Source organism: Acartia tonsa, chromosome 6, assembly GCF_053477335.1.
Source record: "Acartia tonsa isolate MP-2025a chromosome 6, ASM5347733v1, whole genome shotgun sequence".
NCBI lineage: Eukaryota > Metazoa > Arthropoda > Copepoda > Calanoida > Acartiidae > Acartia > Acartia tonsa.
The window spans coordinates 8,491,780-8,602,649 of NC_137265.1; the positions used below are offsets into that span (position 1 = coordinate 8,491,780).

A 110,870-nucleotide genomic window follows, 5' to 3' on the forward strand; every position below is an offset into this window, starting at 1 on the left:
GGACGGACGGATGGACAGACAGACATCAAGCTACTTTGTATTATAGATAGCGGCTTCGCCCCTAGCCTCTAGAGGCTTTGCCCTAAGAGGTAATTTAAAAAAATTGGAGCTGTCGCAGTACGTATCAATTATAAAATTTTCGGGAAAAAAAATTGGAACTGCCCTGGACTTGAACAGTATCAAATTCCAAAAAAAAAAAAAAAAATTGGGGCGGGATTTTTTTGTTTTTGGGGGGGTTTGGGTTGTCCCACCCCCCAATAAAATAGCTTAAAACCACCACATGACCAATATGTATATACCCTGAAGAGTAGAATCCAATCGGTTCAGTGGTTACCGAGATCTTATGCTTCAGATAGACGGACAGACGGACAGACAGACAGACAGACATCATTCTACTTTGTATTATAGAATAGGATAATATTTTTTTATTATCTAAATTTGATTCTCTATATCAGCAATGAAATTAAGCTGAGAGGTGGTGAGGATTATAACAAATTATAAGAAAGGAAGGTGATAATATAATGTTGTGTATATTCTATAGTATGCATTCTATGTCTAGCATGGGTTGTCTATATTCTATAGTATGTATTCTATGTCTAGCATGGGTTGTGTATATTCTATAGTATGTATTCTATGTCTAGCATGCGTTGTGTAAATTCTATAGTGTGTATTCTATGTCTAGCATGAGTTGTGTATATTCTATAGTATGTATTCTATGTCTCGTATGGGTTGTGTATATTCTATAGTATGTATTCTATGTCTAGAATGGGTTGTATATATTCTATAGTATCCCCTATATGTCTAGCATTGGTTGTGTATATTCTATAGTATGTATTCTATGTCTAGAATGGGTTGTGTATATTCTAGAGTATGTATTCTATGTCTAGCATGGGTTGTGTATATTCTATAGTATGTATTCTATGTCTAGCATGAATTATGTATATTCTATAGTATGTATTCTATGTCTAGTATGAGTTGTGTATATTCTATAGAATGTATTCTATGTCTAGCATGAGTTGTGTATATTCTATAGTATGTATTCTATGTCTAGCATGGGTTGTGTATATTCTTAATGTATGTATTCTGTCTAGCATGAGTTGTGTATATTCTATAGTATGCACTCTATGTCTAGCATTGGTTGTGTATATTTAAATTTAATATTATGTATTCTATGTCTAGCATTGGTTGTGTATATTCTATAGAATGTATTCTATGTCTAGCATGGGTTGTGTATATTCAATATTATGTATTCTATGTCACGCATGGATTGTGTATATTAAATAGTAGGTATTCTATGTCTCGCATGGGTTGTGTATATTCTATAGTATGTATTCTATGTCACACATGGGTTGTGTATATTCAATATTATGTATTCTATGTCACGAATGGGTTGTGTATATTCAATAGTAGGTATTCTATGTCTAGCATGGGTTGTGTATATTCTATAGCATGTTTTCTATGTCTAGCATAAGTTGTGTATATTCCAAATTATGTATTCTATGTCTAGCATGGGTTGTGTATATTCTATAGTATGTATTCTATGTCTAGCATGGGTTTTGTATATACTATAGCATGTATTCTATTTCTAGCATAAGTTGTGATATTCTATAGTATGTATCATTTGTCTCGCATGGGTTGTGTATATTCTAAATGTATGTATTCTTTGTCTCGCATGGGTTGTGTATAAGTGTGCTGAAATCTGGTGCCAATGTGTGCTTTACTCAGGCATTACTCACACGTGTGCTATGAAAAATTATTTAATAAAGTATAAAAACCTGGTGTGTTTTCAACATTACACCAGAATCAATACTTTTATTTCTGCTTTTATGTTTAATCAAATACAAATCAATGTGTTATACAATGTGTACATTTTACTCTTTTGTATAAAACTAGTTGCTTCGCCCTTATCCTCTAAAGAAGATTGGTGATGGTCAGGGAAATATCCTAAAACCACCCTAAGACATTTTTAAATCTTCTGTGAAAAGAAAACCATTCAAACAAGCGATTTCAGAGATCTTTAGCATCAGACAAATATAGACATACTTCTTCACATCATAAGAAATTTTTGTGCAATTTTAAATTAATTTTTTGAAAAATTAGGTCTTAAGCTCTCTTTTTAAAAGCTCCGTCCGTCATGTGTCGTGCTCTTATTTATACCCTGTAGCACGAAATAAATCAATTACAGATAATAAAACAAAACCCTTTAATAAGACTTCCCTTGTCTGAAAGTCCTAACCGTGAATAATAATCCGTTTATGAGCCCCATGCATTTCCTCTGACCAATGTTTTGTAATTACTAAAAATAAACTTGCAATTGATAAAATTCTATGTTAGATGAACAAATTTCCTATTATTTTCCTTTCTTTCCCTAATACTTTTGTAAATTAAAGAGAGGATTCTGCAGCCGTTTAAAGCTGCATGCAATACGTATGTGAAAAAGCACCTCAACAGCAGTTGAACAACACCCAGAAAAGAAAAATTAGCTATTAATTTTATTGCGGCTTAAATTCATTTTTTTGAATATAACAGCTGATTGTTAAAAAATAGTGTTATTGACGTTATAGATAAAGGGGTTATGACGTTATATTGTACTGTAATATCAAAAATATTGATCTACTGGAGGAGTAATTTTGTTTATTATAATTGGGGGTGTACATCAATTTATCGTCCATTGCCTTATCCTTTAAGATCTCTGTGCTTGCTTGCATTTGTGCATTGCTTCGCCATTAGCCTCTAGTGAAGGGCTTGGGAGGTCAAGAAAATAGTCTAAAAGCACCTAAGATACTAATAAAACTGAAGACTAAAACAAATTCGGAACAGCAGTTTCCAAGAACCTTATCTTTACACAAAGAAAATCTTACTACTTTATATTATCGATTTGTCTTAATAACATGATGTTACGGATTGCTGGCGACTAGCTACGTCGGAAACTGAATACAGTTGCCTTTGTCAAAACCTACAAATATGTGAACATTAATATAATATGTAGTTTAGACACTGTGTAACCATTTCTCTTGGGAGGATGGTGGTACCACCCTCCTCCCCCTCCCCAAAATAGTTATATACTTTCCAATGACAAATGAGAAGCTACATTGTATACATATCGGATCAGCGGTTAGCGAGATCCTTCGGTACAGACAGACACAGACACTTGCTTAAAAATTGGCCACTGAATAAATTTTCGGCGCGGTTGCCGAAACCTGCAAATATATGTGAACATTAATAGAATATGTAGTTTAGACACTGTGTAACCATTGAAGCCTAACAAAACTTTTGCCTCAACGGTTTTCAATACACCACAAGGTGAGGTGAGAAGCATGGAGTTATTGAGACCAAGGATAACTAATTGCATATGAGTATAAGCCAATGGAATATAAAATGATGTACGAACCCAATGATGAAAAAAAAAATTACTCCCTATGAAAATAAAAAAGTAAAATTTTGGACACTCTTAGTTTGAGCAATTTAACCGACCAAGATTTTATAAAAGTACCCATAGTTTTATAACCAGCGAATAAAACTTTGGGTACTTGTATAATTAACAGTCCAGCGTCCCCTTTAAGAAGCAAAACGTAGAAACCAATTTCATCAAAGCTCCAAGAAGAACAAACTGACTGACGGAAAGAGTAAATGATTGTTTGTCAGAAAAATCTGAAAAACTATTGTAGAAGTACAAATAAAAAGCCTAAATCTGATAGTGCTTTATCCAAGGAGAAAAGAAAGTCATTTATGGGGCTCATTGGTCAGGGAAATCTGTTCACAAAAATATATGTAGAAGTTTACATCTTATAGCAGCTGAGTAAATCTTATTTACCCCATAAGGTCATTGAGTAGTTTAGCTAACCTACAGTAAAAATAACATTGACAAAATATTGCCATACATCCTATTATATTGTAAAGAAGTAAGGTTTATAGTTTAAGATTTTGATAACATTTGAACCGAGTTCTCCATTTATTGGAAGCCACACATTGGTCCCGGGATGGTTTAAGGCTATTTCATTTTCAGATTTAATTCTTAGAATTTGGGTCTTAGGGTGGTTTGAGGCTATTATTTTGCCCGTTCCTACCCATTCTAACACAGAGCCATAAATTAGTTATAAAATAATTTTTAAAATGTCCGTAATAGTATACCTTTTTTAGAATTGTGAGTTAAAATTATGATGGGGCCTTAAATATATGAAAATGAGAGACTTAATGATAATAAATTTAAAGTTTACTGAAGGCTCCTGTTAAAAGGACTCTCCACAGAAAAATAAACTTTGGATTTTTGAAAATCTAACCTGAAATTATTATTCTCTGTTCAATTTTAGGCATTTTTTGTTTTTGTGGCATCGCGATCGAAGCCCTTTGAAAATTTTGACCGCCCTTAAGTGAATCCTCCCGCCATTCAATTTGTGCTGCTTTAGTGATTTTTAGCTTCTATGTTGCCGCATTCATCGCCCTTCTCCGCCGCTACTCCGCTATTCATTGCTGTATGTCGCGGTTCAATACATGCTCCCCTCTCCCTTCTTCAGAAATTAAGTGGAGGCTGGGGGATTTTGTGTATAGCGATGTAAGCGGTGTATAGCATTGTATAGCGGAGCAGTGGCGGAGAAGGGCGATGAATGCGGCAACTGCGATTTTATTGGGCGGAGGCGAACACAAAAAAGTGGCGGCAATATTGTCCAGCAGTTAGGAAGCATGAGTAGAGTGGAGGCAAAATTTATAAACCTTAGATTGTGTATGGTCTGTATATGACGTGGTTAATATATCCGCGGTGTCCGCGGAAACGCGGTTTTGTTTTTTAGCGGTCCATGGCGCACACCAACAAATTCTCGTTGTGTGTGTGTGTAGTTTTTTTGGAGTAAAGATACAGGTTGACATAGGACAGGGAAGGCAGGAATGTGATAGGTGGGAGGGAAGGGGAGGGGGGCACCAGGTATTTGCAACCAATCAAAATTTTTTAGTTTTTGAGAAATAGTGTTTGTAAAACTTAGGGTACCTGTATTACAGTTGCTACCTACTAAATTACCCCATCTGTTTTTGGTATGAAACCAACCAATCAAATTTCAGGTAAAGTTTTGGGCCAATTAATAAGATAATGTAGCAATACAACATTGGTTACCAGTATAATTTACAGTCCAATGTCTCCACCCTCCCTGAAAATATTATAGAAATTTTAGATGATGTTAAAAAAACAGATAAATAGGATGATTATATAACATAAAAATTGTTGTAAAAAAGTGGAAAATCAAAATTACCATTTCTGTAGATCAAAAATAGTGGTTGAAATAATCAAACACTCAACTTAAGGAATCAACAAATCAAAATTCATTGAAGTCCCAAAAGTAATTAATCCAACGAATAAGAAAACATTGCTGGGAATAGTGTAATAAACAGCCCATTGTCCCATCTCTCTCTGCATTTCTTATCTATCCCATGTTAACATTTTTCGTCAATTGTGCTATCCCTGTAGACAACTCTTCTATACCCAGGGAGGAGATAACATTAAACTGTAAATTACAATTATACCCAGGGAGTGAGGAGACATTAGTCTTTATAGTTGTATAATGTATATCGACAATCTGCCATCTTAAAAACTTTGTATTATTGAATTTTGATTGGTTCAAATTCAACCAATAATATTGATCCACAATAGGGGTAATTTTAATTATCATCATTGTGGATGTAAACGTTCGTTGTCTTATCCCTGAATTATATAAAAAGTTACATTCTTATTTGTTGCCCAAAACTTTCATTTTTTTATTGAAGTTTATAACCACCAGGGATCTAAAGGGATAGGTAAGACAATAGCCGATAAATTTATGTCCATCAAGATGATTCTACACAAAATTACCATTTTGTAGATTACAGTTAGTGGTTGAAATGTTTGGACTGGACACTATAGTAATTGAACTATCCTATCAAAAAATTAAATTTCCCAGAGTCCAAAGTTGTTCAGCTAACGAATAAGAAAACGGTATCAACCTTTGGGTATTAGTGTAATAAACAACCCAATGTCCCCTCCCTCGTTGATAACTACGCTCGCTCATTGGTCAGCATTAAATCTTTGGATATTTATATATTGAATTTTTTATGGTTGGTTCCAAGTTATCAAAGTCCAAACTTTTTTTAACAATAATTTTGATTTATTTCTTTTAGCAATGCTGAGAAAAAATATTTGCACTTTCACTCAAATTGCCTTGCTGAGTACTGAAATATCCTCCCCAAATATAGGGAGGGTGAAGATACCCTTGCCCGAAATAGCTATAAACTGTCCTAGGACTTATGAGAAGCTACACTGTAAAGGAGAACCATATAAGTTCAGCGGTTAGCAAGGCAGTACAGAGAAACAGACACATAATGATTCATAAGGATAAGATCAGGTTCTCATCCAATCATGTATAGCATCATATTCCAGATAATTTTCCACGGGGCTAGAAAATCTAGTATTTATCTTATAATTTTTCATTTAAATCCACGGAAAGCTGTCAATGAATAGCTATTCCAGTATTAAAGTAATTTCTGCGGTTTCACAAATAACAAAACGAAGCATAAAGGGGAGGGGGTTAATGCAACAACTTCGTAATCAATGAGTAAATTGCACTTAGAATTCGAATTTTGATCTGAAATTTTGCATGAGTAATCCTTGGTAGGTCTATTTTCCCTAAATTGAACAAAAATTTGGAAAAGTAACAACTTGGTTTAATTCATGGTAAATTGTAGATGCTGCATCTAAGTTTCAAATAAATTGAACATGTGAACGCTATTTTTAAAGAAAAGCTTCCCTCCCAATTAAATTAAGTAAGTCATAATTATGTGTATGAATAATTTGATACACACGCTGACCTTGACAGACACACTTCCTTTAATTGGAGCAGAGCTTGCCCTCTGACTTTTAAGGCGAAAGTCATAGTTATCACAGCTCAGAATTAGCCAACCTTTATGCACTATTTGGCCTGTTTCTTATTAATATACACATATATATGGACCATGTAGGCAAACCTATTGTAATTTATCAATGTTATAATTTTATATCCAACCATATACCTATTGTTAATTATCTATTTAACTATTTCTGTATATGAGCCATACCTAAGCCTTTTTCTCAGATAACTTTCTTATCCAAAGTACCATGAACAATTTTACGCTCACGCTAACTTACAAACACAGTCTACGGACAGACAACACTCTAAATCCAAGTATTTAGTTTTCTTTATAGCTTGCAAGCACTTTAAAACTCAGTTATCATTTAACTTGCAAACCAACTGATTCTCCCTCTTCTCTCCTGGCTTAAGAAGGTAAATGGCGTAGTTTATTTAGCATGCATTGTTTAGTTTAAATTTAGGTTCCTTTGTACTTGCATATATTGTGCATATGACTTATGTTAGAGGCCTAACTATATGCACAATCATGACTTGGCACATCTCATCCTACACTACTTACACTTACTATAAGTATTATGTAACAATAATATCTGACTGATCTATATGTAAATACAATTAACTTTATTAAACTGTTTTCTTTCCTTTTAATACTTTACTATACTTATCTTATATTGATCTAACATCAAAAACCAACCTTTACTCTTAGGTTAAAGCACTGTAATACCATGCGTGGGTATTTATGAATCGCCACGGATTCAATAAATTTGTATTATAATTGTGGGAGTAAAAGGACAAAGCATTCTATACTGACACTGATGTTGAGAATACTTATGGGTATTTTATTTAAATTCTATTTTTAAGCAGTACTCATGAGAGAGCATTCCCCACATTCAAACCCATGGGCAAGCGCCCTATTCACACCACCAAAATAATAGTGTATCGCTGCGATATGACTTAAGATCTTATACATTCAGTCAAACGGCCAGTAAGATCGCCACCAGCCGCACATCCGCTGAACCGCCTGAGGATGAGCTACTAAAAAGTGGTAATACATGTGGCTGAGCCACAAACACACAGATCATTCCCTTTTTATGTCAAATCATCTAGGATTAAGCTAGTGTCTATAGAAAGCTCTTTGCATGCCCTAACAAAAACTCTACAGGATATGGGTTCTATCTCCAATATTTAAAATAAATCTTCAAGATTTTGTATTTTTTAAAATTCCTGTTGCATAAAATGTGTTGTAATATTAGAGACCCCATATCATTTCAAGTTTATTGTCAGGCAATAATTCTGCATCTTCAGACACCTTAACCACCCTTGTAGGTCAATCCTAGCCAATTTGAGACAAGAAAAAATGTATTGAGAACTGCTACAAAAACTGGCAGGAATTTTAAAATAAAAGATTTTAGGGAAAAAAATCACTTTTGTCAAAAAATTCCAATACCTGCGAATCAGAAATTACCTCTAATTTATGAATAAAGCTTAAAAAAAAACATAATGACATGATAAAAAGTATGATTTAAAAAAAAAGTTTGGATGAAAAAAAGGATGTTCTTTAGACTTATTTTTAACCAAATTCTAGTTGCGAGATCTTAATGGAACCAAGACAGGCATCATCATCATTGCCATATCATTCATTAGCGATCAAAATAAAAAGTTTTTTGGAAGTATGTTTTTTTTGGGTAGAAATAAAAAATTGACCAGAATAACCCCACGCCACCCTAGTTGATTCCTACATAATTAATGATAAATTTATCCTGAAAATAAGAAAAAAACAGCTAAAAGGCTGAGCTGCCAGCTGCCAGCCATTAGCCATTACTTTTTCAACTTTTTGTTCAATTTAGGGAAAATAGACCTACCAAGGATTACTCATGCAAATTTTCAGATCAAAATTTCAATTCTAAGTGCCATTTACACATTGATTACGAGATGGTTGCATTAATCCCCCCCCCCTTTTTACAAATTTTGTATTAGCCAACAAGTCTGGAAATAATCTAATAATATATTTTTTTAAAAGCGAAGCCATTCTATAATTAGGGTCGGTCAGTCCGTCAGTAAGTCCTTCCGTCAGTCCATAACGGTTAGCTCTTTTCGTTAACTTAGGCATGTTAGTTGTCCTATGAATTTCAAACTCTGCATGGTGATTCCTGTAGTAGTTAGGTACAATTTATAAAGCGTAACAACTCTATAATCGTTACCAGAAAGTCCGTACGTCCATTTTAAACATGTTGATTTAACTTTTTTAACAACAAGTTTTATATGATAAAATCATTCGATTGATCTGATTTTTCGAATACTGATTTCTAGGACAACAAAGCATCTCTATACTTAAGTCCTAAAAATGTAAGTATTACAGACAATTTTCCATGAATATCAAATTAAGATATCATAAAAATAATACCCGTATTGTTAGGCCGGACCTTTTAATATCCACGGAAAGCTGTCTATAATACGATGCGATAAATAACTATTTTTGTTTAATAAAGATGGTTGCGTCTAACAGTAGCGATAAACTGTTTTTTTTATGACTATTAGCCTACTATGTTTTTTTAAGCGAAGCTTTTCTATAATTAGGGTCGGTCCGTCCGTCCTTCTGGCATGTTAGAATTGCCCTATCGATTTGCATGGTGAATCCTGTAGTATATAGTTACGTAGCAACTCTATTATCGTTAGATAGTCCGTACGTCCATTTTAAACAAGTTGAATTTTAACTTTTTTTTAACAACAAGTTTTTATATGATTTTTTTATGATTTTTATATATGAATCATTCGATTGATCTAATTTTTGGAATATTCCTAGGACAACAAAGTACATTGTTATAAGCAAAGCATCTCTATACTCAATTCCTAAAAATGTAAGTATGTCCTTAAATATTATCATGTATTAGCGTAGTTTTTCAACAAATTTGCTTAAATTTTGTTTATAATTTTATACATTTATATTCTGATTATTCAGTTATGGCACTCTACAAGTGTTAATGTTCGTTTGTCCTACCGTTTTAGAGCTTCGCTTTTATGGATGTTGTCATCCTTGTTGTTTTTTTGTCATTGGAAAGAGGACTGAGAAATTTTTCAACCAATAATTTTAATCTTTGGAAGGAGTAATCTTATTTATTATCATTAGGGATGTAATACATTTTTCGTCCATTATCTTATCACATTAGATCCCTGTCCAAACTCTTCAATTTATTTCTACAAAAATATTAGTATTGTTTAGTCATTGTTGGATATTATTTAATTATTAAAAAAGACATGTTAGAATAGTCCTATCGATTTTGCCTGGTGATTCCTCTAACAGTTGGGTATCATTTAGAAAGCATAGAAACTCGATAATCAGAAAGTATGTACGTCCATTCAAAATCTGCTGATTTTTAACATTTTGACATATTTTTTATATAGTATGATTATCCTATTTATCTGGTTTTTGGAATAATGACAACAAGGCACAGTATTATAAGCGAGGTGTCTCTATAATCAAATCCTATAAATGAAAGAATGTCCCTACTGTTTCCTAAATTTACGCAGTTTTGCATCAAATGTATGTACAATTGTGTTTAGACTTAGAAATCAATGTCCTGCTGTTCAAGTTCTAACACTCTACAAGAGTTATTGCTCTTTTGTCCTTCCATCCTTTTGCTTTTAGATCTTCACTTTTATGGATGTTGTCATCCTTGATATGATGATGAGTAGATTTAATAGCATTGTAAACTTCTATCCTTATATAAAAGTAGCAGGTTGTTTGTCTGTGCAATGTGTAATAAAGTATCTTACTAATAACTGAACCAATATGGTTACCCTTTGCAGTGAAGCTTCTTACAGGTTCTAGGCCTTTTCTCTACTTCTCCAAGCTACGTTGTCTTATTTTTTCATTTGTAGCATGAATTGTAATGAGGGGAGAGAATATTGCGTATGAGAATGAATAGGGGTTGGCGAGTTAAATCTCTGGAATGGAGAAAATGTTCTTTAGCGGCGAACATATATTGAGTGGAGGTAAAGTGTAGAATATATTGTTATAGCGGTAGTACAAATAGGCGGCGGACAAAATTTTCAAAGGGCTTCGATCGCGATGCCACAAAAACAAAAAATGCCTAAAATTGAACAGAGAATAATAGTTTCAGGTTAGATTTTCAAAAATCCAAAGTTGTTTTTTCTGTGGAGAGTCCTTTTAATATCTCCAATCATTTCCAGAGATTCTCCTAATAGAGTTAATATAATAGAGTGGCAAATATCATATAAAAAGGATATAAAAAATATGTGGTTATTATGACAGGGGAAAAATTGTCGTCAATTTAGGATTCTAATATAGAACTCATTATTTGATCAGTTTGTTTAACTAGAAGAAGGGGATGAGATGATGTACATGGGGTGGATGTGGGCTGACATTATTATAGCTTGCAGCCAGTTTTTACTTTATTAGAGAACATAAAAATCTGGTACATAGTCATTTAAGTAATAATATATCCATTCATATGGCATTTGCTACAAATAAAATATCGTATTTACCCTCCCATTTGAGTTTATCCCTATTTTTTTCTCGTCTGCTAAATAAGGGGTCGATGCATTTAGCGCCCAGGTAGTACTCTACGTGTACATCTATTCTTAAACATCTTTTGCAGAGATTCTGATTCTCAAATTAGACAGACCACCTCCTCCCCTCTCTTTTGATACATCCACCTTTCTTTAATTCCCTTTCCCAATATAGATTCCTTCTCTATTAGTTTTGTTCAAGGTGACCATATCTTGACTTCCCCTTAAAAAGTTAATCACACTCTCCCTTAATGAGATAAAGACTTTTTTTCGACATAAAATCACAAATTTATATCTGGATGTCTTAATTATTATAAAAAAAGTAAAAATGCCTATTATGTTCAAACAATTTCAGAAAAGCGCCTTTTTTAAATGAAAACCTTTTTTCTCACATAACATGCAATAGGACCTCGGCCCAATTACCCCAATTTTGGTGATACATCCCTCAGCAAAATATTCTAAAATCTGTTAAGCACCAATGCTAAACTTTCCTAAAAATTTGTGGAACCCTTTCAGCCGTTTAGGAGATTTTATAGGTCACACGCTGATCAACACACTTATTCAAATCCTAACACGCAGTAAAATTTTGTATTTTTACCAAAAAATACCATAGAAAGAGGTAAATAGGGAGGGTACAATGGACTATGAATGATACCGTGTTTTAAAAAAATACAAACTCATTCAGTTATTTGTAGGCTTAACAACTTTGGTTGGGGGTAAAGTAAATCTTGATTGAGTTCTGCAAAGTAACGGTGTCTAAACATTTCCATAAATAATTTTGTGTCCTAACCCATAAAATCACAAGATGGATGCCTAGATTAATGCCATGTCATTCTCAAAATATCTAGATTTTTACAAAGGATATCGTGTCATATCTGCTTCCCCACTTTTGGGTCAACTGAAAATAGTTGCCGAATGTGTACGCAGTTTCCTGGGTGTTTCCTCATCCTAGCTCAATATTTACTACTAGCTAAAAATCTTCAAACTTCCCTCAAAAAATTCAAAATTTGAATGTATAAACGATTTATACATTATACATTATAAATTTGAATTTTTAAAATTTGGATTTTTTTTTTTTGAAGTTTGAAGCTTTTTTAGCTAGTAGTAAATATTGAGCTAGGATGAGGAAACACTCAGGAAACTGCGTACACATTCGGCAACTATTTTCAGTTCATCCACTTTTGTGTGTGTGCGACCAGGGAATACAGGGATAGAACAATCAACTAAAAATCAATCTTACCCCACCTTTAACACTCCTAAAATATGAGTATTGAATTTCAGGGAGAGAGAAGACATTGAGCTAAATATTACACTAGTCCCCAAAGTTTTATGATAACGTTTTCTTTTTAGTTTTCTTGACAACTTTAGGGAATTTTATTGAATTTTAATTTGTTGGTTCAATAAGTTGAGTGTCCAAACGTGTCAACCACTAATTGTAATCTAAAGAAAGGGTAATTTTGTGTATCATCATTGGGGTGGGGATGTATATTAATTTATCGACAATTGTCTTATCCCTTTTGCTATGGTACCTGGTATATATTTTGGGTTAAATAAGGTTTCAGGTATATTTAACTGTCATCGACCGATCCCTGCATCCCTGGGGGGCGACTCTTTATCGCAGGGCTGAGCTCTGGTGTGGACAGCTTGATATTTTGGTACAGACAGCACCCTGCAATTTATTTCAGAACTCTGGATTTTCTAATTTCTCTTACACAAACACATACTCTCACACACACAAACACATACTCACTCTCTCACACACACACACATACACAGATATAATATCTAAAGCAAAGCTATTCTGTATCTATAAATGTGTGTCTGTATTACGTTCGTAACGGAAAGCTCTGCTTGTAAATTTAAGCATGTTAGAATCGAACTATCCATTTTAAATCTTGATTTATGATTCCTGTAACAATGAGGTTTAATTTTTTAACACTAATCATTGCCAGAAAGTTTATCCTTGATATATGATTTTTTAGCTATTTTGATACTTAATTTTACATGAAAGATTTTTAAATTTATAATTTTAAATTCCTTGGACAAATAGGTAAAAATTTTGGTGGCATCTTTATATATAACTAACTGCATATTAAGGTGTAAATAAAAAAAATAAATATCCTAAAACTATCCTGGGACCTTTGCGAAACTTTCCTAAAAAAGAAACTTCAATCAGTTCCGTAGTTATTGAAATTTTCAGCTCCAGTAAAAAAACCTTACTACTTTATATAATAGGATTTCTTCTATCAGTATGTCTGTATAAACCATTCTTTTAAGTAATTAAAATTGAGCTTTGCTTTTATGGATGATATCATTCTTGACTACAGAATCACATACAAACGTACAAAACATTCATGTTTAGTTTATACAACATATCTTTCACACATCTATTCATTATAAATTGATAAATACATATTTTCTTTCAAAAATACTTTTTTTGTAATTTGAAACATAATATTACATTAATCTCTTAGTAAAAAATTGCATGCGGTTAGTGCATAGAAAAAAGTACTAAAATTACTTCCTTCAATATTAGAATAAAGGTTTCAAATTAACCCATAATATAGAATGGTATTTTTAGTTTTTCCTTTAAGATCTCGCAAACCATTGAATAAGTTGAGTTTTATTGCAAATCAAATATGTCCGGCCCCCTAGAGGTTGGAAGTTTGATTATGTAGTAACGTTTCTTTTTAAATGAGCTTAAAAATTTCCATGTTGATTAAAATGATTTTGAATCAATATTCTACATGTATAAAACCCTAATTGAAGAAAATGTTCGGCTGTAATAAGGCCCGGAAAGTACTTAACCATCCCCTCCTTCCACCCACTCAACATCTCAACCAGAGACAATTGGTGGATCAAGTCCGACGTATGCAGAAGTTTTTTTCGGGAACTTTGCAGAATTCCAATCGAAAAACTGTGATAAAACTGTCAATAACAAAAATAACAAAGCTAAATGCGCGTTTTCTCTAGCCACGCAACCTCTGTAATGTAGTATATTCGTTAACAAATCATGAACATAAGATGAAGGGTCAGCCGTAAGGCCGCTCGGAGTTTTTTAAGACACTATATAACACACTTGATCCGACAATTTAGTAGTTCTGCAAATGATTTAATGGGGCCCCTACTACAATACAAACACCATTGTCAACTAACAAGGACAGTTATATTCAAGTAGCGCAGCAAAATTAGCTGCTATGATTCAACAATATTATAAATCTGTAGTAGAATTTCAAAGAGTGTTTTACTGTTTTCAGGAAAGCTTCATAATGGTACTGGCAATCTTATTTTTATAGATTATTACATTATTAAAAAGTACCGTATGCATTAAAGTAAAAAATATCAGTGATCTAAATGGACAAGACAATAGATAAAATTAAGTACATCCACAATAATAACAAACAAAAATACACCTTCTGAAGATTACAATAAATGGTTAAAACGTTTGGCCAACGAATAATAAAGCTTTGGGGACTAGTGTAATAGACAGCAAAATGTCTCCTACCTCCCTGATAATATATACAGACAACCAAACTTATGGTGAAGCTTTGCTGTTATAAATATGGATGTTGAACCTTATAAACCATTTAGTCACACACTTTCGTAATAATTTGGGGGAAATATTTTCATAAGGCATGATGATGTTCCTTGTTAAAAGCGAAGCTTTTAGTTTTCTATAATTAGGTTCGGTCCGTCCGTCTATCCGTCCGTCAGAAACGGATAGCTTTTTTCGTCAATTCAGGAATGTTAGAATTGTCCTATCGATTTTAAACTTTGTATGGTGATTCCTGTAGTAGTTAGGTACAATTTAGAAAGCGTAGCAACTCTATAAATGTTACCAGAATGTCCATACGTCCATTTTTATCAGATAAAATTATCCAATTGACCTAATTTTTTTAGATTACTGATTCCTAGGACAAAAAAGTACAATGTTATAAGCGAAGACTTAAAAACGTAATTATATCCTGTTTTTATGTAGTTTTTCAACAAATTTACTTACAATTTTGATTCGACATTTATAAAGGGGGGGGGGGAAATGTGGTGACTCGTGCCACGACATACCAGCAATTTTATTTTGGGTGCTACTCCCTTAGTTTTAGAGATAATTGGATGAAATCTTTTGGGCTGGGTCAGTAATTACCCCAACTACTGGTATCTTTCAAAAAAAACGGCGGCGGGACCGCCGCTCCCGCCGCCCGCCGCCGTTTTCCGCCGCCACCAAAAATTTTTTTTTTTTGCATTTCTCGCCGAATTAGGCAATTTGGAATCATTTGAGACCATGTTATTTTTTCAAAAATTTTTCCCCTTACAAGCAGCCCTGCGGGGGGACTTTTTTTTCAAATTCAATTTTTCAAATTCTCGTATATCAAGGTATATCTTAAATACAGTACTTCTCCTGTGATTTTGAAGATATTGAAACAAAATCTTTTTAGGTTGGTAAGTAAAAAATATTTGAATTAAGAAAACGGCGGCGGGACCGGCGGGACCGCCGCTCCCGCCGTCCGCCGCCTTTTCCGCCGCCAAAAAAAAAATTTTTTTTTTGCATTTCTCGCCGAATTAGGCAATTTGGAATCATTTGAGACCATTTTAGTGGCGGCGGAAAACGGCGGGAGCGGCGGTTTAATATTCTTTGTTTTAATATTTTTTACTGAACCATAAAAAGATTTGTTATAATATCTCAAAAAGCAAAGGAGAAGCCATGAATTTAAGATATACTATGATAAACGAGAATTTGAAAAAAATGTCCCCCCGCAGGGTTAGTTATAAGGGGAAAAATTTGAAGAAAAAAAACATGGTCTCAAATGATTCTAAATCGCCTAATTCGGCGAGAAATAAAATAAAAATTTTTTTGAGTGGCGGAAAACGGCGAGAGCGGCGGTCCCGCCGCTGTTTTCCGCAGCCGTACCTCTGCCATTAGTTACTGACCTAATTGAAAACGGCGGCGGACGGCGGGAGTGGCGGTCCCGCCGCCGTTTTCTGAATTCAAATATTTTTTACTTACCAACCTAAAAGATTTTGTTTCAATATCTTCTAAATCACAGGAGAAGTACTGTATTTAAGATATACCTTGATATACGAGAATTTGAAAAAAATGACTGGTGTCCTGGATAGAAAACAGGTTTTTTTTGACATACGTCTCACAAGACCTATGTAGTCATGACCGGGAGACAATGATGGTTCAGTACATGACTTTCGTTAAATCACAGCTGATCATTTTTGTGGATTTTTTTGAAAATTACTTTTTTATCCAAAATTTCATAGTTTTTCCCAAAAAAATCTCAATTTTCTCACATTTGCTGCTTAGTTAGCCTAAATTTACGCAAGAAAAGTATAATAAGTAACAGCTGTACTGAAGATTGTGCCTATAACAAGATCTTTCAGAATCAATGGAATAAGATTTGTAGTCTAGAAATTGAGTTAATTATTTTGAATTAATGTTCAACAATAAATTTGCACGTCAGAACTGCTTCTAGCCTCCATAGGCTTTCACCTGGCTTTAACATGATTTGACTCCACAACATAAAGTTATTGCCCTCAAATTTCTTTCACTAAAACATTATCTCCTATCAATCCAAATGTTAAACTTCTTGTTTAAAGACGTTAAAGTTACCATCCCTGTCCTTCAACTTTAACAAGTATGCCTCATAATACTTTCCATTAAACAGGGTGCCTCTCTCCACCTGGTATAGCCAGACCTCTATTCTAGCCGGCTGACATGTTTCACCCAGCCTATAAATCTTGATGGAAGTCAGTTAAGAATTCTGACCTTGTTTGTTAATCAACAATTTCACACACTTTTGACTCTTTCTTTATGGCACTTGTTTGCTATTGAACTTGTGGCTTGACTTTTGCCATATAAAGGGATAACCTCAAGATTCAGAATAAACTTTCAAGTATTCTTACTTTTCACTTCCTTTGGTTTCCTATAAACCAACTACCGTGAATGAAAGCCAAGACTGCCATGCATCTAGCTACATGGTCTTTAAGACTCCCTTGCCTTAGTTACTTCAGCTAAGAGCTCATATCCTCTCATTCTCTATTACTCAGAAATTCACCATGGTTTCTGCCTACTCTGCTGATTGAAAGTCAGGTGGGTCTATGATTCCAAATTTAACACCACTTGATAGACAAACTGCCTGTTATGTTTGCTTTGCTAATCCTACATTTTGGTCTTCCTGTTCAACACCTTCCTAGGCCCCTTTACTACTGGTAGCTTTTAGGAAGGGTAGTATTGATCTACTTAGGACAAAGAACTTGTCTGTGTTTATTTTTAAAGTGGATTTTAAAGTCGCCATTGGAAATCACACTTGAATAAAATCCAGTTATGATCATGTAACCAGCATTCACATTCACTCTAGTAATAATCTACTATTATTTTCTTCAAGCTATGAGCCAAGTGCTTTCCTGTCAGTTAGCTGCTCTTACACTATCTTGAATACACTATCTTCCAAATTATTCATCCAGCTTAGAATCCAATATGTATCTATAATCATTCTGTAGGTTCACCTATGTAAAACCTTCCATGGTTCTTACTATGACATTTAATCAGTAGTAAAGACAGGCAGTGTGTACAAAAGGCAGAGACTCAATCAAGATCAGCTATAGACTGGTCTTTACACGGATTCCAAGTTCATGTCAAACACTTACAAGTGATAATCCCACTTGTTAAAAATATTAACCTTCTACTAAGCTCTTTTGAACCAAGTACTGGTTGTATATTCAATTGTAGCCTGATATATATGGTAATATAGAACTTTAAACATGGCAACTGTGGTTGTGGATATATATGTTATACTCCAAGCAGATATTGTTTTGATGTTGAGACATCAAATCAGCCAGGAACCAATATTGAGCAGGATAACTTGTTAATATTTCAAGAAAACTTGTTTTAAAAATATAATATGTCATGAGGCATGCAACAGGGACATGAAATATTTTTTTTAAAAGTTAATTACAAGAGTTGTTTAGACATCAAATCAAATATTTACTTCAAATAACTCTTATTTCATTTCTAGACTACAAATCTTAGATTATTCAAGATTCTTAAAGATTTTGTTATTAATGATAACACAGTTTTTTAGTTCAGCTGTATTTATTATACTTTTCTTGTGTAAATTTAAGTTAACTAAGCTGCAAATGTGAGAAAATTGTGATTTTTGAAGGAAAAACTATGAAAAATTGGCCTATAAAAGTAATTTTCAAAAAAAGCCACAAAAATGATCAGCTGTGATTTAACGAAAGTCATGTACTGAACCGTCATTGTCTCCCGGTCCTGACTACGTAGGTCTTGTGAGACGTATGTCAAAAAAAACCTGTTTCCTATCCAGGACACCGGTGGGCCCGCAGGGCTGCTTGTAAGGGGAAAAATTTTTGAAAAAAATAACATGGTCTCAAATGATTCCAAATTGCCTAATTCGGCGAGAAATGCAAAAAAAAAGATACCAGTAGTTGGGGTAATTACTGACCCAGCCCAAAAGATTTCATCCAATTATCTCTAAAACTAAGGGAGAAGCACCCAAAATAAAATTGCTGGTATGTCGTGGCACGAGTCACCACATTTCCCCCCCCCCTTTATGTTCTGATTTTTCACTTTTGGCACTCTAAAGTGCTAATGTTCGTTTGTCCTACCGTTTCAGAGCTTCGCTTTTATGGATGTTGTCATCCTTGTTGTAGGGATAATTACATTAAAGATATTTGCCTTAAAAATCAACAAATATTTATATGATCATATACAAAGTAATCTTGTAGTTTTCAAGATTGTTTTAGTACTCTCATCAAAATAAGATTGTCTTAAACCTATTTTTAAAAGCGAAGCGTCCGTCCGTCCGAGATAGTTAGCTTTTATTCGTTAATTTAAGCATGTTAGAATTGTCCTATCGATTTCAAACTTTGCATGGTGATTTCTGTAGTAGTTAGGTACGATTTAGAAAGCGTAGCAACTCTATAATCATTACCAAAATGTCCGTACGTCCATTTTAAACATGTTGATTTTTTACTTTTTTAAATAGCTTTTTTCGTTAATTTAGGCATGTTAGAATTGTCCTATCGATTTCAAATTTTGCATGGTAATTCCTGTAATAGTTAGGTACGATTTAGAAAGCGTAGCAACTCTATAATCATTACCAGAATGTCCGTACGTCCATTTTAAACATGTTGATTTTTCTACTTTTTTAACAACAAATTTTTATATGATCTAATTATCCGTTTGATCTGATATTTGGTATATTGATTCCTGGGACAACAAAGAACAATATTTTAAGCGAAGCAACTCTATAATCAAGCCCTAAAGATGTAAGTATGTCCATAAACATTATCCTGTATCAAGCAGTTTTTCAACAAATTTACTTACAATTTTGCTTCGAATCTTATACTTTTATATTCTGATTATTCAGGTCAGACACTATACAAGTATTAATGTCCGTTTGTCCTACCGTTTCAGTGCTTCGCTTTTATGGATGTTGTCATCCTTGTTTCATTTAAAATTATCGAATCTGAAACTTTAAAATTATGTTAAGACCGTTTATTCAGGGTTCTAAAGGGATAAGACTGCGGGCGATAAATTGATGTACATTCTCAATGATGATAGACAAAATTATCACTTTGAAACGTTTAAACACTCAACTTAATAAATCAACCAGTCAAAATTCAGTCCTCAAAATTGTTAAGCCAGCGAATGAGATAGGTGATTAAAAAACTTTTGGGACACGTGTAATAAACAGCCCATTTTCCCCCTCCTTCTCTCTGCCGTTTATTACCATTCAATTATCTCCTTATAGTGGTATGAATTTTTCATTGTAAAAAATTCTTGACATTAATTTGTGTGTTTTAGACTTTATAAAGGCGTTTAACGAAATATGGCACTAAATTAATGAAGTTTACATTTATTTTATAAATAACATTGAGCTTTTAAAACATAGCAAAAATATTTGAAATCCTTTGTTTGATGAAAAAATATAGAGCTTTCAAATATAAATTTGTCCAGGAGAGATTGTTGTTTTAAAACACATTCTCCCCTCCCAATGCAATGTTTAATCTCTTGAAATTCCCAATATACACGAGAGGCCCCAAGAAATTTGGTCCTATTTGAGTACATTAACCAGATATGATAGAATAGTCCTGTATAAATTAAAGTAAAAAAAAATGGTTGTTTTAATTTACGTTAGCATAATGACAACTTCTGAGGAACAATATTTAATTAAGTGCACTGATCCTTTTCATTTAGAAAAAGTTTAATTCTCAGAAAATTGGGTGCGCGACATAAATAGTTAGATTAGAGGGAATGCCTTGGCCCATAAACAGGTGCAACTCATTACCATGCACAGTTCTTAGACAAAGGTCGTGCAATCAAAGAGTTGGTTGTATGTTGGAAGTACCTTAACCTAATATCCTTGGGTGATGCTCTAGATTCTCTAGATAATCACTTAAAAATTGAAGAAGAATCCCACCCTCACGAGGAAAGGTAATCTGGTTTCTGTACTTCAACCTAACGAGAAAAGGTAATCTGGTTTCTGTACTTCAACCTAGCGAGAATAGGTAATCTGGTTTCTGTAGTTCAACATAGAAAAATCTTCGGATTTTGTGCTACACACTTGAGGAGGAAATATTCAATTTCTCTCCTTGAATGACGAGAGTGGATGCTTCCAAACTTATTAATCAAATTTTCAATTAAATCTTGCCTCTCTGTTATTGGGTGTAATCAGTTGAAAGACACTTCATTTTCTAATCATTTATTTCATAACAGGAGGGATTTATAAGCAGCGCAGCATCAAAAAGTAACCTATATTTTTAAGTTATATCCTTTTGGATAAGAAAATACCTAAGGTTTTATTCTGTCTAAAGCTAAAAATCTCGGAAAAAATGGTCAAAATTTACAAATGTAGTTGTTTTAGGCTATTTACAATTTACATGCCATCATATCCCCTGCCCTGTCCTAGAGGCAAGGAGTGAAGCAACAATAAGTAAAATAAAACTAGAAAAATATCATTTTATTCAGCGCAAATAGAAATATTTAGCAAAATAACTTGACAATAAAAATATAAATATATCTACATATATGAATCTAGTAATAATTGAGTCCAATTAAGAAACTAGAAAATTAATTATAAAAACAAAGACTGGTGTCCAAAAGATGCAGGATAAATTGTTTTCTAAGTATGGATAATTGATTCACCTGTTCTTTGAGCAGGTTGAGTGAGGGACACAGTGGAATTTTTTCACCACTAAGTTCAATGTAATGTCAATAAAACAAAGTGGAGCAAAGAAGGTGGGAGGTGGGGGGGTTAATTTGTGGAGTATCGTGATACAACATACAAGCAATTTTATTTTGGGTGCTACTCCCTGGACCCTTAGTTTTAGATAAAATGGGGTAACATCTTTTTTGGGTGAGTCAATAATTACCCTAAGTTTTGCTATCTTTCATACAAAAGATTTTACCACATTATCTCTAAAACTAAGGGAGTAGCACCCAAAATAAAATTGCTGGTATGTCGTGTCACGAGAAGCCACGAATTACCCCCCCTCCCCTTTAATATAATCCATTTGAAATTATATCTTTAAAAATTCTAAAGTACCATGGGGGTATAAAAGAGTACATTACACTCTTGCATATAAATTAAATAAACATTTTTTTTTCTCATCAAATTACAGGGTTGGTACAAGCAATATTTAAGACTTTTAAAATTTAAAAGTTTAATAAAACCTTGACACAACCTATAACCTGTTGGTCAATATAAACCAGAGTATCTAGTAAAGGAACAGTTAGTAAGGGATCTAAAGGGATAAGACAATGGCCAATAAATTGATGTACGTCCCAAATGACGAAACACAAAAATGATATCTTCTGTAGATTACAATTATTGGTTAAAATGTTTGGACACTCAACTTATTGAACCAACAAATAAAAACTTAATAAAAGTTCCCAAAGATTTTAACCCACGAATAAGAAAAAAATAATATAAAACTTTGGAGACTAGTGTAATAAACAGCCCATTGTCCCCTCTCTCTCTGAATGGTAAGTGTGCATTATAGACGAACTGGACTTTGTCTATTCTCCCAGAAATTATTGGGTATTGGAGTGGAAATAAGACGTTTCTTCTAATATCATTTATCCTTAGAAAATATATAATTTAGGTTTACACTAAACATATTTTTTGTTTTATTTATGATTTGCATGGCAGAAAAAATAGTACAGTATATTAAGTATTTGTAAGTCAGATACATTTTTTTTCAACAAAAAATCTTATATAAGGTTTCATTTGAAGTTAAAAGAAAACTTTAAATATAACTACGATATTTTTATAAACCAAAGTTTTTTTCTTTTCTTTCTGTCTCTTGTTTTACATAGAAGAACCAGTTTTCAATTAATGTTTATATTTCAGATATTAAACCGTTAACCATTAATCATGTTAAAAGTTCAGGTTTTGTTATCCTAGATCTTAAGAGTTGGCACCAAGTAGGTCCAGATACAAAGGTTTAACACTATAATATAACAAATACTGCTAGATCTAGCGTCCCAGCACCAAGTATTAGTACACTAGGTCCAAATACAAAGGTTTGACACTCTAATATAACAAATACTGCTAGATCTTGTGTCCTAGCACCAAGTATTGGAACACTAGGTCCAAATACAAAGGTTTAACACTCTAAAATAACAAATACTTATAGATCTTGTGTCCTAGCACCAAGTATTGGAACACTAGGTCCAGATACAAAGGGTTTACACACTCTAATATAACAAATACTGATAGATCTTGTGTCCCAGCACCAAGTATTGGTACACTAGGTCCAGATACAAAGGGTTTACACACTCTAATATAACAAATACTGATAGATCTTGTGTCCCAGCACCAAGTATTGGTACACTAGGTCCAGATACAAAGGGTTTACACACTCTAATATAACAAATACTGCTAGATCTTGTGTCCTAGCACCAAGTATTGGAACACTAGGTCCAGATACAAAGGTTCACACGCTCTAATCCATTCGGTGTGAACACAAACATTTGCCGCACACAAAAATTGGCCCTTCTTTCCATATTTTGTGTTAGAGCTCAGGGAGGGAGAGGATCATGACAGATAAATTATTTACATCATCATACCTTCCCCGCCCCCACCCCCCCCCCCCCCCAAAAAAAAAAATATTTTTAATCTAGATCAATTCAAAATATTACACAGAATTAGGGGCAAGTTATGACAAGCATGACAATAAAATCCATTTACCGACAATATTTACTATACTATACAATGGTTAGAATTGTCAGAAATGAAGGCAAGATTAATTTATCTAACAGTGCCTAACCCCTGCATTCTTTGTTAAAAAACTACGTGTTTTTTTCGGGGAGGTAATCTTAATATCGAGAACAATTAAATGTTCAAAAATAGAAAAATAGGTTCAAAAGTTGGTAAAATAGTTACGGCCATGGCCACGAATTCAATAGCTGTACAATTAGCCTCTAGGAATCTTAAATTTTAAATATGCTGTGTTTAAAAAGCCGTTTTCTCGTCGAATTAATTATTAGCGAGATCTTAACGTACACTAGCATAAGCCTAACTAATCATTATTTTAAATATCTAGAATTATGGAATTTTTCATCATTATATCTATCTTAAATTAAAAACGAATCATTATTTAGCAATTTTCGTAAATATTTGTTATTGTTTACAATTTACAGGCACAGCAGAAGTTACGGCATTTTCAAACCAATGAACATGGTTTCTAACTTTAAGAATTTGCTTTTAACATAAATATCAAGTTGATAATGGATTAATATACATGGATATTATGACAGGGGAAAGTTTTTTGTCAATTAAAGTTGCTATTTCCCCTGTCATTTATAGGTCAGTTCGTTCATTAGGATGGTATGGAATGGGGAGATCGATATTTTTGCCCGCTACAAGTTTCACTTTATTTTAGGGTACAGGATAATCTGATGTTAGATCTAAGTAATAATAAATCTATTAAGTCGATACTTTTTTTCCTACCATTATGTTTTAATTAATTGTAATAAAATTCTCAAAAAAATGAGAGGACAATCGAACATTATCAATAATTGAATAAAAGCACTTTTAGATAGAAGAACTAAAAGGCAAATTTCACATATGAAATAAAAGATTTTTTTATTAATTACTTTATTATTGAATTATCGATTGAATTAGTAGAGAGAATTATTAATTCTTCAAATGTCATATAATCTTTTTTACAAAATATTTTGGGCAACCATGATTCGTTTGCAAAACCGGCGACGCCATTTTTACGTAATTAGTTTTTGATTGTCAGCGAAGAAGGTCGTACACGTGCAAAATTTAAATGTAAATATTTTGGTTAAGAAAAACGTAATTTTTATGCTATTATGATTCGAAAAATAGTAGGTATTTTATATAAAAAATTTTAAACGTGTATTTAATAATTTTCAGCCTAAAATACAAATTTGTTAATTTTTTTGTTTTACGCGCGCGCCGGTGTTTGTTTATGTGGGTTGGATTTAGACTATTTTTAGATTAAAATGTTTATGAGATTTGTTTTTCAGATTTACACCGATTAATTTAAAGCAAATAAAGATTGTTCACCAAATTTAATTAATTCTAGTTTTAATATCCATTCTAATAAAAAGGAAAGTTATTTTTATCGCTGAAGTACTATTTTAGTAACTGCGATATTAAATGTACTTTTGACTATAGCATAGTATTTGTCATTTGAAATAATTGTATTATTGGGATGTGGGGCTAGCTTTCAACGCCAAACTTTTGTATTAACTTTTTGATATTTTTTTCCTATGTCGACAGAAATTTTCAAAAAAGGCTTAGCCAGCTAAGATAAACGAACCCAAGACTTAAATCGAATAATAAAATAGCTTAAAAGTGTCACGGGTTCTATGCGAAGCTTCCTTAGAAACTCAATCAATTCAGTATATATTATACAACAAGATCTTAATTAGTAAGATTCGAGGATAATGCTTGATTTAAATTATGATCTTTATTTCAGAGTTGTGTAAATACAATGACATTATCCTGCGAAGGGAAGCGGTTACTGAACTCTGCTATGAGTACCGCTCTCGGTCACAACAAGAGAATGGTAAGTAGCGCAGCTGCTCAACAAGTCAGCAGAGGCAGTCAGTTTTTTTAAGATCAGGGGTGTATATTCTGCCTGCGATCCCCAGCTAAGTGAGGAGGGGGGGGGGGGGTGTAAAAATAGTGTCCTAAAAGTCTGCAGATAATAACTATCCAGAAAAGGCCTAAAAATTGAACCAAAACACCAAAGATATAGAAAATATTTGAAAAATTAGCAAAAACCTACTTCTCTAATCTACATTTATTATAGCTAGGTCGGGGGGGGGGGGGAGGGGGGAATTCTTTTTGCAGCAGGGGAAAAAATTAATCTTGTGCAGAATATACACCCCTGAGATGTTTTATTCTTATTGTGCGATTTTTTATATTTGTAATGATTATACATAGATTTAGTGAACAATGTAATTTTTTAAAACATAAGGTTGACTAACAAACATTGGCAGAAAAAATATCTGTTCTGTTTAATATTGTATAAATGATTATCATTATAAATGTCTTATTATTAAATACTATTATACTATTTACTTTTTAGGAGAACAAGAAGGCTGAAAGTCAAGGAATTTGAACACATTTATTCATGTCTTTATTATAAACTTGAAATCGTATTATTTCCTTATATGTTTATAATGTTGTCCACAAGATAAAGATAACAAGACGTTTTGTTTTATTTCGCTAGTGGCCAATAAATTGTAGGCGAAAGTTTACCAAATCAAATTATATACCTACCTCAGTTTGACTTAAGTTTGGTATTTGATATTAATAAAACTATCTTATGCTCCTGCAGGAATTTTATTTGTCTCAAGATTTTATTTACCATGTATTAACATAAATGTTGAAATTATAGAGAGGAAAGCCACGGCACCACCTATGTTCCATATTGGACAAAAGGTCAGTTTTAAAGCTTTTCACATAGAGAGGGATAATAATTGTAGATATATCTAGTTTTAACCTTTTCCACCAAATAAAATAATGCTTTCTCGTAATTTGTACAGCCCTTTTATCATCTAAAACAATGGACCCAAAAATAATCTGGGAGAAGTTTCGTGGATTTTAATTATGATTAAGCTTTTGCGATATTAAAACTTTTGTATTGAAAAAAAATATAATAAATGACTTTTTTTGCCTTTTGGAAAAGAGATCTAGTTTTCACTTCAATTCAAATTTGCTATAATAGGGCTAGAAGAAAGGTTAGTTGTTTATTGATATTGAGGTGATTTTAGTGTGCAATATAATTCCTATATGTTTAAGGTTTGTATGTCTTTACACGAAAGTACAGTAATCTTTTTTTTTCTTCAGTTTTTGAAGTCCTTAGTTTTCATGATAACTATTCTTGTTTTAGGTAGTAGCAAAGAGGGAAGAGGATGGTATCTGGCATACTGGACTTATTCTTCATGTCAATACAGGAACAGAAATATTATCTATCTAAAGTAGAATGCTGCCTGTCTGAAGCTGAAGATATCGGTAACCACTGAACCGATTTGGCTCCACTCTTCAGGGAATATGCCTATTACCTACTGGTTGTTTGGTGGTTTTAAGTTAATTTTTTAAGCAAACTTGTGTTTTAGAAAGAGGTTTCGTGATTTTATCCAAAAATATATATTTATGCATGCGGAAGTTAAGCGATTTTTCAGGTACTATTCACTATTGGAATAACCTATTTAGCTTGCGGTTTTAAGATACTCCAAGCAAAGCCTTAAAAAAACCCTCAAAAGTGAGATATTTAGTTACTAAACAATCGCCCGGAGACTATTAGTTTTATTTTGATTTTATCCTTATATAAGATATCAGGTTATGTCTGTCTTTGTGTTCCGAAGGATCTTGCTAACTACTAAATCCATATGACTTTCCTTGACAGGGTAGCTTCTCACAGGTTATTGGAAGGTTTTAACCACCGCCCTCTTAAGAAAAATAGTGTAGGGTATGATTATTTCACCGGCTCCTACCCCCCAACATCAAGTACCCGGCTCCTAGAGGTCTCTAGGGCAGCTTATACTAATAAAGTAATTAATTCGAAAAAAAATCACGAAACCTATGCGTGGTTTTCAGCTGTTGGGGGGGCAATATATATGGTAAAATTGACCATCTTTCCATTTGCCCCCTAAATATTATTTAAGCTTTATTTCACTTGTTGCTGGTTATACCATATACCTGCCTCTAGGGGCTTATCCGCGACTAGCAAATATAAAAATATTGGACGAAATTCAAATAAAAAACTCCAAGTTAATATTTTTGATATTTTGCTAGAATCCGAAGGCCCTTGTGGGGACGCAGCAGCCACTCAACCTAAAACATTATACGAGGCATACTCGCATTTTAGGACTAAAATGTTTCAAAATACTTTGAGGATAGTTTTATAATGAATAGGTAACTCAATAAAATTCGCGATTTAAAAAATCTGTCTTATTAAACTGTTATTCAAAAAAAAATATGAAATTAAAGACGTACTATTATTATGGCGTATTAATAGATTGCTTGAATTAAGGTATTTTTTGAAAATGTACAAGAAATTATCTTTTTTTAAGCGAACATGTAAAACTCTGAACGTTAAGAAAGTAATAAAACACTGATGAAAAGCAAGGTATCAGATAATATAATATAGTTAGATAAATGAGTATGATCAATGAAGTTCTTCTACAGATTTATAACATTCGATATAAATAATAATTTCTGAATATTTTTCTCTCGTCTCATTGAAATGTGGTCGAGCTCAATTAAATGGGGGGGGGGGGGGGGTTAATGCAACCATCTCGTAATCAATGATTAAATGGCACTTAGAATTCGAATTTCGATATGATATTTTTCAGGGCAGGAGGTACTTCTTGAAGTACTGGGGGATATTGACGTCCCTCCCCTTACCAGTCACCCTTCCTTCCAGGGATATGGAAGGTTTGCGTAGGACTAACTATCCTACCTGTAAAAATCCCCACAGTTAGCGAAAACACCCACAGAACCTCAAACACTTATGGCTTTCACACAGCCAGAGGTGTACATGAAACAAGAACCGTTGGAACTGATGCTCAGTTTACTGAGAATATGAAAGATGATGGTCAAATCCGAAAGGAAGCTATCAACTTGATGACAGGACCAATAAGTTCTAAGCAAAGCTGTAAGATAGGAACCTGGAATGTTAGAACAATGTATGAGTCAACTAAAACAGCCCAAGTAGTTAAAGAAATGACGAAGTTACAATATTGGAATACTTGGAATTGCGGAATGTAGATGGACAGGACAAGGACAAACTACAACCAAAGATGGCCACCTAATACTTTATTCTGGTCATGAAAGCCAACATATGTATGGTGTTGCTATAATTATTCAAAAACGACATGTCAATTCACTAATAGACTGGAAACCTATATCAGACAGAATAATTAAGGCTAGATTCCAATCAAGGCATTGCAAGTTGACTATTATCCAATGCTACGCCCCAACAAATGACAAAGATGGAGAAGTAAAACAAGAGTTTTATGATCAACTGCAATCAATCAGAAACTCAGTACCCAAACATGACATGTGCCTAGTTCTTGGAGATATGAATGCTAAAGTAGGAACTGACAGGACTGGAGTGGAGAACGCAATGGGACACTTTGGTATAGGTACAAGAAATGAAAATGGAGAACTTTTACTTGAATTCTGTTTAAATAATGATATGGTTGTAGGAGGTACACTATTCCAACACAAAAACATTCACAAATATACCTGGACAACGCCTGATGGACAAACAAGAAACATGATTGACCACATTATGATTAATAGAAAATGGGTCAAGTCAATGCAAGACTGTAGGAGTTACAGAGGAGCCGACATATTTAGTGACCATGAACTAGTTGTCAGTAAGATTAAATTAAAGCTGAAGCGTACTGGCCATGATAAAAAGAGTGAGATTGGTAGACAATATGATTCTTCAAGATTAAAGGACCCTGTGATAAAGAATGAATTTGTCTTAAAACTCAGAAATAGATTTCAGGTCTTAGAGGACCTAAATGACGAGACTGAGATCACATGGACTTCAATTAAAGAAAACTTTCAATCTACTGCTAAGGAAATCCTTGGACACAAGAAACCAGAGAAAAAGGACTGGATCTCTGATGAAACATGGAACAAAATAGAAGAGAGAAAGAAGCTTAAAAATAAAATTCATAGTGCTCAAGACTGGGCTGACATGAGCAATTTAAGAGCTGAATATACTGCTAAAGACAAAGAGGTCAATAAGTGCACAAGGAAAGACAAGAGAGATTACATTGACAATCTGGCTGAAAAGGCCCAAAGAGCAGCTGACTTCGGTAACATGAAAACAGTATACAACATAACCAGGCAACTAAGTGGAAAATGTAACAGAAAGATTGGTGAGACTATCAAGGCTAAAGATGGTAAATTACTCACTACAGAAAAAGAAGTTGCTGAAAGGTGGAAATCGCATTTTGAAGAAGTGTTGAACAGACCTGAACCAGAAATTACTGCTGAACCAGAACCAGGACATGAAATAGACATAGACACACAACCACCAACTATTCAAGAAGTTAAAGCTGCTATACATAGTCTAAAGAATGACAAAGCACCTGGACCTGACTTAATAACTGCCGAAATGCTTAAGGCAGACATAGATCTTTCTGCTAGGACTCTAACTGATCTCTTTGATAAAATTTGGAGGCAAGAAAAGATACCAACGGACTGGTCTAAAGGTATAATCATAAAACTTCCTAAGAAGGGAGATTTGAACAATTGTGATAATTGGAGAGGAATTATGCTGCTTTCCATCCCAAGCAAGGTCCTATGTAAAATTATTTTAAACAGAATTGATGAGAAAATTGACAATAAACTAAGAGAAGAACAAGCTGGATTCCATGCTGGAAGGGGCTGTGTTGACCAAATTTTCACCCTTAGGACGGTTATTGAACAATGTGTTGAATTTAACAAGCCACTCCATGTAAATTTTGTTGATTTCTCTAAGGCCTTTGACTCCATACACAGACAAACACTCTGGAAAATACTAAGAAGCTACGGTATACCTGAAAAGATGATAATTATGATAACTAAATTCTATGACAACTTCCAAGCCTGTGTTTCAGTTGGAAACAATAAGACATCTGATTTCTTTAGAATAAGCACTGGAGTTAGACAGGGATGCATTTTATCACCTATTCTATTTATATTGGTCATTGACTGGGTGATGAAGAAAACCACAGAGGACAAAAAACGTGGTCTCCAGCTGGGCATACTAGGACACCTAGAGGATCTGGACTTTGCTGATGACCTGGCACTGATTTCAGAAACAATCAAGCATCTACAAGCTAAAACAGATAGACTAGTCAAATATGCAGGACAAGTCGGGCTCCTTGTTAATGTCAAGAAGACCGAAATTATGAATATACCTACAAACCCTGATCAAAATATAACAATAAATGGTGAACAATTGAAACAAAGCAACAAATTCACCTATCTGGGGAGTGTTATCAGCAGCGGAAATGGCTCAAAAGCTGATATTAAGACCAGGATTGATAAGGCTAGGGTTGCTTTTAACAGTCTACACAACGTTTGGAATTCAAAGAAACTTGCTCTGAAAACAAAAATCAGACTTTACAACAGTAATGTAAAATCAGTTCTTCTTTATGGAGCTGAATGCTGGAGAACTGTGAAAACTGAAACAAATCAACTTTAATGCATTTCACAATAGCTGCCTAAGAAGAATTTGCAAAATATTCTGGCCAAACAAAATATCAAACATTGAGCTGTATGCTAAGACCAAGTGCAATAGTATTGAAGCAGAAGTGAAATATAAAAGACTAAGGTGGCTAGGACATGTGCTCAGAATGGAACAAAATAGGTTTCCAAAAAAGTGCTTAAAATGGAACCCCACCACTGGTAAACGTAATCGGGGACAACCAAAAATGACCTGGAGGCGGAGCACTGAAAAAGACCTCTTTAATTTGGAATTAACATGGGGAGAAGCTGAAGCACTTGCCAAAAAAAGGAATTCATGGAGGAACAAGGTGTCCGTATTCTCTGGACTTAACAGTCAAAAAGAGAGATGCGCCTGATGATGATTTTTCATGAGTATAATCCTTAGTAGGTCTATTTTCCCTAAATCGAACAAAAAGTTGTAAAAGTAACGGCTAGCGGCTCAGCCGTTTTTTGGCTATTTTCAGAGCAAATTCATCATTAATTACGTAGAAATCAACTTTTTAAAACATAATTTTGGTTTAATTCATGTTAAATGATAGCAATAACCATTTTTAAAATTTCTAGTACCAACAGCTACCTGGCTAGAACCGTTTGATAAGGTTTTTGAGCAACAAAAAGTATTATGTGGAGATAGGTTTCGTGACTAATTTGCTCTTAATATACCTAAAGAATGGCAAAGCGGCTGAGCCACCAGCCGTTACCCGTTACTTTTCCAACTTTTTGTTTGATTTAGGGAAAATACACTTACCAAGGATTATTCATACAAAATTTCTTAAGGAAATTCGAATTATAAGTGCCATTTAATCATTGATAACGAGATGGTTACATTACCCCCCCCCCCCCCCCCCTTATATATTTTTAAGACACAAAGTATATTCATTACCAATAAATATTTGCATGAAGTTGCGAAGATTTATTAGCTCTCATTCGTGCTTAGTCCCCTTTATAAGTATTCTAACGGAATGAGAACAGTTAAAAATATAAATGCGATTATTTGAAAGGTTGCTTTTACAAACGCCGCTACTGGCCTTCCCTGTGGTATTCTACCTAGCGAATATATCACCTCAGGAATCATTTTATAACTTAGAATATGTTTAAATAAATAAAAAGCGAGTTTTACCTAATCTTAAACACTGACTTTTTTGCTTGACCGCTGATATAAACCATTTGTTTGAAACTTGCGGCTATGGGTGATTCTATTAGGAATGTAGAGTTACTCTTCCCCAAAATATTTATAAATCTTTCCTCCCTGGACCTATAAGAAGCTTCACTGTAAAGGAACATCATATTGGTTCTCTTCTAGAAATATTCGTCATTATGAGCTACATACTTAGATTAACGTAAATATATAAGTAATAAGTTTCGTGAATTTTTCCTTCTGGTATTATTTTTAATTTTAAGTTGACAAAATGAATATCAGATGAGAAACTTATCCCAAGTTCTGAACACGTGGCTGAAAGCAATCAGAAAAGCAAGGTAATTGCTATCTTTAAGTTTCTTAATCCATTCCTATTTTTCACTTTGTCCAGTCCACTCTTCCGTCAGTCCGTACGTAACGTCAAGGAGGAAATTTTCTCGACTGAAATGTAAGTTAGACAGCAAGGACGTCCAAGCTTTTTATTGGGGGGGGGGAGGGGGGTTAGTTAAAAAATTAAAAAAGGGGAAGTGACTGCATGCACGAACGAGAGCAGGTGATTATAAGCACCTTCCAGCAGTAATTCTAAATATTTTTTGTGAATATACTATAGTTATGCTTGATAAAGTTTTACCAGCTAATAAAATTAAATTGTTTTCTATGAATAAAATTTTGAAATGTTAAGCATTTTTGATGAAACATCATCAAATGTTTTGTTGAGTTCAAAGGTTAAAAAATATAACAAGCCAAAGCATAATCAAATGCTGTAAATTACGAAAGTACACTAATAAAACTGTTTACAATATTACAAGTTACCATCCCTTTTTCTATATTAACATTTTTCATTGAAAAGGTTTACTTTTGTGTTACTGGAGTTTGAAATCAACAAAACATTTGATGATATATAGCCAAAAAATGCCTAACATTTCATAGTTTTTTTTATATAAAACCACGGTGAAACTTATTTTTTAAAATTGATATAATATTAAACATAACCCTAGTATATTTACCAAAAAACATTTAGAATCATTGCTTGAAAGTGCTTAGAATCAGTTGCTCTCGTTCGTGCATAGACCCCTTTTTGAGGGCAAATATATTGTTCTTTATTGGATTTATCTTTATTAACTTTGATTTAATTTCAGCTGTACCCGTTTACTGGTGAAGATTCAAATCCAGTCACTCAAACTAACAGGAATCTTTCTATTATATAAAAATAGGATTAAGATTAGTATTGGGAGGCTAGGGGAGGGGGGGGGGGGGTGGGAATGAACTTTTATTTGTTTTTGTCAATTTCGCACATACTTTTAAAAGTTTACGATAGTCACAGATTTGCAAAGTTCCTTAAAAAAATAATTGGAAAATTGCTGATTTTGAGGATATAGAAAGGGATTAGGTTTAAATTCATTAACTTTGTATAAGTATTGTTTATTAGTGGTGTTTTTTTCTCATATAAAAGTAAATTTTTTACATTGTTGAATAGAAAACTATTATAGATTCAAAGAGGGCCATCTTGTTATTGCAAAATGGACAGGTATATAATTTTTTTAAAAATTTTTGTGAGTAAAATAAAATTAAAAGTAAAAAAATAAATTTAAATTTTCATCATGGTTTCGAAACCGGTTAATAAGTATTTTAAAAATTATGAAATCTATACCAGTTTTGCTAACCCGGACCTTTAGACTCTTGGAGCTAAAAAAAAAAATTCTTTTTAAAACTAAAATTAAAATAGTGGGGTCAACTACCCCCCCCTAAAAGAAAAAAAAATTCCCCCCCTCGCCAAATTTTTTGTTTAAATTTTCTTTTAAATCTAAAATACGAAAAATTGGTTTGATCAAACCCCTTAGCTTGATGTCTGTCCGTCTGTCTGTCTGAAGCTTAAGATCTCAGTAACCGCTGAACCGATTGGACTCTAATCTTCAGGGAATATACCTACTGGTCCTGTGATGGTTTTAAACTATTTTCCTGGGGGGTGGGACACCCCCAACCCCCCAAAAAACTAAACCCCCCCCCCAAAAAAAAAAATTATTTACATTTTTTGCAAAATCTCAGTAACCGCTGAACCGATTTGGCTCTACTCTTTAGGGAATATACCTACTGGTTTTTTGGTAATTTTAAGCTATTTTCTTGGGGTGTGGGATACCCTAACCCCCCCAAAAATAAAAAATCCCCACTTCTAATTTTTTTTATTTTTTTAATCTTTGTAAACAAAAATCAGTAATTGGGGTCGGAGAACCCCACTGCACCATGGGGCGAAGCCCGGGCCCATGAATCCCCCCCCCCAAAAAAAATTAAAAATTTTTAGTGTACGGCAAACAACCTGGGTTGAATTTTTACGAATTGAAATTTTTTGTACATACAAAAGTAATTTGCATTTTTGTTTGATATAGTAATACCAACTAAAAAATAATAAGTTGCACCAAGGGTTTTTTCATATAAAACCATAGTGAAACTCATTTTTCAAAATTGATATAACGATATTAAACATAATCCTAGTATATTCACCAAAGAAACATTTAGAATTACTGCTAAAAAGTGGTTTGAATCACTCACTTTCGTTCGTGAATACTCCTCTTTTGCGTAACTTCGTTATTTTTCTTTGAATTTTTATTATTTAGCTTGAAAGTTCCAGAAAAAAAGTTCTTTGCGTTCTCTTTGGGCTTATGTCTGTACAAACCGACGGACAATGTAAATTATATATTAGCTTTCAATGTATATTATTGTTTAGAGGAGGACGGAGTATGGTACAGAGCCCGCATATTTACTCAAGTCACAAGCTCTATCTTCATTGTTCAGTTCATCGACTATGGAAATTATGATCTTGTCCATGGCAGTTGCATTGTTGGTAGGTTTTATTCATTTTAAGCCCAAACAATTTTGTATATTATAATTTTTCACGCTATTTGAATTTGTTTCCTTCCACCCCAATAATATCCATGTCTGTATCTTCAAGGGCGTCGAAGCTTTTGCATTTGGGGTAGGGGGGTAAAAATAAAAAAAATTATGGGGGTGGTAATCTTTATCATATAGGCAAGAACATCCAAGTTTTTATTTTATTTTTTATTGGGGGGGGGGGGGGATAAAAATTTTAAATTATTGCACATCCAAATTCATTTGGGGTAATCACTTTTTTGTCCCCCCTATTTAAACTTCCAAAACTTTGATTTTTTGCGTTTCGCTGCTCTTTATTTCTTCATAAATTGTGCTTTTATTCTATTTATTAGTAGCAAAGCTACTCTATAATTCACTTTGTCTGTCCGTCCGTCAGTCAGTTACTCAGGTTCTTAACGCTACGGGGGAAATATGATTTTTTCGGCTGTTATTTAAGATAGACTGCTGAAATTTTTATTAAAGATTCCTGTTACATATGCGCATTTAATTCATATATTGTTTTGTCCGTCTGCCTGTCTTGCTTGGTACAGCATAATCCTTATTTTGTTAAGGTTTCTTGATTTTCTTAGAGTTTACACATATTCGTTCTCTTTTTTTTTTCTTTCTGATTATCTCTAATTCATTTTTTTCTTCGCTACTTAAGGGTGTTGTTAACATTGCTTTTATCATTGTTTTTTTATTTATTTTTTTTGTTTAGGATGCATAGAAGATATTCCTGAAGATTTAAAGAATGATGAAATAGACGACAATGTTTACAAAGAAGATCAAGTTGAACATAACACTGATACAATGAACAACAATTCCACTGAAGCTTTCATTGAACAAGTCATAAAGAAAATTGACAAGCTTAGTAACGCTAAGAAAGACGAAGAGAATAACAACATAATTGATGCTCAAGATAACCTAGATGATAGCACCAAAAGGGATATTTCCATTAAGATTATTAATATTTAATTTTGAAACTTATTATGACACTTCAAGTATTAGGATTAATGTCTTGTAAAGTTTGTTTTAGTCTTTCATTTTGGTTTTCATTTTAAAAGAAGAGCAAATTATTTTTTTGTTTTAAAAAGGCACATGTTCAAACGGAAACTGATCTTGTTTTCCTTGATTTTTATATTGTTTGAAACTGTGTGTATGTGTGTACTGTAACTATATATATAGTCCTTATATAAAAGTAACGGGATGTCTGTATCTTGCTAACTGCTGGACCGATAGGTATAAATTTCCTTTACAGTGAAGCTTCTCATAGCTCCAGGAAGGTTTATACCTAATTTGGTGGATGTTAATGTTAAAATCCCCCCATAATTTATCTACTTTTTAAAACTAAATGTTATTGTAGGGTTGACTATCCCTCTCCCTTCCCCAATGTTCTATAGGCCTTTAGGAACATAGTCGCTAGCTGTATAGGGTTCAACTCAAAAGCGTCTATTGTTAATGCTTTATTTTTTATCTACTAATTCAAGTTAAAGAAATAGCTAAATTTTCTTCATGGAACTATCTTATTACACATGTTTAGATATTCTACTATTGCACCCATTCAAGCAGTGGAAAAAAAGTATGTTGTGGAAGAGTCTGTCATTGCAAAATGGTCGGAAGATAACGTTTGGTACAGAGCAATAATCAAAGAAGTAGGTCAAGAATATCTGGTGCATTTTATAGACTATGGTAATGATGCATTAGTCAATGAAGTAAATATTGTCAAATCGAAACATGCAATCCCAAGGGAAGATGTAATTGATGAATTTGTTACTGATGATTGCGATAAAATCAAAGTCACCAATGAAAACATTAATGAGGAAGCCACTAAATGTGTCCCATCTGAAATTTCTACTAAAAAGAAGTATGCTGCTGATGACCTAGTTATTGCTAAATGGGCTGAGGACAATGTTTGGTACAGAGCAGTTATCAAAGAAGCCGGTGAAAATTATCTTGTACAATTCACTGATTATGGCAATGAGGATATTGTCAAAGAAGAACACATAGTCAAAACCAAAGATGAAATTCCAAAGGAAGAAATAATGGATGAATTTGTTACTGGTGTGGTTGAAGAAATCCAAGCTACCACTGAAAACCAAAATAAAGTATCTATGAAATCTGCCGTTGCTGAAAAGAAATATGCTTTAAATGAGCTAGTCATTGCCAAATGGGCTGAGGACAATGTATGGTATAATGCTGTTATTAAAGAGGTCAATGAAGATTATCTTGTACAATTTACTGATTATGGCAATGAGGCTTTTGTCAAAGAAGAACACATAATCAAAACCAAAAATGAAATTCCAAAGGAAGAAATAATGGATGAATTTGTTACTGGCGTGGTTGAAGAAATCCAATCTACCACCGAAAACCATGGTAAAGAATCCACAAAACCTACAGTTGCTGAAAAGAAATATGCTGTGGATGAGCTAGTTATTGCCAAATGGTCTGAAGACAATGTATGGTATAATGCTGTTATTAAAGAGGTCAATCAAGATTATCTAGTGCAATTTACTGATTATGGCAATGAGGCTATTGTAAAAGAAGAACACATAGTCAAATCCAAACATGAAATTCCAAAGGGAGATGAAATTGATCAATTTGTTTCTGGCATTGTTGAAGAAATAATAGCTACCAATGAAAACCCTAATAAGGAATCCACAAAACCTGCTGTTGCTGAAAATAAATATGCTGTGGATGAGATAGTAATTGCCAAATGGTTTGAGGACAATGTTTGGTATAATGCTGTCATTAAAGAAGTCAATCAAGATTACCTTGTTCAATTTACTGATTATGGGAATGAGGCTTCAGTCAAAGAAGAACACATAGTCAAATCCAAACATGAAATTCCAAAGATTGATGCAATTGATGAATTTGTTACAGACTTTGTTGAAGAAATCCAAGCCAACAATGAAAACCTAAATAAAGAATGTACTAAATCTGCAGTTGCTGAAAAGAAATATGTTTTGGATGAGCTTGTCATTGCAAAATGGTTTGAGGACAATGTTTGGTACAATGCTGTTATTAAAGAGATCAATCAAGATTATCTAGTGCAATTTACTGATTATGGCAATGAGGCTTCAGTCAAAGAAGAACACATAGTCAAATCCAAACATGAAATTCCAAAGATTGATGCAATTAATGAATTTGTTACAGACTTTGTTGAAGAAATCCATGCCAACAATGAAAACCTAAATAAAGAATGTACTAAATCTGCAGTTGCTGAAAAGAAATATGCTTTGGATGAGCTAGTTATTGCCAAATGGTCTGAGGATAATGTTTGGTACAATGCTGTTATCAAAGAAGTGGGTGGAGATTATATTGTACAATTTACTGATTATGGGAATGAGGCTTCAGTCAAAGAAGAACACATAGTCAAATCTAAAGATGAAATACCAAAGGAAGATGCAATTGATGAATTTGTCACAGGCTTTGTTGAAGAAAGCAAAGCTACTAAAGAAAACCTAAATAAAGAATGTACTGAATCTGCCGTTGTTAAAAAGAAATATTTGTTGGATGAGCTTGTCATTGCAAAATGGTCTGAAGACAATGTATGGTATAATGCTGTTATTAAAGATATCAATCAAGATTATTTTGTCCAATTTACTGATTATGGTAATGAGGCTTCAGTCAAAGAAGAACATATAGTTAAATTCAAAGATGAAATACCAAAGAATGAAGCAATTGACGAATTTGTTGTCAAAAGCAGTGGTGATGATAACAAAGCAATCAATGATGATATAAATGGAGACACTGCAAACTTTGTCATTGGTGAAAACCCTGGTACTGAAAAATGTGTTGTGAGCAAGTATGGATTAGATGAGAGAGTTATTGCTCAATGGTCAGAAGACAACGTTTGGTATAATGCTATTATCAAAGAGGTTGGTCACGATTATTTAGTACTGTTTAGTGATTATGGAAATGAAGCAGTGGTAGGTGAAGATCATATTGTCAAATCAAAGAATATGATTCCTAGTGGTAATGAGATTGATGAATTTGTTACTGATGTTGGGAATGAAATCAAAGCCACCAATGAAAAGTTGAATGAGAAATCTAAAATTTCTACTGAAAGGAAATATGCTTTGGATGAGATTGTCATTGCCAAATGGTCAGAAGACAACGTTTGGTATAATGCTGCTATCCAAGAGGTTGGTCACGAGTATTTAGTACTGTTTTATGATTATGGAAATAAAGCATTAGTAGATGAAGATCATATTGTCAAATCAAAGGATATGATTCCAAGAGATAATGTCATTGACGAATTTGTAACTTGTATTACCAATGACGTTAAATCAATCAAAAAGATCCCAAGTAAGGTAACAAAAAAATCTGCTCTTGCTGAGAAGTCGGCTAAAAAGAAGTATGCTTTGAATGAGTCTGTCATTGCCAAATGGTCGGAAGATAATATTTGGTACAGAGCCATTATTAAAGAGGAGTTTGTAGCTGTAACTAGAGAATATCTGGTTCAATTTATTGATTATGGTAACGAGGCCCTTGTTAAGGAAGATCACATTGTCAAATCAAAAGAAGAAATACCGGAAGTTGATGTGGTTGATGAACATGTGATTGAGCATAGTAAGAAGTATACTTTGAATGAGGCGGTTATTTTCAAATGGTCAAAAGATAATATTTGGTATAGAGGTGTAATTAAAGAAATTCGTCAACAAGACTATGCAGTAAAATTCACTGATTACCCTAAAGTAGAATTTGAAAAGGAAGAAAACATAATAAAGGATATTGAAGATATACCAGCAAAATCCTTGGTTGATGACAATGTGTATAATGGTCTCAAAGTAAAAGAGCACCCACAAATTGATAAAAATGCAAATTCACCAGTATGGAAACCAAAATATGAGGATGGTTTGTATGTTATTGCCAAGTGGGCGGAGACTACATTTTGGTATCGAGCTGTTATAATGGGTGTTGAAGGTAACAAGTATCGCGTCATCTTTGTTGATTATGGTAATGAAGACCTTGTATCAGAAAATGATATAGTTTTACTAAAGAATTTGATACCTGAAGGAGAATTAATTGATGAAAATGTACATCTTGATCAAATACTGGATACTTTTACCATAGCAGAGCAGTCAAATCAAAAGTTTGCTAAATACAAGTATAAAGTTGGACAAGCTGTCATAGCAAAATTTGATGAAGATAAAGTTTGGTATAGAGCTATTATTTTGGAGCAGCTAGTTGTTACCGAAGGATTTAATGGGTACATGGTTAAATACACTGACTATGGCAATGAAGCATGTGTAAACGAAACTGACATTGTCCTTGATGTTGATGACATAAAACACGAACTTATTGATGAGCATGTTGTGATAGAAAATCATGTTAACAAGAATAAATCAGAGATCGCAGATGAGGTCAGAAAATATTTTAAAAGTTGTAATTCAAAGTATCAAGTCGGACAAGAGATAATCGCTCAGTGGCAAGAAGATAAGATGTGGTATAGAGCACAGATTTTGGAGCGCGTAGAAGGTAAATTTCCATGAAAAGCATTTAGATTAAACTATACAGTTTTTTTAAGTAAAGCTTTTCTATAATTAGGGTTGGTCCGTCTGTAAGGGAATTAACGTTAATTTAAACATGTTAGAATTGTTCAAAACTTGGCATGGTGATTACTGTAGTAGTTTGGTAGGGTTAAAAAAAGAGTAGCAACTCAATTACCAGAATGTTCATGTACATTGTAATGTACATCCATTTAAAACACGTTTATTCTTATCCTTTTTGACTATTTTGTGTTAGGTGATAAAATTATCCTATTCATCTGTTTTTGGGATTATGAATTCCTATTAAAACCAAGTACAATGTCTTAAGTTAAGCATTTCTATAATCATGTCTTAAAGTTGTAAGTATGTTATTAACCAGTATCCTGTATATTCTGCACAAGATTCACTTTCTTTCCCCTGCTGCAAATTTTTTATATTTTTTTCTCCTCCTAGTTTTCTCCAGCAAGGAAGGGGATAAAATGGAAAAATATTTTTAAAACTCTTTATTTTATTCATATTATCCTCCCACATAATCTTTTAGTTGTTTTCACCAAAGAGGGGAAAAAAATGCTTTTATTTCTCTTAATTTTTACATTTTTTTCCCCCAACCATATATTTTTTTACCCCCTCCCCCCCTTAGCAGGGTCACATTTGCAGAATATACACCTCTGTCCTGTATTTTAGCAGTTTTTGACAACAATTTTGTTCAGACTTAAACCTACATTTATTTTTGCTTATTCAGTTCTGACACTCTACAAGTGTTAATTTTTGTTTGTCCTACAGTACACTTTTATGGATGTTGTCATCCTTGTTATTTAGAAAAGTTGTAAGGTGTATGTCTGTCTGTCCTTTGTATATCGAAACTACTAGACTGTTTTCTCTTTTTCAATGATTTTTTATTTATGTCATGGGCATATTTTTGTCTAATATACATGGGTTAGGATTTACAGGCACATCTTAAGGTTTTTAATTGGCATTAGGGCCCAGGGGACTATACATGAACGAGAGCAGGTAATTTTAAGACCCTTCAAGTAGTGAACCTAAGTATTTTTATGTTGTTGAATATACTAGGTTTATGGTTATTATAGTTATATCGACAAAAAATTTAGTTTTTTTGGCGCAACATCATCAAATGTTTTGTTGAGTTCAAAAGACAAAATAAAATTTAATGTAAAAAAATCATTAATTGCTGTAAATTGTCAAAAGTACTGAGGTTCACTGCTGGAAGGTGCTTAATATCACTTGCTCTTATTCTAGCTTATACCCCTTTAACTTTCATGGAAATTTATTTACAGAAGGATATTTGGTCCGCTTCACAGACTATGGCAATGAGGACGTTGTAACAGACCAACATATTGTTATGGACATCAAAATGATCCCAGTGGCTGACGCAATTGATGAATGTGTACAAACTCCAAAGCAACAGGGTGAACAGAGTGTACCAGGTCCAGTTGTCGTTGATGACCATGAACACATAGTTCATGAACATGTACAAACTATAAACAAACAGGAAGAGAAGAATATAACTGCTGAGAGCAAGTCTAATGAATTTAAAATTAACCAGGAAGTGATTGCCAAATGGCAAGAGGACAACACATGGTACAGGGCAGTCATTTTAAAACCCGCAATAAATGCTGACAATTGGTTTGTAAGATTCTTGGATTATGGCAATGAAGATAAGGTTGCTCTTTCTGATATTGTATTAGATTTTTCTTTGATTCCTAAAGGGGATTTAATTGATGATTATGTTGATCAAAAGAAAGAAACACTTGAAGTTGACAACCAGGAAAACACTAATGAGATAGTTGATAACACCAAATTAAATGAAGGTACAAAGAAAACCCTGAGTAGTGTTATTATTGAGGCTGAAATGGAGCTGGTTGATGAAATCAAGGCAGTAGCTGATAACAATAAGACCATGGCGGATTACAACATGACAGTCCCTATTGAGATGATGGATTTAACCAACAACAATGTGACCCTTCCTCTACACAATACTATACAAGGATTGTAACTCAAATTCCTTTTAATTTTTACACAAAAACTAAGGGGGGGGGGGCGGAGTTCTGACACATTTGCATAAACCTGATATATAGGCTTTATCTTTATTTTTTATTTTTTACCTGTACAGAGAGCACCTGGAGGCCTGGAGCTCCGGAACCTGGAGGCCTATCCAAAAAAATCTTAAAACTTGGGAAAATTCATCATATAAGAATGATTTTATCTTTAATAACCTATCCTCTCAGTCCAAAGATAAAGCCTATATACCAGGTTTACGCAAATGTGTCAGAACCCCGCCCCCCCTTAAATTTATACTTTTTAGCATTTTTTTAGTCATTATATGTCGGTGTGTCTAGGTAATAATAACGTGTTTCGGTCACTTTTAAGGCTCGCAAAACCTCCAAAATAATGGTCTTCAAAAAGTTTTTGGGTGTCCTTTTAAAGCCTTTTTATTATTAGTCCACTTTATTAAACTTATTGAACTTCTTGATTAAAATACATAAAATGCTTATTTTTGAAATGCTTGATTTAAATGACTATAGGTTTACCTAAAGTCTTTTTAAATGTGTAAATTGAATTTAAAAACAAAACTTCCCTAATACTTGTCTTCTCTATGTAGATCTGTCTGTCCGTAATATTAACAGAATTTAATTATTCTGTTAAAACTTAAATGTTTTGCAGCAACAATATAAAATTTTAGATTATATATTTAACTTTTGAATAAGTATTATTTTCTTCATTTTAGAGGTAATATAAGAGTTGCAAATATTTGTAGACAAGGATGAATCCAAAGCATCTAAAGACAAAAGTACTCCTGGAAAAGTAAAGGAGATCATAGAGAAGCTGAATCAACTTCATGTCTCTCCGCCTCAAGACGTTAGGACTATATCTCCGCCTCAAGCTTGCAGGACTAAAACCCCGCCGCAAGCAGCCAAGAGTATCAGTGGCCAAGCCTCAGCAGGTACTTTTTTATTTACAACAAAAAGGAATATATACACACACACATATATATACACTCATTTTGTATTCACAAGTAGCTAATTTTTTTTTCAAATATTAACTAAGGTTTAGGCCGGAGTGTATATTCTGCACAAGATTAAGGGGGGGGGGGGGGGGGTTTAATGCAACCATCTCGTAATCAATGTATAAATGGCACTTAGAATTCGAATTTCGATATAAAATTTTGCATGAGTAATCCTTGGTAGGTCTTTTTTCCCTAAATCAAACAAAAAGTTGGAAAAGTAACGGCTAACGGCTGGCAGCTCAGCCGCTTAGTAATTTTTTGGCTTTTTTCTATAGAAATAAATCACGAAACCTCTCTCCACATAATGCTCTTTTCCGATCCAAAAAGTTTTTAAACGATTCTAGCCGGTAGTTGCTGGTACTAGAAATCTAAATAAAATAGTTTTTGTATCATTTCACATGATTTAAAGCAAAAATATGTTTTAAAATGTTGATTTCTACGTAATTTTTGACAGATTTGCCCTAAAAATAGCCAAAAAACGGCTAAACGGCTGAGCCGTTAGCTGTTACTTTTTAAACTTTTTGTTCGATTTAGGGAAAATAGACCCTACTATTTACCTTAGATACGTTATTATGCCTTTTGATAAAAAGTCCTCTAGTTTTCACTACTTCCGTCAATTCAAAAATGTCCAATGCTTTCTCGTCATACAGATTACAGACACAAAAATATACTGAGTCGCTTTGCTCTATTTATAAACAATGAGATCTTCAAAAAAAATCTTGAAAATAAAACTTAATAATTGAAATATTTAGGAAAGTTGAAACCAAAGTTTAATTCAAATGTCGTTGCGGTAAATCCTAAGACTGGAAAGGTAAGTTTTTTTTATTTTATAGAAAGGTATACTGTTTTAACCTTATTAAGCTCTCTATAATACAATGCGATAAATAACTATTTCAGTGTCGTTTTATGCAGCAATCTATCTGTCAAAGTAGTTGGTATAGTGTGTATGTGTGTGTGTGTCTTTTTGAATGAAATTTTGCCTATCTTGGCCATTTTATATATGGATTAAAATATTTTTTTTTGTGGGGGGTGGGGGCTTTAGTTATCAGAAACCAATTTGAATAAAGGCTTTTATTTTATTGTACACCAAAGGAGGGGAAATTAATCTGTGTTTATTTTAAATTTATTTTTTCCATAAAATCTAATTTTCTACCTTATATATATTTTTTAGTACATATTCAACATTATGTGTTATTATCCCACTATTATGTAAATATTTATCTATGAGTCTATTACAGAACGAACGTGGCATAGTGATGGGTAATGAAACTGCCGGCTGCTATTCAGTATACTTTTTGCAAACAGGAATTTTAGCTAACTTGCACCCTCTATAAACGCCCAGGAATTTATAGAAATAAGACAATGCAATGGCCGAAAAATTGATGTACATTGCACTTAAATCCCCAGTTATATACACATAATTACCTCTTTTATCAAGTACAATTAGTGGTTGAAACGTTTAGACACTCAACGTGTGTAGTCCCCAAAGTTGTTAAGCCTACGAATAATAAATTGTTATTTTAAAACTCTGGGGACTAGTGTAATAATAGCTCATTGTCCCATTCCTTCCTGATAAACGCCTCTATCATAAATCTGTAATCAAATGTTTCGCCTACCATATGAAATATCAAAAATCTAAAAAGATCATAATTACTGTAAGTATCGTAACATTCTCTAAAATTAGAACATATCCAACCATACATGGCAAGATTCTCTGTACTCGTCAGTCTCGAGAAATTGTAACTTATTTTCTCAATGAATGATTAACAAGGCGTTTTTTTTCAATGATTTTTGTCTTTCAGAATATACACCCCTGCAGTTTTAATAATTCCCGTTTACGAACGATTATCTCTTGTTTTTCCAGCAGTTTTTAAGATCTTATATGAACACAATATAAGAAAGACTTATGATCATGATTAATATCAAAATTTTGTAGGTTAGCTATTTAAATATTTGTATAGAAAATGCTGAAATGATCACTGAAAACTCAATTCTGCAAGTAGATAAAGATCCAGTGGTTGATAAAAATCCTGGTAAGGAGTTATCATTGTTTTTAATGCAGCTACTATTTACCTTAGAGACGTTATTCTGCCTTTTGATAAAAAGTCATCTATTTTTCACTTCTTCCGTCAATTCAAAATATGTCCAATGCTTTCTCGTCATTTGTATGGCCCGACCTCTAAAACATGGTCTCCAAAAGGTTTATCTGTTACACCGTAATTAACGCGAACTCTAACTTTGGATATAGTATAACTAAAAGAATGATTTTTCAGTTTTAAAATTGTTTAACCGAGCCGAAACAAACTAGGATAAATCGGCGTCCGCATTATGTCATTTGTATATCCGCTCGTCCGTCTAAGTAAGTTAGCACAAAACTCTAACTTTGGAAATAAGATGGATGAAAAGGTAGAATGATTCTTTCAGTTTTAAAATCGTCCAACTGAGTTTATTACCGACCTCCTAAAACAGTTAAACATCTTCTTTGGAGAACCAAGTAGAACCAATATCAGTTCATATCCATACAGATAAGACATCATGTTACTTTTATATATGGCTTATCTACAAAGAAATAATTCTCATTATATTTAGGAAAGAAGATTCTAGTTCAAGATTTAGAGTAAGTTTTTATTTATTTTTTTTTCTATTGGAAAAAATATCGTCTTAGTTAATGCTCTTCTAAATAGGTAAGATTTCTCAATGTCTGGTATTTTTCAATAGTTTAACTCATTAGTCATATTTAAGGCTGCTATCAAGGACTGAACTTTTGGATTTTTAGTTCACAAAAAAATACTTTAATGAGGCATATTATGAATGAATTGGTCGGCAAACAATGCTATTCGAGACTCAAAAATTAGATATGATAAAGGAAAGTGAGGGGGGGGGGGAGGTCGCTTATAAGAGCGAAAATGTAAGCAATAAGTTAAAACTATTTTATTTAATTTCTTGCTAAACATCGCCATATCGATTTTGATTTTCCTTGCTTTTTAGGGACTCTGATGAGGAAGGAAATTTTAAGGTAACAAAACAGTATAATATTAGATAACCAGGGGTGTATATTCTGCATAATTAAACCTGCTACAGGGGGGGGGGTGGAGGGGGGTAAAATATGTGTATGGGGGAAAAAATGTAAAAATTAAGAAAACTGCAACCATTTTTTTCCTTTCCCCCCCCCCCTCCTTGGTGAAAAAAAAATATTTAGGAGAGGGGGGGGGGGGGTAAAATGAATAGGTAAAATATAGAACTTCTTTGAAAATCTAACTAAATTTAGGCATTAGATGTAAAATTGTGTCGTTTTGATTACAACAAAGCATTTGACAAGCTATTGAACTTTCGTTCATAACATTTTGAATTTTAAGTGGATTTAAAAGAACTGTTTATTTTATTAGCGATGTAAAAATTAGCAGATATTATTTTTTTGTTACATATTTTTGATGGGAATTTAGTATTATTTTCTGGGGTAGCAACCCGCATACAATTTGTGAACATCACCCGTTATCCGATTCTTGCAATGGTATTTTTAATTATTTGATTATTCTTTATTTAGGTTCCTAAGTTGAAGGATATGTTTGATATACCTGTTCCATCCCCCGTAGGGGTCTCGGGCTATGCTGGGAAAGTTTTTATTTGTAAGTAAAATATCTTCATAAGTTGAAGTATAACAGCTACACTGAAACTAAGGTATGGAGTGCCTGGCTTAAGAAAATGCCTCTGAAACAAGTATTTTTTTTTCGCACATTTATTGACACTTAGAATTACTTGTATCTTGTTACCTAAGTACTGGATGCTAAATACCTAAAAGCCTTCAGGGGCACTCAAGGTTCAGAGGGATTTTTTTAAAGATACCCTACCCTAAAAAAGTTAAAACCTTTCCTGGACCTATAAGAAGCTTATTTGTAAGGGAGGACCATATCGGTTAGCGGTTAGTGACTGTTCCTTATAGTTTGGTGCTTCTTTTGCCGGGCACAAGATTTGTGAGTGGTGATTAAAAACCTATTTTCCATCCCTCTAAATTTTTTTAATTTTATAAAAAAAATCAAATTACCTTTAAGTTCTCATGTTAAACCAACTCTGTATAACAGTGTATCAGTCCTCCTTCAATAATCCTAGAAACAAAATTCTTTAATTTAAAAATTATAATATACAAAAGAACTCTTACTTTTTCTACTCACCACCAAGGCTGCTGCTTAACTAAAGTATTTTTGGTTGTATTTTTACGTCTAACTATAGACATAATACACACACATCACGCCTTTTTACGCTTCAAAGAATCAAGGTCTTTAGTCTCCACAGCATAAGCCATTGGCTGCGCCCCTACTAAAATGTTTTAAGGAAAAGCTTTACCTCATATTTCAATCCTTTTACTCTTTTATTATGTTATATAACAAATAAAAAAATTATGTGTTTCCTTTTATAAATCTAAAAAGTAACCATAAAATATGAATGCTTTTAAGTAAAATATAAACATCACAACCTTTTTCAAGCAAAATAAAGCTTCACTGAAAGGCTAAAACACAATTTTAGCCGCAGATGTTTTAAGAATACTTCAAAGCCTTCATAACTATCTACTTCCTACTTCCTTGTACAACCATAACCTTCAACAAAGAACGGAGTTTAGCTCCTAGCAAACCCTACACTTTTCAAAGCCTTTTTACAAACTTCAACTTTTAGTTGAATTCTCTTTTATCTAATAATCAAAATAAAACTTTTACTTTACAAAAAAATACACTTTATATATTATTAGAAAAATTCCATGTTTTATGATTGTAAAAACATCAATTAAATATTTTTGCTGTTATTTAAAACTCATAAACCTTAATCATGTAATTGTTAGTAAATCACTAATGTATGTAATCTTATAAAAGCCATACCTACTTAAAACATAGCTGTCCTTGTTCCATTGTAAAAAGCCCAGCCACACGCACACTGATAACTCCTAGAGTTCTCCCCTCTCCTTTTTGTTAAGCCAACACCTAAACAAAATTTTATATAAAAAGGCAAATCCTTTCTGAAAAAGTCAGTTCACCTTCAGCAGTTTAAGAACTGCTTAGCAAGTGCTCACCCCCTAACCAACACCAGGTATGGCGGCTTGTCCAGTTGCGGGGTCTAATTAGATATCTGTGGCAGATATAATACAAAAGTCTGCCACACTTATCTAGGAAGACCTTACAATTGTACTAGTCATGTTTAAATATTAATGTATACTATATAATCATATAATCAATTTAAACTTTAAATCTTTTTCTTAAATAAACTTAAAATCTATTATTTCTGTTTCCTATGCGTGGTTGACTAGTCCTTATTGCTAGTCAAAGGTAAACATTATTTCTATCCTAACTATTGTCTATCACTTCCAACTTGCATTTCTAATACCTATTCTATACCTTCTCTCCATCCGTCTAACAGTCCATCTAGTAGTAATATTTCTATTGTCTCTTAAAACACATATTCCAAAAGCAATGGTGCAAATTTGTCCTTGGATATTTCTTTGGCCGCTACGGGCACTCCCAATCTTTGTTTCTATTAAGAAAAAAATATTTTGTAACTTTAATATTTGTAGAATATATAGTAAACATTCAAAATATTAAACAAGCCATTTTGTTTCAGCAATCCAACCCAACGCAATCCAACAGACAAACAGACATCATATACAACATAACAAGAAGAAAGTACCAAGCAAAAAGGCAGCCATCAAGTCCTGATCACCTTCGTTGGCGGCTAAGCCGAGGGGCTTTCTCTCAAAATATTCTAGGAACATTTTCATTTATCATAGTATATTATAGTAACCTAGTATATATGTTAAATATTGTGTCTATAAAATAGTAACATTTTACTATATAGTGTTGTCTAAGATTAAAATTTTAAAGTCAAAGTTATTTTGTCTACATATATAAGAGTGTCTCTTTAAATACCATTTATAACGTTGTAACATTGTAACCAATTTGGTTAAAAGCTAACAGTCATACAAATGTCAATCTACACAGTAATTTATACAAAAACGTTAATCTAGCCATAACTAATAAAACTCTAACAGGCAAGGCCTGTTAAGTGTTTCAAATCACATAGCTTTACACATTTAGAATATAGATATATTTTTATAATTATAATATATATTTGAGTGTATTAAAACAGTCTTAACATAGAGGCAAGTCTAAAACATTTGCTATATAATTAAGTAAAATTTGGACAATTTTTTAAAAACACACCTAGCTAACGGTTTTCTACACCACACACACACACACAGGCCTATAGATTAGGCTAGCTAGGAGCGCGTATTAGCGTATTATTACGTACAACGCTTCACACACACACATATACACACAAACACACACATCCATAAATAGACATATACCATATACTAAATATAAATATAGAAGGGAAATACATCATTTTCTCTAATATAAAACTCTGGCTAAAATAAGTCTATAGTTTAAACTTTGTATTAGCAAATTAAGAAAAGCCTTAGCAAACTTATATTACTATATCTCACTAAACTAGATTAAGAATAGTTTATAACTTAAAGAGCCTCTACCTCTAGGAGCATAAAATTCTCTTAAGTTAATAAAAATAAGTTCGCCTAATTTAGAAGATTTCAAAGCTATCTTTTTAAGTCAGCTATAATATAAGTACAGCCAAATATCTTACAAACGTTTAAATAAAGTCACCTTCATATTAATTGGTATTTCTAGTAAAATTAAAGACAGCAACAAAACAAGCTTTTAAAAGCATTCTTGAGTGTTTGGTAAATCACCCGAGAGGTTTTTTCTCTTCATAAATCTTTAGTTAAAATATAGTTATATGTTCTTATATGTTAAAACCTAAATAGCTTACAAACGTTTAAATAAAGTCACCTTTGTATGAATTGGTATTTCTAGTAAAATTAAAAACAGCAACAAAACAAGCTTTAAAAGCCTTCTTGAGTGTTTGGTAAATCACCCAAGAGGTTTTTTTTTCATAAATCTTTAGTTAAAATATAGTTATATGTTCTTATATGTTAAAATTGCAGACAAATTAATTTTACCAAGTTTTGACTAGCTTAAATTTCAATCATTTTGGAGTCTCAAACGATACTAAGTATTAATCTCCCTCTGAGAAAAGATTCCTCTAGTACTTGAAAGATTATTAATTACTTCAACCTATTTACAAGTTCTATAAAAACCCTAACTAAAAGAAGTAATTGCAAAACTCCCTCTGAGAAAAGTTTTGTCTTAATCTTATTTAAAACCCTCTTGGGTATCTCAAGAAAATATTTATAAACCAATGTCTAGAAACTGTTGATAAATACACCTCCCTCAGAGAAAAGGTTTAAATTTTATCTTTGTTCTATATTAAAGACAAGTTAAGGAAAAAGCCTATATATATTATTATAAGTTTTCATTAAAGGCAACAAATTTTTCCAGCAAAAGACAAGAAAAATTTCAACTTGGCCAGTTGAAACTTTTGCATTATAAGTTTGATTTTGCGCAAAGAAAGCGCAAACAAACTCTGGTTAGTAAATAAATATTTTTCGTTTTTGTCCGCTGAAACAAAAACCGTGTCCATACGGTTACCAAAGTCTTAAAGATTGCTCCACTGGAAGCAACACCCTATCAACCAGTACACAACCCATTTGATACACCTAGTGAACCCCCCACTTTGTTTTATTTGTGGTTACATCACCCATACCTATATTTCTTCAAGATTTGTACTTGTAAAGCCATATTGTCCTTCGCTATTATAATCCTTATAGTAGGATTCGCGGGATACTTAGCCTTGCTAAATCCCAGAATAATCCAAGCTATAACATCAGTCATACTCGAATTTATAGCCGCGATCCGAATTCTGACTAAAGATGGATAAATTCCTATCTTTTAGTCTTAGACGGTCGCGAAGGCGACCTTCGAGGACTACCTCCTTAAGCCCCATCCGACAGCGACCAGTAACGCCTACCGGAACAGTACCACCAGCACGACCTGTCACTCCTATCAGACCTGTCACCCCAACAAGACCCGTTACTCCAACTCGAGCCGCCGCACGACCAACAACACCAACTCAACCTAACCCGCCCGTGAGAACCCATGCTCAAGTACACCAAGAGTCGGTTACCGAACCTGTCATCAGCACCCATCCAGATACAACTACCCAGCCGTGTCCAAATGTCCAACAGGATGAACCTGAACTCCTAGACCTACTGCCCACACTAATGCCTGGGTCACTAGAGGATATACTGAACCAGGAACCCTACCAAGGTCTACTCAGCATAGAGACTGTGCTCAACACACTTCAAAATCCCTTGGGCAGCATGTTTTTCCAACAGCATATATTCACGAAATCGTTGATGAACAAACGCTACAAGTTGTCTGCAGAAGATATAGTTAGCTTCTGTGATAATTTCAGCGAGTATCTGAAGTTCCAGAAACGTGAAGTCCAACAGGAGATTGAAGAGAAAACCATCACAGCAATCAGCAGAGACCGAAAACAACAGGTGGAGCGACACTTCTCATCATTCAACAATCATGCAGGGATCCAGTGTCCTGACCTTTTTGCGGCCCAAGCCACTCTCAAAACGGATGGAAAAATCAAGACAGCTAACTCCACCTTCCCCCTCAAGAACCCGTTTACTGGCAGGGGTCCCCCGTATGTGCAAGAGTTCCTGCTGGAACTCAACACTGCGCAGCAGATAGTGCATCTGAGCAAACCGGAATTCATGGCCTACATGAGGAAATGTACAAGTGGAGAACCCTATCAGACACTAACCCAAGGTATGAACACGGGACTCACCATCGCGGATATCTACCAGACCCTGTTGTTGTCTTATGACAATAATATCAGCGCCGATGAAGCCAGCACGAAACTTCTGAATCTGAGAGCCAGCCGTGAGATGACGTTCCCCAAGCTTGTTAACATCATCCAAAATTTGGCCAGTCGCTCCTGCATCCTGTTTTCCAACCCAACAGAACGAACCTCTGTTTTCAACATCACCGCCACTGCAGCCCTCAAGAGAGCATTACCCCATTATTCGAAACTCAGATTATCAGAGCTCAGCATAACCTTGGGGCAGGAGCTTGGAAAATCACCTACCTACCACCAGTTGACCGCCGCCCTCTACCACCATATTGACGATATTGACGCTGATATAAAGAGTAACGGGGTACCTAAAGCGTACAACGACAATCTGAGCTTATACAAATCCAGAGGACAGCAAGAGGATAACACGTCCACTGGCACCAACAACCACTCCAGACCCCAAAACGGAAACAACAACAACACTGGACATCGTAACAAAGGTACTGATAACAACCACCGAAATGATACTACCAACACATTTCAAACCAGTAAATCAAGAGTAAGACAGGTACAATCCCAAAATAATAACCGTAATCAGAATCACAACAACCACCAGAATCAACAGCCTCCAAAAGATCCACATAGAGTTCCCCTTGGAGATAACAACAAAAAATTCTGTGGCTTGTGTCACCAATCTAACCACTCAGCCAGCGATTACTGTCGCCTGATCAGAGACAATCAGGGCCGACAGGTCCGGTGTGGATTATCAACAGGCTACTGTAACCCTTGTAACAAGAAATATAACCTGAAGATGTATCACCCAGAGGACCTTTGCCCAGGACGCCCAGAAATGATGAATCTATACCGCGATAAGAAGGTTTATCCAGCAGGAGTGTACAAGGAAACCTTTTTGGCAGAAGAAGCCAAACAAACTGGAGCCTACCCGAAACAGCAAGACTCCAATTATAGAGGACGTATACACGCCATCAAAGTTAAACATAATCCTGGAAAATCAAGCATATTGTCAGTAGACAACTCTGCAGCCCATCTATCTAATCTGACCTCCAAGCTCTACGTGTCTTGTCAAGTTTCAAAACTCCATCTCCCTGGAGATTATACAGTCACCGGACTGTATGATACAGGAGCAGATCAGTCAATCATATCCCGCTCCTTCTTTGGATCTATCTTCAAACTCCCACATGACGATGTAGACTCGTATCTAGAACCTAGCAGCCTAACCCTCTCCAGCTATACAAACACAAACATTCCTGTTTCTGGTGAGGTGACCCTACTAGTTCAACTCCACTTCCGAGGACCCTATCAACCCATCACTTTCCTGGTAGCCGAGGACTTAAATGAAGATTTAGCCCCACTAATCTTTGGAATTAATGCAGCCAAAAGTCTCTTGTTGGGATTAAAATATGACCTGACACCAGCAGAACCAACACCATTCCTCTATGACATGAACAATCCTGACAAGATGCTAGACAGCCAGTTCTTGAGCGACTTGGAGCTCAGTACTTGCACTAGCACAGGCGTAAGCTTAGATCCCCATCAGTCAAAATTTATCCCAATGATGATCGATCACCACTATGGTCTCTACGAGAATATGGAAGTTATCATAAGTGAAGATAATTTACCATCCCTTGTCAATGGAGCAGCCAAACTACATCCAACTAAATGCTCCCTAGAGCTTAATCAGAATGGCCAACTTTTTGGTCATGCATTGGTCACCAACAACTCCTCCAGCATACTACAGAACATTAAACCCACTGGCTTCTTCGAAAACGCCTTCAACTTCGAGGTCAGAGACTTCAACTATGATTATGATAAGGATAGAATGTTCCTTCATGACATCCATGTGTTTAAGGACACTCCACCAACCCAAAATACACGGTCGCACAAACGATCTAAGATCAATCTGATACGACTGGATCCACACACTTTACCAGTCTACACACAACTTTCACCACAACCTGCACGTATCTACATGATAGAGAAAATCTTCCCAGAACAAGCAGGTTATATACCAAACCCAGATGCAGTAGACAATGATGTACCTGAACCTGGTTTGTCACTAACAGATTTTCGACACTCTATAAACGATATTATAGAAACCACCGACACCAGCAATTTGGCTAAATTTGAAGACAGTCAACAAACCATCCAACTTGGATTGACTCAAATAGACGAGGACGAAGACCTACAAGAATTGATTAATGAACCTCGTGGCTACACCATACCTGAGGACGAGTTTTTACAACCAGCAGACATGGTCATTCTAGAAGACTATCCTCCAGAAATAAGAAAGTATATACAAGACATCTTTGTGGACTCCTACCCAAGTGTAATCAGCACACATAGTACAGATAGAGGAGACCTTAGTCGATACCTAGGTAACTACACAATAAAGCTCAAGCCTGGTCAAGTCTTGCCACAGCACAAGAAACTCTACTACCTCAGCTCCGTAGAGAAACTTCAGATGCAGTCAATATTAGAGTTTCTGCTAAAAAATGGGACTATTGAAAGAGCCAGCCTCTCTGGGGATACCTATGACAACTACGCTTCACCTGCATACCTGATAGCAAAAGCCGACAAGAATGCGACACCAAGATTAATTGTGAACTTCCAACAGCTCAATCCTTGTTTACAAGCAGAGCCCGCCTTGCTACCTACAGCTGACGTATTGATCCATTCCCTGCGCAACAAATTTATGTTCTCCTCTTCAGACATGGCTAATGCGTTCCATAGCATCACTTTAGATCCAGCTTGTAGAGATCTAACTCTATTCTCCACCCCACTGGGTTCCTTCAGGCATTGTTCACTACCAACAGGAATAAAAACGTCACCTGAATCCCTATCTCGCTTCATGGAAAAAGTACTGCACTGGGACTTGGAACTAGATGCATCTGGACAGCCTATCATGGAAAACAATGTAGCCAAAATGTTTTATTCCCCCATACCTGAAGTCCAAAGTATCTATGATGATTTCATCATAGGTACTGAAATAGCAGACACCTATTTAGAATCAGTGGACCAACACTTCAAAATAGTAAAACGAGTCATTGGCCGGATCGCAACACACAAGGGAAAGATCAGTCTAAAGAAAAGTCAGCTTGGAAAATCCAGAGTAAACTTCTTTGGAATTTTTATCTCACATAATTTTGTGTGTGTCGATCAGAGACGCATACAAAAACTGTTAGACGCACCTATGCCTACAACACCAAAATTAATGCGAGGCTTCCTGGGATTACTCAACAGCCTCCGATCCTTCCTCCGTTTTGACATCCTCTCCAATGCAGAAGAACTAACCCCTTTGACCTCCACAAAATGTGAAAAGGTTTTCACCCCTACCACCAGTCAAGTAGAAGCCTTCAACAAACTAAAAGTCGCCCTAGCAAGTGGGCCCATCTTTAGCAAGTTGATCGATATTCATGCTCCCAAGGTAGTACTAACAGATTCCGCTGGAAACGATAGAGGTTCTTTCTCAGCAGTCTTAGCGCAAATAGTCAAGCCACAGAACAACGTCAACATTTTACCACCTGGTTTTAACTTTGAAGATAGCGTCCACCAGATCCTGTATGACCACAAAGTTCCCATAAAACCTCTACCACTTCAACTAGAAAATGAAGATATCAAGGTGTACAAAAAGAGAATAGCAGATGATCTACCACCTGAGTTTATGTACCTATCAGATCCTAATTTAGGATATAGTTCAACAGATGTCGACAATAGCCTCGGTATTGCACTACAACTTCAACTGGATCTACACAGCTGCCAGACTCCATTAGCACATATCCTCAAACGAACTTCTAAAATAATCCGAAGCTCAATCCTACGACACCAGTTTATCGAGTTTGTATTTAGAAATGACAAACAACAGTTCAACCACTTCATCAAAAAACTTGAATCGGGACAAATCATCATTGACCCCCACCAGTACATCTTCTCTGCCCTAGCAACAGCTATGTACAGACCCATCATAGTAGTCTCCAACGTAGCCAACCATAAACCCATCACTGAACATGCAGCAGATAAGACTAAACCGGCGTTCGTGTTCTTATTGTACGACCAGCCAACTCAACTCATTGTTAGACCTGGCCTTATTAGCAAACACAGCAGCTTTAACCTATCTTCCCTGCGATCCATGTTTGAGATAGTCAGTTATGCCAGCAAACGTATTGGAACCGCAATGGCTTCTCTACACATCATTGATTTAGAACTTATGGGGGTAATGTACGCACTCACATCATTTGCCAAAATCATAGGGAAACACTCCGAGTGTGTGCTCCTTACTGATGCAAAGTGCGTATATTACCTGTTCAACTCTGATGCCCTAGCAGCCTCAGCAAAACTCCAACGATGGAATTACAAAATTCTGGAAGCCTTACCTCAGCTCAAACTGTCGTACCTACGTGGCCAAGATAACTTAGCCGATTGGCTCAGCAGAGCTTACTCTGCCGACTTACCAGACCTCAAGCGACTCGCTCTCCCAACCTACGTCAAGCAAGAATTAGATGACGTTCTTCCATCCTACACCATATTCACCCAACAAGAATGGAAACAATTCGTGGACAACAATCCTGGATTTCTTGGATACTTTGATACCCCAGAAAAACCAAAAGTCACAGTTCGTTCTCTATCTGCAGAAAACAGAGCAATAGGAACAGTTCTTACCCCACTCCAAGTCCTACGAAAGCGTATCAACATGGAAACAGTAGTTAAAGAACAGAAACTGGAATATTCAGACATCTACACAGCTTGCCTAGAATCCCAACAACAAAAATGCAAAGTGAAAAAACACCACTACTACATCAAGGATTCCATACTTTTCACCTTGGTTAAGGGTATACAACTAATCTTAATACCTACCAAACTCTTACCGGTTTTCATCTCCTACACACATCTCCTCACCACACACGCCGGAGAAGTTAGGATGCTCCTTAACCTTCAGAACTTCTTTCACCCAAACCTCAAGAAGCTAGTTCATAACTACTGCAAAGCTTGTTATGGATGCCAGGTACAGAATAGTCCTACCAAACTGGAACGACTTGGAATGTATGTCACAATAACCCGACCGTTTGAAACGGTATCTCTGGATTACATACAATCATTACCGCCCTACAGACGATATAACCACATCCTTACAGCCACATGTCAACTAACAGGCACAATCCTGTTATTCCCTATGAAAACCCTCACTAGCAGAGAATTCATCAACACATACATGTTCAACATACACACCATGTATAGCCCTGACAAGATCTTATGCGACAGCGCAACAGCCTTCCTAGAATAACAGAACCTAATCTTCCTTGCATCCATCAAAGTACAAGTGTTGTATTCCAGTTCCTATTTTTCAGCCTCAAAAGGTCTGGTCGAAAACGCCAATAAACAGATCAAATGGGCCATCATTAAAATATTAGCGGCCTATCCAAAAACCAATTGGGTTCAAGTATTACCCTTGGTAGCCAGGCTCTACAACACAACCAAATGTAACAAAACTGGTTACACACCCTTAGAATTACTGTTTGGCTCCAGAAGCTCTCTAGCTGCTGATCACTTTGGAATACTACCAGAAGATCTCCACCACCCACTCATCCAAAATGAACGGGTTCAGATCAACAAACTCAACAATGAGATTTCTGAGCGGCTCGAAACCGCAAAAGCAGCTATTGACGCCGAACGAACCAAACGTATAAAAGAAATCAACAAGACTCGTGTTAACAAAGAATTTCAAAAAGAAGACATCGTGTTAGCACGAAACTTTTCTAACACCACTGGAGTTAACCATAACCTCAGACCTATATTTCATCCTAGCCCCCACAGAATCATTGAGACTTCAGCAGTCAGCGCTGTTACTGAACGAATAACAGATCGAGCTATGCAGAAATTCAACAACAATGATATTAAAAAATATACAGCTATGGATGAAACCTTCAATACACTACCTCCTGAAATCTTAAACATTGTCCGTAAACAGTTTACAGATCTTACAGATCAACAAATGGCAGATTTAGCACTAATAGACTCCCTGCCTCTACCTGTACCAGTAGACAAAAGTAACCCCCAACCTGCAGTCTCCCCGGTACCTACACCCGAGCCAGTACGTAAACCGCCTACGTTACCTCCAGTCAATCCACGATCAGCCGAATCAGACTCAGATGAATCATCCGACTCAGAAACTGAAGGATTCTATACCGATCAAGGCAGACGGCTCAGAAACACGCAAAACCGACAAATCCGGTTTCAACCATAAGTATCCTTACATTCTTACCCTCGTAAACCAACAGTTTTCATCCTGCAATGCATTCTTGCAACCTATGCAGCTATATATATTTTTTTTTCCTTATTGAAAATTGCAATTAGAAAAATTACTAAAAAATATATATGTCCCATCCATATAAATATTTGGTCTATGATAAAAATAAAAAAAATTTTTTTACCTTCCCTCCCACCCCCCTATTTTTTTTTCCTCCCCAGGGATGGATATGTATTCATTTTTATTATATCAAACAAAAAAATAATCATAATATATTAAAACCTTAAAAAATTTTAATCAAAGTTTAAAGTTTATGAATAAATGAAAAAAATTATTAGACAAAAGTGAAATCAGTGTTTCAAGTTCAACAAAATTTCACCAAAAAACCAAAAGATTAGTATCTATTTTTATTGGAAAGTTATAACACGAAAAATATTACTAAGAAGTGAGTACAATGATTTTTTTAGTCATTTTACTTATAAATCCCGTAAACGTGTTAAAAACCCACTTTACAAGTGACATGGTTATTGGTTTTAAAAATGTAAATAAAAAACATGTTAATTTTGGCCTAAGTTATAATAACCTACTCACAGACGCAGAGACCATATTAAAGATACAGAAACCTGTTATAACAGGTATATTTTCTGACGCAGCTTGGACAGGAATTGCTATAAACCCTGCTTATGCACTTGCAAAGCAGGGTAAACAAGCTGTCACCAAAATCTTAGACCTAATAACCCAAATTAAAACATATTTACCACAAGTAGCAGGAAAACGAAGGAAAAGGACCACAAACGACACCTGCATTTTAGAAAACATCCTTTATAAGGATAAATTCGTGTCCGAAACCCTCTTAGGGATAAATGAACTATTAGCAAATATTGTGAAGTTAGTTACCAATCATAGAGCTTTAGCAGCTAACTTTACTAAAACAGATGATTTTCAAAAAGTCTGTCTGCTATTACACTCAGTCTTATTACAATTTACGAATATCCTAGACTACACCCAAACATTTGCCAATAACATGATAGCCCTTAGTAATAACATAATCCCAGAAAATATAAAAATTGATATTTTAGCCTACACTTGCTTTTCATTAACTTTATCAAACTATCATTCTTTGAGTAATATAAAATGTGACAAACGGACAAACAAACTTGTATGCACTGCCCTCCTCACAACTGGGGAACAAAAGGTCAATTTACAGTTAAAACTCCCCTACATTTTCAATCAGTGTTTCGTCGATAAAATTTTGCTCCTTGACCACAATGATAAAGCTTATGATATAGAAAGCAAGACCCCAATAGAACCGGATACCTGTACTACTGGGTTGCTTGCCCAAAATATCTCTATTATTAAAGAAAACTGCCCCTTAAAACGCTCTTACCTTAAGTTACAATTTACTGGTAACAATCTTATCATACACCAGCTGACGGCTGAAATCAGTAGACAATTAACAGCCGCAGCTATACCTATTGAGCCCGTGCCTTTTTTAATTACAGGATCAGCAAAATTGTTAACATTTGCAGAAACTACCTATCAATGGTCATTTACAACCCCCCTTACAACCTATCATCCTAGTTTATCTTTCTCCCCTACTCTTTTATGCCCATTAGATACAAACTTTTCTGAAAAGACAGACATACAAACATATCTACAACAGAATAGCCTTGAGTTATTACTTAATGTTGGACTAACGATTTCTGCTCTTTTTACCCTACAGATTATCTTAAAGTTCCTAGTCTATCTAAAAATTAAGTTTACCTGTGCCACTAGGCCTAACAGGGAACAGCGGATTTGTCACAGGGCCCAAGAAACATTGCTGCTCAACAGAATAGCTCAAGCCTCAAACCGACGGCGTTAAAACAGCCACGCATTCTTATAACTTTAAAAACCAAAAAATTTTTTCTGAAATTACAAGATTTTTAGTAATAGTTTTATACATAGTTTTAAGCGTCATATATTGTTTAAGCGTCATAAGTTAACAAGGAATAGTAGTCAAATTAAAATTACTGAACAGAATAAAAATTAAGCTACATAGAAAGTTTTAAATAATTTTTGGCGAAATTTGCACTCGGCAAATCTTATTTTTACAAGTATTTACATTTAAAACCATTTGTTAAAACTTAGTATAAATTACTCTAACTCTTATGTTTAAAAAAAAATATATCTATGCCCAATCTTACATAAATAGCTTCTTTACGAACTCTATTATTATAAAAGGTCAAACTTAACACATATAAATCTTGATGAGTTATGTTTAAAATGATACCCAAGCTTATATATAATTAATTTGAACCTGAATAAACCTTATATACATTGACCTATCTCTATTGCCTTAAAATAAAAAAAACTATTATTAAACACTTCTATAGTAAACCCTAAGCCTTTATTTAACCCTTTATATACCTACACAAGCTAATGAGTTTTTTTTGTTAATACTAAGTTATCTTTAGGAACTATTTCCAGTCAATAAAATTGACACAGTTAAATACTTTCTAGGTAGCAAACAAAAAATATATATATCTTTACATAAAAGTATTTTTTTTTATTTGAGATTACTCGTTTTTACTATATATCACATACCAATTTGCGTTTGCACAAAGTTTTTTTTTAATTTTGAGGAAGCCACATATCACATGTTTAAGTTTTTGGTTGAATAATAATTCTTTATAAGTTTAAAGTTTTGCTATCACACTTAAAGTTTTAAAGAAAAAGGAAAGAAAAAAATAATATATAAATAAAGCTCTTAATATGACACAGTTTTATTTTAATCCATTTGGATTTGCCTGTATAAGGTTTGGTCAAGCTCACCATGACCTTCAGCCTCCTCCCCTACGGGGTCCCTCCTAGTAAGCCACACTTCAGAGGCACCAGATCTTAGCCGACCACGGCTCTCCACTTGTAATTCCCGTACAGTCTAAATAAAAAGGGGAATTTAACAAATAGTTAAAACAAAAATGTTTTTTTTTAAAGAATAAATTCTCACTTAAAATGCTTTTAGAGTGTCAAATACATTAACATATATTGATGAATACATAAAGAAGTGTATGAAGTTTTACATGGTTAAACCAACAACAGCTCAAGATATAAAACTTAGCCATGCAAATACTGATTACCCGTCGAATGAGTTAAAATAGTATGAAGTTTTGATGTGGTTTAAAAGAACAGCATTTCAAGATATAAAAAACTTCACCACACAACTCTAATTACTACTAAACTCAAAATTAGCTACCTGCACACTAGTTGCACCGCTTGAATTATCAGGGAGAACATAAGTGTCTACAAGCACCTCTCCACTTGTCAGTCCACTAGCTACCCCAGATGTCCGCTGGTTTAAGCGCCTTAGCCGCTGCCAGAACTCCGTATCTATAGCTGGCTCGGACTAAAAACAAAAAAAAGTCTATGTATATTTGTTATTTTAGAATTGTTTCACCTTTAATAAGTTTACAATAGTCTTAGTACCCAAGTTAAATATATTCCAATTAATACCTATTTTCGGAAATATGGCAATTTTTTTACACACACACAAAAAAAAGAATTTTTAGTTCTACCCACTACTTACCTCTGAGATATTAAGTCTAGCCTGCAACCTCTCTCTCTCTCCCGCCGGTAATGGAGTAGAGTGTCTCCTTGGTCCCCTAGCATCCCCTTCCTTGGGTATAGCTCCAGTCTCAAACTACATAAAAGAATAAAATTATTTATATTATAAATATAGATTCTGTATTTCCCCTCATATTTTTTTTTGTTTGGACCCCTCTTTCTAATTTTTGCATGACATATTACCTAAAAGCCTAAGTAGTAGCCTCTCAGGCCCGTTTAAGAAAAAAAAAATTTTTTTTGATTACCTGAATAAGGTCACCACCATAGCTGGCAGATACTTCGCCAGTATGATCCACAGTCCTGTATAGCAAAGAAGGACCGCTATTCTCAACGGACACAGTCTTATCCTCCAGCTGGCTAAGTGTGGACGGCACCTCAATACCATGAGCAGTAGCCACAGTCTTATCCTCCAGCCGAGCAAGTATGGAAGGAACATCAATGCCACGAGAATTAGCCTCCTCCACAGTGTCGTACAAGTGGGCAGGAACCTCAACCCCACGAGCCTGCAGTTCTTCACGGTGGAGCATCAGATAGCCGGACACCAATAAGCTATGCCGCTCCGCCGAATTCAGCCCAAACCGAATATCTGACCCCGCTGTAGCTGCTAAAGATGAGTTAACAGAACCAGTATCATCAAGCGCACCTGGTTGAGCATCAACAAACTGTTGAACCCGTGTGGAGTATTGTTGCTTCGCAGCTGACTTGCCTGCCGGAACCGATTTGCGTTTCACGCAAATAATAACTGAAACTACAATCAAAACCAGACCTCCAGCAACCAGCATACAGCCAACAAACACCCACAAATCCTTGTACCCCTCGTGGCCTGAGATGGGGGAACCCGCTTGCCCGGCGACGGTATTAATGTCATGGCAATCCTCATTTAGCTTGTTCTCAGGTCGAGCACACAGCTCTTCTTGGCTCATTTTAAGCACTTTTTTTATTATGCGCTTAATCTCTGAATCCCCCTCATTATCTAAACCAACAAAATCCGATATAAAACCACTTATCTCCGAACTTACTTGTGTGGTCGAGGATAGAGGCACAGCAGTTGCAGTTGATGTAGTTATAATAGGGGTGGGTGTGGTAGAACTTTCCCCTTGTAGCTCTACGTCTCGTCTTTGTTCATCCAGTAGATTTTGTGCGATTCTCCGAAGAATCTCTCTAGCATCTGACATGATGGAATATTATTAAAAGCCAAATTTCACAAAAAAAAATGTCTGAATTTATTAGGATTGGTTGGTATTAAAAATATTGGGTACACAAAACTCTCCTTAGTCTTGATGATTTTTTTCTGAATGAATTGACATATAAATTGTTCGCTTAAAATTCTTACACAAAACTCTCCTTAGTCTTGATGATTTTTTTCTGAATGAATATAATATTTTTAACTTTGACTAAGTTTTAACTATTTTAAATTTATCACAATAATTAATGTTTCTTTTTGCACTTTTTAATTTAGATCTGAAAGTAGAACATTAACATTAATTAATATAAAACAATTCTAACCTAACAATTTCTTCTATACAAACGTTAAAACATTTTTTTTACTATATCCCCCAGTCCGCCTATTTATTATATAAAATGATTTTATCGACAAAAAAAACCCCTATCGCGATTTTATAGAAAGTTACCTACAAACCCCTAGTTAAACGTTTATAATCTATAAAAAGAATCTTACTAAGAGTTTTTGGGATACAAAACACCTATAAATTGTTATTTACGACTATATTTAACCCGTAACAAAAAACTTTATAACTAGCAAAGCTTTAACGTTCTTAATGTGTATACATTTAAACCACAACAAATTTCATCACCCAAGACTAGACACGGCGAAATTAAAATGGCCGCTATTCATATATACCTTGGGGTGGTTTTTGTTTTGTAGATTCTAAAATACTTAATTTTAGTTTTAAGAAAAATAACGTATATATAACTATACTAACCCTACGAGACATCTATTCTTACATTTTTCGTTTTTCTTAAATTTTCGTTTTAATTTTGTAGAAAATTATTTTACTTTTGTTGAAACTTATAACTAAGATAAGTAATAATGTCGTCGTCTTTGCGGAAATATTAATATCTTTCTGCTTCCTTACCCTGTATATAATTTTAAGGAACCTAAATTCCCTGTTAACATTTTAGTTGCAAAAATCATTTTTTGGGAAATCCTTACCCTTTTTTCTGAAACAGAGATCAACAAAAATAATTATGTAGATTAATAAAAAACAGGGCACATATTAATATTTTATTATTTATTTAGATATATCTTTTTGTACTATTCCACATCTACTAATATATTTCTTAATTTAGGTCTCCTAACTGTTTGTCTCTCGTATCTGGCACAGCTAATCTCACATCTGAAATAAAACACAAGTATTTTTACTAATAATTATGATCTTAGATGCGACCCATTGTTCCCCCCGCTTGCCAGGCAATTGATGAACAGGATGACTTCGATCCCCCCTCCTCACAAGAAAGCTCAGATGAAGATGAGTTCCTAGCTGTGCCTCTCAGCCAAGCTGTCGCGGAAGCCTGGATGGCTGAAGCCACTGTGTCCGAGCTGTTGCAGTCCAGTACTGGTAACGAACCCGATGTCGCAAACCTTGACGACTTCGCTGAGTTCGAAGTCATCCAGCCTCTTCCCCTTGAACCAGGACCAAGAGACGTCTGGGCCTTGTGGAGAGAGTATCACCTAGCCCAACTCAACCAGCGAACTGACCCACCTGCCAGTTATAGTATCAGTTCTGAGGCTTCCACAGTATTGTGGGTCCCTGAATGTCCCCGAGAAGCCCATATTTATTTAATTTTAACCTCTGAGGACCCTAACCCTTAAACTAAAATCTCTCTCTTATTTACTAGATCGTTACACAAAAGAAATTTTTTTTATTTGTTTTTTTTATTATCTCCCGAAGTTTGGTGATTAAAAACCTATTTTCCATCCCTCTAAATTTTTTTAATTTTATAAAAAAAATCAAATTACCTTTAAGTTCTCATGTTAAACCAACTCTGTATAACAGTGTATCAGTCCTCCTTCAATAATCCTAGAAACAAAATTCTTTAATTTAAAAATTATAATATACAAAAGAACTCTTACTTTTTCTACTCACCACCAAGGCTGCTGCTTAACTAAAGTATTTTTGGTTGTATTTTTACGTCTAACTATAGACATAATACACACACATCACGCCTTTTTACGCTTCAAAGAATCAAGGTCTTTAGTCTCCACAGCATAAGCCATTGGCTGCGCCCCTACTAAAATGTTTTAAGGAAAAGCTTTACCTCATATTTCAATCCTTTTACTCTTTTATTATGTTATATAACAAATAAAAAAATTATGTGTTTCCTTTTATAAATCTAAAAAGTAACCATAAAATATGAATGCTTTTAAGTAAAATATAAACATCACAACCTTTTTCAAGCAAAATAAAGCTTCACTGAAAGGCTAAAACACAATTTTAGCCGCAGATGTTTTAAGAATACTTCAAAGCCTTCATAACTATCTACTTCCTACTTCCTTGTACAACCATAACCTTCAACAAAGAACGGAGTTTAGCTCCTAGCAAACCCTACACTTTTCAAAGCCTTTTTACAAACTTCAACTTTTAGTTGAATTCTCTTTTATCTAATAATCAAAATAAAACTTTTACTTTACAAAAAAATACACTTTATATATTATTAGAAAAATTCCATGTTTTATGATTGTAAAAACATCAATTAAATATTTTTGCTGTTATTTAAAACTCATAAACCTTAATCATGTAATTGTTAGTAAATCACTAATGTATGTAATCTTATAAAAGCCATACCTACTTAAAACATAGCTGTCCTTGTTCCATTGTAAAAAGCCCAGCCACACGCACACTGATAACTCCTAGAGTTCTCCCCTCTCCTTTTTGTTAAGCCAACACCTAAACAAAATTTTATATAAAAAGGCAAATCCTTTCTGAAAAAGTCAGTTCACCTTCAGCAGTTTAAGAACTGCTTAGCAAGTGCTCACCCCCTAACCAACACCAGGTATGGCGGCTTGTCCAGTTGCGGGGTCTAATTAGATATCTGTGGCAGATATAATACAAAAGTCTGCCACACTTATCTAGGAAGACCTTACAATTGTACTAGTCATGTTTAAATATTAATGTATACTATATAATCATATAATCAATTTAAACTTTAAATCTTTTTCTTAAATAAACTTAAAATCTATTATTTCTGTTTCCTATGCGTGGTTGACTAGTCCTTATTGCTAGTCAAAGGTAAACATTATTTCTATCCTAACTATTGTCTATCACTTCCAACTTGCATTTCTAATACCTATTCTATACCTTCTCTCCATCCGTCTAACAGTCCATCTAGTAGTAATATTTCTATTGTCTCTTAAAACACATATTCCAAAAGCATGAGCATAACATGTATATAATAATATATTGCCTTTTGGTCGATGACAGACTTATTAGTTTTAATTAAATAATCGGTCCCGGCAACATTTGAGCATTACAAAAGAGTAAAATTTTAATTTTTAGCAAGCAAGAGTGGAGACCAGGTATTGGTGTACAAATCTGGAACTTCTGGACTTGTAAACAGAATTACAGCTAAACCTTGTCCACAACAAGTTTTAGCCCTCCAGGTATGGAATAGTTATAGCATCGTACTGTAACTATAGACAGCTTTCCGCTGATATCAAAAGGAAAAATTTTAAGATTAGAACCAGTTTGTGTTAGCACCGAGGTGCCGATGGTACGGGCTTATAAAACTGGTATTAAATTTTATGATTTTTATTTTAGTATTATTAGAAAACTGGCTTTAATACGTCGCTATACATGATTTTTTAGTAGGTCTGAGAACCAGTTTTAATCCACCGAATATTAATCGGTTTCGAAGCAATACTAAACAAAATTAGATAGAATTTCAAGGAATGCAAAAATAAGTTGTGGTGGTAATTTTGATTGTAAAGACTTGATAATTCAGTTTTTTTAGTTTTAGTTGAGAGGCGGACACGACGGACGTATTCACTAATGTGTTAACTGTAGAGAAGCTTCGCTAAAACCCAAATAGCTCAAAGTAACCTGATGCACGTCTAACTATAGGCAAACAAAACTATTCTGATTTCAATATTGACAATTAAGGTTGGGTTAAAAACAGATTAGGTATACAAGATTCCTTCCTTTTATGTATTTGGGGGAAGAAATGGGCAGAATACAAAAGTAGAATTACATTTAAATAAGCATAATGAATTTAAGCAAAATATTAACAAGTTCATTATTTTTCACGGGAGGATAGCTACTCCGTAAGTCGGTCGGTCTCGCTACACAATTTTGCCTAAACCTTCATTTTGATGTATGTTTATTGCAGGATGGGGGACTTGCCGTGACAACCAAAAAGGGTCTCATTATAATGGATTCAAGATTACAAGTTGTGAAGGTAATTCTTTTTTTTTTGAAAGAGCAGTCTTACCAAAAATAGGATGTGTCAAAATTCTGTCCGTTTGACGGTCAACTTTGTATGAGTGAGGATTTAAGTTAACAATTTTGACAATTAAGGTTGGTTTAATAATATCCCTCGCAGCAAAAAACTGTTCCTAAAACTAGGTTTGTAATTATATTGACATTAATCTTAGTTATATCTGCAAATTGGACAGTTTTTAAGACGTTGGAGGGCTTTTAACTATGAATTGGCTGAAGAGAAAGCAAGATATATGACCAATAGAGAAAATTTTATACCCTTAACAAGGAAGATTACGTCCAAAAGTAGCGAAACTGTTAAAATTCAAATAATCTGAGAACAGAAGACAGAGTAGATTTGCAAGTGAAAAACACGAATATTAAATATGCTTTGAAATATAATGGATGTTTACCCAAAATTTTACAATATTAAAAGATATCATGTTCTTGAATCTTTAGATTCGAAATGCATATACATTATAACACACAAGCTTTTAAAACAATTTTAAATTCATTTCACCTATCTTTATTTTTGTAGGAGCTTCGCTGTGCTAAATATGGAAACATTTTTGGATTGGCCCAACAGTCAAAGTCTAGTCTACTGGTTGTAAGGTAATATCCTCTTAGAAATATTTTTTTTCAAGTTTGAAAATTTGTATACCCTTAAAAAATCACGAAACCTATACGTGATTTTTAGCTGTAGTTGGGGGACAACACTTTGTAAAATTGACGATATTTTTATCTGCCCACCTAATATTATTATAGATTTATTTCGCTTGTTGGTTATACTAGGTAGATTCCTGACTTTCTATATTTATTCTGGGCTACAAATTGCCTTAATGCCATTCAATTTAGAACATGCCATCACAAACGAGAATCAGTGATGGTGAACTCCATTGACCTGACAACCTTTGAGATGAAGCCTCTGTTTTCCATCCAGGGTGTGGAAACTCCCTGGATGACGTATCGCAGGTGATAAGTTGTTGCTGTTTGTCAGTGCAACTATTCTACATCAAATTGAGTCTGTTCACAGGGATCTAAAGGCATACGACAATAGCCGAAGAATAAATGTACAATGTACACCCCCTTTGATGATACACAAAATTACCCCTTATGTAGCGTAAAATTAGTGGTTCAAACGAACACTCAACTTAAGCCAACCAATCAAAGTCGACTAAAGTCTCCAAAGTTGTTAAGCCAACAAACAAGAAAATGTCCTTATAAAACTTTGGGGACTAGTGTAATAAACAGCCCATTGTCCCCTCTATGATATTTTCATCCCTGTAAAGAATAGCTTTGAAGGTAATTTTAGATATGATAAAATCGACTTTTAGAAGGATGGATTCTGTAATATTTAATACTAGCGGTTTTGCCACTAGAGGCCTCTAGTGGCACTTTAGTATAAGGATTGAGAGCTGTGTAATAATTTCACCATAGTTCTGGGACGATAAGGCACCCTATTAGAAGCGACGCATCCCTATAATTACGTATAAAAATGGCTGTGAAGAATCCTTCCTTTAATGACAACTTTGAACAATATTCGGTAGATACTAAGTGATTTGTTGACATTACCTGTGTAAAATGGAGTAATTTTTTTCAGGGGTAATCTGTACATAGTGGATGATAATACCAGTACTGTTCTTGTCTACTCATGGATAACTGGACAACTAAACAAACAAATGTCACCAAACATCCAGGTAAGCGATAACTGTAGCAGCAATTTGGATTTTTTTTTGGAAGGGGTATACTGGTGCTTTGTGTATTTTCCACTTTATTCAAAGAGCTCAAAGCATGTTGAGACTATTAAGTTTACATCATGTATTTACTTAATCCAATCAATCTAAAAGAAGCGGGGAGTAAGTCAACCTTTGACTTTTGATTTTCTATAAAGAATAGTTCAAAAGATTAGAGTAGGGTAGTTATAAACCTTCCATGGATCTATACAAAACTTAACTGTAAAGATTAACCATATCAGTTTAGCGGTTAGAGAGATCTTTTTGTATACAGACATGAGACTACCAGACACAGCTCCTGTTACTCCTATATGAGAATAACACAAATTTGTATGTTTTCTTTTTAGAATGTTGGGTTCGGTGATCTGGTTGTGACCAAAACTGGAGCCGTTATTTCTGTACAACATGAGCATAACAAACTACATGTAAATATAAGGGGGGGGGGGGGGGGAGTTCTGACACATTTGCGTAAACGTGGTATAAAAATCTTTGGACTGAGAGGATAGGTTATAAAAGATAAAATCATTCTTATATGATGAATTTTTCCAAGTTTTAAGATTTTTTGGATAGGCCTCTCAGTCCAAAGATAAAGCCTATATACCAGGTTTACGCAAATGTGTCAGAACTCCCCCCCCCCCCTTATTTCTTTCATGAACGTGACTACTTTATAACTTAGCAATGTCTGTACATTCATCCTTTCGTCTATTGGCAAAAGATCGTAAGAATTCATATGCAACGCAGTCGTTTCTCAAGGATATAAATAAAAATTTCCTGACATTGCTCAGTTCAATGCTTAAAAATACGATAATTCAATCATATTAAAAATGATTTGATATGAAAAAAATTAGCTAAGTTGCAAGTAAAAGTAATAAGTGTAAAAAAACTTATTTTTCTTCAATTATTCCTTAATTGATATTTAAAGCCAATGTCGGGTTAGTTTAAAGATTTATACTTTATCAAACCTTACCATTTATCCCTTATCGCTCCTTAGTTCCTATTCACAAAAAGCCTAAGTTACTTTTTTTGTTGCGTGACTTAGACATGAATTGTTCTTGTTACTCTAAATTCTACCTTTGTATTATAGGTATTCAGCCCTGATTTCGAGTATGCTGGAAGTATACTCATCCCTGGTCTCAGAGAGGATCAAGATGCATTGTAAGTATTCATTTACTGCGAAGCTACTCTAGATAATTATAAATGGCTGTCTGTTTGAAACGATTTACTTTTGAGAATCTTAAATTTCTCAGCTGCTATTCAAGATAAATGGAAGATTTTTTTAAAAGATTCTCCATATCAATTTGTAACTAGTTTTGTAATTCTACAAGGGTGGGTTAAGGGATTTTAAAACAACACAAAAAAACATTTAAGTTTTATCATATAGTGTAAGTAGGTATTTAGTTTGCCAAATATTTTGCCAAAATAATCCTTAATTTTTAGTGGAGTTGGCTTGTACCTGGATGACCTCACTGACCTACTCTACATAACTCTACACGGACTTGACACAGTCAAAGTGGTGAAACTACTCTAAACTATACCTGGATGGCCTACCATGTACTGCAGTTACCTGTTTCTATCTCTTTATATATGCTATATCTTTATATCAATAATCGTAATAATCAAAGACGACATTTTAAAGAATTCCCCGCCATTTTTACAATTGCCACCAAATCTAAACATTTTCGCGCGCTTTTTACAGCGTCACATCGAGTAGGTAAACCTCTTGTAAGATCTCTACATGAAACATTTTAAATATACATTTTTATATCTTGTATTATATGACAGAAAAATACCAGTGATATTCGTTGTTATATTAATTTTTTATCAATAAAGTTTTTTTCTTCAAAATTGATTGTTTTATCTTATTTTTTTTCAGATGCAAATATGTATTTTAATAACAATTATGGCTATAAATAGCTAAGTAGAAACAGACTGTATACAATATGATTTTATCAAAGGGAAACCGTCAACTTCAAAAAAAAATTCCAAAGATGATGACGGAATCAAAACAAGGATAGACACGTTCTAATTGTATGGTGTATATGCTACTAATATAAATTGTCTTTGCCGGACCGTGACACTAGAAAATTTAATTTATTCAGCTGCGATTTAGATTGATAGCTGGAACTTCCAGTAAATATTTAGACTTGTGCGAATTTAGTCTATACAATGTTTTATTCGTTTGTCTGTCAGTCATTCTTTGAAAGATAGAAAAGGGGTAGTTTCACGAAATGCATTTGAACTTTAGTGAACCGCATATTTTTTGCTAGTTAATAGGTTAAACTGCAATTATATGGCATATATTTTTGAAAGAATTTCAATTTTCTACCACGTAGTTTTTAAAATATCAAGACTTGAAAATCGTATTTTTAAATTGCATATATCACAAAAAGACGATTTTCAAGTCTTGATATTTTAAAAACTACGTGGTAGAAAATTGAAATTCTGACAATTATATGCCATATAAATGCAGTTTAACCAATTAACCAGGAAAAAATATGCGGTTCACTAAAGTAAATTTAAATGCATTTCGTGAAACTACCCCTTTAATTGTAAATTGTTAGGTTTTTCTTATTATTTCTTTATTTATCCAATTGTTTTGGCGCTCTATGCTTCTTTGAATGTCGTAATCCTTTTTAGTAGCGAAGCTACTCTATAATTCACTTTGTCCGTCCGTCCGTCAGTCAGTCAGTCAGTCCGTAACGCTATGGGGGAAATGGGATTTACTCAGCTCCTATAAAAGATAGAATGCTGAAATTTTTTGACAACATTTCCATCATTAAGGAGCACAATTAAGTATAAAACATCGATGACGGTAGGACCGCTTTTTAGCAGGTTTTAGGCTATTTTTGTATTTTTCACATTTTTCTCCATATCTTCAGTGTTTATGGTGCGATTTTCAAAATTTTTTCAGCTATAGATATCTAAATTAAATTTCCAGTCGTTTAAAGAAAACAACTATGACGGTCAGACTGCCTTTAAGCAGGTTTTAGGCTATTTTTGTATTTTTCACATTTTTCTCCATATCTTTGGTGTTTATGGTCCGATTTCCAAAATTTTTTTAGTTATAGATATCAAAATTAAATTTCCTGTTCTTTAAAAAAAAAACTATGACAGTCAGACTGCCTTTCAGCAGGTTTTAGGCTATTTTTGTATATTTTTTACATTTTTCTCCATATCTTTGGTGTTTATGGTACAATTTCAAAAAAATTTCAGTTATACATATCAAAATTTAATTTTCTGTCGTTTTAAGAAAACAAGCATGAAGGTCAGACTGCCTTTTAGCAGGTTTTTGCTATTTTTATATGTTTTACATATTTCCCCATATCTTTGGCGTTTTTGGTCCAATTTTAAAACTTTTTTGGGATATCATTATCAAAATAATTTTTCCCATTGTTATGCGCATCTTTTATGTAATTTACTTTGACCGTCATTATAATACAAAATAAAACAGGGTTTCGTGTTTATTTTCTCCAATAAATCAATTAATAAATAGACTTTAAATCTACTTGTACGTATTACCATCTATAATTCTATTTTTTGGGCTTCGCTACTTATGGATGTTGTCATCCTTGTTTTAATGCGTATGAGTTAACAATTTGTCAAACGCACCTAGTATTATAATTGCACCAGTATAAAACATCAGAGATAAAGTGCAAGGCTAGGGCAATGTAGGTGTCAAAATTTACATTAGGTAGCCTGTAGTTAGTAGGGGTACCCTATTATAGAAAGTAATGATCCAAGTTTATCTGTAGCGAAGGATCTCGCTAACCGTTAAAAACTATATAGTTGATTTTCAGTGCAGCTTCTTATAGGTCCTGGGGTGATTTTAGGCTATTTTATTCTTATTTATGTATGTATTTAGGCTATTTTTCTGCCCTTCCATATCCTCGTATATAGAGCGCATGCATGCTAGGGGCGCAGCCGCTAGTATTTGAAGTATTAATTTGTCAATCACTGTACCTCTACTCCCTGGCATGATTTACATGTGTTATTTATTTGTGCATTTTTTATTACATTTACAGTGTAATACTAGTTTTAGTTTTTTTAAATGTGTGGCATCTCTTTAATTCCAGTGTCCCCTGTTTCTTTGTCACTCTTGCCTCGTCATTTCTAATTGGATTGAATTAACATATGGATGCAATCCCGTGTGGTTTTGGATATTTTCAACATCAAAATTCAATGAAGATTAAGGGATAATTGCGCAAACAAACAATGCACAAAAAAACCGATTAAAAACAGATTTAAAAATCTCTATTTCAATTTAAATTGTCAGCATTTGTAATGAGAACTTATTCGTCCTTGTTAACTTCACAACAAAAATATTAATTTTAAAAATTAAAAACACTTGTTTACAAACAGTTAAAACAATTCTCTTGTTTTTTAAAAGAGAGCCTTAGTAATCGTGGAAAATTTTGTGAACAGGGTGATAGTTAATTAAGGCATTTTTCAGACATTATACAGAGATTCTCTTAACAGGTACAGGTAGAATATAGGAAGCGAAGCAACTCTCATTTTCATAAAGTTCATGTTCCACAAAATCGTTAAAGCTATTTGATACCAATTTTTAAATATTAAAATTTTTTGTTTAAATAATGTTCATGCACTTCTACAGGACTTTTCTTGCAAGGTTTAAAATCGATTGGATAATTCAACTACTAAAGACATACGGACATACCTTACATATCTTAAATAAGCAAGCCTATGATCTTACAATTTTAATAAAACAAGGATGACAACATCCATAAAAATGAAACTCTTAAACGACTATAGAGTTGCTACACCTCATAATCGTATCTAATTGTTATAGGAATCATAATGCTAAAATTGAAATCGATAGGACTATTCTAACATGTTTAAATTAACGAGAGTTTATCACTGCGGATGGACGGACCTATCCTAATTTTAGAAAAGCCTCACTTTTAACAATATCAGAAACTACGTAAGGGCAAAGAATACTTCTATAATTTCGTAGTGTTTAGTCAATAATGCAAAAGAACCTATTTTTCAAAGTTATTAAAAAGCTACCTACCAGAAACATTAATCAAAATGTAAGTATTACAAAACAAACCCCAAATCATTATTTCACAGCGTTTTTTGATTATATCTTTCACATTCTCAACTGTATTTTGTGATATTATCGGAAGCCTAAATATGCTATCTAAAATCTTAACGAAACTATTTGAACACTAGTTCAATGAAACCTAAAATTTTGATGAACTGAAAATAGTTGCCGAATGTGTACGCAGTTTCCTGGGTGTTTCCTCATCCTAGCTCAATATTTACTACTAGCTACAAATCTTCAAACTTCCCTTAAAAAAATCAAAATTTGAATGTATAAACGATTTATACATTATACATTATAAATTTGAATTTTTTAAATTTTTTTTTTTTTGAAGTTTGAAGCTTTTTTAGCTAGTAGTAAATATTGAGCTAGGATGAGGAAACACTCAGGAAACTGCGTACACATTCGGCAACTATTTTCAGTTCATCAAAATTTTTCCTTAAGTCCATGGACATAGGGAGGGTTTAAATCAAAACAAAAACTTCGAAGATTTTTTTTATTTGGAAGATTTATTTTTAAACATTAAAAGATTTAAATACCTATAAGAATATATCGAATTAATTCGTTCTGAAAAATTGAAGTGTCCAATTTCCCTGTGTAATAAAACCAGTTGCCTTTTGGTCAAAATCCTCCTTTTCAACAGTTGACCAATTTTTATTATTTGCTTTTCTAGGTTTATCAAACTAGTCCCAAAAGTTTTATATAACGTTTTATTTTTTTATAAACAACTTTGGGGATTAATTGGTTGGTTTTTTAACTTGAGAGTGCAAACGTTTCAACCACTAATTTTAATCTACAGAAGGGGTAATTTTGTGTGTCATTATCAGTGATGTACACTATACATCAATTTACTAGCCATTGTCTTATCCCTTTAGGTACCTGGTTAGTTATGCTAATAGTAAAGGAGATCAATTGCTTGCCGCTTTTTTCTTCAAATTTTAGAAAGAGGAAGGGGATTTATCTCCTGCATAATCCCGAATTAAGATGAACTGAATTTTAGTTTCCGAAAGTGTGCGTAGCTTCCGCGTCCTATCTCAATATTTGCTACTAGCTAAAAAAGCTTCAAACTTTAAAAAAAATCAAAATTTGAAAAATTTAAATTTTTGAATGTATAATGTATAAATCGTTTATACATTAAATCACTTTTCCATTTGACCGGAGTCGCTGAAAATAGGGTCTGCAATAATTGGGTTATCTGCTGTACACTTTAGGAAAATAGGGCTCGAATAGGAAATCCATTTCAGCTGATCCGAATTAGATATTTTAATCCAGGAATCTGGAAGGATAAGTCAATGGACGATAAATTGATGTACACAATGAACTGTACATACCAATTTGGGACAAACATAATTACTCCTTTTTTAACTTTAGATTCTTGGTGAAAAAGTTTGTACCAACCAATCAATATCTTTTAAAAGTTTAAGATTTAAAGCCAACGAATAAGAGAACGTATTTATAAAGTTTTGATTACCAGTATAATTTACAGTCCAATATCCCTCCCCTCCCTGGATTTTACCCCATTCAACCTTTTTTAAATCTTTGATGAAATTTCGCTAATTAGATAACCATCAATACAGGGACTAAAATGACGTAACTCACTGTAATTTTTAAGATGAAGTCCAAAAATTGCATTTAACCAACAACACACACATCACCGCTTGGGGCTATAGAAAAACAGTCCTTAAAAAACGCACAGACAGACAAAACTTCAATAAACACTTGTGTTAGTTGAGAATGGTAATCCACAGTGCGAGGAGCACACGCGCGAGCACCTTTCAACTTTCTCAGTGACGTTCTAAAAATGCCCCAAAGCCATTTAGTGAAAAAAGTGTACAGAAATAATTGTTCATTTAAAGTTAAAATAGTTTTATAAATATTTTAAGGATAATGATTTAAATTTTTGATTCCGTAATTTTATATCTTACATCATAATTTTATTTTTTATATGAATCATATTTTTACGCAACGAAAACAATTTTAAAACACATTGAACTGCTGCAGTTGGAACTGATTTAATTATATAGAAGAAGGATTAGGTAGTTTTGGAACGTTTATTTCAAGAAAAACAATTTTGAATATTAAGAAATACAATTTCTAAAAGTAAATGTGAGGTATAAAACTTTGAAACATTTGGGGAGAAAATATTTTCTCTTATTCATTCGAATCCGGTGGATAGGAACCGGTTCTCATCCATACGAAAAAACTATGTCTAGCATCGTATTATATCCAACTTTCTACGAATATAAAAATGTACAATTATAAGATTAAGACCAGTTTTTTTAGCCCCGAGGTGCCGAAGGAAAGCCGTTTATAATACGATGAAAGAAATAACTATTCCCCCACTCTTAAAATCATTCTATAATACAAAGTATCACGATGTTTGTTTGCCTGTCTTGTAAGAAGCTTAAGATCTCGGCAACCGCTGAACCTGACAGGTGTGTGCTTTTCAGGGAATTTAGATACTGATCCTTCGGAATTTTTGTGCCAATTTCTCGGGAGTGGCAACCCACAAACCCCTTACTATAAGAAAGAAATGCACCCTCCCATTCATAGGAAAACAAAATAAGGGGAAACATGTGGTTCATTATCAAACTCTCATATAGCGAAGCCCCTAGAAGCTAGGGGCGAAGCCACTATTACAAATACAAAGATTTATTATAAAGACTGTTTAAGAGATCTTTTACTTTAAATCTTATAAAGATCGTTTGGTTTTGTCTTGCATATAGAGAAGATAGATATGTAGATATTTATTAAATCAAACTTTAATTTTATTTATTAAGCATGTTGTACTTTGTTTTAAAGCGAATATTATCTACATCTAGGGTTTAAATTGTAGGTCAATAACGTATAGCCTTGAGAGAAAAAAATTAGACAATGAAATCTAACAGGAGGATCCCAGTAAAAATAAAGCTACCACGAATAAAGCTTACACTATTATATTTTAGTTTTACACCAAATTCTTAATTCATAAAATCATAAATTTTTATTTCTTATTTGAATGCTGATTTCTATAACAATCAGGCTCTTTTTAAGTGTGTTTCAAAATTTAAGCGGGTCCTTATAAATACTTTTTAAACTTTTGTAATTGTTCCCCATTGTGTATGTTTTCATCCTTGTTTATTATTACTTTTCAGATAAGAACACATTTAAACACGTTTATTGTCACAAATAAAATGTTATTTTGTTGTTAGCTAAGATAAAAAAAAACTTATCAAAATTGTAAAGAAAATGAATAGTTTATCTTTGATTGAGCCATAGTAGTTATAAACAGTGAGTTCTAACATGAAGACCTTGATAAAGGTATTATTTTAGTTATTTGGAAGCGTAGCTATTCTATAAATTTGATAGTTATTTTCTGTCGTAAGTTTTCAGAGTTGTATTCATCAATTTGAAATACTTTCTTCAGACAATTAAGTGATTTCTTGACCATTGATCCACCCCCCCCCCCCCTCCATCCACACTCCCTATTGTTTTCCATTTCTTTAAAAAAATAGTAGACCCTGCAGAGGGTTCTAACCCTACAGGGATCATCAAACCTTTACCTAACTTAACCTACCTAACTTACCAACTTGGGGGTTCATTAAGTTAAGGAGTGTTATAACGTTTCATTTACTATATAATTTCAATAATCAGAAGGGGTAATTTTGTGTATCATTAGGGTTGAACATCAAATTATCGGCCATTGTCTGATCTCTTTAGAACCCTGAGTTTTTTACATTATATAATATTTTAGAATTCCGTGGATAAAGTAAAGGAGACTGTGGATGGTGAGCTGGCAGGAGTACCACCATGGAAGATTGTAGCTGGAACAGCCGGTACCTGTCTGGCCCTTCACTATCTTTATACCTTATTAGGAAGCTTTAAATTTATCACAATCATGATATTAGCAGCGAAGTTACTCTTATCAAGTAATTTTTCTTATACACAAAGTTCTCACTTAATATCTTGATATTTCTTTAGGCCGATTATTCTTGCATCTCTCTTTTTCCCTCTCTTAATGATTATCTTTCTTAAAATTATTTGATTTTCTACTAAATGACCGTATCGTCTTTAATTATATAAGATTTTTTCAAACGACGATGGCAACCATCTAGTTCGTTTTTTTACGAAAAGAAATTCTTCAGATTGGATTTAATTACAATTTTATCACACTCTTCATGATTATTCTTTTTAAACAAAACAAAAATTGATGTTGAGAACATCAATTTTTATTATGGCATTTAAACTAGATTATAACAGATAACAAAACACCACTTCATATTCGAGTTAGAAACTCGGTATTCCGTTTGGTCAAGAAAATTCCATCAGTCAAGAAACAAATCTTTGATGAAAAAGAGAAAATCCGCGTAAATTTTGTGTCTGAGCTGACCGGAATGACGGCTCAGCTCACGGATATTCTGACCCTGCCGGCCAATAGCTCAACCAATGAACAGGCTCGTTTCAATTTCATTTAAATGCTAAAATTATATTTTTTATCTAATAGAGAAATTAGAAGAATATAAAAAATTAAAAATAATGCGCTTTTTCTCTAAACTGGACATTTATAACTGTAAAATTCTTGGATGCTACAGATTTTCAGTTATAAAATTTCTTTTTAACCCCTTGTTGTTAAAGTAATCGCTCCACGAAGTACATTAATTTATCAAACTTAACATATATGAAGAAGGTAGGCGGTTGAGACATTCTTGAAGCCAAACATTAATCATAAAGAACTCAAAAGTTACAGCACTGAAATTTTGCATTACAGTTGCTTTCATGAGGTACAATGTTGAATTGTAAAGAAACAGTGAATATACCTTAGAAAATTGCCTTTTCCCGTCGAATTTTTTGCCTTTTCTCGATAAATTAGACGATTACGAATTATTTGAGACAAAAATTTCCTTATAACTCTTGACAATAGAAACTTTTTTTGGGCTAGTAATTTTGATTGAAATGTTTTTTGTTAAGTAGGAGTAACATGTCTGAATTATTTGAAGTGTCAATTAAAATTTTTTGAGAATTTCAATTTATCAATGATGGGTTTACATTTTGCACGCACAAGATTCATTTCTTACGTTCTTATGTATCAGCTTATGTTTTCATTTCAGTACAATTTATTTGTTCACCCCCCTCCCCCACCTTCTCTTTAGCAGAATAAACACCCCTGTAATTAAAATCTGTTTGTCTTAAAAAAAGAGTAAAGCCAATTAAAAATTGACTGGAAACGGCGGGTTTTTGCGGGCGTGGCGGTACTGCCGCCGTTTCTTGTTCCACATTGTACCCATACTACTATTCTAATCATTTTGTATGTTAAATGAAATAAAACCCGAAGGTCCTGAACTTGGTGAACGAGTATTTGTGTGTTGGAGCCATGGATTGGAAGGGAGGGGCAATGTCAGGTAAAAGTTAAACAAATATATTATATTAGTTTTAGTAAGTGGGTGGTTGGGTGACGTTTTTGGACCAGATTCCCATTAATGTTAGGTGTCATTCTAAAGGGTAAAAAATACTTAAGCTAGTGTTGGGTAATAATAAGTCTCAACTAGGAATACAGGTTTGAAATCTTTCTTTTGAACTCCTTTATTATATTAGGACATTAATCCTTTCTATGTTTGTTTTCTAATACAAGGACGTCCAAGCTTATTTTGAGTGGATGATGGTACAATTTTATTTAACTAAATGAGGGTGGTAAATAGTTTTCAGGGAAGGAAAAAATGTCACGTAACAAACCACTTCTTGAACTTCCATTATTATTTTATTTATTTCAGGAACCGTGTACAACTGTTCCGTAGAGGGGTTAAAGTTGATATCAGATGTGTACGGCCTGACCTCTCTGACAAACCCCCTCCATCCTGACGCCTTCCCTGGCATAAGGCAGATGGAGATGGAGGTGGTCAGAATGACCTGCGCCATGTTCAACGGGGACAGAAACACTGTCGGCTGTGTAACTACAGGTTTATAATACTACTGATTTAGTTTTAATTCCAGATTGTTTGGAATTTTAGCCTATTGCTTTAAAAGTAATCATTTGACACTGAATAATAAAGCTATGCCTAATATTATAATCATGTGTTTAAGATACCTGAGGCTCTATATTAAGACAGGATTCATCCCAAATACAAAAATTACTAAATAGTCTTAAGATATTCCAGGACCTTTGTAAATCTTGCTTGCTTGAAAGGGGGACGTAACTGAAGCTTTTTTGAGGCAGGGGGGGGGGGTTTTCTCAGGAACCACTTGATGAACCGTGTAAATATTTTGGACTTAAGCTTTTATGGGTATGAACATCTTATGGTTTCGAAGTCAACCACCTACCCCCACCCACTAGCCCCCCGGGGCTCAAAACCCCCCTGAAAATGAACCTAACCTTAATTTTCTCAGAAACCATTTGACCAGTAGGTATGATTTCTTAAACTTAAGCTTTTATGGTTATAAACTAACTCTTGGTTTAGAAGTCACCCCCTTGCCGCCAACCCCTAGCCCTCCGGGGCTCAAAAAAACCCTAAAAATGAACCTAACCTTAATTTTCTCAGTAACCATTTGACCAATAGAGATGATTTCTTAAACATAAGCTTTTATGCTTATAAACTTACTTTTAATTTTGAAATCACCCCCCTGCCGCTAACTCCTAGCCCTATGGGGCTCAAAAACCCTAAAATAAACCTAACCTTAATTTTCTCAGAAACTATTCGACCAATAGGGATGATTTCTTAAACATAATTTTAAACTAACTTTTAATTTAGAAGTCACCCCCCTGCTGCCAACCCCTAGCCCTCTGGGGCTTTAAAAAAAACCTAAAAAGAACCTAACCTTAATTTTCTTAGAAACCATTAGACCAATAGGGATGATTTATTAAACTTAAGCTATATTGCTAATAAACTAACTTTTAGTGTTTAGAATTCACCCCCTTGCCGCTAACCCCTAGCCCTCTGGGGATCAAAAAACCCTAAAAATGAACCTAACCTTAATTTTCTCAGAAAAAATTTGATCAATTAGTATGATTTCTTAAACTTAAGCTTTTATGGTTATAAACTAACTTTTAATTTAGAAGTCACCCCCCTGCCGCCAACCCCTAGCCCTCCAGGGCTCAAAAAATCCTAAAATGAACCTAACCTTAATTTTCTCAGAAACCATTTGATCAATAGAGATGATTTCTTAAACTTAAGCTCATATGCTCATAGTTTAGAAGTCACCCCCCTGCCGCCAACCCTTAGCCCTCTGGGGCACAAAAAACCTGAAAATTAACCTAACCTTAATTTACTCAGAAACTATTTAGTCAATAGAGATGATTGCTTAAACTTAAGCTATAATGCTAATAAACTAAATTTAAGTTTAGAAGTCACCCCCCCTGCCGCCAACCCCTAGCCCTCCGGGGCTCAAAAAAACTCCTAAAAATTAACCTAACCTTAATTTTCTCAGAAACCATTTGATCAATAAAGATGATTTTCAAACTTAAGCTTTTATGCTTATAAACTAACTTTTAGTTTAGAAGTTACCAGTAACCACATTGTTAAAAGTTCAGATATTTTGGACTAAAGCTTTTATGTGTACAAACTACTTTTTTGTTTGACAGATATATGGTTATATATTATAAAATGTGCAGATATTTTGGACTTTAGCTGTTATGGGAAAAAATTAACTTTTTGTTAATGAATTGATTAATAGATAAGATTTATTTTACCATTTTAGGAGAAGAAGGATGTCAATCAATTTTGTAAGAGTTGGGACTCAATACTTTGTTCATTAAAAATGTTTTAAGCAAAGCTTTTCTTTAATTAGGTTTGGTCTGCAAGGGTTAGCTTTATTCGTTAATTTTGACATATTATAATTGTCCTATTGATTTTAAACTTTGCATGATAATTTCTATTGCATTTAGGTACAATTTAAAAAGCATAGCTAGTCTATGATGATTAACAGAATGTCCAAATGTCCATTTAAAACTTGCTGATTTTTAACTTAATGTCATTTTTTTATCCTGCCTTATCATTTAAAAGCTTCTCTTCTATGGACGTTGTCATCCTTGTTTATTTAATATTTTTAAAAGCGAAGCTTTTCTATAATTAGGATCGGTCTGTATGTCCTTTTAGAGGGTTTTTGAGCCCCAGTGGGCTAGGAAATCAGGGCAGGGGGGTGACTTCTAAACCATAAAAGTTAAGTCCTAGAAATCTGCTGTATTGATCAAATGGTTTCTGAGAAAGTTAAGGCTATGTTCATTTCTAAAGGTTTTTTGAGCCCTGGAGGGCTAGGGGTTTGCGGCAGGGGGGTGACTTCTAGACTATAAGTAAGTTTATAAGCATATGAGCTTAAGTTTAAGAAATCATCTCTATTGATCAAATGGTTTCTGAGAAAATTAAGGTTAGGTTCATTTTTAGGGTTTTTTGAGCCCCAGAAGGCTAAGGGTTGGCGGCAGGGGGGTGACTTCTAAACTAAAAGTAAGTTTATAAGCATATGAGCTTAAGTTTAAGAAATCATCTCTATTGATCAAATGGTTTCTGAGAAAATTAAGGTTAGGTTCATTTTTAGGGTTTTTTGAGCCCCAGAAGGCTAGGGGTTGGCGGCAGAAGGGTGACTTCTAAACTAGAAGTTAGTTTATAAGCATAAAAGCTTAAGTTTAAGAAATCATCTCTTTTAGTCAAATGGTTTCTGAGAAAATTAAGGTTAGGTCCATTTTGAGGGTTTTTTTATCCCCGGAGGGCTAGGGGTTGGCGGTAAAGGGGTTACTTCTTAACCAAAAGTTAGTTTATAACCATAAAAGCTTAAGTTTAAGAAATCATTTCTATTGGTCGAATGGTTTCTGAGAAAATTAAGGTTAGGTTCATTTTTAGGGTTTTTTTAGAGCCCCGGAGGGCTAGGGGTTGGCGGCAATGAGGTGACTTCTAAACTAGAAGCTCGTTTATAAGCATAAATACTTAAGTTTAAGAAATCATCCCTATTGGTCAAATGGTTTCTGAGAAAATTAAGGTTAGGTTCATTTTCAGGGGGGTTTTGAGCCCCGGAGGCTAGGGGGTGGGGGTAGGTGGTTGACTTCGAAACCATAAGATGTTCATACCCCTAAAAGCTTAAGTCCAAAATATTTACACGGTTCATCAAGTGGTTCCTGAGAAAAATCCCCCCCCCCCCTGCCTCAAAAAAGCTTCAGTTACGTCCCCCTTACACGTAAATTGAGTTCTAAATTATTTTTCCCGTTAACTTTTAGCTGCCAATCATTATTGAGACAAAAATATTTAATTGTAATGCAAAATTATATTTTAAGGTGGTACTGAATCCATCATCCTGGCGTGTAAATCCTACAGGGACATGGCCACAGAGAGGGGGGTCAAGTATCCAGAAATATTATGTCCAGTGTCCGCACATGCTGCTTTTGATAAGGCGGCTGATATGCTGGGTATTTCTATTAGACATGTCCCACTAGATCCTGAAACTATGAGGTAATTATCAATAATAGTTATTCACTGGTTTCATAGTAATTTGACAAGACAGCGGATATGCTGGGTATCTTTATCAGATATGTTCCCCTTCATCCTGAAACTATGAGGTAATTATTGATATGTTGGGTATTTCTATCAGACATGTTCCCCTGGATCCTGACACTATGAGGTAATTATCAATAATAGCTAAACACTAGTTTCATAGTAATTTGACAAGACAGCGGATATGTTGGGTATTTCTATCAGACATGTTCCACTAGATCCTGAAACTATGAGGTAATTATCAGTAATAGTTAGCCACTGGTTTCATAGTAATTTGATAAGGCAGCTGATATGTTGGGTATCTCTATCAGACATGTTCCACTAGATCCTGAAACTATGAGGTAATTATCAATAATAGTTATTCACTGGTTTCATAGTAATTTAACAAAGTGACTGATATGCTGGGTATTTCTATTAGACATGTCCCACTAGATCCTGAAACTATGAGGTAATTATCAGTAATAGTTATCCACTGGTTTCATAGTAATTTGACAAGACAGCGGATATGTTGGGTATCTCTATCAGACATGTTCCACTAGATCCTGAAACTATGAGGTAATTATCAGTAATAGTTATACACTGGTTTCATAGTAATTTGATAATGCTGCTGATATGCTGGGTATTTCTATCAATGTTCCACTAGATCCTGAAACTATGAGGTAATTATCAGTTATAGTTATACACTGGTTTTAAAGTAATTTGACAGATATGCTGGGTATTTCTATCAGACATGTACCACTAGATCCTGAAACTATGAGGTAATTATCAGTAATAGTTAGCCACTGGTTTCATAGTAATTTGATAATGCTGCTGATATGTTGGGTATTTCTATCAGACATGTTCCACTAGATCTTGAAACTATGAGGTAATTATCAATAATAGGTAGACAGTACACTGGTTTCATAGTAATTTGATAAGGCTGCTGATATGCTGGGTATTTCTATCAGATATGTCCCACTAGATCCTGAAACTATGAGGTAATTATCAATAATATTCATACACTGGTTTCATAGTAATTTGATAAGGCTGCTGATATGCTGGGTATTTCTATCAGATATGTCCCACTAGATCCTGAAACTATGAGGTAATTATCAATAATAGTTATCCATTAGTTTCATAGTAATTTGACAAGAAGGCTGATATGCTAGGTATTTCTATCAGACATGTCTCACTAGATCCTGACACTATGAGGTAATCAATCATCAATGATAGTTATTCACTGGTTTTATAGTGATTTTACAAGGTGGCTGACATTCTTGGTATTTATATCAAACATGTACCACTAGATCCTGAAACTATGAGGTAATTATTAGTGATAAACTGGTTTCATAGTAATTTTACAAGGTGGCTGATATGCTGGGTATTTCTATCAAACATGTCCTACTAGATCCTGAAACTATGAGGTAATTATCAGTAATAGTTAGCCACTGGTTTCATAGTAATTTGACAAAGTTGTAGGAATGTTGGGTATTTCTAACAGACATATGATATCCCACTAGATCCTGATACTATGAGGTAATTATCCTTATTATACACTGGTTTCAAAGTAATTTGACAGATATGCTGGGTATTTCTATCAGACATCCTGAAACTATGAGGTAATTATCAATAATAGTTATCCACTGGTTTCATAGTAATTTGATAAGGCTGTATGCTGGGTATTTCAGAGATGTCCCACTAGATCCTGACACTAGGAGGTAATTATCGATAATATGTAGACACTGGTTTCATAGTAATTTGACAAGACAGCGGATATGCTTGGTATTTCTATCAGACATGTCCAACTAGATCCTACACTGTGAGGTAATTATCAATATTAGTTAAACACTGGTTTCATAGTAATTTGATAATACTGCTGATATGCTGGGTATTTCTATCAGACATACCCACTAAATCCTGAAACTATGAGGTAATTATCAGTAATAGTTATACACTGGTTTCAAAGTAATTTGACAGATATGCTGGGTTTTTCTATCAGACATGTCCCACTAGATCCTGAAACTATGAGGTAAGTATCAATAATAGTTATAAACTGGTTTCATAGAAATTTGATAAGATTTTACCCCTCCAAAATTTTAGGTGGGTAAATTTTGATGAGAAGGGGGTAAAATCTAATATATTTCCAAAAACTATGGGGTTATCTACGGCTATCCCTATTTTTTTTTTTTTTTTTTGGGGGGGGGGGGAACCTGCACTCCTGAACTCCATCAATCTATAACCTGTAATAATGTTTAGAGTGAACGTGTCAGCAATGCGGCGAATGATCTCTAAGAACACGATGATGTTGGTTGGATCCGCCCCGCAGTTCCCCCATGGATCTGTAGATCCTATTACAGAAATTGCAGAACTTGGCCTCAGGTAAATTATATAGAGAATATTTCATCTAAAGAAAAACTGTGATTAAACATTGATTAAACACCAAAATAATACTTCTGTAGATTAGAATTAGTGGTTAAAACGTTTTGACACTCAACCAAATGAAACAATTAATCAAAATTAATTAAAGTTCTCAAAGTACCTTGGGGACCTGTCTCTAAACAGCCTGGGGACATGTGTAATAAACAGCCCATTGTCCCCTCTCTCTTAATTTTCACCATTAATAGAATTGTGATGTAAAAAATGTTCTTCAAGTTATGGTAAAACATAAAGATGTAATTGTAATTCGAAGGCATTGTAATAGTTAGGTTATTTGACTTGCATAAATGCCAGAAGATATTTTTGGATGAAAGTGAATCATTTTGCTGATATGAAAGTTTTCAAAGCTTTTACTTGTTCCTATTTTGGTCAATTTAACTAACACATATTTATAATCCAGGTACAATCTGCCTGTTCATGTGGATTCATGCCTGGGAGGATTTCTGGTGCCCTTCATGAAGGATGCAGGATTTGAGGTATTATTTGAGCAGTGCAGCTATATTGTGTAACTAAGATTGTCCTTAAGTATCATGTGGAGTCTTGCTCCAATTTTTTTGAGAGGTTGCAGGTTTTCTGGTATCCCAGCTGACCTATATGTGCTTAAATCCGTTTATGTAGACACCTGCCTTTCATTAAGGAGGCTAGATTTCAGAAACCTCATTTTTAGAAGCGTAGCTATTTTATACGTCATAGTCTCAATAACAGACTGCAACTCACCTTCATACTTCTTCACCGGTGATTTTTCTTAGCCCTAAGAAGGAAGAGAAAAAAATCATCCAAGTACTTAAATACTTTATCAATTTTTTTTGTTAAGGTGCCTGCATTTGATTTCAGCGTAGCCGGAGTGACAAGTATAAGTGCTGATACACATAAATACGGTTATGCTCCTAAAGGTATTCGTATTTAATTTTGTTTATTTAAAGATAATTAGATTGACAATCATCTGATCTAATATTCGTATCCTTTCTTCTATTATGGAAAGTATTAATGTTTTTGTCGTTCCGATAAGATCCCAATAACCACTATCCAATTGAGTTATTTTAGGAAAGCTTTACAAGCCCTTTTGTGGTTTTAGGTTATCTTTTTTTTTAATTAAGTCATGGTATAGTTAAAGATTATTTTCTTAGCGTCCTCGCCTATTTGACTACAGAACACCAAATGCTTTGGGCTTAGCTACTACTTTACCACTAAAGCAAGTAATCTGTTTATAGGTACTTCTGTGTTGATGTACAGAAACGCGGAATTGCGCAGCTACCAGTGGTTCTCTTTCCCAGACTGGCCGGGCGGTATCTATGCTACACCTACAATAGGTAAAATAAAACAATTTCTTCCTAAAACCGCGTCAAATCCAAAGATCTCAATAATCATGTGCAAAAAATTATTTAGATCAAAGTATGATTAAAGAATCGGTATAGATTTTAGTAGCAAAGCTACACTGTATTACTCAATCTGTCTGCCTATTACTATAAAAAGTTATTCAAATTATTTATTCATGAAATAATACTTTTCAATTGTTATTAAAGGGGGGGGGGGTTGATGCAACCATCTCGTAGTCCTATTATATAAAGTACTAAGCTTTTTTGTTTGTAGCAAAGGATCTCGCTAACCACTGAACCGATATTGTTCTCCTTTAGAAGGAAGCTTTGTATAGGCCCTGAGATGGTTTTAGGCTATTTTATTTTTATAAATAAGTTTGGATATAGTTTTAGGCTATTCTTCTGCCCTTCTATATTCTTTCGAATATAGAGCCCTAGATGCTAGGGGTGCAGCCGCTAGTCAATGTATAAATGGCACTTAGAATTCGAATTTTTATCTTAAATTTTGCATGGGTAATCCTTGATTGGTCTATTTTCCCTAAATCGACCTAAAAGTTGAAAAAGTAACGGCTAACGGCTCAGCCGTTTAGCCTTTTTTTGGCTATTTTTAGGGCAAATCTGTCATAAATTACGTAGGAATCAACTTTTAAACATATTTTTGCTTTAAATCATTTGAAATGATACAAAATAACATTTTTTAGATTTCTAGTACCAGCAACTACCGGCTAGAATTGTTTGAAAACTTTTTGAAGCGGAAAAGAGTAGGTATGATATGGAGATAGGTTTCGTGATGGATTTCCTTGAAAATATCCAATAAATGGCTAAACTGCTGAGCCGACAGCCGTTACCCACTACTTTTCCAACTTTTTGTTCGATTTAGGGAAAATAGACCTACCAAGGATTACTCATGCAAAATTTCAGATCAAAATTCGAATTCTTAGTGCCATTTATACATTGATTACGAGATGGTTGCATTAACCCCCCCCCCCCTCCCCTCCCTCCCTCTTTATTCATGCATTATAGGTTGGAGCAGATCAGGGGGAATTAATGCATCCTGTTGGGCAACCATGATAATATTTGTATTATAGGTGGCATTAGATCAGGGGGAATTATCGCGGCCTGTTGGACAACCTTGATAATATTTGTATTATAGGTGGCAGCAGATTAGGGAGAATTATCGCGGCCTGTTGGGCAACCATGATAATATTTGTATTATAGGTGGCAGCAGATTAGGGGGAATTATCGCGGCCTGTTGGGCAACCATGAGAATATTTGTATTATAGGTGGCAGCAGATCAGGGGGAATTATTGCGGCCTGTTGGGCAACCTTGATAATATTTGTATTATAGGTGGCAGCAGATCAGGAGGAATTATTACGGCCTGTTGGGCAACCATGATAATATTTGTATTATAGGTGGGAGCAGATCAGGGGGAATTATTGCAGCCTGTTGGGCAACCATGATAATATTTGTATTATAGGTGGCAGCAGATCAGGAGGAATTATAGCTGCCTGTTGGGCAACCGTGATAATATTTGTATTATAGGTGGCAGCAGATCAGGGGGAATTATTGCGGCCTGTTGGGCAACCATGATAATATTTGTATTATAGGTGGGAGTAGATCAGGAGGAATTATTGCAGCCTGTTGGGCAACCTTGATAATATTTGTATTATAGGTGGCAGCAGATCAGGGGGAATTATTGCGGCCTGTTGGGCAACCATGATAAGCTATGGTAAAGAAGGATACGTTCAGGCAAAAAAATACACTAAAAAAAATATAAATTATCTAAAGCGATTAAAATTGTTTTTACATGGAATAAATGGGGGGGATCAATCCACACCATTTTCAATTTTAGTTGTAGAAGAGAAATTAAAATAAAGAAGGGGGGGGGGGTCATTTTCTTTAGGGCCGATTTTTCTGAGATGGTAATGGTTTTCTCCTTCGAAATAGTTATAAACCTTACCAGGCCAGGTCCTATGAGAAGAAACATTCAGTTGTTAGCGAGATCTGTCCAGTACACGAGGCATCCTGTTACTTTTATTTAGGGATAAGATTGATATATAAATTATACAATTAGCTAAAAGTGTAATTTTTTGATTAGGCAACCAAGGAAATCATAAGTACAACTCGCAAAATTGCTTCAGAAATTGCACAAGTGAAAACTTTGAAAATAGTTGGAAAACCAGATGTTTCTGTCGTAGCTTTCACAAGGAACAGATATTTTTAATATAAAAAACTTTATCCTTCATTAAAGCAATGGATGTAGAATAAATGAGGATACAGGGGTGTATATTCTGCATAAGATTTATTTTTTTTCCCCTGCTACAATTTTTTTTATTTCCCCCCCCCCCCCTGAGCAGGGGATCCCATGTAGAATATACACCCCTGTGAGGATATTATGATAGGGGAACAATTGTCCTCAATTTAGGTTGCTACCATAGAACTCACATAGAAGTGGAGGGGATGGGGTAAAGGGGGTATCGTTTTTTTAGCCCTCTGCAAATTTCACTTTATTAGAGAACATGTAAATCCAAATAATAATATACATTTTCATTTATCAAGCTCAAAATTGTAAATAATATTCATTTTTGGGTATTATCCTCTTAGAAATTTTTTTCTTAATTTTGAAAATTTGAGTACTAACTCACACTCTTATTGCTTGCCCTTAATTTCAATTATAAATTTTCTCACTTAATAGTCATTTGGTTGCCTACAAGTCTAGATGGATAATGGATATGAATATTAAAATATGTGATGGTTATTTAGTGAGAAATTCAACGTATACAGCTTGTCAGATAAACTTAAGGAAAATCAGAATACAATATTACATGAAATAAATAATCATAAAGATGAATGATTCTTCTTCTCCATAATCTTCCCTTAATATTCAATATTCTAATATTTTTACAATGGCAAAGTTGGGGTGGGATTCTCCTTCGATTTAAAGGGATCATCTAGAGAATTAAGGGTATCATCAGCTTGTTATGGGATTATACACTCGTAACACCCAAGAATATTACGTTAATTAACATCCAACAGACAACCAACCCTTTGATTGCACGAACTTTGTCTGGAAGTCCTAACTGTAGTGGGTTGTGCCTGTTAGTAACCAAGGCATTCTCACTATTATTGTCACATGCGAGACATGGCAAAAGTAGGTACTATTTACTGCGCCTCTAGTATGATGGGGCGTGGACCATACTCGAACAAGACACCTCCCCGACAGCAAGGTGACATGCTTACAACTACGCTATCAAGGCCTGACGAAATCTTGACCAAAAGAGTTTAGTTTTCTTAAAATACAAAAGTCGTCTTATGATAATATTCAACTTTACTTATCCAAAACTCTGAGATTTTTTCTTATTATGAATGTATTCTAACTTAAAGGAGAGAGGATGGGCATTGAATGCCTTGCAGTTCCCCGAATGCGTTCATCTTTGTGTAACTAGACTACATACACAACCAGGTATACTACAGAATAGTTCATCTTTGTGTCACTAGACTACATACACAACCAGGTATACTACAGAATAGTTCATCTTTGTGTAACTAGACTACATACACAACCAGGTATACTACAGAATAGTTCATCTTTGTGTAACTAGACTACATACACAACCAGGTATACTACAGAATAGTTCATCTTTGTGTAACTAGACTACATACACAACCAGGTATACTACAGAATAGTTCATCTTTGTGTAACTAGACTACATGCACAACCAGGTATACTACAGAATAGTTCATCTTTGTGTAACTAGACTACATACACAACCAGGTATACTACAGAATATTTCATCTTTGTGTAGCTAGACTACATACACAACCAGGTATACTACAGAATAGTTCATCTTTGTGTAGCTAGACTACATACACAACCAGGTATACTACAGAATAGTTCATCTTTGTGTAACTAGATTACATACACAACCAGGTATAATACAGAATAGTTCATCTTTGTGTAACTAGACTACATACACAACCAGGTATACTACAGAATAGTTCATCTTTGTGTAACTAGACTACATACACAACCAGGTATACTACAGAATAGTTCATCTTTGTGTAACTAGACTACATGCACAACCAGGTATTCTACAGAATATTTCATCTTTGTGTAACTAGACTACATACACAACCAGGTATACTACAGAATAGTTTATCTTTGTGTAACTAGACTACATACACAACCAGGTATACTACAGAATATTTCATCTTTGTGTAACTAGACTACATACACAACCAGGTATACTACAGAATAACATCTTTGTGTAACTAGACTACATACACAACCAGGTATACTACAGAATAACATCCTTGCTTACTGAAATGCTACGCTTTTAACAGAAAAGAGTGATTTATATAGAATTCAGTCACATAATTTGTATCTAAAGACAAGAAGTTACTCTTTAATAAGTATATGTCTGTCTATACGTTCAGCGTTTGTTGGCTCAAAAATAAGGGCAGATTAGGAAATAAGATCTTTGGTTTATAAAACGTCGATTTCACTGAGATGTTCAACCCGCGGTTGCAAAATTACCATTATTTGAGGAAAAAAAAATACTCTTACTGTATCAAAAACTGTTACATTTTGTTACGCCACTTAATTAGAACGTATTTGTCCTATTTTTGACAATCATTTGATATAGGTGTAGCTGAAAAGTTTGTGCAAGATGTTCGCGAGGCCACCGAAATTATTCTACAGGACCCAGAGGCCGCAGGTTACAGAAATTATAGTTTTTTTCACAATGAAATCGTGAAATAGAAAGCTTATTTGTATCACTCTGTATATGGATTTTTATTTTCATAGTCACTCATAAAATAGTTACAAAATCATCTGTCAATTAAAAACAATTCAAAACAAAGTTTGAAACCAAGCAAATCATTAAAAAAAACAGTAGATATATTTTTTTGAAACAGTAGGGGTCTATATGTAGAGAGAATTAAGAAGACACATATAACTATTCGTTTAAATACTTGCTTTGGTGTTGTTGTCCGATTTCGACGTTTTTTTGTGAACTTTTTCTTTTATTTTCTTCGTTTAGGAATGGATTTTAATGAAGTTAGTTTTTTATTTACTCAACCTACACCGAGTTGTTACTTATATAAAATCACATTGCACACTGTTATTCTTTGGTTAGAGAAGATTGTAATATTTTATTTGCTAGGTGGTATGCAGCTTCTATACCTGACAGATCCATAGTATCAGAGCTAACAGCTGTTTATTCTAGGTGGAGGTAGTGCAGCCGTGTATGGTATGGCAGCCTCTATACCTTACAGATACATAGTAACTAACAGCTGTTTGTTTCCTAGGTGGAGGTAGCGCAGCTGTTTATGGTATGGCAGCTTCTATACCTGACAGATCCATAGAATCAGAACTAACAGCTGTTTATTCTAGGTGGAGGTAGCGCAGCAGTGTATGGAATGGCATCCTTTATACCTGACAGATCCATTGTATCAGAACTAACAGCAGTTTATTTATTTCCTAGGTGGAGGTAGCGCAGCTGTATATGGAATGGCAGCCTCTATACCTGACAGATCTATTGTATCAGAACTAACAGCAGTTTACCTGGACTCTTTATATGCTTCCAAAACGGATTTAGCCAAGAAATAAAAAAATAAGGTTTCCTAAAATTGTCAGCCAAGAAGTTAAGTTTCTAAATTATTTTATATCAATTACACCATGACAAATGTTGCCCTATAAATGATTTTTATATTGTCAAAAAAATGGAGACTATAGATTTATTGAAATATTTAATTTTTATGTTTTATTTAATTTTATAAATTTTAATACATTATAATTATCAAACCAATTATGTTAATATAATATTCAAGAGAAAATCGATTATGTTAAAAAATGTATTAAATGTTAACATTAAAAAAATATATATACATTAGGCTATAAAAGTTTTCCGGAATTTTAATAAATATAATAGATTTGAAATCTGCATAAAATTTTAAGGAATTTTTATAAAATTCGTTTTTTGTATAATTCTTTATCTATAAGCGCAAATACAAATTAAGTTAAATAATTTTGACATCTGTGATTGGTGGATTGAAAACTATCTGCGCTCTGATTGGAGAAGCTTAAGTGACGTACATCATTCAACCAATTAGAGCGCAGGTAGTTTCCAATCCACCTATCCTATTGGTCAAAATTTATTAACTGAAATTGGATTTGCGCTTTTAAATAATGAATTATATAAAAAACGAATTTTATAAAAAATTCTTAAAATTTTATGCAGATTTCAAATCTATTATATTTATTAAAATTCCGGAAAACTTTTATAGTCTAATATACATTATCCTACATATTCATTTATATTATTTTTACTGTTCTTCATACAAAACAAATTTAGAAAAGTTTAGCCAAACTCTTATGTAGAGACTTCCAGAGGTGTATACTCCCCATCCTACCGCCCCTAAGGTGAATTTTTCCCCCTACCCAGATCCCCCCCCCCTCATATAAAAGAAAAAGCTTCGGCGTTCATGCTAATATTATGTCACATCCATCTGACAACCATCGTATTATTGAGTAGCCTAATTATAACACTTTAAAAATCCCAGCACCGCTTTATAATGTTTACATTTCAATTATGGAATGTCAGGGATCTAAAGGTATAAACCGACGATGGATGATATGCTTATAAAATTCCCAACGATATTATACACAATTACCCTTCTGTTCATTTAAATTATTGGTTGTTTGGACACTGCTACAACTAGAATTACAGTTTTTTATCCAACGAATAAGATAACGCGGCTATAAAAACCAGTGCAATTTACAGTTCAATGTCCCCTCCCTCTATGAAGTATGTAGGAAGAAGGAAGGAATACCCATTGATCAAAACTTGTTTAGAAAGTGGATAACTAGGACAATAATCTTCATGCGTAGCACAGCAAACAAAAGCTTACATATTTTATTGATGAAAATAGCATTAAAATGTAGAATCTCATTTTGAAGGAATATTTAGAAAAAGTATTGTTAACAAGGATGGCATCATTAATAAAAGCGTAGCTAAACAAATATGACGGTCAAAAATCAAGGCAAAAGGATAAATATATTATTTTATGGAAGTGAATGTGATAAATTGACCGACCCTAAATGTTTAAAAAGTTTTACTTTTGATAAGACAATGGCTAATCCTTATACTAAAGTAACAGGATGTTTGTCTGTGTGTACCTAAGGATCTCGCTAACTGCTTAACCGATAAGGGTTCTCCTTAATAGGGTAGATTCTCATATGTCCCGGGAAGGTTGTTAACTATTTTGGGGGAGGGTACCACCACCCTCCCAAGAGAAATGACAAAAAAAATGAAAATTTTCTTAATATCTGGGAGACTTCAACGTAACATAAAGAGGTATCCGTAAAATAAAGAATTATCGTAGAGACTTTAACAAACAAAAACATTTAAAATGCCACTAGAGGCCTCTAGGGGCGTAGCCGCTAGTTAAAAATAAAGTACATGCTAATTTGTAAGACCCTTAATTCGCAGTGCTTGGAAGTGAGGCAGACGGACATAACACAGAGAAGCATCGCTATTGAAATTTTACAAGAGTGTAATCGGGCGCGTCGTATATATGTGAGTTTGTGTGTGTTTTTTAATCTTATTATCACCAGTTGTATCTAGCACCTTACAAGGGGCCTTAGTTACAAGTCATTTTTCCTATTTTTAGTAGCGCAGCAACTATACAACTAGGGTATATACGTACGTTCGTAAAAGTGAATTAGGTCAATTGAGAACCATGTATTTTAGTGGTCTTTGAAATATGACGTTATATCTAAGGCCGTATGAATGTCCTTGTCCATATGTTCATATATTTTACATTGTTTCTTTATAACATAGTTTTTCTATTGCCGATATTTTTTGGTGATGCATATAGTTATATGCTTAGAAAATTTAGTTTAATATATGTATATCTGCAGTAAACAAAGAAAAAACATTTGTGATGTTCTAATTATTACTCATAATGCATATTTTATTGTTTAGTATAAAATTATCAACAGTAATATTGTGATTGATTTGATAGATGCAATGCTATTCTTTAATATCCGTTTCGGCGCGATTCGTTTTAAATTCATTTTACAAACCCACCCACCCCCCAAAAAAATGACTTCTGTAATTTGTTTAGTTTTTTTTACGCTACTTAAGTATTTTTTTATCACCTATTTTAAAATATAAAGTAGTACGGCTTTTTTTGCAGCTTTTACCAACAACGAAATTAATTCGGGAAAAAATCACGATCCTATACGTGATTTTCAGCTGTCGTTGGGGGCCAACCCATTGTAAATTTAACGACCTTTTTATCTGCACCCCAATTATCATTTAAGATTTATTTCGCTTGTTGGCTATATCTTATTCCTGGCTTTTTTTTTGTCTGAAGCTGAAGATTTCAAAAACCACTGAACTGTTTCGGTTCTCATTTATAAGGAAGATTTAAATTAGTCTTTATACTCTACCCCATTGAATACAATGCCTTAGATCTTAGAGGCTCATCCGGGCTAGTTAATTTTACATCTTGATGATTTAAATAATTTGAAGAATAAAAATGAAATTTATGATAATATGTTGCTTGTTGCTTCATACTGTGGTTTCATGTAATACAGCTCTTAACAGATTACAAACTGATGCTCTAATTCAGGTGAGCTTTAATTTCACGGCCTTTTTTCTTTAGTTTCTTACTAACGGCACTAGAGGCATTTTGAGGTATTTTAGAAATGTGAGGGGTATATTGTATATTTACATCAATTTAGATTTTTAAAGACTTGGGCGGGATATTTTAAGATTTTGATTTGGAGGGTGGCGGTACCCTCCTTTATGATAGTTATCCAACTTTCCTGCACCAAATCGGTTCAGCAGTTTGTGAGATCTTTCGTTCCGCGCTCAGAGAGACATAAATACTAGTACTTAAAAATAAAAATAAAAATGAAACAATAATCCATACGGAAAAGTTTTTAGAAGTATAAATAAAAATCTATTTCTAGAAATGGCTTATCTTTCATTTTTATTTGTTTAGATGATTGAGGAAGACGACCCTCCTGCTAACCCCGTACAGGTAGATTCACGATTAACATCTGATTGACCGTGGATACGAAAAAAAGCTTTTATAGACTTAATAATCTGGTCAATTATAATACAATAATTTTAGAAAATATTATTCATTTTTATTGTACATCTTTAGTCTTTACAAACTAATGCAAGACATCTATTTTACTCACGGTTTAGAAAGAACTTGCTCTTTTCTTTAACTTTAATGTAATTTTCGAAAAATTAACATGTCTAATTATAGGATAGTTATTTATCACATCGTATTATGGACAGCTTTCTGTGGATTTAAAATAAAAATTATAAGATTAAAAGCAGTTTTGTTAGACTCGAACTAACAAAACTGGTATTGATTTTATGATTTTTATTTTAATATTCGTGGAAAATTGTCTGTAATATGATGCTATACATGATTTTTCAGTATAGCTAAGAACTGGTTCTAATCCTTCGGATATTAATTGGTTTTGAAGCCATACTGGAAAATAAGATTCATTATATATTCAGATAGATCTGTATTATGAAGCTATGTGCCCAGGATGTAAATTCTTCTTTCAAACTCAGCTATATCCAGCTTTCATCAAATTTCAAGGTAAATTAATGCGTTTGATAGTTTTATAGCCATAACCTTTTTTTACAAGAGTAAGATGTTGAAAAACAACTATATAGATAGAGATATGTGTTCTAAAGATCGAATAAGGACGCAAAATGCATAATAACTCAGTAACAGGTAGATTGAGTGAATTATGATTTTTAAAAAGAATTTTTATTTCCTTAAACATCCTTTTTAAGGAGATTATGAACAAAATTTCTGAATTAAATTTCTATCTATGTTATTTTTTAATTCAAGATTTATGCTGCTTTTTTCACAGAACATGCATGAGGCAGATTGAACCTGGAATTATACCTGTCATCCCAAGAGTCTAGATTAATTTTATTTACATTTGTAGGGACTGGTGTATTATCCATAGGCCTATATCTTTAAGTTAATGCTCATGAAACCCAGAATCCAGATAGAACATGGAATTATACCTGTCATCCCTAGAATTTATTTTAATCTTTAATTTATATTTGTAGGGACTGGTGTATTATCCATAGGCCTGTATCCTTATGGAAATGCTCATGAGAGCCAGGGTCCAACTGGAACCTGGAATTATACCTGTCACCCAAAAATCTGTTTCCTGTAATGACCATGAGTGTCAGGATCTAGTTGGAGCCTGATATTATACCTGTCATTCCAAGAATCTAGATTATTTTATTTATATTTGTAGGGACTGGTGTATTATCCATAGGACTGTATCCATATGGTAATGCTCATGAGGCTAAGGGTCCAGATGGAACCTGGAACTATACCTGTCAACATGGAGCCCTTGAGTGTAAGGCCAATCTAATTGAGGTAGCATTAAGAGGATATATTATATCCAGTTTAAAGTTATTTGAAGAACAATTATATGCCTGATACTTTTCTAGAAATTAAAATAGTTCATAATCATAAAAAATTTAGCTGGCTAATTTTATCTGGACTTTTGGTTATAAAGTAAACATAAAAGTTTCTTATTATCTTAAAATGTAAAAAAAAACTGTACATTGGATAATTTGATTTACCCAGAAGAAAAAATAATTTAAAAGACTAATAAAGTATTCTATGTAGGCATGTATAATGTATGAGGCTAAAAATAATCCTGATGTATACTTTCCTGTTATCAACTGCATTGAAAGTAAGTTTTTTGCGATATCTTAAAATGATTTTATTGGATATACAAAAGTAATAGGATGTTTGTCTGTATGTAACAAAAGATCTTACTATTTATTGTACTGATGTAGTTATTCTTTACAAAAATACTCCTTTTAAGTCCTGGGAAGGTTATTAACTATTTTTTAAGAGGCTACCAGATAGTAGTTCGAGCAGGATTTAGTAAATATGTGTCATGATATTACAGGTAGTAGCAACCCAGAGAGAGCTACTAGAGGATGTATGGTAGTTCTAGTAGGATTTAGTAAATATTTGTCATAATATTACAGGTAGTAGCAACGCAGAGAAAGCTACCAGAGGATGTATGGTAGTTCTAGCTGGATTTAGTAAATATTTGTCATGATATTACAGGTAGTAGCAACCCAGAGAGAGCTACTAGAGGATGTTTGGTAGTTTTAGCAGGATTTAGTGAATATTTGTCATGGTATTAACAGGTAGTAGAAACCCAGAGAAAGCTACTAGAGGATGTATGGTAGTTCTAGCAGGATTTAGTAAATATTTGTCATAATATTACAGGTAGTAGCAACCCAGAGAGAGCTACCAGAGGATGTATAATAGTTCTAGCAGGATTTAGTAAATATTTGTCATGACATTACAGGTAGTAGCAACCCAGAGAGAGCTACTAGGGGATGTATGGCAGCGCTGGCAGGATTTCTGGCAGGATTTAGTAAATATTTGTCATGATATTACAGGTAGTAGCAACCCAGAGAGAGCTACTAGGGGATGTATGGCAGCGCTGGCAGGATTTCTGGCAGGATTTAGTAAATATTTGTCATGATATTACAGGTAGTAGCAACCCAGAGAGAGCTACTAGAGGATTTATGGTAGTTCTAGCAGGATTTGTAAATATTTGTCATAATATTACAGGTAGTAGCAACTCAGAGAGAGCTACTAGAGGATTTATGGTAGTTCTAGCAGGATTTAGTAAATATTTGTCATGACATTACAGGTATTAGCAACCCAGAGAGAGCTACCAGAGGATGTATGGTAGTTTTAGCAGGATTTAGTAAATATTTGTCATGATATTACAGGTAGTAGCAACCCAGAGAGAGCTACTAGAGGATTTATGGTAGTTCTAGCAGGATTTAGTAAATAGTTGTCTTGATATTACAGGTAGTAGCAACCCAGAGAGAGCTACCAAAGGATGTATGGCAGCGCTGGCAGGATTTAGTAAACAACAAATCAAAGATGTATATTCATGTGCAAAGGTATATTTTAGAAGCGCAACTAATCAATAACTATGGTCTTGTCTTCATGTCAGTCATACGGCTCAACCTGACTTTTGGTAGATGGTTCTTGCTACGCTACTTTTAGACCAAATGTTCTTCCTTTTTTATTATATTCTTTGCCCCTAGCGTTTCGATGATTCGTCTAATGATGGGGTGGTGCCAGGTGGGTAACTTTCAATTATGAATTTTAAAAGATGTTAAGATTTTTTATTATTTGAAGGGGTTGATTATTTTTTTTTTTTTTTTTTGGGGGGGGGGGTATACATACAGACGGGCATGCTGCAATTGTATAACATGTGATAGGTTATTAATAATCTATAAATTTTAGGGTAAGAAAGGAAATGAGTTGATGCACGATATTGCTGTGGCCACAGAGAATCTCTCCCCTAGTCATCAATATGTTCCATGGATTGTCATGGATGGGACCCACACAGATGATATTGAAAACAAAGCTATGGCCGATCTAACTGCTCTAGTCTGTGAAACTTACAAGGTAAAACATTTTTGGTGGGTAGAACTATTTTTTGGCCAAATTTTAGTGCTTTTTTTCTAGCCCGGACTCTTACCTAATCTTAAATTAACTAAAAAAGAATATTTGAAATATCAATATGAATGAAGAAAATACCTACTGGTAAAAAAAAAGAATTTGATTTATAGGAATTTAGCTGCAGACGAGTACAAATAGTTATTATTGATGTGTTTTTGTGGGCTGCATTTGCGATCTCAAACTCAAAAAATATAAAAATATAAAATGGATTATATATCTATAAGTATAGATATATAATCCAGATTACTACCTGGATCCAGTTTTGGAGAAATTTTTGTCTGCTCGCATATATTTTCTGCACTTTTGTGTCCACTTGGCTGTGTTAATATTTCAAACGCTTTTTTTTACTCGTTTTACTCGTATCCCCTAGTTCTGAATTAATTAATGAATAGGCTCCGGAAGGTTCAATAATGATTTTTTTAGGGCCCAGCACCTAGAGTTTGCCAGAAGTAAGAATTATGAAAAATATGATTAATAAAACTTGTATCTTTATAACTGTTATTCGTGTAAATTAGAATTAATAAAATAAATACAACTTAATGTTTGTTAACCTAACGAACATTTGATAAACATTTTATCTGTCATTAAATAACGATATATTCCTATCAATTGTACTTCCATTTTATTTATATTGTATTTGAAAGCTATATAAAAAAAAGGACTCCCCAAAAACCACACAATCCTTATGAGGACATTAATATAAATTATTAAAATAAGGGGGAGGGTGGCAGGTTTGTAAGCAGATAATGACATGGAATAAGGTATTTTTTTTCTTTGCCTACTTTAGAGTTATGACTAAGACTGAATTGGTTATAATGAATGCCTTTTAAGTTGTGTTTGTTTTATTTATACTAACCCCTGCGGGAGAACTAATCCAGCTTTACTGTAACTACCCTAAAAAAAATGTGGATATTTTTTAAAAATTCAAATTGCGCGGCTTGTGTTAATAGTAGATCAATGTTACACATACCGTTAGAACCGCTAAGAAGTCTATTTTTTGGAAATATAAAAACGATTTCTCTGCTACGTATAGTTAGGGAGCTACGTGTAAAAATGTCCCAACTGACGTAAAACTTGACTTGCTAGTACGTATATAACTAAAAATAGATGCGTACATTTTTAAATTTCAAATTGCGCGGCTTGTGTTAATAGTAGATAAATGTTACGCATACCGTTAGAACCGCTAAGAAGTATTTGGAAATATAAAAAACGATTCCTCTGCTACGTATAGTTATGGAGCTACGTGTAAAAATGTCCCAACTGACGTAAAACTTGACTTGCGAGTACGTATATAACTAAAAATTAGAGAAAAAATTTTGCAAAAATAGATGCGTACATTTTTAAATTTAAAATTGCGCGGCTTGTGTTAATAGTAGAAAATTGTTACGGCTACCGTTAGAACCGCTTTGAACTTTTTTTGGAAATATAAGAATGGTTCCTGTGCTACAAATAATCTTGGAGCTAGAGGGTAAATGTCCCAAAGTTTACTCGCAAGTTAAGTTTTAAGTCAGTTGGGACATTTGAACATGAAGTTCCTAAACTATACATAGCAGAGGAATCATTCTTATATTTCCAAAGAATAGACTTTTTAGCGGTTCTAACGGTATTCGTCACATTTTTCTACTATTAACACAAGCCGCGCAATATGAAATTAAAACATGTCCGCATTTTTTTGCACACCCTTTAATTTAACCCAAACTAAGCCACTAATAACTTTATCTTCGAGAGACCAACCCCAACTTTTTAAAACCGTGGGGTTTTACGTAGAGATCTAAAGGGATAAGACAATGACCGATTAATTGGTGTGTTTCTACAATGATGATACACAAAATTACCTCTTATGTAGATTACAAATAGTGGCTGAAAAGTTTAGTGTAATAAACAGACTATTGTATTATTGAAAGTTTTTTGCGAATATTACACCCTTTTAATGCACTTCGTGCACCTTCCTTGAAAAATTCTATATATAGGCACTTACTAAAGCAAGAATGTTTACATAAGAGCATTCTTATTTAAAGGTTTCTTTTATAATCATATTCTTAACAAGGATTAAATCATCCATAACTCAAAAGGCAATTAATTCACTGAAAGTTTATACAGATATTTAAATAGACGTACAGACAGAATAAGAATTATAGCAGATGCTGAATTGGGCTGCAAATCTTAGGAAACTATTTCAAATAATAGCTAATTAAGTATAGAATTACATACAAAATAAAGTACAGGGTATATGCTTATTGGTCAGGGGATTCTTTATATGAATTAATCAGTCATTTTAAGCGTAGCTTCGTAATTAACAAAACAAGTCTTGCATTTAAAAGGAATTTTAAGCACTGATAGCATCTAATAAATAAATGGATATAGGATATACATTAAGAGATATAAGTTTTCCGGAATTGTAATGTAGGGAGTAGATTTGAAATCTGCATCAAATTTTAAGGATTTTTTATAAAATTCGTTTTTTGTATAATTCTTTATCTAAAAGCGGAAATACAAATTAAGTTAATTAATTTTGGCATCTGTGATTGGTGGATTTAAAAAATCTGCGCTCTGATTGGATGTCGTACATCATTCAACCAATTAGAGCGCAGGTAGTTTAAAATCCACCTATCCTATTGGTCAAAATTAATTAACTTAAAATGTATTTTCGCTTTTAGATAAAGAATTTTACAAAAAACGAATTTTATAAAAAATCCTTAAAATTTGATGCAGATTTCAAATCTACTCCCTACATTAAAATTCCGGAAAACTTATATCTCTTAATATACATGGATATATTGATAGGAAAATTTGGTTTAGTATAGACCTCACTTATTGGTCAGTTTGTTTATTTAGTAGGAGGGAAGAGAATGGGGTTAAGGAGGTGGATTGGGGGTATCGTTATTATAGCCAAAAGCGAGCATTACTTATCAGAGTATATGAAAATCTGGTGCAACATCCAAGTAATGATATATCAATTATTTTATGTAATTTCACTGTTTAACTTTTCTGATGTCAGTCACAAATTCATCAACCAATGAACTCAGGGATACATGGATAGGCCAATGGACTTTAGATTTATCAACATGTTAAGTGTTTTGCAAATGCTGTACTTTTAAGCTTGACAATGATAATGTTTTTTGTAGTCTGACAATGAGTTACGAAAGTTTAGTTCATCATACATAATCATTTTAAAAAGCGAAGCTTTTCTATAATTAGGGTCCGTCCGATCGCACGTTCGTAACGGTTAGCTCTTTTCGTTGATTTAGGTATGTTAGAATTGTCCTATCGATTTCAAACTTTGCATGATGATTCCTAATGCAGTTAGGTACGAGTTAGAAAGCAAATCAACTCTATAAGCGTTACCAGATTTTTTATGGGATGAAATTATCCGATTGGTCTGATTTTTTAAATACTGATTCCTAGGATAACAAAGTACATTGTTATGAGCGAAGCATCTCTATAATAAAGTCCTAAAAATGTAAGATTGTCCTTAAACAATATACTGCATTAAATCAGTTTTTCAACAGATTTAAATACAATTTTGTTTTGTTCGACTTTTATACAAATTTATGTTCTGATTATTCAGTTCCGACGCTTACAATTGTTAATGTTCGTTTTTCTTACCGCTTTGCTTTTATGGATGTTGTCATCCTTGTTTTAATAAAAAAAGTTAAGAAACAAGTATTAACACATCCATAAGTAGAGAAGGGCCAAAAATCATGTATTGGCACAAATTGAATTGTCGATCAAATTGTCAATGAGAAGAAGAAAAAGGCAGAGAAAGAAAAACATAAGAGTTAAAGTTATTAAGACTTATATAAATCACTAAACCTTTGAGAGAAAAAAGTTATATGTTTTTTGTTCCATGACTGACAAAGTGAAATACGAAGTAAGTTGTAAAATTAATGCTTTTCGGGACAAGGTATCCTTTAAAAAAAAATCTTAAATAGCAATAAGAAATAAAAAAGTTGTAATAATAAAAAAAAAATAGAAAATCTTTCATCTATAAAGACAAAAAGTTGTTTTTAATGTTGTTACCTAATTCCTCTGATTAAAAAAAATAATTTTAACCTTTATTCATTTTTATTTCTCAATTAAAAACGGATTGGTTTATTAGTTACTTATATTCATTTAAGCTGCTCTGCATTTGCAAAGAAGCCATATTGATTTTATTTCGTTGATCACAGACCTCGGATCATGGAAAGAAACAAAGTATCGGGATAAGGGCGTCCAAGATTTTTCATTTGGGGGGGGGGGGGAGGTGGGTGAATTCAAATTTTAAAATTTTTGGGGTTAGCATGGGCTAGAAATAGGAAAAAGGGTACTGAGAAAATATGACAAAACCCGCTACTTCGTTTTCTTTCCATGATCCCAGATCCCCAGCACACCAAGAAAGTACACGCATTTAAAATACAACGTATTGGGACAGCCATGGGCACGCGTGTTGCACCCACTTTTGCCTGTTTATTCATGGGTGCCATAGAATGTTTGATGCTAACATCATGGAAAGGCATCAAACCACACCTTTACAAACGATATATTGATGACATTTTTTCTTTTGGACTGGCACTGAGCAACAACTTTTAAAGTTTATTGAACATTTGAACAATTTTCATCCTTATCTTAAATTTAAAGCTTCTTACAATTTCGAGACTAAATCTGTAGAATTTTTAGACACTGTGATATCAATTGACAAAAATGGTTATATTAAAACTGATTTATTTGTTAAACCTGGCAAAAAATGTTCTTATTTGCTTACATCTTCTTGTCACCCTAGTCATATAACTGAAAATATTCCTTATTCATTAGCTTTGAGATTAAAACGCATTTGCAGTGATAATTTAGATTTTGTAAAACAATTAGATACTTTAAAAGAATTTCTTTTGACCCGTGGATACAAACCAAATTACATTTTAAAAGCTTTTGAACGTGTTTCTGTAATTGATAGGTCAACTGCCTTGAAAAATGTAGAGAAAAAAATTGAAACCGCCCAATTCTTAGTTTACAATATGATCCACGGTTGCCACATATTTCAAATATTTTGTTTAAATTCTGGAAGGTCATGACACAAAATCCTTTATTAAAAAAGATTTTTCCAGAGCCACCTATGGTGTGCTGGACAAAACCAAAAAAATTGAGAGAATTTCTCATAAGAGCAAAGTTGCCAAAAAGTTTAGTTCCTAAAAGACCTTCAAGAAATAAGATAGGTTTTAAACATTGTGGTAATGATTGTATGTTATGTAAATTTTCACCTAAATTTGTTAACAACATTGTATCTTCTGCAACAAAAGAAACTATTCCCATTTTATCTAATTTGACTTGTAATTCGGAAAATATTATATATTGTATAACTTGTACTAAAGATAATGGAACTTGTAAATCTCATCCACAATATATTGGACAAACAGGACGTAAAGCAGTGGATAGATTCAGAGAACACAAAAATTCAATTGAACCAAATTCTGTAAAAACTGTAGGACAACATTTTTCACAAAATGGCCACAAGCCTTGCCATTTACAATTTGTTCCTTTTGAGCAACTTAAAAGTAATAATCCTTGGATAAGATTAGCCCGAGAAAAATTTTATATTAGAAAATTTGAACCATTGTTAAATCGTAGAACTTGATTCAAAATGCAGTTGCAATTGTTTTTAAAAAATATTTTTTCAAACTATATACCCTTCTCTCTCTTATTACACAGCCAGTTTGACCGCTTCTCCTTTATTTGTTGTTTGGCTGTGTTATAGTAAAGATCTAAACAGTAGCTGTGAATTTAAAATTTTATTTTTTATGATATATTTAAACATTTTGACTATTTTTGTATAATGCTTTTTTTTTCATTTATTTATGTTGTTGTTTTCTATTACAGATGCGATTGATAATGAAGATTTTTTTTCTTTGAAATATATTTCGTTATGAAGCAGCAGTAGTTACTAATTTATAAATGTTATGGTTGAGATAGATTTATAACTGTTAAAAGTTAAAAGTTAAAATCTTGTGCTTCTTAAAATAGAATAAACATTGGGTAGAAAATATACCCTTAGAAAATATCCCTTCTTAAAGATATTGGTAAAACTCAAGTTAAAACCATATGTACAAAATGGAAACCTGGATTAGCCTATCATAATTTTCACCTCCTGAACAGTAGCTCGTATCAAACTTTGTATTTTGAAGTGAGGTTTAATTTTGTAACGTTATATAATTTCAGTTGCATCGAATCTTTTTTACAATTATGAAACAACAGTCGAAAGACTCTTTGAACATGTTCTGAAAAATACGAATTCTTGTTTTTCTTTCAAAAGTTTTTCACAAGAGAACATTTTAAATCTAAGACCTAAACATACTTATTCCCTTGTGCTCTTGAGGATTTTTTCGTCAATTTAGGTTGCTAACATAGTCCTCAGATATTGTTCAATGTGTTTATGCATGGTAAGGGGAGGAAATGGGGTAAAGTCATACCTATTCGTTGGCTTAACAACATTTTGGGACATCATTTGGAATGAACATCAATTTATCATCCATTGTCTTATCAATTAAGATCCTTGTGTTTTTCCTGTGTTTAATGACATGACAGTACATTTGAACATAAGAAAATAAAAATAGTCTTGAATGTATCTATGCTATGCATACTTTTTTTAGAGCAAGAAGAATATATATGGAGATTTTTGATTACGCAAAATATACAGTCCAGATTTTCCTATATCATTTTTTTTTGATAGCAAAGTAATCTATAATTTGCGTATTTACTTACATTAATTGTTTTGATTGGGTTGTCAATATTAAACATAGGCGTCCAAGGGGGGGGGGGGTAATGGGGCGATTACCCCCCCCAAAACGATTTTAGGGGTGCCGTAGGCACCCCCAAATTTTTTTTTCATTTTACCCCTCTCATTTAAAATTTACCCCTACCCCCCCCCAAAATAAAAAATCTCTAATAAAAAAAAATTTTGCGCGCTTCGCGCGCATTTTTAATACTATATATTTAATAAAATTTAAATTACCCCCCCCAAAAATTTTACCCCAGGGGTAAATTTTGGGGGGGGGTAAACTAAATTTACCCCTGCCAACAGATTTCAGGCGGGGTAATTACCCCCCCCCAAGCAAATTTTACCCCCGGGGTAAAAATTTTGGGGGGGGTCAAAAAAATTTGCGGCGCGCTTCGCGCGCCATTTTACTCCCCCCCCAAAAGGGGGGGGCCCTTCAAAATTTTTTATCCCCCCCCAAAATAAAAAGCTTGGACGCCCCTGATATTAAACCATTTTAATATGTCATGGTTGTTTCTAACGGCTACGTCCCTAGTGTCCTCTTAGAACATATGAAGAAAGAGAGAGAGGGGGGGTGGTTATATTGTTGTGGTTACGACCCTAGAGGCATCTGGGAGAACTTAAGGAAGGGCTGGAAGTCGACGGTACATTTCACTATAAAGGTGAACAATCAATCTCCAGCGGTAAACGAGATATTGAGCTTCTGAAAGACAGACACACATTCATCATGTTACTTTTTAAATAGTTATGTTTATGTCTATTATATGATTTACATTTAAATCATCTGAAACATACTTTTTGTTGATATTTTCTATATTTTTTTTATCCTTGTTCATGTCATATGTATCGATGATATATGTACTGGTAATATTGTCAGTATTGAATAGAAAAATTAGGAACAAGATTTTTACGATCTGGAGGCATGCTAAAAATGCCCAGGATTGATTACGCCTAATTGGCAGTAGGTCCCCCCCCCCATCTTCCCCTACTATTATTTGTAAAAAAAAACCGGCGTGGATGGCTATGTACCATCCTATTTTTGGGTGAAAGACTTAGAGACTAAGGGTAAAGCAGCTTGTTTTTAAAGCCTTAACATTTTGGAAACATTGGCTGATTGAAAATATATCAGAATCATACCAATCAAAGAACTTCTATTCCAAGACCATCAGTGATTAAGACCATAAAATTTTTAATAGTGTGATTCAGTTGAGAGATCTAGGTCCATGGGGTACAAACTCATTAATGCTGATATAATCATCAGGAAAATTATTTTTTTGAGTGTATGTGATTAATTTGCCATACTTTTACGGAACAGGGCATTGTTGATTACAAAATCATGTAATTGGTGAAATTATGTATACGAAAGTAGGTAATATGGGTCTTTATTTGAATATGAATTGTTTAAGCTCTAGTGCTGTAATAACGGACACTCGGCTATGGCCTTAGAGGCCTCAAGGGGCACTTGAGGTGTATTGGGGGGTGGGAGGTGGGGGGGGGGGGTGAATTGACCTCCTTATTTTAGTATTAATTTCAATATCTAAGTATTTTACATATTTTTTTTTGGGGGGGGGGGGAGAATTTTCTTGGGAGGGTGGTGGTGACACCCTCTTCCAAAATAGTTATAAATCTTCCCAGAACCTATGAGAAGCTACCCTGTAAAAGAGAGCCATATCGGTTAAGCAGTTAGCAAAATCCTTCGGTACAGACAAAAAACAGACATCCTGTTACTTTATTTTAAGGACCAGCTGTTTGCCCCTTGCATCTAGGATCTCAGTATTGGAAGCGGTAGGGAAGGACAAAAATAGCCTAAACCCAAACGAAGACCTTAAAAATACAAAAAATATAATAACTTAAAAACTCCCAAGCACATATATGAGGCTATCATAAAATGGTGAACTTAATCAATTCAGAAGTTTTAGAAATCTTTAGCTACAGACCAAAGACAACGTATTACTTTATATAATAGGATACTCACGTTTTCTGTCTGTAAATTTAATATAACCGCATCTATGACCGTTCTTGGTTATTTTTTACGAAAACGCCCACATTTCTAAACTTTGTCCAAAAATTGACACATACTGTATACTTTAACCCTGGTTTGAATATTGTTTAATTTTACCTCTTAGTAACTCCAAGATGTAATGAAGTAATCGATTAGTTATAACCTGGATGTTTCTCCAGATTTCTCTGTACTCTGATAAAGTGATGCTCGCAGCTGACTAAAATAATAATACAACCCATCAGTCCCTTTTTATCCCATCCCCTTACTTCCAACTGGATGAATGAAACGACCAATAAATTAGGTCCATATTAGCAAGCTAAATTGACGGCAAATTTTCACTTGTATATATCCACTTATATCCTATATCCATTAATACAGTAATTGTATGTAATACTCTGATATTAACACAGCTAAATTTACTATAATATACTCTTCTTCCTTACACTAATAGATTTTTGAATAGAATAGTTATTTATTGCATCGTATTATAGACAGCTTTCCGCGGATAGTAAAATGAAAATTATAAGACCCTAACCAGCTGTGTTAACTTTAAATACTGGTTCCTAGGACAAAAAAGTTATAAGCGAAGCATCTCCATAATCTAGTCCTAAAAATGTAAGTATGTCCTTAAACATTATTCAGTTTTTAACAAATTTACTTACAATTTTTTCTACTTTTATACTGATTAATGGGTTCTGAGTCCGAAACTCTACAAGTGTTTATGTTCGTTTGTCTTACCGTTTCAGTGCTTTGCTTTTATAGATGTTGTCATCCCTGTTTCCTATTGATTACAAGTTAATAAAGTTCTTATGCTTAAACACATTAAGAAATTGTTAACGCAATATTATTAAAGCATTAACATAATTATCATCATTTATTTATAAACTGGATTTAATAATTTTAAATTGAATTTCCTTGTAATCAGGAAGATTGAACATGATACATCGATTATCCTTATAAAAAAGTAACAGGATGTGTGTATATCTATGTGTACCGAAGGATCTAGCTTACCGCTAGACTGCTAAGGTTTTTCTGTTAAACTTCTCATAGGTCAAGGAAAGGTTTATTACTATATTAGGGAAGGATACCCACTACCCTTCCATTAGAAATCGCCGTTAAAAAATGACAACACCCAAATCTAATTTGCGAAAATCTGCCTTTGTTTTCCCGTTTGCTGACGAAACCCGATTTTGATACAAAATTAAATGAACCTGTAACCTTAAAATAGAAAACTAAATACAAAACAAAATAAGGTCTGACGAAAGATAATCGAGATAATTAAAACTTATTCCAATTAATGAAATGTAAATCTTTTCTAATTTATTATTTGTAATGAAGACTTCACTGTTTTTATTCAGGATTATTTAAAAGGATAAGATAATTGCTGATAAATTGATGTATTACCCCAAAGATGATATACAACCTTACCCCTTCTTTAGATTGGTGGCTGAAACGTTTGGACACTCAAATTGATGAACCAATAAATCAAAATTCATAACAAGTCCCGAAAATTGTTGAGCCAACGAATAAGAAAAAAGATACCTAATAAAAACTATGAAGACCAGTGGAATAAAAGTCTAATGTCCCCTCCCTCCATAGTTTATTATAATTAACATGTATATTGTATTGACCAATATGTGAGGACTACTAGCAACCTAAATTGACGACAAAATTCCCTCCCCAGTCATTAATATCCACGTGACCATAATTTTCCTTAATTAAATCAATAAAACGTCTTATATAAGAAATTTTCATGTTAATGTCATTTTATTGTCTTACAATATTATTCATTCCAACCTGAAAAAATCTTTAGAAATCCCACGGATTTACAGGGATAAGACAGTGGCCAGTAA

At 33.9% G+C, this 110,870-nt stretch overlaps 4 protein-coding genes and 2 long non-coding RNA genes across 7 annotated transcripts; 4 read left to right on the forward strand and 2 right to left on the reverse strand.

Moving 5' to 3' along the window:
- Positions 1 to 24,663: 24,663 nt before the first annotated feature.
- LOC145322013 (uncharacterized) lies at positions 24,664 to 36,119 on the forward strand. The gene is made up of 11 exons (XM_080163742.1): positions 24,664 to 25,466; positions 25,992 to 26,014; positions 26,302 to 26,347; positions 26,799 to 26,860; positions 27,702 to 27,759; positions 32,143 to 32,205; positions 32,558 to 32,617; positions 33,419 to 33,466; positions 33,768 to 33,807; positions 35,002 to 35,118; positions 35,863 to 36,119. Exons 1-11 carry the CDS (start codon positions 25,392 to 25,394, stop codon positions 36,117 to 36,119), a joined length of 849 nt encoding a protein of 282 aa, XP_080019868.1. The 5' UTR covers positions 24,664 to 25,391.
- Positions 36,120 to 36,676: 557 nt separating this feature from the next.
- On the forward strand, positions 36,677 to 71,302 carry LOC145322018 (uncharacterized). The gene is made up of 17 exons (XM_080163752.1): positions 36,677 to 40,625; positions 41,932 to 42,640; positions 43,411 to 43,598; positions 44,414 to 44,472; positions 44,900 to 44,964; positions 45,621 to 45,694; positions 46,251 to 46,278; positions 46,650 to 46,677; positions 47,206 to 47,287; positions 66,807 to 66,910; positions 67,636 to 67,704; positions 68,263 to 68,336; positions 68,580 to 68,696; positions 69,325 to 69,421; positions 69,805 to 69,882; positions 70,542 to 70,612; positions 70,895 to 71,302. Exons 1-17 carry the CDS (start codon positions 36,677 to 36,679, stop codon positions 70,983 to 70,985), a joined length of 5,883 nt encoding a protein of 1,960 aa, XP_080019878.1. The 3' UTR covers positions 70,986 to 71,302.
- Positions 47,704 to 66,795, reverse strand: LOC145321748 (uncharacterized). Its single transcript, XR_013880404.1, has 4 exons — positions 66,096 to 66,795; positions 65,270 to 65,330; positions 48,530 to 48,631; positions 47,704 to 47,764 (listed from the first exon to the last, which is right to left on the reverse strand). It is a non-coding gene; the product is annotated as an uncharacterized LOC145321748 (long non-coding RNA).
- Positions 60,502 to 62,675, reverse strand: LOC145321747 (uncharacterized). The gene is made up of 4 exons (XR_013880403.1): positions 62,535 to 62,675; positions 62,252 to 62,365; positions 61,922 to 62,071; positions 60,502 to 61,606 (listed from the first exon to the last, which is right to left on the reverse strand). It is a non-coding gene; the product is annotated as an uncharacterized LOC145321747 (long non-coding RNA).
- Positions 71,303 to 77,657: 6,355 nt separating the features above from the next.
- LOC145321753 (sphingosine-1-phosphate lyase-like) lies at positions 77,658 to 93,594 on the forward strand. Of its 2 annotated transcripts, XM_080163325.1 has the most exons (17): positions 77,658 to 77,819; positions 78,253 to 78,371; positions 78,757 to 78,952; positions 79,831 to 79,897; positions 80,267 to 80,452; positions 83,752 to 83,880; positions 84,050 to 84,095; positions 86,204 to 86,326; positions 86,784 to 86,859; positions 87,198 to 87,276; positions 87,595 to 87,693; positions 89,373 to 89,449; positions 89,799 to 89,906; positions 90,462 to 90,500; positions 91,082 to 91,163; positions 92,347 to 92,418; positions 93,187 to 93,594. In XM_080163325.1, exons 1-17 carry the CDS (start codon positions 77,802 to 77,804, stop codon positions 93,309 to 93,311), a joined length of 1,641 nt encoding a protein of 546 aa, XP_080019451.1. In that variant the 5' UTR covers positions 77,658 to 77,801; the 3' UTR covers positions 93,312 to 93,594. The 2 variants fall into 2 exon arrangements, with proteins under 2 accessions (XP_080019451.1, XP_080019450.1); XM_080163324.1 differs by lacking the exon at positions 84,050 to 84,095 and having other exon boundaries at positions 83,752 to 83,926.
- A 2,615-nt stretch (positions 93,595 to 96,209) lies between these two features.
- LOC145321754 (gamma-interferon-inducible lysosomal thiol reductase-like) lies at positions 96,210 to 100,820 on the forward strand. Its single transcript, XM_080163326.1, has 8 exons — positions 96,210 to 96,340; positions 96,716 to 96,754; positions 97,249 to 97,333; positions 98,013 to 98,137; positions 98,393 to 98,459; positions 99,608 to 99,702; positions 100,052 to 100,216; positions 100,694 to 100,820. The coding sequence occupies exons 1-8, from the start codon at positions 96,248 to 96,250 to the stop codon at positions 100,721 to 100,723; spliced, it is 699 nt and encodes a 232-aa protein (XP_080019452.1). The 5' UTR covers positions 96,210 to 96,247; the 3' UTR covers positions 100,724 to 100,820.
- Positions 100,821 to 110,870: the final 10,050 nt, after the last annotated feature.

Excerpts from the sequence above, each read along its gene's own strand:
- LOC145322013 (XM_080163742.1), top strand. The coding sequence starts at position 25,392 with ATGACATTATCCTGCGAAGGGAAGCGGTTACTGAACTCTGCTATGAGT. Across the intron at positions 25,467-25,991 it reads TCGGTCACAACAAGAGAATG|GAGAACAAGAAGGCTGAAAG; the intron begins GTAAGTAGCGCA and ends TTTACTTTTTAG. Across the intron at positions 33,467-33,767 it reads ATCCAGTCACTCAAACTAAC|AGATTCAAAGAGGGCCATCT; the intron begins AGGAATCTTTCT and ends GAAAACTATTAT.
- LOC145322018 (XM_080163752.1), top strand. The coding sequence starts at position 36,677 with ATGTTTAGATATTCTACTATTGCACCCATTCAAGCAGTGGAAAAAAAG. Across the intron at positions 44,965-45,620 it reads TCAGTATACTTTTTGCAAAC|AGAAAATGCTGAAATGATCA; the intron begins AGGAATTTTAGC and ends AAATATTTGTAT. Across the intron at positions 68,697-69,324 it reads CCCTGGATGACGTATCGCAG|GGGTAATCTGTACATAGTGG; the intron begins GTGATAAGTTGT and ends AATTTTTTTCAG.
- LOC145321753 (XM_080163324.1), top strand. Across the intron at positions 86,860-87,197 it reads TGAAGGATGCAGGATTTGAG|GTGCCTGCATTTGATTTCAG; the intron begins GTATTATTTGAG and ends TTTTTTGTTAAG. Across the intron at positions 89,450-89,798 it reads GTAAAGAAGGATACGTTCAG|GCAACCAAGGAAATCATAAG; the intron begins GCAAAAAAATAC and ends TTTTTTGATTAG.
- LOC145321754 (XM_080163326.1), top strand. The coding sequence starts at position 96,248 with ATGAAATTTATGATAATATGTTGCTTGTTGCTTCATACTGTGGTTTCA. Across the intron at positions 96,341-96,715 it reads AAACTGATGCTCTAATTCAG|ATGATTGAGGAAGACGACCC; the intron begins GTGAGCTTTAAT and ends TTATTTGTTTAG. Across the intron at positions 98,138-98,392 it reads GTAAGGCCAATCTAATTGAG|GCATGTATAATGTATGAGGC; the intron begins GTAGCATTAAGA and ends TATTCTATGTAG.